A 125,698-nucleotide genomic window follows, 5' to 3' on the forward strand; every position below is an offset into this window, starting at 1 on the left:
GGTGTTGGTTGTCTCCAGCCAGCACCAGGGGTGTTGGTTGTCCCCAGCCAGCACCAGGGTGTTGATTGTCCCCAGCCAGCACCAGGGGTGTTGGTTGTCCCCAGCCAGCACCAGGGTGGTGGTTGTCCCCAGCCAGCACCAGGGTGTTGGTTGTCTCCAGCCAGCACCAGGGTGGTGGTTGTCCCCAGCCAGCACCAGGGGTGTTGGTTGTCCCCAGCCAGCACCAGGGTGGTGGTTGTCCCCAGCCAGCACCAGGGTGTTGGTTGTCTCCAGCCAGCACCAGGGGTGTTGGTTGTCCCCAGCCAGCACCAGGGTGGTGGTTGTCCCCAGCCAGCACCAGGGGTGTTGGTTGTCCCCAGTCAGCACCAGGGTGGTGGTTGTCCCCAGCCAGCACCAGGGGTGTTGGTTGTCCCCAGCCAGCACCAGGGTGGTGGTTGTCCCCAGCCAGCACCAGGGTGTTGGTTGTCCCCAGCCAGCACCAGGGTGTTGGTTGTCCCCAGCCAGCACCAGGGTGTTGGTTGTCCCCAGCCAGCACCAGGGGTGGTGGTTGTCCCCAGCCAGCACCAGGGTGTTGGTTGTCCCCAGCCAGCACCAGGGTGTTGGTTGTCCCCAGCCAGCACCAGGGTGTTGGTTGTCCCCAGCCAGCACCAGGGTGTTGGTTGTCCCCAGCCAGCACTAGTGCATGTCTAATACTTTATTTATCGCATGTGTATAATATATTGAATAATCAAGTGCTAATATTGAATAATCCTTATTGTGCATTACATATAAAAATTGTAATCAAGACGAAAATTAACAAGTGGTAACGTTAACATGTTAAATATTTAACAAAAGTTAATGCATTTTTTTGCAATTAATCAGACAGAAAATACAAAAAACAAACCTAATAGTGATAATTTAAAAACAAACATTTTCAACAAGAGACGTACCGCCGCACCTGCGTATTTATACAATATAATACTAAAGTGTTTGGCACTAAAGTAGACTTAGTGGTTGTTCAGTGAGTCAATATCATGACCTTGAAAGCCCTCCAGAGGGTGAGTGACCATATTAACAACACACCCGGGGTAGGGGGAGGGGGGTGGTAGAAATAGCCTAATCTACTCTATTTGAGTAGCTTAGGCTGCTCATCTAATACATCTCAACCCTTTGAGGTGTATTTTTATGTCTCAATAAACATACTTGATCTTGAACAACACACACGGCTATGTAGCCATTCTTGCTTACCGATTTTTTTTCATCATAATGACTTTTTTCCTTTAACCAGGTTGATACTTAACATAAGAGGGTTCAAAAATACGCAGCAATAATTAAGAATGATGTTAATCACACAAATAAATCACATTGATCTGTATGTCAATGAGTCATTTTGGGGAATGTGGTGAGATGAACAATTTCTAGTGGCCAGTTAAGTGGGTTAAGGCTATTTAAGGCTTTAAGCTATTTAATTAGAGGTCATTAATAACACAGAGGTAGAAATAATCATAGAGGTAGAAATAACAAACTATGGGCTGGGAGAATGTCACGCATTTTCTAGAGAAAACCGACATTATGCTGTGAAATATTGTTTCAAAGGGTCGGAGTAGTCGCCAGGTATCACCATATTGATAAACGACGACGTTATCTACCTCTACTATCCTAAGGTTTAGCCTTCTGTAAACAGCTTTGAGTACTCGTCTATACTTATACTTCCATAACCTTGGAAATAGATTTGCCGTCACTGGCCTGCGAACTATACTACCGAATTGTTCCCTGGACCACGAAGTTACCGAGCCTGACGGAGTGTTTGATTTAGAGAAAACTAGACAGTGGACAAACGCCACTTAAAGTCAGTCATTAAATTCATAATCAAATATAAGTTTTCAATGCTCCTTGTATTACATTAATTGGATACATGCGAAGTATATACAGTATTTATTATTGATCTGAATATACACATATTACATACAAGTATATACAGTATTTATTATTGATCTGAATATACACATATTACATACAAGTATATACAGTATTTATTATTGATCTGAATATACACATAAATCTGGCACGTTCACACTAATACTAAGATACGGGTGACGACTCCCAAAAGTCACGCATTAAACACACACACACATAAAAGGCTCGAAGAACATCTGCAGAGAAAGATGTAACCCACCACCAGCATGGGTTCAGGGATGGTAAATTGTGCCTCACAGACTTAACAGAATTCTATGACCAGACGACAAAAATTAGGCAAGAAAGAGAAGGGTGGGCAGACCTCATTTTCTTGGACTGTCAGAAAGCCTTTGACACAGTACCCCATAAAAGGCTGTTACAAAAGTTGGATAAACAGGCAGGAGTAAGAGGTAAGGTGCTCCAGTGGATAACGGAGTCTCTAAGCAACAGGAAAAAGCAAGTAACTGTGAGGGAAAAGACATCAGATTGGCGAGATATCACCAGCAGAGTCCCTTAGGGCTCTGTATTTAGACCCATCCTGTTTCTGATATATGTAAACGATCTTCAAGAGGGTATAGACTCATGCCTCTCAATGTTTGCTGATGAAGCAAAAATTATGAGAAGAATCAAGGCATATGAAGATAGACAGACTACAGGACGACCTGGACAAGCTGGAGGAATGGTCTAGAAAATGGCTGCTAAAGTTCAACCCTGAAATGTCAAAAATAATGAAATTAGGCGAAGGGAGCAGAAGGCTGACCACAAGGTACCATCTGGGAGGTGAAATACTGCAAGAGTCAAATAGAAAGAAAGATCTTGGGGTTTTTATCACACCAAACCTGTCCCCAGAAGCCCACATCAAAAGGATATCATCAGCGGCATATGCAAGATTGTCCAATATAAGAACTGCCTTTAGAAACTTGTGTAAGGAATCGTTTAGGATCTTGTATATCATTTACGTCAGACCAATCTTTGAGTATGCAGCTCCAGCATGGAGTCTATACCTAGTTAAACACAAAACAGAGAAGATTCAGAGGTATGCCACCAGACTAGTCCCAGAACTGAGTGGTATGAGCTACGAAGAAAGGCTAAGGGAGCTATAAACCTCACGTCGTTGGAAAACAGAAGATTAAGGAGATACATGATAACCACCTTCAAAATTCTCAGGGGAAATGACAGGGTGGACAAAGACAAACTATTTAGTAAGGGTAGAACACGAACAAGAGGAAACAGGTGGAAACTTTGTACTTAAATGAGCCACAGAGACATTACAAATAATTTCTTCAGTTTTAGAGTAGTTAACAAATAGAATGCATTAGGCAGTGATGTGATGGAGGCAGACTCCTTACACAGTTTCAAATGTAGATTTGATAGAGCCCAGTAGGCTCCAGAATCTGAACGCCAGTTGACAGTTGAGAGGCGGGACCAAAGAGCCAAAGCTCAACCCCAGCAAGCACAACTAGGTGAGTACACACACACACACACACACAGTTAAACAATGTTTAGTTGGTCAGGGCTACCCCAAGGCTACTTTCCATATTGTTTATCTACACATGTAAAGGTTATGAGCGACATCTTTTGATGTGGTAAATCCTGGTTAGGTTAGGTTAGGTTAGGTTAGGATATGATGTGGTAAATACTGGTTGAATTTGTGAAGCTTGTTCTTGAGTAACTCAAACCTTGGCGAGGCTGAGGAAATTTGTAATTACAGAACCTTTAGTGATGTGTTCTGAAGCGGAATAGCTACACCACAATATCATAGACGAGCTACAGAATGTTTTCATGTAATGATGCATCAAAGCATTCTAAGCGGTAAGGAATGCATACATAACTGTGTCCTTACCTCCTCCTCTCTCTCTCTTTCATGATGTATTCCCCAAGAAATCATGAAGTCGCTGAAATTTTGTCAGTGCTGTCTGCCTACATCAGTAATTTATAGATACGAAATTTGCGGTATGTATACAAACGTTTGTTTGTGTAATTAGCAACACATATGCAATTGACACACATTGCAATCCCTGGAGAACAGCTGTATACTCATTCACAAGAGTACATGCGTAATAAACATGGTCCCTTGAGAACAGGGAGCTGTTCTCCCTACAGGAGCAGCTGCACAGCTGTTGCCTGTTCACAGACAACAGCTGTACACCCACGCACACACGTGTAGTGTCTCCACAGTATAGCCAACAATGGCAGGGCCCATGAATATATCTTTCACAACTTTGTCTGTGATTTTAGTTTTAATCGCTCAGGAGTATAAGGAAACACACAATGCACTTCTGATAACATATCAATTACCCTGAGAGTGCACATGATGCACCTGACACCCACATGGAGACAATAACCCCTGCAATAGCAATCACAATAATAATCAAACATCTCCCAACATATCCACATTATAGTGCTTTGTGAACATCAACACGGTGGGTATTATACATGTAATAATCAATACCGTTCATGACAGCCTTTCCATCCACTAGGCTGACCTCTCACATCAATTATTGTCAAAATTATTAATTTAATATATGGCTGTGGTCTGGTTAGTGGGTCGTGCTGTGGTCTGGTCAGTGGGTCGTGCTGTGGTCTGGTCAGTGGGTCCTTTGCGGCCTGATCAGCGGGTCCTTTGCGGCCTGATCAGAGGGTTCTGGCTGCGGTGTGGTCAACAACACAGGAACCAGCCACAAACACCTGCACAATGTTTCGGTCATCACCATTGTAGAGAAACCTCTGTACCTTGTCCTCTGCAGTATCCTGGGAAACACAGGGAGGAGGATATTCAGGAGACTAATCATAGCATTCAGTACTTCACTTTAGCGGACACCTTAGCCCACACTTACGCCGATTCGGGAAGGAAGAAATTTCCCAACACTAAAAAAAAAAAATTGCACTTCTTAAACCAAATCTCATATTTCTCATTTATATCACACAAAATTACACGGTGTTTATTTCCATTAGAAAACAAGTTGGGAAAGTATCATTCCTCACATTACTGAAGGTATCCAGAGGTGTCCGCGGGGCGTCAACATCAACCAACAAGGCATCGAAGTCTTTACCAACTTCAAAATTTCCGATTCGGTTTTCCATATTTATCACTGTCGCAGGCGCGTGTAGAGTGTAGAACGGTTATACAAAGAGTTTTGATTATAGAGAAGAATAACAGCAGTTTAGGATTAATATGGTGAACAAATATGTAACAAGATGTTATATAATAAATAGTATGGTACGGCAGTTACAAGTGAATCATGGGTGCACGGGAGGCATCGTGGAGCGTCATTTGTTGTGTTGATCTGTGCTGGAACAAGATGAGTGCCGATGGCATCTCTGGATGCTGGGCTGGGTTGAGCGCATGTTATGTGGTATGTTGTGAGTTTACACAACAGAAGAGGGGTGACGCCACCTCATCGGTGTGGCAGGTCGGTAGACAACATTACCCCGTCATGATATCAGTTTATCGTAAAACTAATATCGAGGTTTTAGTGACCTACCTAATTGACTACTTTGTCAATCACCACAATACTATGTAGGAATACCCACATATGGGAATTATCCTATCAGCAGATTTCTAAACGGTCTTACCGTTAGGCTTATGCTACAAGTCTCTTTAGGAATTTACACAACTGGCTGAAGTAAACCAGATCCAATCTATTTATTAATAGATTAATAATTGTCACATAATTCCCCAGCACAGCAGAGGAAACTGCCTCTTCCATTCGTTATTCACCACTCTACATACCTCGTAATACGACCGGTATGGAGTTCAACCCAGTTGTGGACTGATATCTGAACACCATCACCAATATATCTTCCACCCAGCCCAAGAGCCCCAGGCGGGTGTTCGGTCTCCAGACTGGCCCGGTTCCTCGTTACATCTGAACTACCTGTTATGCCCCCTGGTTCCTATAGTTCCAAGCTTCGGTGTCAAAGGATGTGACGTTACCATCAGGGGTATAAATACCTATGACCTCGGTCCATTCATCAGTCTCTATCAGGTGCTCAGGGAATCGACATTACGACGCTTGCCTCCAGTAGCTTCGCTTCGTGTACCATAATTAAAGCATAATTAGAATCCGTGTACAGATTGTAATTATGTGTAAATACTTTCAGTGTTGCCCTTATTTTTGTGCTAACGTAAGTTTGTACATGTGTTTGTGTTATTATTACTGCTATTGTGTGTTAGCCAAGTTTTTTTAAATCAGGGCTTTCGTGTATTTTTCTTATGTTATTTCTTCATTTTAATATTAGAGTAAATAGTCATAATTTTTTTGTTTGAGTATTCCTTCATTCCTATGCAATTTTCACACTGCAAAGACCAATGCGTTTTTATTTATTTATTTAAAGAGAAGTGTGTGTGTGTGCCTTATTCCATCTGCCTGGTATAGCCGCAGTCCCGTTATCACATCACAATAATAGATTCATAGATTAATTAATCTACAAAGAAAATGTAAACTTTGTAAGCAAAACTATTCACATACAGGCTGCACGATATTCAACAAAACAAACCTAACCGAGGTGCTGCTGCTTGAAGAGTAACAATCCAAGTAACCCTTCATACTAATCCAACCTGGCCTCTCAACTAACGTACAAAACAAAGAGGAACTATAAAAAGTAGCGGCACACAAATAACCGTTTTCTATGCATAGTTAGATGCGTTTTAATATCCCGTATTTTGCATATTGATGCAAATCAAGGGAAAGGTTTAAATTAACATTGATAGTACTCACAGGAGCTGAGAGAGGGGGGTTTTAGGGCAAATATGTAAGAATGATCCTTCTCCTCCTTCTTTCAGGGCGGACGATGGCTGACTGACTAACTGACTCTTCTCCAAACCTTCGACAAGGAAAAACAACAGAACGCGCCTGCCACCTAGTAGCAACTTTCGGAACTTCGCTAATCAGTGCACCATGCAATTGCAGCAACCAATTACTATCAGCGATATAATCAACTAGTGTTTACAGCAAGGGGGAGCATTGTTATAAGTATATACAAACACTGGCATGCTGTTGTAAAACGGCAATTATAATGGCTATGATAATTATTAAACAATTTATATGAATAATATGAAAATAATATAATTCAATAACGTTACATTCAATAACGTCAATAATGATTAAATAATTACATAATAAAAATGATGATAATAAAATTATATAACTACAATAATGATAATATTAATAATATAACTTTTAATATTAACGTATATAATAATTGGGTTCAAAATAAAATTTAATTTAAAATTTTCTAGTGGTCTGCATTTCATCTTCTACTGAAACAATGTTGATAGCTACACTACACTACACACAGAAATCACAATAGCGTGATGCATCAAATGAACAAATCCACAAGGGCCGTGACGAGGATTCAAACCTACGTCCGAGAGCATCCAAGACTTTTCTTATACCATGTTGTATCTCAGTCGATTAAGGCAGCGTCTGGGATGCTCTCGGACGTAGGTTCGAATTCTCGTCACGGCACTTGTGGATTTGTTCAAATGTTGATAGCTCTTACGTGTGGATGGAGAACAGCTGCACTTACGCTCAGCGCCTCCGAGGGTGGCGAGACGGAAAGCCTCTTGTATTGAAAGAAACTGGTAGCCAGGCTTGAGTATGGCCAGGGTTTTGGATACTTGAAGCGCTTGCCGAATGGCATCCAGTATTGACGGACAGTAGCCGGCCGAACAGTCTGTGGAATTATTATAAATATTAGAAATAAAGAACAGGATTTGGTCCCTCACAAGGATCAATTTGCAGGAAGCCTAGGACCAAGATTCGTCATGCATTTACACAACTACTTACAAAATCTATACAGCTTTCAAACCCCAAAGTGGACTTTGCAATAAGAAGAACTTTTAGGTTAAGAACTTTCGAAACTCGTAAGCGGTTTAATAAATGTAAACAAAGCCTCTATGACTGATTAAAGATGTACAAGTTTTCGTAAGTGGTTGTGTAAATGAGTAATGAATCCTGGCCTAGATTTGTGAATGGCACAAGGGTCCTAGGCTTGCCGATATCTGAAAACATTAGCACCAGGTGGGATCCCATCTGGCTAGTGACACCTTAGTGTACAAGACCACATCACTACGAAACATTCACACTATGACATTTCGGAAAGATCAACCCGTCCTAAACGACGCAATGGCCTTGATCCTAAGACTACTCGATCGTTGACTGCCTGACAATAAATTAAAACCCACCTGGAAGAGGCACTATGAGGCATGCAATTTTCAACTCGTGTAAAAATGAAACTTTTAGCACAAAATTTGTCAAGTAGGATATTCCTCTTTGATTCACTACCATCTAAGACGCAAGAATTCACCTGTCCCAAGTCCAACTTTGATTCCTCGGTCCAAAAACCGCCTGACGTCACAAAGGCCGGAGCGCAGGGAGAGATTGGAGTTCGGACAGTGAGCAACGCCGGCTTGGGCCCTCGCTAGCTGCTCCAGCTCCTCCTCCTTCAGCCAGACGCAGTGAGCCATCAAAGTCTTAATAAAAGATTGCCATTATTAAATTATTACTAATAACAATTATCGTGCTCATTTTAATTAAGATGGATATTACACGTAACATTTTCAGGACTCATTATTATCTCATTATTTCTTACCTTATTCCCCAAAAGTCCAACTTTTTTGAAGTCATTGAGGATGTCCATTGTGCTATGAAATCCATGTTCCACATTGGGGGGTCTATTATTGATCTCGGCCAAGTGGGACTGGACATGAAGGTTGTACTTGCCCGCCAGCTTGCCTAGACCTTCCAGCTGCTCCCTTGGGCAGCCAGGACCAAACCTGGGAGTGAGGATGGCTTCCACGATAGGCGACTGGGTGACAAAAAACAAAATTTTAAGATTAGCGTTTGTTAAAATTGGACAAGTCCATTCCGCATGATTAGGAAAAACTAGCTGGGCCTGTTAACTACCTCATGATAAGTATATGTAATGCACAAGAGAAAAAAGTTGGAGCACATTAATAAATTTATAATTTTTTCTCTTAAAGCAGAATTACACTTATCCCAAGATACTGTAAATACTGATAACTCTATTGATTCTGATGAGGTTTAAAATGACCCATTAGCACAAGTCTATAGTGATCATATTAACCTTACTTATTTAGTGATTGCAAGATCAAGCTTGATACCCAGCAGATGTGCCAAGTTTTCCTCTTATAATATTCACGAATAAGTTAGGCAAGCACCAGCAGCTGTAACATGTACTCTAAAGGTACATTGTTACAGCTGCTGGTGTACACTAGATAACTATATAGTTGATAGTGCTACGACCTCACACGCAGGGGGTTCGAGACCCATACAGTCCAGGCCTATCCAAGCCCATACAGTCCATAAAGCCTATCTCCTTTAAAGCCGCTCATCAAGGCTGTGAAAAATATCGTTGTGTCATTGTTGTGTCAAACTTTAAAAAAATTCATATCCACGCCTGCCTCAGGGAACGCTCGATTGAATCCCGCTTGCCTGTAAAACAAAGCAGTGTGGATTGCAGCAGACATTGTGAACGCTGGGTACAACTGCATTTGTGCAGCTACCCTAGATTATATGAAGTGGAGTACAGTGTGTCAAAAAAGCCAACTAGGTGATGCTAAAAAATCCCCATCACACAGGATGGTTAGTCATACAGAGGCATGTGATAGGCAGTCTGCACTGGCAAACTCCGGATGCATTTTGAGGATATCAACACAAGAGTGAATAAGGTAGCAGTGGTAATAAAAGTCCCCATCTCGCAGGATGATTAGTCGTACAGGACTATATGTTTAGTAGCCTGCACTGGCAAATTTTGGGTATACTGTGAGGATATCTTCAAGAATACGAGAGTGAATAAAGTAATTGCAAAGCTCCAGGGACCTCATGCCAACTGGTCTGTCGGAAAATCCGACACCATTTAATATATCATACAGATAATAGCTGTATTACCAACAAGTTACCCATAGAAAACGTACTTGTAGTGGAATTACCGTCTAAAGAAAACGGGATATCATCACCACATACTATTATAATTCACCAGCTATTCTGCTGGGAATTATTCTTAAATACATTAGTCTTTGGACTTTACCATCATAAAAACATCTTATATAAATTAACTTAATTATCAATATTAAAGTAGAGTAAATGTGACCCTTCTATCACTTTCTGAAATGTGGACAATGTAAGCCAGGCGTCAGAGTGAGGAGGAGGGCAGCCATTGTTTATACGAGACCAGAGGCTCACACGGGAGCAAATTCGGCTCCTGTTAATTTTACTTGGACGTAGTGTTATGGATACCAAAGTGTACCATCTGTCAACACGCTGTCAACAAATCAAGTTAAGTGTTCTTTCCGAAACCCATTATTTATCATTAGTGGCCATTAATGTCATTATATAGGGTGACCCGGTTAGATCACATGGAAGCCTCAAACTAAAGGTAATTAAGCCAGGTCTTCATGTTCCATGTACTGTATAGTGTTTTCTCTGATATAGCTTGTCATATATAGGATTCTGGCTTCACAGCTAGCGCACTTTTGACAGGTCAAGACGAGGATGCAAGATTTGTGCACCAGTTACTGGGTGATATGGAAGCTACCTCAATGAGGATAATTTGGTGTCTACACCCTAGTTATACCTGGTGGACTAACCTGCTGTACTATAAGATAAGGAACCTCTTCAATGTATGTAGTTAATTTTGTAGTTTGATTGGCTGCATATATATATATAATAAACCCCCCCCCCTAATGTGTAGAGGATCGATTTGTGAGATTATGAGATTATTGCAGAAATACAGTCCACTTAACATTATACAAATTGCTATCGAAGTATATAAATTAACGTAAATATAAATTCATATAAATTAAATAAATATAAATCTCACAGGTCGGTTCCCACATTATTTGGACCTTCGGAACCGGAATATTCGGTCCTATGAACCCACATTTGGTCATCTTAGTACCGGATGAACCAGTTAACCAGTGGATTCATTAAATATACTAGTGCAGTGTGATTTAAACAAAGCCAGCAGTCAAGACGGCAGCGTAGCCTCGAGGGAGCTCAGGAGCCTCCCTCAGCCCAGTTCAGCTTCGTCAGCGGTTTCATGCACACCCACAGATATTTGGTGGCGTGTTATTTCGTGAAATGACAGCGCTAATATAGAATCCAGCCAAATTAGTGACTGTGTCTTCGCGAGATTGTTCACGGATTTCGTGGTGTTACATTTCGCGAGAGATTATCTACGAATTTTGTGGACTTTATTTCGCGAGGTCACTAATAATATTTAATACTTCTAGATAATATTAGAAGTTTCATAGAGGCTAATTAAGAGGCTATTATCAATAATTGTGTATATTATTTCTCCAAAATAGAGAATTATTTAATATATATTGCACTAGTGATCACAGTATAATATTTACTAATTGCCAACCCACAACAGGGTAGGATATTACCATTGACTAGTTGAACTATTATTGTTCATCCTAGTCCCATTATTACTATAGTCAGTTGTACTATATTGAACAACCTAACACCATTAATGAATGGTCCAGACCCTATTTTGGGTGTAATTTTTAACAACTCGAGTTGAGTTGTATATATAATAAATTACTTATGATCATTACACCTTTGAGTGATTAATTAGTGTCTCTACCATCCTAGGGTGATATAGAAGAGCTAACCTAAAGGTACTTCCAGTGACACTGGTTTATCACTCAAATCATTAGTGTGGATGATTGTATATATATATAATGTGTATTAATTTTAAGTGCTAACCTCTAGTAGAGGTAGGATTATTGCCTAGTGAGTGCAGAATTTACCCTAGGCTACCATCAGTGCTTGCTCACAATTTATGAGCAGCCCAAGTACAAGTCACCATGACTAATCCACAGAAAGCAAAGCGTGCTTTAATATCAAGCAAACGCCAACTAACAAGAGATCTCAACCAATATGAACAGTTGTTATATGAGCCTGTAATTAATTATCGTCGGTTGAAAATACCACTGTTACAGATTCAAACCCAATTGCATATATTGAAAGCAAATAGGAAATCTTACCAAAATCAGGTCCACGACGACGACATAGTAGTTGAAGATGTGGAACCATTCCTGTCTGACCTAGCACAATATGAAGAAGAAACTCAAGCCAGGTTGGAACATTTACACAGGATAATTGAATCAGAACAAATAGCAAGTACACCAAATAAAGTAGATAATGTTATGGATGATCTGGATCTTTTTGAGAATAAATGTAAAGCCAGATTAGATCCTTTAATCAACAAGGATAAAGCTTCACCCAGTAAAGCTTCACCCACTACAGCTTCACCCAATAATATACCACCAGAAATTAAGCAGTTTTCATACAATTTATCCACAGTCTCTGTGGTTTCTGAAAACCCAATACCTGAAGCTACTAAGTTAACATGCCTCCAAACTAGAGGTGAAGCTGAACCAGTAGTAGAAAATGTAAATGAAAATAGCGACAGCACTAATTTCCCAGTCCAGCTTCCTAGGGATAATGCTGGCAATGAGAAAACTGTCATACATCTAGTACTACAATTGCTGGATTTACCTCAACCTGATCAGACTGCTGACTCATTACAATCCTTCAGCATGGAGTTTGAGTCACTACTAAGAACATTCAGTCTTAAGGTTGATATAACTACTAGTGAATGGATGACCAAAGTAGTCCTTCAACGAAAATTGTCCAGCGATATACTAGATGAATTATATGCACATCAACATAACACCATCCTGACAGTACAGGACATCGCTGAAGGTTTACATTCCATCATAAACAAACGACGTGCAAATGAGGAAGTTAAAGCCTCTTGCAAGCCTTCAGTAATAGAAAATAGTCAATTAAAGGGTAAAACAACTACCCCAAATAAACATCAGTCAATTACTCTAACATCAAGTTGCAGAAAATCTGACAATGCAGCAGCATCCTCCAAGCCTACTGTTACTAGTTCACCCAAACCGGTAACTTCCAAACGTGCAGTAGGCTGGGGGACATGTATGTTCTGCAAAAGGAAACATTCAACATACTGTTGTGCTAATTATCCAACCAGAGACATTCGTATGGAGCGACTCCAGGAATTAGGGAGATGTGCAAGGTGTCTCAAGTCACACAACATAGACTATTGTGATACCCAATTCAACACCTGTAACAGGTGTAGAAGAGGTAGGCACCATGCAGCACTGTGCAAATATACGAAATTAACGTATTCAAGACCCAAGGTGGAAGATAGCATTCCCACCACAGTACAGTACTGCAAGGTGCAACAAACAAAGAGTGTCCAATCGGCAAAGTCTAAAGGTAATACGACTTTGCCTACTGCCCAAATTACCATCCTGAATAAGAGGGCCAAGGTCCATACCCGTGGGTTGTTAGACCAAGGATCCCAAAGAACATATATCACTAAAAAGCTGGCAGATGAACTACAATTAAGGCCTGTAGCCCAGATGTCATTCAACATCTCAGGGTTTGTAACAGATGCAGGACCTCAAGTCTACCAGGTGGTACAACCATCAGTACGCTTAGGCAGGTACGTCTGTCGAGTACAAGCCATTGTGGTGGACAAAATACCAGTAGACCTACAAGTTCAAGGTCTGAGAGCAACAGCCAAATTCCTGAGAAATAGAGGAATAAAATTGGCAGATAATATTAAGTCTGATCACCTCACCGACTTCGGTCTCCTTGTAGGGACAGACTATTGTCATCGATTCATCGGTAGCCCTACTAAATATCAGGGTATAACCATGTTAAACTCTGCAGGAGGTAAATTACTCTCAGGCCCAGTATCAAGCCTGAGGAGACCTATGCCTGCAGATAAACAATACCAGTAGAAATCTAAATTTGTCAGCTGATTATATTTCTCCAGTAGCATTATACTAAGGAGATTACAGCTGACTATACCAACAGAGGTTGATGTTAGTATCATCATTTAAAGCTGAAGATGAGTTCATGAGGCTTCAGTGGCAAATCAGTGAACAGTAGCCTAAAACAGCTACAAGTCACTGCGACCAATGTCACTGAACCCACTGCAGTCTCAGAACCATACTTTACTTTAATGATGAGCTATTCAATCTTCTGAATCAATTAACTAAATTAAACCCAATAAATCTGATGACTGATTTGATACATTTATTATTTAATCAAGATGTATTCCATGGGCCTCAGTGTTTATATATCAGTGACCAGTAACCTGAAGAAACTTCAAGTTATATCTGATGTCACTGATCTCACTGCAGTCCCTGAATCATACTTGAATGTAGTACTTGATCACATTCAGTCTTCTGGGTTAAATAATAAGTAATTAGGCTTGAATATTAGCCTTTCAAGAGTTAACAGGGAAATGAAATCGCATTAGACTTCTAACCCCTGCAACTCTAGTACGGGACATCCGTCCTGTACGAACAGACACACAAATGTGTGATTATTAACAACTAACATCAAATTAATCTAATAATTCGAAGGAGGAGTATCGGTGTTCGTCTGTTCTAAATAGGACTTCGACCCGTGAGCAGCCCCTGGGGAATTATGTCGGAAAATCCGACACCATTTAATATATCATACAGATAATAGCTGTATTACCAACAAGTTACCCATAGAAAACGTACTTGTAGTGGAATTACCGTCTAAAGAAAACGGGATATCATCACCACATACTATTATAATTCACCAGCTATTCTGCTGGGAATTATTCTTAAATACATTAGTCTTTGGACTTTACCATCATAAAAACATCTTATATAAATTAACTTAATTATCAATATTAAAGTAGAGTAAATGTGACCCTTCTATCACTTTCTGAAATGTGGACAATGTAAGCCAGGCGTCAGAGTGAGGAGGAGGGCAGCCATTGTTTATACGAGACCAGAGGCTCACACGGGAGCAAATTCGGCTCCTGTTAATTTTACTTGGACGTAGTGTTATGGATACCAAAGTGTACCATCTGTCAACACGCTGTCAACAAATCAAGTTAAGTGTTCTTTCCGAAACCCATTATTTATCATTAGTGGCCATTAATGTCATTATATAGGGTGACCCGGTTAGATCACATGGAAGCCTCAAACTAAAGGTAATTAAGCCAGGTCTTCATGTTCCATGTACTGTATAGTGTTTTCTCTGATATAGCTTGTCATATATAGGATTCTGGCTTCACAGCTAGCGCACTTTTGACAGGTCAAGACGAGGATGCAAGATTTGTGCACCAGTTACTGGGTGATATGGAAGCTACCTCAATGAGGATAATTTGGTGTCTACACCCTAGTTATACCTGGTGGACTAACCTGCTGTACTATAAGATAAGGAACCTCTTCAATGTATGTAGTTAATTTTGTAGTTTGATTGGCTGCATATATATATATAATAAACCCCCCCCCTAATGTGTAGAGGATCGATTTGTGAGATTATGAGATTATTGCAGAAATACAGTCCACTTAACATTATACAAATTGCTATCGAAGTATATAAATTAACGTAAATATAAATTCATATAAATTAAATAAATATAAATCTCACAGGTCGGTTCCCACATGGTCTGAAGGGTCTAATAACTGGGCATTCGGTGATGTAGTGTGGGAGATCGTGCCGCAGTTCCTGCTCACAGAGTTTGCACCTGGAGTGCTCAGGATTGGAAGATCCGTCACCTGTAGCCACCTGCCACAGGTAACGGTAACCCAACCTGATCCTTGCAACCACTGTGTCGCACAGTCTGGTGGACGTTTTGTGCTGCCCATAGATATAGGTTTGAGATCTGAACAAAGCATAGCTAGTACTTTCAGGTCGTTGGGAGTCAGTAATTTCTTTCCTATCAGACCTGAGTGTTTGAACCAATACAGTTTTGACAGTAGAGATGGGAATATCTAGATCTAATTCAACTTCATCTTTGTTGCGCGCTAATTTGGCTGCAATGTCCGTCTCATTATGATGGGTTATATTTATGTGTGAAGGTATCTATATAAAAGGGATTCGAGAAAACGTAAAGCTGGTTCCCCGGTTAACACACAAGATGAAAATAGTTTACTGCCATGAATAACCTGTATCCATTACAACCCGTTCAGTTTACTTACTCCTGATCCTTGTGCGCAATATAAACATTGGCACATCCACGCCTCACCTTCAGCTCCATGACGTACTGGATGAAGTCCTCAGTCTCCCTGAGAGACGCCTCGACTCCGGCCTCACAGTAATACTCGGGTAAGTTGAGTATCATGTTGTCCTTGCCCACAAGAGCCCGCTGACCCTTGGCGTGCACCTCGTCTACCAGGATCTTGGCGGCCGTCAAGTAGAGACCGGCGTGGTACACCGCCGTGGTGGTACCATTACATAACAGGCGATTCTGCACATGGAAAATACAAATATGTAACTGTAAACCGGAGAAGTGAAGTTAGTTGGACACCGGCAGCTAAATCCTCATGCATAATGGGAAACCGGCAATTAATATATATCCATTAGGTGTTATTTACACTAATAACTTGTCCGGGAGTATCTGTCTGTTAAAAGTCAGGCATCATGTGTTTCTGTCCCAGCTGGAGACAGAAGCCTAGGGATGTCAGCATTAGAATAGGGCACATTACCACATCAGGATCGTCGTGTCGTCCAGTATTACAGTATCAGCAAACCCACCTACCACAGTTTAGTTAGGGAATGCAATGACTTTTATACACTAGTTAGGAAAATTTACCACAGCTTAGGAAGAAATGTCGGCGACCTGTACCCTCTCTCTTCGCTGCTGTTCTGTAATGAAGCTATCAGTTTCCCATCTCGGACTATCCCCCTTGCCATCTTGGACTCCTTAAGGTGTCGACTGACTTCAGAAATGTTATTTAGTTAAGTGATCGTTTGAATGGAAAATCAATATGACTTAAGGGTGCAGTTTACTGTCAAACAAGACGATATAAGGGAGTGGTCGTGTCTTCAAGTGGCCTTACCCTCCTTGATAATGGTATTGAACATATAGATCAAGAACTGAATGATGTGACATATTGCTAGGCACTAATTGGGAAAATAAAAATCGTCCCTGATTACTCTACTCTGATCTCATTTCCTCGAAACCGAGACTTTCTAAAGTTTCGGTTCAAGTCCATAAAGATATAATTAGGTAATGCCTCGTCACCTAATTACATCTTACATATTATCTGATAAATAATACTAACCACGACTTTCTTGAAGACGTCTCTGGCTACCTTCTCGCAGGAGAACGTGACTTCCAAAGGAAGGGTGTACTTGTGGACCCATCCAAACAGCTCGCGATCCAATTTGAGTCCATTATTTGGGAACTGAGGAGCATGGGTGTGAGTATCCACCAGCCCAGGCATCACAAACTGACTGAAATGTTTAAATTCTAGTTCTAGAAATGACTAAATCTAGCATTATTCACACTTAAATATATTCGAGGTAAGTATTTCTTAATTTAGCGACACCTTGAAACCTCGTCTAAGGTTAGGCTTCGTGAGAATAAAAAAACTGGAAAATGACCCATTTTAACCTAGTCAAAAATAAGTTATGTTAGGCAAGGATCCCAGTCTAAGCAAGTTTGGGATACTACATACATATGGTGACCTGGGATTATAACTACTAGGTTCTCCATGTTGGCTACCTGGAGTCAATATTCACGTAATGGTCACAACATACCGGGGATTATACGGTACCACGGTATCATAGACCATAACATGAGAGGCAACACGTTTCTGACGATCACAATACACCTTGGAGGACGTACACAGGTAGGCACCACAGTTGATCTAGGTCACCACATACCAGGGGATCACCACACACCAGGACATCACCATATACCAGGGCATCATCACATACCAGGACATCACCACATACCAGGACATCACCACATACCACGACATCACCACATACTAGGGCATCACCACATACTAGGGCATCACCACATACCAGGGCATTCGGAGGATGGCAGGGCAGGGGTGTGGAGTCCTAATAAGGGAATATACGGAGTTTGGAACCGTGGACAGGAAGATTGAACTTCGACTTGGTAATTATATATCATCCACATCAGCTGAACTGCAGGTCATTCTGGCTGGTTTGGAGAAATTACGTCAAGACGACAAAGATGTTTTTGTATTTGTCGATAGCCGAGGAGCACTTGGTTCCTTAAACAATCGACATCCAATCTTCAAGTCCATAGTTGAGGATTGTAAGAAAGGGATTAATGAGATACAGCTGAAAGATCACAAAATGAAATTCATGTGGATTCCATCTCATTTTGGAATAGTGCTCAACGAGGTGGCGAATGACTTGGCCAAACGTGCCACATCGAGACCAAAGTTGACATTGAATGTGTTTTCACAATGAGACAAATAAGCAAAATCAGAAATATTCATTCACAGGCAGAAGTGGCGAGGAAGCCAAACCATGCAACACTACATGTATGTGAGTCAAAACACCCATTTCACTTATGGTAAAAGGAGAAATGCTTGGAGTGACTCTGTGTACAAGCGGCTCAGGCTTGGGTACAAATATTACTGGGAATATGGAATAGGTGTTCATGATAATGACAAGAAGCGTAAACTATGTGGTATGTTAAGGTCTCACACCCCTCACCCATTATGTTCTTGAGTGCCCGTTGATTAATGTATATAGAAACACTAAGAAAAGGACTGTTCATGAACAAATACCCTGGATGTGTCACAACGGAAAGATTGATGATATTCTGGAGAGATATAACCATTTTGCACCAAGATTGTAACCTTTTGTTGAACTGTCTGAATGTCTATTGCAAATTGTCTATATGCCTACACATAAAAGTATCTGTGTCTGGTAACATACTACATGTGTAAAGGAAGAATGTATATGTTTATCACTCAGAATGTTTGGTAATATGTTTATTGTTTGTGATGTGCCTATCTATGTATAAATATGTTGTACTGAACGGAATGAGAATAGCTTGAGCTACCTCATCCCTCTGAGTATATTTTACCTCAATAAACATATTTCAAATTCAATTTCAACATACAAATAAATCACTACATACCTCGGGGTCATGAAGGAGATACAAGAGTCCCCGAAGCCATGTTTGGCCTTCAGCTGTTCCAGATGTTTTCCTTCCTCCAGGAACACAATCTTGAACGTATATTAAAGAAAAAAAAGCTTTATTAGATAAGAAAGCAGGAGCTTCAACTTCGTACATTGTCTTAAAAACATCGTTGGTGTTGATCTATCTAATATTTTCTGAGCTGCTTCAATGGCGATTTTTTTGTCACACTTGGTAGTTTTAGAATTCGTCTCCCTACTCGTTCTAATTTTCTAAACCTTACATTAATTTATAATAGTATTATGCGTTGATTGATGCTAGTCTGAGAGACTGTTGCTCCATGTTGCCTGCTTTTATTTATTCCTGAATTGTAAAAGGTAGAGCGGTCCATTTTCTTGCTTGGAAACACGTGCATCTTTAGGAGACATATAAAGCCTTGAATTAATTTGAGATTCTGCAACAGATCTTTTAAATAACCCATCAAAGTGTGGATACCAGCTCAGTACCTCCACGCTCATTGTAAGTTTGGGTGTAGCCTCATTCAATTTTTCTATTAAGTCCGATTTCCTGTTAAGTTCCTATTTCCTATTAAGATTGCACATGAATGTGCAATCTTAATAGGAAAATAGGATATAGGTTAACACACTATATTCTAATTACATTCATGTAATTAGAATATAGTGTGTTAACTATTTTTATCTTTTCCTTCACAATTTAATCATATTATTTTACAACAAAAAATTACATTATTCGTTAATCTAATAAAGATAACAGTACCAACCAATATTGTAAACATTAATATTTTTAGATGATCAACAAGGATATATAATGGAGTTTTGCAGCATTCCTTCAGTGATGTGTAAATTTTATAATAGTATATCTCAGACAGGTCTTTGTAACACATTCATAAAGGTTAGCTGCAAAATAGATTTTTTTTTTTAAATAATTCTGACTGCATTAACATTAGTTTCTAAGACCAAGCGTACAAGATTGCATTATTCGGTAGAACTTTTAACACCACGACTTTGAAGAAATATCTCAAGGCCTAGTATTTCCAGGGTCTTTTTTACGAGTTTGATGTAAAATGCTGCGCTAACAGAACTGTCTCTTAATTTAACTTAAAAGGAAAACTTGATTCCTAGAACTTTCGGAGCCTAGTCTAAGTTTATTATAGTACATACAGTTCCCAAATTAATGTCAGTATATGTAAGCTTATATGATTAGGATCTGGGGCCAGATTCACGAAAGCACTTACGCAAGCACTTACGAACCTGTACATCTTTTCTTAATCTTTGGCGGCTTTGTTTCCAATTATTAAACAGTTAATGAGCTCCGAAGCACCAGGAGGCTGTTTGTAAGAATAACAACAGTTGATTGGGAGATTTTCATGTTTGTAAACTGTTTAATAAATGTAACCAAAGCCGTCAAAGACTGAGGAAAGATGTACATGTTCATAAGTGCTTGCCTAAGTGCTTTCGTGAATCTGGCCCCCTGGTTATTAACGGAACGTAATGTCATTTTCTCCCAAAACCCCCACCTCTATAAGTTTGCAAACTTGACGAGGACTCGAAGCACCTGTTTCAGAGTTAACTATATTGCCTAGAGCTTCTACGACCATAAGAGTTCATCCTTGGGCCTAGAACTAAAAGGACTTTGGGCTATCAGTTACTGAGAACCCTGTCTGCAAGCTTACCTTAGTGCCTAGGACTCCCATGACCCTGTCTGTGAGGACGACCATTGGAGATTCGGGCGTAGAATGGACGAAAGTTCCCCTGAGTACCTTCATGTTGAACCGTTCGTTCTGTGAGATGAGCTTTGTTTGAGGATTCATTTGGACAACATTGAGAATTTACATTACCATGCAAATTACCTGTTAATAATATGAAACATAAGGGAAATTAAATATATGACAATCGTCAAATATGAACGCTTTTACCGTACAAAAGCATTCAAACCTACAAAAGCCCAATTAACCTGACAACCAACTACGAGGATTGGTTGGAGACCGGGCCGCTGGGGACATTGATCTTCGACCATCTTAGCGCGATCCGTGCATGCAACAGGATTTGATATAAAACTGTGCTCAAATTGTACCTTGAGTGTTACCGGGGGTTGCTTGATCATGGAGCTCAGTTCGTTGGCACCAGGACCAACTAATCGTTATAGGCAATCGCTAGTGAAATGGTATTGGTACTGTGTATGCCCAGCCCGTCCTCATAAACACAGGCCCAAGCTCGTTAATCCAGCCGCCAAACCCCCTGTTTATGAATGAAAAGCAGTTTTCATTCGACTTGCAACTGATGACGTTGGAACATTTCTCTAAGTGCTTCACTGACGTCCTATGTTCGAACCACAATTCTATAAATGCGTCACTCACGTACTTCAAATACAACTAATCGCCAACAGAACCCAAACACCTAAACTAACCTAACCTACGCCTAAATATACAGAGAATTTTAATGATATAATATTCATTTATATGAGAAGAAAGCAATTTTTAATACACAGTTTTAAAATTGATGAATGCGTCTGGGGAGTTCGGGCGCTGCTTTAACCAGCCTAGTGGGAGGACGGGTTGGTATGTCAGTGGGGTGAGCATGGTAATGCAAGTTTGAATCCTGATCGGGTCATGGAGTTCTTTGTGATATATATATAATATATATATATAAACCATAACCTTATAACATGAAGACACAAGACATACGATTACAAGCCCATTGCCAGAGGAACAAACTCTAGGTCATAATTAATATATTAATTATATTAAATGATTATACTGTGCGATCTGAATGATATTAGAACTTAATTTCTTAGCTGGTACGACTTCTTAAGATGTAGAGTAACTTCTATGATCATCAGTAACCTAGAGGAGATAACGAACACTTGGTGTTCCTTATCTCCTTTAATCTAGGTTATCTCTTTTAATCTAGTTCCTTATCTCCTTATCTTGCACCGTTAATCAAGAAGTGCTTGGGGTAAACATTGTGATTAATGGTCACCTCCAGAGAACATGTCCTGGTACTAATTCCTCCTGTCGGCCTATACCTTATTAATTTGGGGAAGCATTCAATTATTATATAACAACACTCCCAATTTATTCAATGCATAATTTATGAATATTTATAACTAACTCCTTACACTGTGTTTGGGGGTTCCCCGCTCATAGCCGGCCCAACCTCTCCGGCCCAGCCTATCTATAAGCCACCACTGGGAGAACAGAAATACGTATAAGCATGGGTCGGAACAGGGCTCGTGTTGATATGGACTGCTAACTGCCCTGAACATTGTGGTATTCTCCATAATGAACTTGTAGATCAACTGGCCAAAGCAATGCACAACACACCTCACATTACCAATCATCCAATTCCTCATGCTGCACGTAAAGGAGCCTTCAAAGATACCATTACCCAAGATTTTGCAACGAAATGGAAAACGTCATGCTCACCTTTGTACTATGGGTCCATTAAAAAGAAATGGGAAACTTGGAAACATGTCCGATATAAAAAGCAGAGAAATTGATGAAACGACGACCAGATTAAGGCTGTGCCACACTAAACTAGCAGCACACAGCTCTAAGTACAGAACAGACATCAACGAACTCTGCATCCACTGTCAGGTGCCTGAAACAATCGAACACTATCTCCTTCACTGCTTCAGACATCATAGTGCTAGAGTAAATTTCAAACAAGTATTTATCGCACTTAAAATACCCTTTACCATCGGGCATACATTAGGAGGAGGTGACCACTCGTTACAGGAAAAATACCAAAGAGTCAAAGCACTGGGTAAATATCTCCAGTCGACCAACAAATTGGGCCACATCTTGTTGATTTAGATTCATCTACTCAGAACAAGAAGTTCCAGTAGCACGGGCTATGGTGAGCCCGTAAGTGGAGGCTTTTTGGAGCCATTATAATAATATTTATAATAATAATAATATTTTATTTAGGAAAAGTACATACATAGATGCAGAGTTACATTCTGATTGATTTATAGCTGTATCAATGGGACACATCTGACCCGCGCCACATTTCTACCTGGCGCCACCAACAGCTAAACACAGAACACAAATGCCTCGTGGTAGCACCATGGATCAGCTGACGCCATAAACACAACACACCGCCCTACGGTGCGGCAAGTCTCCCTCTAACACACACCTCTGTTCTAGTCGCCGCTCCTCTACCTACACCACAACGCGACAAGCACTTTTGAAGCTCTTATCATCCTCGACATCACGTGTCTCCCAACATGTGTACTGGTGCAGTTATCGGGAGGACAAACCCTTCATGCAAACTGCACCTACTATGAAGAAGAGCTTCAAAGTGCGGCGGAAATAGCCTAGAATTGATTTAGAAGAAATCCCAGCTTGTGGAGCAGCTATGGCGGAACCTCCCTCCTCTCTCACCCAGCGTTTGTGAGTCAATGTAGAAACTATTACTAAATTGGGAGGGACCGTAAAATTATTACTGATCATATGATCAAATTTATATTATTAAATTGATGAAATTTCAAAGTATTAACTCAAGATTTCTTCTACGTTGAATTAATAATGATAAGGACTGTTCCTGAACAAACAGCCTAAATATCTCACAGTGGAAAGATTGATGATATTCGGGAGAGATATAAGAATTTTCCACTAAGATTCTAATATTTCGTTGATTTGTCTGAATGTCTATTTGTAGCCTCTTTATTGGCTATGTACTTACGTATGTACTTATTTACTTACGTAAATATACATACGTAAGTACTTACTTACGTATGTATATTTATGGCTATGTGCTTACGAGTAGTCAAAATTATTTGTGTGTGTACGTTTGGTATCATACTTCATGTGTAAAGGAAGATATGCCTATGTTTATCCACCAGAATGTTCAAGGGTAGTATGTGGATGAATACACTTATTTAAATTTCAATTCAGTGGCACTAATCATAACAAAAAATTTCAATTCAGTGGCACTAATCATAACAAAAATGGTAGCTGAAACATTTAACACCTATTCTGTATACCACGTGTATCGTACAGTATCTGTCCTATAACACCTGTTGTCCACAGCACCTTTAATGTAGAGACCCTATGTATTTCCCCTATTATGCAGCTTACCTTGAGGTTACCTTGAGGTGATTCCGGGGCTCAGCGACCCCGCGGCCCGGTCGTCGACCAGGCCTCCTCGTTGCAGCACTTGTCTTGCTTAGTACGTACTCTGTACATCACCTGTTTTGCAAAACACCTCAAGAGCTGAAGTACTGTTGAGGTGTTCTCTGTACTTCTCTGAAGTACAGAGAAGTACAGTACTTCTCCTACACAACAATGTTCAGCACAGCACACTTTGAGTCAGCATGAGACTTACCAACACAATACACTCCTGCCACTGAGGAAGTATACACTGAACGCCACCCTTATGATCAATTCGTTTTATATCAAATTCTTATATAAACGAAATACTATCATACATGTCGCTCGTGTAAACAAGTGTCATAAGTGTATAAGAATGTTATTCAGTTTATGAGTAAGCACGTAGTTTGACGTGGCGGAGGTTAGACATATATAACAATGAGTTTGGGCGGCTATAAGGGGGGTGAGAAATAGCCTAAGCTGCTCTATCCCTTTGAGATGTTCTCTTTTTCCTTGTCTCAATAAACATACTTGAACTTGGGGGGCTATACCAGCCCGTTCTCCTAAATGGTATAGAACATAAGAATGAATGAAACTCCAGAAGGCCTATACGAGACCTATTTATATCTTTTATATCCACCCTACTATAAAGCCTATACGAGACCTATTTATATTTTTTTTATATCCTTCCAAGCTCATTCATATTTAAGTCTAGCCAACACTTGAAACAATCCGGTGAAACAATGTCTATTTTGTTACCCGGTAATTTGTTCCATAAATTAATCCTTTTTCCAAACCGGTATTTACCCAGGTCTTTCCTGAATCTGAACTTCTCTAAATTATATTCATTGTTTCGTGTTCTATTCTGTGTTACTAGAGTAAAAAAACACCTTATTTATATCATCTTTAATACCCTTTCATATATTTATGTTTTCTCATCATATCAGATTGGTTATATTCATATTCACTCATGACCTATAATGTATGATGCATTTTTTACACAGGTTTTAAGCCTAGCGTCGTAATTCACCTGCCTCCTAACAGATGGCAGTAATATTTTTGGTTTTACCAATCAGATTGATGGTAACAATTTACCTCTGATCGCTTGGCCAGTTTCACAGCTGTATGAATCAGTGCCGCACTCTCCATTAGGCACAGTGCCTAGGGCCTACGAAACAGTGAGTACCTACTAAAAATAAAGGGAGAACGTTTCTTCCCGTTTTTCTACGTGATATTAATTGATAATGAGGTACCGGTACTTCTTTCCATTTATCTATTAATTAATCTTCTTAGTATCTATTTATGTTACTTGTTTATTTTCTATACTATTATATTTAGGCATATTCTGGCCACAGACGAAAGCAAAATAGTAGGTACTAACCTGTTTTTTTCAGTGAATATGCTGTTAAATGTGGCCCCATATCTTTGAGTTGCCTAACGCCTACGGAAGTCATAATTCGTCCATGGTTATATCAGAGAAAGAGCAGGCCAATCATCTACGTGAAATCAGAAACATTACAAAGAATTTGTCAGTGTCAGAGTAGTTAACAAATGGACTGCATTAGGCAGTGATGTGGTGGATACAGGCTCCATACACAGTTTCAGATGTAGATTTTACAGAGCCCAACAGGTTCAAGAATCTGTACACCAGCTGATTGATTAGACCAAAGAGAAAAAACTCAACCCCCGCAAGCTCTTTAAGAAAGTACTAATCCTTAAATTATGCCATAGTGCAGGTAGGTAACTTTTGTCTTATAGTGAAACTTGGTCCCAGGTTTAACTTCGGAAATAATAATTCACAGCACAAAGTTGACTTTCTCCAGCCAGGCCTATCAACATCTGGAGGGTTATTAAGGCCTATCAACATCTGGAGGGTTATTAAGGCCTATCAACATCTGGAGGGTTATTAAGGCCTATCAACATCTGGAGGGTTATTAAGGCCTATCAACATCTGGAGGGTTATTAGGGCCTATCAACATCTGGAGGGTTATTAAGGCCTATCAACATCTGGAGGGTTATTAGGGCATATCAATATCTGGAGGGTTATTAGGGCATATCAACATCTGGAGGGTTATTAAGGCCTATCAATATCTGGAGGGTTATTAAGGCCTATCAACATCTGGAGGGTTATTAGGGCATATCAATATCTGGAGGGTTATTAAGGCCTATCAACATCTGGAGGGTTATTAGGGCATATCAATATCTGGAGGGTTATTAAGGCCTATCAACATTAAGGTGGTTATTAAAATCACTTAACCTCTAGGGGGGATTATTAACGATTATTAACCTCTGAAGGGTTATAAAGGCCTATGAACCTCCGGAGACTTATTAAGGCCATTAACCTCTGCGTGGTAATTAAGACCTATCATCCTCTGGAGGGTTATCAAACCACTCAATCTCTGGAGGGTTATAAAGACCACTCAACTTCTGGAGGGTTATTAAGACCTATGAATCTCCTGGAGGGTTTGTAAAGTACTCTCAACTTCTAGTGGGTCACTAGGGGCTATTAACATCTGTAGGGTTATTAGGACCTATGAACCTCTTGAGGGTTATTCAGTCCATCAACGTCTGCAAGGTTATTAATCCATAATAAGACAACCTCGTGTAAATATCACTTAATACTACAATTCTTAGAGGATGTGAAAATAAAAATATATAATAATAAAGCATAACTAGTTTATTGATAAATGTAAAATAAATCAATGAAAACACGACCGTATGGTATCCTCTTGCATCAGACTTTATTAATGTTCACAGATAATGACCAAAATCAGTCTTGTATCATCAGACCAATTATATATTGTTACATTACTACCGTCCACAAAATGGTCATGAGGCTCATTAATAATAATAATTTATAATACTGCAAATATTACTACTTCTATTCCTACTATTAATGATAATACTAATAAAGCCACCTTATCAGAATCAAATAAAAAGAGGGGGTAACGCGCAACAGTATAGGGTGTGTGTGCGAAGTAATAATCCAAGAAGGCACCAAGCCGGGAAGGCTATGTAGCACCAGGAGGGGAGGGGGTTGTGTGGGAAAATCATGAAAGCTTTGTGAGCTTCACCAAAGACAAGCTGGTTTTGTGTGGTATACCAGTGTCAGGGTTTATATCCCGGTAAGTCTCCAGAGCCAAAGACGATGTTCCGCAGTCTACCTCATGGCGAGGCTTCGGTAGTTGAGCCCAAGGGCTCTGGTAGCCTAGCCCAGGACAAGGGCTCTGGTAGCTTAGCCCAGGACAAGGGCTCTGGTAGCTTAGCCCAGGACAAAGGCTCTGGTAGCTTAGCCCAGGACAAGGGCTCTGGTAGTTGAGCCCAGGATAAGGACTCTGGTAGCTTAGCCCAGGACAAGGGCTCTGGTAGCTTAGCCCAGGACAAGGACTCTGGTAGCTTAGCCCAGGACAAGGGCTCTGGTAGCTTAGCCCAGGATAAGGAAGTGATAACCTAGCTTAGGACGAGGTTCTGGTAGCCTAATCCAGAAGGAAGGTCTAGTAGCTTAGCACAAAACGAGGTTCGATAGTCTAGTCCAGGGGCAAGGCCCTGATAGCCTAGCCCAGAACGAGGTTCTAGCCCAAGACGAGGCTTTGATCCCCACCTTATGTAGGACGTGTTTGGGTGCGCTGTTTTAGCTAAGTATGTTATTAGTCAGTATTAACACTGATGCAGGATAAATACATTGTAATGCAATTTAACAATACATTTCATTATACATTACATGCACAAAATATCCCAAATATGTTCGATTACAGAATTAGCTAAAAAAATCATAAATTATGTTCAATACTGTATATACAGTATAGTCATTATTTCCGTTAATACATGTTTAACGTATTTACTCATTAATACACTCAAAATTTGTATATTGTACAGAAATTTAACAAAAAACTTTACATATGTTAGATGCATTTATTAAAAATGATGAATAATTAACATGGCACCTGAAATATCTAACATGGCAAAAAATTTAATTTTAATAATAACAAATAAAACATAACCTAATGTGATTCAGTTTACCATATCAATGCAACGATAAATCACATTACGTCCTTAGCTTGACAGTCGTCATAATATTGCCTGCCTTGGGAAGTGAATTCTCCAGACAAATGAGGCAAATTTGCTGTCAAAACTGCAAGGGGAAACAATGGCGTCTCTCGACATGCAATAGCTATCTAGAAACATTTCTTCAGAAGCACCAATGCTATTAGAGAACAACGTTTCTTCAGAAGCACCAATGTTTTATTAGAGAGCAACGTTTCTTCAGAAGCACTAATGCTTTATTAGAGAGCAACGTTTCTTCAAAAGCACCAATGTTTCATTAGAGAACAACGTTTCTTCAGAAGCACCAAATGCTATTAGACAGCAACGTTTCTTCAGAAGCACCAATGTTTCATTAGAGAGCAAAACGTAAAGAGGATTCGGACTGTGGTTCCGTTAGACTCAGGGGAATGTGCAAGTGAAGTCTAGCTGAACGCACAATGAGTTTATTCCCAATGATACCATTTCATCTTGGGGAAATTGAACACAAAAGGATTAAATGTGGGTGGGCGTACAATTAAGGCACAAAAGATAACCGCCTTCTATAATATGCACAGGTATAGCTTATAATTAGAGAGAACTTGCACTTAAAATTATATTTGTTCTTGTGAAAATACAGAAAATCGGTAAATAGGCTATGAGATCATTTTATGATTGTTATTCCCTGGCAACTGAACAACAATGTGAAGTAACTCGAAATACAATAGAACGAACACTAGTTTTGTATTACCTAACTACGTATTAAGTGATGAATATCACCACAGTATATATCTTACATTAAGTAGTATTGCTGGGCTGGTTAAGTACGTCATAACGTCAGTGGTGGCACAAGGAACACCATTCTCTTAAAGAATACAAACTTAAAAGTCTTAAAAGTCTTTGCTTAGATAACTATATACAGTACTAACTTGTTTTACTTCTTTAGTTGTAATAGTCTAATAGTCAAACTTAGTGTGGCTTACCCAGACAGGTTCATCGACAATTTTCCCAAGATACGGGCGAGGCTTTCCGCAGGGTCACTCATCCTGTTACTGGCCAGCTCCAACGGTACTTAACCTGGTTGATACCTGGTTGATGGGGTTCTGGGAGTTCTTCTACTCCCCAAGCCCGGCCCGAGGCCAGGCTCGACTTGTGAGAGTTTGGTCCACCAGGCTGTTGCTTGGAGCGGCCCGCAGGCCCACATACCCACCACAGCCCGGTTGGTCCGGCACTCCTTGGAGGAATAAATCTAGTTTCCTCTTGAAAATGTCCACGGTTGTTCCAGCAATATTTCTTATGCTTGCTGGGAGGACGTTGAACAACCGCGGACCTCTGATGTTTATACAGTGTTCTCTGATTGTGCCTATGGCACCTCTGCTCTTCATTGGTTCTATTCTACATTTTCTTCCATGTCGTTCACTCCAGTACGTTGTTATTTTACTGTGTAGATTTGGTACTTGGCCCTCCAGTATCTTCCAGGTGTATATTATTTGATATCTCTCTCGTCTTCTTTCTAGTGAGTACATTTGGAGGGCTTTGAGGGCTTTCAACCTGCTGAACGCTTGAATGCGCTAGAGATAATATGACCCTGGGATACATTCTGGGTAAGTGTAACTCTTGGCTAGGTCCCATGTAAGAGATTTAAGGGTTGAGACCTTGAAACTAGAACTATAAATATACTGACCTTCAGTGGTAACTCTTGAACCAAATTTTGGATTTGTCTGAACTCTTTCGGATTTGTCTGTGCTTTCCCCTGCCACACGTGATTGTACTACATAAATCTTTCGACATGTTTTCTTCCTGACCAATGTGTTTAAGAACATATTTTATATCCTCTATAACAGGTTATTCCTACGAAAAAAATAAAAATATTTTTTTCTATTTCACAGTTCCTAAGAAATGTGGTGCCGTTCATGAGCAGCATTTCCCTCGAAAGTAACTTGTCAAGGATAATATTTTTTTGCAATGTTTCAGTAGTGGCTTTTTATTGTTGACAAGTCAGTCCCAAGGCACTACGTTCTGTTCTCTTTGTTCCAATAGTGTAAGTGGAAACTATTGTTATTTGTTCCAATCGTGTAAGTGGAAACAAATGTCCTCATGACCTGTCTATCTGAAGCTTAACATTAGTGAAGAAATGCATCTTGAAAATTATTTGAACATCACTGGAATTCAGTCTTGTAAATATATACAAATGCATTTAACAAAACCTAAAAACTGTTCAATAATGACTGACTATGAGTATCTTACCGTGAATACTGAAGCCAACCTTCCTGTATTTACAACTATATATACATTAGCACTGCTAACAAACCCAGCTTTTAGTGAATTTCTGCATGCTTACATATTCTATTTAACAACAAGTTTCAGCTATTATGCCCTCCAGTGAAGGCAATATGACTGATTTGATAATATTCACCATTTAATGTTTCAAATACGTTATAAAATCACTACTGTTGTCTACTATTTCCTATGCTACATATGACGAAACGTTGTTGTTTATCACTGAGCATATTAAGGTCACTAGCTCAAAGAGGTTTTTAGATCTGAATGAACGTAGTCCAACCATTACTTCCTGAGATCTAATGTGTAAATTCTTCAGAAAATGAAGTTTGTATTATCCCCCATTCAGTGAAGATATTTGCCGATTACTGGCAATTGGAGGCAATTTACTGTTTATAAGAATTTCCTTACCACAGAGAGATGTTAATGGGATAGTTCGCTTAAAATTGCAATGCATAACGTAAGACTAAGAAATCATTTACTAAGAATATTGTTATTCCGTTAATTTTGTCGCTCTTAAGTTATTGTTTAATAACATATTTCTCACTTATGATTAATTATTCAGTATTATAATGCTCTAATATTAATAATCTAGCATGAGACATAATGTGTATAGAAAACAATATATATTTACATATAGAGAGAGACATACACTCTCTAGTCGGCCTCCGGATCACAAACTAGGACAATAAAACCCACACGAGGAAGCAGAACGAGAATACGGGTTGTGTCAACACACCGCCAACCATCCTGCTTCTTAGAAGCTCGAAAACAACTGAAACAGGTCGAAGTGCTGCTCAGATGTCTTTCAGGGTCGTCAACCTTGTTTCTAATGGAAGAGAGCATTAGCAGAGACCTGTTTCGCCAAACTATGTGTAACTCCTTCGGATGTCAGACCCCCTTGCATTTCATAGAGTTCTTGGGTGTTGTTTCTATGACATCCACATCATCAATATCATGTTGCGATATTGATCTGGTGTCCATATGGTCATGTTTAGGGGGCGCTAAGACCTTGAGGCCATGGCTAGAGGGTGCTTGAATTTTGGGGTCATGGCTAGGGGATGCCAACACTTTGTGGTCAATACTAGGAGATGCCAGCACTTTGTGGTCAATACTAGGGGATGCCAGCACTTTGTGGTCAATACTAGGGGATGCCAGCACTTTGTGGTCAATGCTAGGGGATGCCAAGACATTGCGGCCAAGGCTAGGGGATGCCAGAACTTTGTGGTCAATGCTAGGGGATGCCAAGACATTGTGGCCATGGGTAGGGAGTGTCAAAACATTGTGATCGAGGCTAGGGAGTGCCAGAACATTACTGTTGACATGATCCTGACTCGTGTCTTCATCTGACGGGTCTCTGCAATAGAAAGTTAAGAACTATGTTAATTATAACTACATATATATTTAATTAATAACCTGAAGAGATCATTATTATTTTTAAAACTATTGTATTCTAATATAGCAATATTATATATTTGATCAAGTTAATAAATGTATGTAGAGTGCACTACTCTCAATGCATGTATGAGGGACCTTTTCAAAGATTTTGATATCTTTTGTATGTATGCCATTTCTCAGGCGTGTTCTATATCTTATGTGTGTTGTCTCAGGTGTGGAATATCTCTCAGGTGTGGAATACCTCACATGTGTAGAATATCTCTTTTGGTGTGAAATAACTCTCTGGTTTGGAATATGTCGCAGGCGTGGAACACCTTGCAGGTGTGGAATATCTCAGGTATGAAATACCTTTCAGGTGTGGAATAGCTTTCAGGTGCGGAATATTTATCATGTATGAAATATATCTCAGGTGTGGAATATCTCTCAGATGTGGGAATATCTCTCAGATGTAGAATATCTCTCAGTTTATGAATATCTCTCAGTTGAAGAATATCTCTCAGATGTGTAAAATCTCTTAGGTGTGTACAATCTCTCAGGTGTGTAAAAAAGGGTAAGTTGCCTCCTGTGGGCTGGAAGGTACTGACATCAACCACTAAATGGGTACAAATAACAGTGTTTCCTGGCAACGCTAACTGGGTTGATTGTTGATTTGCAAATTAAAAAAGACTGTAATTGATTAATCAATGTTGTAACTTGCTTAACCAAATAAATATTGGGGGTTCAGTTCCTGAGCCCATTATGTGCCTCTGTAACTCTCCACCATACGCTGCCGGGATGGACAGCGAGGGTACATAGTAGATAAAATAAAGTAATTAAAACGAGTGGATGGATAGGTATGGTACTGATTTGGAAGTATGAATGAACAAGCTGCCGTGCAGGATGGTGAGTAGGGAGTGTAAATACGCTGACATAGGCTTTCGTGTGTATTACTAATGGATCAAAAGTGGACATGTCCAGGAAGCACTTGCTGGTGAGTCAGGGTGCGTGGCCAAAGGATGAGTTAAGAGTTGTCAAGCATGTTTTTAAATGAGTGGACAAGGGTGAGTGAGGAGCGAGTGCGACAACACAGAGCGTGAACCTGAGGTGCGTAGCGGCAGACAAGCAAGGACTGGCAGGGCGTGGGGAAGAGGTCTCCCGCAAGGAGGGTGTGGGCGTGTGGGTGGCCGACCTGTGGACTCGTCGACCCAGGCTCTGCGTCTCGACGTATATGGCGCGCTTCACTTCCCTTTCTACTTGCTCCCAGTCTGCATCGCCGTCAATCTGTTAGCAAAACTGAAGATTTAGATTTCAATCAATTGATCTGACTTTTGGATTCAGAGTCAGATTCCTTTATGTATTATGCACCCCCCCCCCCATACCCATTCCATGGGCGGTGTTGACTTTGGAACCGCACAATAAATTTTTAAATACATTAGGAGTCAAGAGGGCAGTTATAATTGCTTGCTAAACTCTCGTTTTCCAGCAGACACCTGGACGATATCTGCTAAAACACGAGAGCTATTGTAGGCTGCATATTGTTCCTGGAAAAGTATGCTTTACAACCTCTTAGGGATTCACTGAGACTTGAATGGTTGAAAACATTGAATCTTGCTGAAGTTTTCACAGGGTAGATATATAATGCATATCATAAAAAAGCTATATAAAGAGGGTCATAATAACCACAGGTCACTGAGATGTTATCAAGGTCAAAGAGGGTCATGACAAGCACAGGTTAGTGAGCTGTCATAAAGGTCTAAGAGGGCCAAAGAGATAATACAGGTACTCACAATTTTCAGCCTATTCTTCTCATCAAAGGCCTTCAACATGGGAAGAGTGACCTCCCTGTAGATGGCGAGTCGTCTACGCGCTGCTGCCACGTTGTCATCAAGACGGTTCTCTCTCCTGCCTAAGTTCCTGCCCAGCTCCAACTCCGAGCAGTCGATCAGCAACAGTGTAGGGATCTGGTGAAACTGCAAAAGAAGATTCCAAACAAGTCAAGCAATAGTTGTTGTTTAGAGTAGTATTTTTGTGCTCATAATTTTGATGCCTTGTTTCATCACAAATAAATCTATTCAGATATATATGTATGGAGATGGCGTAGCTGAAATATTCAATTCAGATAAAATATTGAAGTTCTTGCGAGGCAGGATCAAGTATAACATTTGGGGTTTAAGGCTCATGCTAAGTGATGATATGAAAAATTGGTTTACTGAGAATTATATAAACTATTATATAAATTAAATAGTATATATTTAAATATTATATAAATAGTTTATATAAATTATATAAACTATTTATAATGCAGTATTTTCCTTGTAAATATATGTATATATATATATATATATATATATATATATATATATATATATATATATATATATATATATATATATATATATATATATATATTTTGTGACGATAATCTCTTTCAAGAGAGATTGAGCCTGCTCTTCCCTACATAATTACGTCAAAATACAAGATACGTTCACCAAGTATCGCCAAACGTTTTGCCCAGAGAGCAAATCGTACCCCAACACCTGGCCACCGCCGTAACCAGCTAACTGCTCATCCTCTGCCTGCCTGTTGCTGATTGGCTGGTGTCTCGTCGCACCTGCCCTCCACCTCCACCACAAGTCGACGTCTGGGCTGCAGTGCGCCAGTCTCGTCAGAATATCTCAGTGCTCCATGCAGTTGACATCTCTCGCTGGTAGACTAAGCCTTGGCTTTCGTGTACTAAGGGAGGTGGCAGCTCGAAGCCAATATTCCAGAACTCATATTTTATTTTGCTATCACTGTAACTTACTTGTCTTAGCGTAACTTTTCATTTGCCAGTGATTATTCATGTTATTTTGTTTGTTGACTTGTCCTGCATATTTTTATGAGATTACCTTTATTCATGTCTCGTTTTCTAGAGTAATCAAAATTTCATTGTTTATATACTTGTGTTTTGTGTGTCTTCCCATTACCTTACCACAGACGAAAGGACCAAATTTTCTCTTCTTTTTTTTGTCATGTGACGAGGCCCTGCCCCTAGCTTTTGAAACAGCCGAACACCAACGCTTTACCGTCACAAAATATATATATATATATATATATATATATATATATATATATATATATATATATATATATATATATATATATATATATATATTATATATATATATATATATATATATATATATATAATATATATATAATGTATATATAATGTATATGTTGTACCTAGTAGCCAGAACGCACTTCTCGGCCTACTATGCAAGACCCGATTTTCCTAATAAGCCAATTTTTCTTGAATATATATATTTTTTATTTTTTTTCTTGTGAAATGATAAAGCTATCTATTTATTGATGTATGAGTTAATTTTGTTTAATCTGTGTTATAACTAACGTAGATATATGACCAAACCTAATCAACCCTACCTAACCTAACCTATCTTAACCTAATCTAAACTAACACAACTAAGTATATAATATATGTTCTTAATATAATATAATAATAATAATTCAAATAAACTAATTGGAAACATTTTATTGAAAATAAAAAAAATCACTCGGCCTATTAGGCAAATCGGGCCTTGCATAGTAGGCAGAAAAGTGCGTTCTGGCTACTAAGTACAACATATATTTGATCCATACCACGGAGGAAGAATTGAGATAGGATTTTCCTTAAGTACTTTTGTATATATATATATATATATAGAGAGAGAAATACAACACAAAAAAAGTCTTGCAGCACTCCTACCTTTTCCTCGAAGTTCTGAGCTTGAATAATGTCTCGAGGAAACCCAACCAACACAATTCCCTCATGCGACTTGAGATCTTCCAGCTGTGTCTTCACTAAATCCAGAATTAAATCCTGTGAGAGGGAGATATTTCTAAGAGATCTCAAGGCAGGTGAACAAATTGACACCTAGGATTACTATGTAATAAAGTCAGGCAGATGAAGGACGATTTGGCACCGTTGGCTCTCGGTTCACCCAGCAGTAACTGGATACCTGGTTGTAAACCGAATAACGGATTGAGTTCTGGGAAAAACAAGCAGGGAAAAGGCTTCAGGTGAGTTGCAAATATTAATCTGTAGGAGGAAGACCTGTTAGTCAGCAAACACGAATCAGAAGACTTCTGCATTTTTACTTTATAGTATTTAAAAGCTATGCATAATGGATGAATGCTCGTACCACAGTTTTGCTAACCAAAGAAGCCATCTTTCTTGAATGGGTGAACCACTTCACCCAGAGCACCAGACAGCATTTTCAGGGTGATTTTACTCTTGTTTGCAGTCTACATGTTGTTATTCATTTAGTTGTATGAACTTTAGTGTTACAAACTGTGGAGAGAATCAGATTGAAATTGCCGCCGGCGGGACTGTTTTATCCCGCCAGGTCATAACCGGAGGTGATTGGCTGAGACAACGCCGTCTCAGGGGCAGCGCGCCTCCACCAGTAGACACCCCACACTTAATAAGATGGTAACACATCCCAGCTGAGCAGTTAGTTGTCTATTGATCACAGCCAAGACTCGGGGGCCCTAAGGCGTCCCAAGCCGCATTAGACCTCGCCCTCTTGTCTGCCTACTCCAGAGAACTCGTCACAAGTACCGGACAAGGGGCCAGATTCACGAAGCAGTTACGCCAGCACTTACTAACCGGTACATCTTTTCTCAATCTTTGGAGGCTTTGTTTACAATTATTTAATAGGTAATGAGGTCCGAAGCACCAGGAAGCTGTTTATAACAATAACAACAGTTGATTGGAAAGTTTTCATGCTTGTAAACTGTTTAATAAATGTAACCAAAGCCGTCAAAGATTGAGAAAAGATGTACGCGTTCGTAAGTACTTGCGTAACTGCTTCGTGAATCTGGCCCTTTAAGACCACGGACGTGAGACTCGAGGCGGGCCCTACTGTCTGGGACAACTGTGACCATCTTGTGGAGGCGACGCCATGATCCCCTGTATGGCATCATCACGCCGCTGATAAATGGACTTACCTTGAATTTATTAAACTTGGCTCTAAAATAATATATATATCATTACAATGTTGACAAATAATTAAAGGTACAAAAGTATCTAAAAATATATTTTCTTGAAACAATTACTTGTTAATTTAATTTTAATTATTATTCATATTAGCTGACTATAAATCTTTACTTTGTAGTGATTTTGGTGATGTTAACCTTATTCTTTTGAACATTATCATTCAGCAAACTATAATTGCTGTAGATATACTTCTATTGGCATCTTGTAGAGAAATGTTTACTGTACAACATATGCAATATTCAACAAAACAACAAAACAACAAAAATATTCCCCTGGTATTGGTTTTATTTTCATTACACAGTTTGCATTCACCCTTTTTTTCACCAGGAGAAAAAATGTACCAATAAATAACCCATCTAATTAACAGGGGAAAGTGAATACAGATAATTGTATTTGGGGTACTGTTGGAGAGGTTCAAAAGAGTTAACTGGGTTCCCATAATCGGAGAAAGGAAGCCTGTTTAAGACTTATTGAAGTTCCGTTCACTCAGCAACACAATTTTACAACGATGCGACCCAACATAACCTAAATCCCTGGTGCCTATTTACTGCTTGGTGAACAGATTCATAAGGTGTAAGGAAACGTGCCCAAACGTCTCGTCCAACCCTGGGATCGAACCTAGAACATTTCGGTTGGAAAGCAACTGAGTGGTCGTGTTGTACATCTGATTGCACCGTTTTAAAGCGCAAAGCAAAACTCAGCTCATGGTAATATATATAATCAATTTGCTACAAACAATAATCTGCAACAAAATTGTGTCACGCCACGGACCCTTGTAGTGAGCAAAGCTGAAGCACCTTCCTCACTTGCAGCAACCATCCATTCCTTGGGCCAGATTCACGAAGCAGTTACACAAGCACTTACCAACGTGTACATCTTTCCTCAATCTTTGACGGCTTTGATTACATTTATTAAACAGTTTACAAGCATGAAAACTTGCCAATCAACTGTTGTTATTGTTATAAACAGCCTCCTGGTGCTTCGGAGCTCATTAACTGTTTAATAATTGTAAACAAAGCCGCCAAAGATTGAGAAAAGATGTACAGGTTCGTAAGTGCTTGCGTAACTGCTTCGTGAATCTGGCTTCTTGTTAGTGGCGTTACTTATATGTTGCAGCATGCTGTAGCGCCTCCACATTCCTCCGTCCCGCCACCAAGCCTCCACCACATCTTCAGCACCACCTTATACTTCTTCGCCTTTGCCATCATCTCTCCTATATTACAACGATGGTGCCTCCTTCGTCTAGGTCTTCATCCTCTTTTCCTTAACTTGAAGAACAAGATGTTATGGCACGTTCCCTTACATCTGATGCTTCTGTTCATCTAGCATGAAATTGGTATCCAAGAATTATGCGACTGTTGTGGGTTGAATCGTGGGGGGACGTTCAGTAGTCGGACTAGCGCAGCGGAGGGGGGGGGGAACTTCGATAAGCCCGTACAGTTTACCTTTGGGTCAACCCGTCCTCTTAAAAATAACGTCACTTTTGGCTCGTATGCGCACTATGGCCAAATTTGGACGTAATTTGAAATGAAATCGACTCACAAAAGTGACGTTCTGTTCCGTTTTCTGTTTGAGCCGTCCGACCGACCACGGGAAACCATCTCAAGACTCCCTCACCTGTACCCTTTGCTCCTGTCTCGCCTGGGATACTAGATCACCCCTCCCTTACCTTGGGTACCGGCTCGTCCCCCCCCCCTCATCAGTATGATCATCTCCACCTGCCTCACCTGATCAACACCTCCACCTGCCTCACCTGGGGCACCAGCTCGCCTTTGCGCATAAGATTCTGTATCATGACGACCTTCTCGCTGGGCAGCGCCGTGTAGGTCTCCGGGTCCTCCCTCCAGCAAGCAACGTGGTCACGGAGCATCTGGCCGACACACACACACGCCCACCCTGGGTACAGGTACGTGATGCCGCTCATCAGCCGCCACTTGTCACTCCCAGGGCCACCTGTGATGACAAGAGCCACATGTGTCAACATTGAGTGTTACGCACTCTACTGAATGTCGCTTAGCGCAGTCGTCTCGCAACCGTCATGGGTTCGTTACCCCAGGCAGTGCCAGACGTTTGAGTACGTTTTCTCAGCCTACACACTTTTAATTATAATCAGCTTAAGTTAATAGATGCCTGGAGTTAGTCGACTGTTTTGGGTTGCATCTTAGGGGATGATCACCTACGGTAAGCTTGATAAGCCCAATAGGTTCTCAACTCCCGACAATGGGAAACTGAATCGTGTCATTATAAAAAAGTCATAAAGGTGTTTAATTTGAGTAATAGTGTAAATTACATCGTTCTTAACGTCACTGCTACAGCTCGGCCCACATGGCCTTGTTACTCTTGAAGACAAATTTGATAAGTTGAGACATTCACTCACAAAGACTCGAGAAGTTCTAGATAAAGAAATCTGGGTTCCTGCTACTCAACAAATCCACTTACGAAGAAGTATGGCCATATAATTAGTGTCCACTTGAAACATTTACTGCTGCGAACCACACAGGGTAAATTTACAATTTCCGATAAATTAACTATGAATTAACTTAAATCCTTCAATATAAGTAGAATAAGTATGAATAGTTTATGGGAAATATGAGTTCATTTATCATAAGTTATAAGTATAAATAGTTCTGGTATTGAAGTTTCGTAAAGGACTAGCGAGTACCTAACACTAACTAATAACAGTCTGAACATTTGGTTACAATGGAAGTTTAGACAATTGTTCATACAAAGATCCAGAATCTAGATAAGCAGGAAGCAGCCGAGAGACGGGATTAAAGAACTGGAGACCCAGAAGAACGGGCACGAGCTTCTAGCAAGTCACATAGGTACAGGCGAGAAAACATTGCGTTTCCCACGGAGAACAGGCAGATGGCTGACTGTCATAAAAAAAGGTGAAAATCAAAAACACTTACCCATGAAGAAGAGGCAAGGAGGAAAGATGGCATCTTCCGAGTTGACGTTAATGATTGAGGTGGAGAGCGGTTGATTCCTCACAGATGCCGTCATGTTTCGGTACTCGCGGTACGACCCTATGCAACCGAGAATGGATCGTGACATTAGAATAAGGCAGTCATGCACACAGAAGGATCCAGATCCAATGCCGGAATAAAATTATCACAGTCATCGTGACATCATACACCGTGTTCATGCCATATAATAATTATTGTCTAATTATCAATGAATTAGAAATAATTTTAATTATAAAACAAACGTTTATCTCTTATTTTGGTTACGTTAGGTTAGGATAGGATAGGTTGCTTTGGATGTATTTTCTCAGGTCTTAGACCTTAGTCAGAGGTTCCCAACTCATCCTGCTGTTTAGATAATAGTTTTTGTAACTATGTGCACCACAGTACATACATTGACGTACTAAGCAGTTAAATAGTAGAATTTTGTACTATTCACTTTATAGTCTGAAAAAATTAAACTAATAACAAACTTAAATATTCCTAGGCCTAGTATAGCTCATATATGTACTATATTAGGGCTCAGTTAGCGTGTATTAGGCCTAGGAAGGTAAGGTTAGGTTTGTTCAGTTCGCCTTTGCAACATAAGTAGAAAATCTTTTCCGGTTTGTCCAAATTTAATACTACCGATTTCTACTTTCTAACTGCGTCGTACGTCGGTATATGTACCGTGGTTCTCATCCTTCCCATAAGTACTATTAAAACAGGAGAATGGGCTGTTACATGAGACAACATGTGGGCTATGGAGGTGGGACAAAGATGCAGGGTCGTAGAGATTGCTCACTGTGCCGAGACTTAGGCTATGGTGATGTGACACTGATTATGGTGAACAGGCATAAGTGTTGGGATGTATAGTGAGCAACATTGAAAGACGCAACTCTAAGATGAATGGTGAAGCACAATTCATGGCAATGGGAAGAAAATCTTGATGGTGAGATTATAGTGAATGGTACTGGTACACAGGTCAAGAAAGATAATAAGACACAAATCAGGATAACGGAACACAAGTCAAGACAGGCAATAAGACATAAATTATGATAATTGGACACCTGTCAAGCCAGACAACAAAGCACATATATTGGGGGGCTCAATGACTCACAAATATTTCCAAGTAATATATATAGAGATGAGAAGTTACTCATTGATACAGACCCACAGAGGCCCGTGAGGGAGGAGGCAGAGGAGGAGGCTTCATAATTTTGTCATGTGCTCTCTGGACGTCTCTAAACACTTCCTCCTGACTCCTCTCCCCAGACACCTGTAACGAAGCATTGGTTTCACGGTATCAAACTATCTCATATTCATTGGGTGGACTTCTACACCTTTTCTTTAAGTTGTTCAATACACAAAAATACTATAAAACAATTAACATTTTTAAAAGCCTGTAATCAAATATGTTATTATATGAAATCTGTCGATTTATATTTAAGTTAGAAAGTACTAAGGAAGAATTTACCTAATTTACATTAGATGAGGATGTTAGGTTAGTTTTCGTAAAAAAAAAATATACAAAACGCATGTTATAAGTGCTAAGGCTGAATGTATCTATCAAATCTTTTCTCAATCTTTGGCGGTTTTGTTTCCAATTATTTAACAGTTTACAAGCATGAAAACTTCACAATCAACTATTGTTATTGTTGTAAACAGCCTCCTGGTGCTTCGGAGCTCATTAACTGTTTAATAATTGGAAACAAAGCCGCCAAAGATTGAGAAAAGATGTACAGGTTCATAAGTGCTTTCGTGAATCTGGCCCCAGGACTATGTTCAGAACTAAACTATACTTGATAGTTGGTCCGGAAGGAATTGTGGGGAGACTTGATAACCCGCCGGAGGCTCAGTGCCTAAGCCCAACACCAATATTAAAAGATATCACTCACCACATAAAGAAGACCGTGGTTGTCGAAGTGTTCGCACACAGGCAGCACCTTGCTGTGGAACTCTGAGAGATCCTTCCTGGCAGCGTCCAGCATAAGGGTACCCATCCTCGCTCCAGCCTCCAGGTTACTGAGCAGTGTGGACTCCCTCCAGTCCAGCAGGATGGCCCCATCAACGTTACCTAGCTGCAAATGTGTAACATAACGTGGGATGGCTGTTGTGTAGCTTTCTGAACATTTGTATGCTTTCAAGGAGATTGAGTTTGGTTTCCCTAATTATATACAAAAAGCTTGTAAATGCCTGAACTTTGTGGCGTTGAAGTCATGCAGAAAGTGTCTCCAATTGCTTGTGGGTCTTCCTGCGAAGGTGTTAAGGAGTTTGGTCAGTCGAGTGCTCTTACTGGCTTAAACAAAGTGTTGATAACAGTGATATCAAACAGGGTGCGGTCAAATCGTATATAGATGTTTCGTATATTGCTCGGTTTATAATTGTTAAAAAAAAATGATGAAATGTAAGGTTGGATTACCTAAGTTAGGTTATTTTGGTTAGATTATTAAGTTGGATTGGCTTAGGGTAGATTAAGTTAAACCAAGTTGGGATAAGCGAAACGTCTTATGTACGAAATTACCTATATCTTCACACACACACATATGTACAAGTTTGCAAGTCGAGTGTGTACAATGGTTGGCACCAGTGATAGGTTAAACAAGGTACTATATGTCATAATTATTGTATAATTATAAAATCATACTAAATTATAGAGGTGGTATGTGACAGCAATACACCATGTTTTATTTTTCTTAAACTATGTTTTCTTCCTATTCTCATTGCAGTATTTTATAAGAAATAAGTTTGTGTCTTTTGCTTGTATCCTCACAACATCATATATAATTAGTTTAAATATTGTTAGACTGAATATGATTACATATACATTAGATTCACATATATATATCACGTTAATTAACTTTTAATTAATTAACACGTTAATTAAGCAGCAAGTAACTTTTTCCTTGTTTTTGGGGAATAAGTGTTCCAAATTTATCATTAAACAAAGCAAAATTAAAATCATATTTTCTAAACATTATTTCCTCAGTTGGTATTAAGCTTCCTTAGTGATTCCATTCCCCTGGGGTCTAGGAGAGTCGAACCGTGGACCCTACGTGTCTGAGGCCGAAGCTCGATCGACCGAGCTATTGAGGAGTCTTAATAAGGAAAGTTTCCAGAAGCAGCGTAAAATTATCCAACTTTTAATATTAGGAACTCAAATTATTCAGCCGTATTAGTATTATGCCTAAACTGTCAATTTCTTGGTATTATGAATCAAATTACCAAAGTTATTCCTGTTACAGACACGTATACTCGAACCATTTTATGTTATGGATATTATGCAAACAAATTATGAATTAAATTTATTCAACATATTTGAAATATGCGCTTAAGCGTTCAAATCATTATCGTTTCAGTCAACCTATCAACTTAGCTATGTTATGTATAAATTACCCATCTCATTAGCATATTTACAGTAATTTCCTCCAGGGCTTGTTTCAATCTAATCTAATACCACAGAAAAAGGCTAAACAGGTACTTTTGCCTCCTGCAGGATATGTTAATAATTTTAACGAGTGGATCTTAAGCCACGGTCTTCAGGAGGCCTGGTCGACGACCGGGCCGCGGGGACGCTAAGCCCCGGATGCACCTCAAGGTTAGGTAACAGTCTGTATCTTCCCAACGCTATCAGAAGCCTCAGCAATTTCAAATTGTTGAGGCTTTCCTCTTTTTCCCTCTCTTGGTTCACTTGGTTTTCCTCAAATTTCCTCTTTTGCCAAGACGGCTTGTACAGTAGTTTCCTTATATCTAATGCACCTGTTCACCTAGCAGTAAATAGGTACCAGGAAATTAAGCTACTATTGAGGGCTGCATCCTGGGGATGGTCAGCAGTTGACCTATGGAAGATCTCGATGAACCTAACAGGCTTTCTGACCCTGGAAAAGGGGAAACTACATGACAATTACCAGTAGGATTTCTTAAAATTCATCATAAGCAATAAGGGCGACACTAGCTACCATCATTTTTCTTTACGGATACTACTGCAAGTTCGACTATAAAAGGATCAACTTCTCAAACTCATAAAATATGTCAAATACCAAATATCACAACCCAACGATCTCAAATAAAAAAAAAATAGCAAGCGTTATCATGTTTAATAAATACGTATATATATGTTTAATATATACTGTATGTATATATTAAAAGAAAAATTCTAAAACTTGATTACTTCATATAACTTAAAATTCAGAGAAAACAGCTACAGTATACCAAGAAAACTACCAACAAACAGTTACAGTGTACCAAGAGAACTACCAACAAACAGTTACAGTGTACCAAGAGAGCTACCAACAAACAATTACAGTGTACCAAGAGAATTACCAACAAACAGTTACAGTGTACCAAGAGAATTACCAACAAACAGTTACAGTGTATCAAGAAAACTACCAACTAACATCTACAGTGTACCAAGAGAACTACCAACAAACAGTTACAGTGTACCAAGAGAACTACCAACAAACAGTTACAGTGTACCAAGAGAACTACCAACAAACAGTTACAGTGTACCAAGAGAACTACCAACAAACAGTTACAGTGTACCAAGAGAACTATCAACAAACAGTTACAGTGTACCAAGAGAGCTACCAACAAAAGCTACAAAGTACCAAGTAAGAGGGCTATCAAGAAACTGAAATAATGATTATAATATATATGTGTACCACCTCTCTCTTCTCTATAGCCTTGGAGAAGATAATAATGGGTATTCGGTGAAGACCTTGCAGATTCTCCCTGAATACTTGAGTATTTTCTTCTCCAACTACCCTTTCTTTTGTGTTACTTTCTACAGTGTGATTTATTGATTTTATTTATTGTATTACATCGTGTTACAGTTCACAGAAAACACACACATGTATAGCAATTACTGTTTGAAATCCTCATTCAGCTCTGCAGAGGTGGGGTTTAAAAGGGGTTTATATATGAATCAATATATGAATCAAGCAGCGACATGAAAAAAACCTAGAGAGATTACAAGTGTAATTGTTGGCTAGAGTATAGACATTTATGATACCAAAATATGCAATAATATTTCACTGAAGGCACATCTCCCATGGACTGCTCTGGGAGAATAGCATGGAGAGTTAGGGGTTTACGAGCACTTCGACGTTATTATACAACAGAAGAACATCAGTGAAAAAATACCATAATCCCAGGATATAGTGCTTGGGGATTGAAATGGTGGTGAGTGAACAAACATTGATAGGATAATTATATTATGAAAAAATATCGATATGCTGTATATCTATAGCTATAGTTATACAGTATCTATATTTTATTGATACTAGTGTGCAGTTATGGAATAGTCGGTTGTGTATGCTGCCATCGTCCATCTGGAACTGAAGAAGCAAGGGTAATGTACCATATACATTAAAGTGAATCACAAGAGAGTGCAACAATGGTGATTAGTTCGTCCAAAGGGTAGCCTAACACACTAGGCTGGGAGGAACCTGGTGGGGGATAATTAAACCTACTGGTGTCCCATAAGTTGGGATGCATGGTAAGAGAGCTCTTGGGATAACTACTGGTGCCTCAGAAATTGGGATGCTTGGGGGAGAAATCAGGTGGGATAACTACTGGTATCCCAGAAGTTGGAATGCTTAGAGAGAGAGATATATATATATATGACTTTTCTATAACACCTCCGTAGCAGCAGCACATTCAGACAAGGACTACACACCAAAATGATAAAACTTCACACTGATTACAGGGGGATGGTATTAGACAATCATCAAAACATCATGTGATCATGTTCAAGGAGAGGAGAACATCATGTGATCATGTTCAAGGAGGGGAGAACATCATGTGATCATGTTCAAGGAGAGGAGAACATCATGTGATCATGTTCAAGGAGAGGAGGGGCGAACAGAACCCAGTGCTACTGACACATCACTGGAGGGAGAGGGTCAAATGTGACTTACCATACGACCAGCACTCCTCAGCTTGCAGCTCTGACTCAAACAATAATCTCTCATTCTCAACTTTTCAGGGGGGGGGAGGAAAAAATAGTGAATATGACTGTCAGTAAATCAATTCAATGCTTGAAATAATACAGCTTGCAAATAAATTAAACCATGAAAAAATAATTCTTTCTGCGTTAAATTATTTTGTATTTATTTGACTCTGGATTCATTAATTCCCTAAATTTTAGAATGATGGAGTTTTAACTGTATTTTTTAAATTATTGTACACATTCTTATATATTATATAACAATAATACAAGAGAGCTTTGTAATGCAGTAAAAAGTAATTGTATGACTATTTTACATGAAGGATTCAGAATACAACACAAGAAAAATACATAGGAAAAATAGTGCAAGATGGTCAAGATTAGAGTCATAGATCTTCTTGCACACATAACTTTAAAAATATGAAGGGCACCAGAATCCTACAGATAGAAAACGGTGAATGGGTATTGTTTGGAGTATCTATCACCCTATCAACCGTATGAGGGGTTTTAAGGCCATCACAATAGCTTACAGACCAGACATCATTGATTGATTCATGTATACGTTAGTCCTGGATATAATCCAAAAGTAATCATTTAGTTCGGCCAGGTTCCATGTTATGTTCCTTACATGGTCTCTAAAGAGCAGCAGCTTGAGATGCCAAAGGCATATAAGCCTCTCAGTAATGAAAAAATGTTAAGTAAACGATTAAGGAGGTGGCGGAATTAAGTCCGGATATATTAGGCAATACCCTGAATTACGGAATAACCACAAAACCCGACCACATCTCATCTATACACCTGAGGTACAGAACTGTGAATTAATGTATAACAACTAAACGTTGTATACACATATTGCATAACTCTAAGGCATATTACTATGAATTAAGATATAACCCTAACAACTGAATACACTTCTATAACTGAGGCTACTGTGAATTTCTGTGGTGCCAGAGGAAGCCCCTGTGGGAGTTCGTCATAAATTACATTATATTGTATAAGAGTTAAGAATATGTAGTCATAGTCATCTCAGCCTACAGTTCAGACCTATTGTCTTGTGTATGATCCTCGTTCCAGTGTGAGAGTCAATACCAGTATTATCCTCACTTTAATAAGACTTAATTTAATTCCTCAGATTAGCTAATTGTAATTAAATTTGTAATTGTTTGATTAAATTTTGATTAACTCAGATTGTAATTAAATTTTGTCAATAAAGATGTTAATAATAATAATAATAGGTTACAGTCATATACGAGGTGCTACAAGACAAATCGAGGCAAATTCGACAGTGGAACAAAACAATTCGTCCCAAAACCTGGTGTATGAGCCTATGAGAGTTGATCTTCATCTTTCACTACATTTCAGAAATGTGACGAAAAATTTGATAAAGTTTTATTTATTTGCTTCTCTCTTTTTTTTTTACATCATGGAATAGCATTTTGTATAACGAATTTCACTGAATTCTAAACACAGCTTTATTTAAACGTCTCAGTACACATTGTACAGTACTTATATTAAAAAAAAAAGTTATATGTAAACTTGCTTTTTTGAGGAGAATTTGTTTTCACCAAAACAGACCATTCTAATTTTTTCAAATACCGTTCAAACAGTCACTACTTGTATGCACTAAGACACCAGACTGTCCGGCAAAGATAGACAGGCTTAGCGATCATATTGTATATGATCACTAAGTTTTTATAATATACAATATAAAGATCACATTTACATCAATTTATAATGGAAAGCACTACATTTATATAATTCTCAGTAAACCAATTTTTCCTATCACCGAGCATGAGCCGTAAATCCCAAATGTTATACTTGATCCTGCCTCGCAAGAACTTCAATATTTTGCCTACTGATTAACCTTCCTGCCTGCCTATCCACTCACAAAAAAATGTAATCAGAAAGTAGCATAATTATTGTATTCTTAATTTTCTTGCGTTTTATGTTAATATGAAAAATTAAAAACCTCATTAAATGAACTCTAATGCTTGGTCCACATACAGCTTTAAGCGTGTCTTTAATCCAGTTTACAAGAACAACTTTCTGCTTACAAAAATAAAATATATGTCTATTATTCTCAATTTCAGTACACTGGGTCACACCTATTGTTGTCCTTAATGCCCAACATCAACAACCTATCATTTGTAGGGAGGGTCTCATGAATATAGCGATATAATAGTTCACATTGTTTTGGGGTAATAAATTCAACATGAAGGTTTACCCATATTACTCGCCAGTTAAAGAGTGAATATGCCTCCTCTACTCTAGAATGTGGGAGCATAACATCATACACGTGTTTACTGATTATCATTAAAAAAACTTCAACATTACAAATCTGCCTGAGAACATCGATTGCCCAAGAATAAAAGTGAGGTGAAATAATGGCATGGTCAGTATACTCTGGCATTATATTCTAGATTATATTACATCCAGTCTCCTCCACATTTCTTATGTTATTCTTTATTTATAATGATTTCTGAATCACACGCAAATATTAATTATTTTACAAATGTTATTTAATGTGAAATCTGAGCATTATTTTTGTATGGAACAAAAGCGGATTAGTCTTTTTTTTCTGAAAATAATAACGCAAAAAACATATTTTGTCATGCATCAACAATGTTTTGTATCTACTTAAAATCTTCCAAGCCGGGTGAATAATATTTTCCAAGATGGGTGAATGATATTTTCCAAGCTAGGTGAATTATATAGTCATGCAGAATAAAAGGCTGGGCAACTAGCATCACTTCCATAGCTACCAACTCGACCAGCTTGCCCTTTCTCTCTCTCTGCCATTACCCAACTAGCAGACCAGCAGACCAGAGAGGTGCAACTCGGGTATAAATAGTCTGTCAGCTATTACTCGCAAGGGACAGCATCATGCACACTGGAAATTAAGAGTCATTACCCCCGAGGAAGCGGCAGCGTCACCAAGACCAAAAAAATATATATAGCGTCTATGTCTCTGGGTGGTGTTGCATAGAGGGGCGTCTGGAGCAGCAGGTAACGCAAAGAGAATATGCCCAGATTGTTCTAGCCAAGGCTGGGTGATTGATAGAGAAAATAAAGATGAAATTAAACACCTTTCAACCAACTTTAGGCTTGTGCCCATATACTGACCAATCACTTGAATAGTTGGCGCGGAAAAGCCTACAAATGTAGAAGGCTTTCATTGCATGTATGGAACTTTGTGACAAATTAGGTTGCAAGTAATTGGTTGTATGTTTGGGTACATTCTAAATATCGGGCTGTAGTTGCGAAAATATAGATGGGATTAGCTGCAAAAAAATCAGGCAAGAGGAGGAGGAAAAGGTGGAGGGGAAAGAAGTAGTAGAGATAAGAGAGGAAGTACCTCAATATTCCTGATGAGAGTTCCACGGTCCCATTCCAGCAAGATAGCCCCAGTGGGTCGGCCAAGCTGGTGGAATGTGAGACATTTGATTACCACATCCACTTCACTCGTACTGAGTATAGTCGACTGTTCACCCACACCCATCTCTCTCAGCACAGTCGACTGATCACTACACCCATCTCTATCAGCACAATTGACTGGTCATCACATCCATCTCTCAGCATAATCGACTGAACACCACGCCCATTTCACTCAATACAGTCGACTGATCACCACACCCATTTATCTCAGCACAGTCAACTGATCACCACACCTATCTCACTCAGTACATTAGACTCATCACCCCACTCATCTCATTCAGCACAGTTAACTGATTGTTCAGCCTCCTTACCACTTAGTAATGTCGACTAATTACCCACCATAATTAAGACACAACCAGGTGCTCAAATAGCCCCTTGCCACAAGCACATTTGGTTATTTCACCTTAGTCACAACTGGTTGTTACACCCCCTTCACAACCAATAACACTTATAAATATTTATTTTACCAGTTTACATCATAATTTTCCAGAAAATTCGTCATCATATTTATTCGTTGTTGGGCTTCAGCCTCGTCAACCTCTGCAGGGGTTATTAAGGCCATCAATATAACTGACAGATTTCGTGTTGGGCTTAACGCCTATCGACCTCTGGAGGGCTATTAAGGCCACCACAATTGTTTACTGACCAAGCAGCAAGTATACTTTAGTCTTGAACATAGTCCAGGACTACGGGTAAACTCTGAGTGCATTACACTGAGAAGAGGGATACACCTCTTGGGGTACATATCCCTTGACAAGAGCTACCTAAGTTGATCTAAGTTGGGTAAGCTAAGAGATCAACCAGCAATCTTTAGTTCTTAAAATAATTCAGGATTAAAATATAGTCTACGTGCAAGGAGAACCTGAATGACCCTTTCGGTGTATAGACCTTGAATGATTATCACATTAACTTAGGCAGCAAAACTACTGTATAAGCAAATTTTATAAATATAACACATAAGAAGACATTACTAAATAAAGTATTATTAGGCATAGAGATTTTAACACGACACAGCAACGTAAAGAGTACACAATAATCTGATTCTTTTCATATAATTCCTAAAGATGGGTCCTATAGTGCAGTAGTCTACGTCCTCGACTCACAATCGCGGGTTGAAGCTCCAGGCGAAACAGAAATGGACAAGGGAATTTTTGTTGGACAAGTTTCCCGTCACTTGATGACTTTGTTCACCTAGCAGTAAATAAGTACCCGGGAGTTAAGCAACTGTTGAGGGTTACAGCTTTTGTAAGGTCAGTAGTTCGACCTATGAAGGATCTCGATATAAGTTTAGTATAGGCTTCTTGTCACCGTCAAAAAGGAATTACAGTAAATTATTACAACCCACATATAAGTAATTTTGTCAGTCTGTGTTGTAGGAGGGAACGTTTTCTGTAACTTGTTGTTAAGAAAGCATGTAACGAGTATAACCTAATATTAACAATACCTTCTCTCTAAAAATGCTTTCTTTAGACTAGAACTATTTATTTTAAATATTGTTAAATAAAATCCGCTAGTTGCATTTAATAACTCTATAATGATATAAACTACTTCAGTTTATTCTTGTAAGGAGGCTTCATGTGAATCCGGCCAGTAAAGAGATGAGGTGCCAGAGGCACAATAAGGGAACACCGTCTGAACATTACGAAGATCACGGTTGTTCAGTATCTTCCCAGTAAGTATAAGACATATAGCCGGAACAAAATCCAAAGACTTCAAGAAGAAATGTTATGGACAGTTTTCTGTTAATTAAGAAAAGCCGGACCAACCGGACTGTGGTGGGCCTGCGGGCCGTTCAAAGCAACAGCCTGTTGAACCAAGCTCTCACAAGTCAAGCCTGGCCTCGAGCCGGGTTTGAAGGAAAGAAGAACTCCCAGAAACCCATCTAGGTACAATTCGGACCAGTGACAAATCATCGCTGCATCACTTCTGATTTGTTATGTGCTTATCGACGCCACATAAACATTACACACAGAAATCACAATAGCGTGATGCATCAAATGAACAAATCCACAAGGGTCGTGACGAGGATTCGAACCTGCGTCCGAGAGCATCCCAGACGCTGCCTTAATCGACTGAGCTACATGGTCAAAAGGAGTTGAAACCCGAAGTTCTACTGAACTTACTGGATCCTGCAGCCTCTCCGAGACACAAACCAGGGTTTTACACAACTCCCCCATGCACTCGAGCTATTTCAATAGGCCGTTCTCCCTCTTCGCCCTTCCTTCATTACACACAGAAATCACATAAACATGTTCCCCTCGGGACGTTTAATAAACAACAAAAGAATTCAATGTAACCAGCAGTGATGAACATTCCTATTCGATCACGATGAAAATGGTGAAAAATCGAATGAATTTAAAAAGAAAGCAAACGACAATTAAAGTTCGGTCTGATGGTACAAGATTACAGAGACAAGCGAAGCAAAGATAAGACGTAGGCCTATCTGTTTTTTTTGTTTCATGTAGCAGAGGGGGGTGGGGGGGGGGAAGATATGTCTTATGCCTGTTTTGGCTTTGCATTAATGATAAGCCTATTTAATGTTGTTATTATTATAATTATTATTATTATTATTATTATTATTTTAGATATCGTTTCTTACCGGTACAGTTTTATAATACTGTAATTTAATTTAAAATATATACACATAACATAATAAAGTGGTGAAATCAGTAGTTATATAAATGTATATTTAATGAAGCTAATGGTGTGCCCAGCATCTCCAGCATGGTAGGAGTCACAGTAATGTCCTTGGTGTGGCAGATACCACTTCAGATTTACCTGATTTACCTGAGGGTTAACATGTCACTAGTGGCCTCGATGAGGGGCAGGAAGCCGGTGACTTGTCAAAGGTACCCTCAATTGCCCTGATGATTTTATCCAGCTGGATATACAAGTTTAGCACGAATATTAGTTTCTTAAATAGATTTGAAATATATCTCCCCGAAACGCTTTGCGTAATAGTGGCTTTAGGCGTTGTATGTACTAGCTCTATCTATATATCTATCCATGTTTGTATCTCACCTTGTATGTATATGCTTAACCTGTATAAACATTTGAATAAACATTTGATTTTATATAATTATCCTGATTTAAATCAAACAAATTTGTTGTTGATAATGCAACTAAAGTGCTAGTTTTCTATTCAAAACTAGCTTTCAAATTTGGACACATTAGCAATATTACTGAAATCACTGAGTATAATTTACCTCAACTATTTCGTTTCAACTTAAAAAAAATACTGACGAGGAAATTAGCATGCAGTTTTCTAATGCCCAATCTTTTAAAGCTTTCTGGAACATATATCCATACAAAACTGTAGATTGTGTACACTCGTACTGCTTAAACTAAAATATATATATATATATATATATATATATATATATATATATATATATATATATATATATATATATATATATATATATGTATATATATATATATATATATATATATATATATATAAATTTATACAGTATATATATATATATATATGTATGTATGTATGTATTTGGAGAAGATATGATAACTAAGGCGGATTATAATAACAAATACATAAAAGAAAAGACAGTGCTCATATGAGATTTTTAAGAAAACACCATTATCAAATTATAAGAGTATGCCTAAGAATACCAGGAGTTGATGTAGCCACTGATGATCTACTTTAGTAAAAAGAATGGGAATAATAATTGAATTAGCTGAATGTAATGATTTTCCGGAAGAGCCGATAAGGGTATGGATACCTAACTATCAATGGATAAGGAACAAGTATCATCATATCATTGCCTAAGGAACAAGTAATATCATATCATTGGCTAAGGAACAAGTAATATCATATCATTGGCTAAGGAACAAGTAATATCATTGCGTAAGTTAAGGAACAAATAATATTATTGTGTAAGTTAATGAACAAGTAATATCATTCCCTAAGTTATGGAACAAGTAATATTATTGTGTAAGTTAAGGAACAAATAATATCATTGTGTAAGTTAAGGATCAAGTAATATCATTGCCTAAGTTAACGAACAAGTAATATCATTGCGTAAGTTAAAGAACAAGTAATATCATTGTGTAAGTTAAGGAACAAGTAATATCATTGTGTAAGTTAAGGAACAAGTAATATCATTGCGTAAGTTAAGGAACAAGTAATATAATTGTGTAAGTTAAGGAACAAATAATATCATTGTGTAAGTTAAGGAACAAGTAATATCATTGTGTAAGTTAAGGAACATGTAATATAATTGCCTAAGTTAAGGAACAAGTAATATCATTGCCTAAGTTAAGGAACATGTAATATCATTGTGTAAGTTAAGGAACAAGTAATATCATTGTGTAAGTTAAGGAACAAGTAATATCATTGTGTAAGTTAAGGAACAAGTAATATCATTGTGTAAGTTAAGGAACAAATAATATCATTGTGTAAGTTAAGGAACAAGTAATATCATTGTGTAAGTTAAGGAACATGTAATATAATTGCCTAAGTTAAGGAACATGTAATATAATTGCCTAAGTTAAGGAACAAGTAATATCTTTGCCTAAGTTAAGGAACAAGTAATATAATTGGCTAAGTTAAGGAACAAGTAATATCATTGTGCAAGTTAAGGAACAAATAGTGTCACTGTATGAAAGAAATAGTGCCACTGTATATAGAACAAATAACATCACAGGATAAGGAACTGTAGTGAAAGGGTTATGATAGTGGATGATCGCCTCTCACCTTATCGTTGTAGTGGAGAACATCCTCCATATGCCGCGGGTAACCGGACACTAAGTATCCTTTGCAGCGTTGAGTGAGATGCATCTCTCGGGCCAGCAGAGCCAAGGCGATAGTCGCTGAGATGGACCGAGGCGACCCAAGGTCTGTCGAGACGAAAATTCAGGCGGCTGATTATCAATTAAGAACACTGGTGGGGGGGGGGTGTTGGTTATAAGGGATCACAGGTGAAGCTACTTCGTACACAATCATACCTTTGTATCTCTTATATTCCGCTTATGGAATTCGAATAACATATATATATATATATATAAGAACTTACCTCCTACATCTTATTCATTCACAATATTCCTGCGTTATTCTCAAAAACTTCAATGTACATTTTAATTTGTAGACATTAATGGTAAGTGTGTATCCAAAAAAAAAAACCCTGTGCATTGGGACATGAGTTATCTGGATGTGCAAGAAACAAGAAATTCTCATAAATATATATATATATATATATATATATATATATATATATATATATATATATATATATATATATATATATACACACACATAGAGAGAGAGAGAGAGAGAGAGAGAGAGAGAGAGAGAGAGAGAGAGAGAGAGAGAGAGAGAGAGAGAGAGAGAGAGAGAGAGAGAGAGAGAGAGAGAGAGAGAGAGAGAGAGAGAGAGAGAGAGAGAGAGAGAGAGAGAGAGAGAGAGAGAGAGAGAGAGAGAGAGAGAGAGAGAGAGAGAGAGAGAGAGAGAGAGAGAGAGAGAGAGAGAGAGAGAGAGAGAGAGAGAGAGAGAGAGAGAGAGAGAGAGAGAGAGAGAGAGAGAGAGAGAGAGAGAGAGAGAGAGAGAGAGAGAGAGAGAGAGAGAGAGAGAGAGAGAGAGAGAGAGAGAGAGAGAGAGAGAGAGAGAGAGAGAGAGAGAGAGAGAGAGAGAGAGAGAGAGAGAGAGAGAGAGAGAGAGAGAGAGAGAGAGAGAGAGAGAGAGAGAGAGAGAGAGAGAGAGAGAGAGAGAGAGAGAGAGAGAGAGAGAGAGAGAGAGAGAGAGAGAGAGAGAGAGAGAGAGAGAGAGAGAGAGAGAGAGAGAGAGAGAGAGAGAGAGAGAGAGAGAGAGAGAGAGAGAGAGAGAGAGAGAGAGAGAGAGAGAGAGAGAGAGAGAGAGAGAGAGAGAGAGAGAGAGAGAGAGAGAGAGAGAGAGAGAGAGAGAGAGAGAGAGAGAGAGAGAGAGAGAGAGAGAGAGAGAGAGAGAGAGAGAGAGAGAGAGAGAGAGAGAGAGAGAGAGAGAGAGAGAGAGAGAGAGAGAGAGAGAGAGAGAGAGAGAGAGAGAGAGAGAGAGAGAGAGAGAGAGAGAGAGAGAGAGAGAGAGAGAGAGAGAGAGAGAGAGAGAGAGAGAGAGAGAGAGAGAGAGAGAGAGAGAGAGAGAGAGAGAGAGAGAGAGAGAGAGAGAGAGAGAGAGAGAGAGAGAGAGAGAGAGAGAGAGAGAGAGAGAGAGAGAGAGAGAGAGAGAGAGAGAGAGAGAGAGAGAGAGAGAGAGAGAGAGAGAGAGAGAGAGAGAGAGAGAGAGAGAGAGAGAGAGAGAGAGAGAGAGAGAGAGAGAGAGAGAGAGAGAGAGAGAGAGAGAGAGAGAGAGAGAGAGAGAGAGAGAGAGAGAGAGAGAGAGAGAGAGAGAGAGAGAGAGAGAGAGAGAGAGAGAGAGAGAGAGAGAGAGAGAGAGAGAGAGAGAGAGAGAGAGAGAGAGAGAGAGAGAGAGAGAGAGAGAGAGAGAGAGAGAGAGAGAGAGAGAGAGAGAGAGAGAGAGAGAGAGAGAGAGAGAGAGAGAGAGAGAGAGAGAGAGAGAGAGAGAGAGAGAGAGAGAGAGAGAGAGAGAGAGAGAGAGAGAGAGAGAGAGAGAGAGAGAGAGAGAGAGAGAGAGAGAGAGAGAGAGAGAGAGAGAGAGAGAGAGAGAGAGAGAGAGAGAGAGAGAGAGAGAGAGAGAGAGAGAGAGAGAGAGAGAGAGAGAGAGAGGAGAGAGAGAGAGAGAGAGAGAGAGAGAGAGAGAGAGAGAGAGAGAGAGAGAGAGAGAGAGAGAGAGAGAGAGAGAGAGAGAGAGAGAGAGAGAGAGAGAGAGAGAGAGAGAGAGAGAGAGAGAGAGAGAGAGAGAGAGAGAGAGAGAGAGAGAGAGAGAGAGAGAGAGATATCTTTCTTCTTGTAAACCAATCTAAAATAAGAGATTTTGTTCAAGTAAAAACGTGAGCTGCTCATGCTGCCTGGCCTTGGAATAAGCCTCATAACTAAAGGAACGAAATATTTAACCAGCTGTCATGTCCCAATTACACAATTTCTCACACTGTGTAAAATAAACAAGGTGCGCCACTGTGATCAGATTACACTAATACTCTATTATAGCAACAAATTTATAGTCACCTACCAATATAAATAAGCAGAGAAGAAAATGCTTTCTACAAAAACAATCTTCGTCATAATAGGAGATTTATTTATTTTTTGCGGTGAATTTATGTACATGGAAACCAGACGTGCTGAGGAGCTATGCTGGATAGCCAGACGTTTCGATATCCTACGATTTTTGTTTTGTTTTTGCCTTTTAAGTAGTCAAAAAAAACTAATATTGCATACAGATAAATTGGTGATAAATATCAGAAGAGATAATCATACAGTCATTTAAACTGCAGTTTGTGAGGAAAATTAAAGAGTAAACAGGATATATATATAATAAAGGATATATATAATAAAGGCAGGTGATAATGATGTACAGAATTCTTTTTGTTCTGCATAATTTGCACTGTACAGCACAACAATCTACAATTTACACAGTATATATATACTGAATAAGAGTTATGTTACAAAGCCATTCTCTGTAATTCCACCATGAGGCGAAGGGAGAGGAAGTGTTCTCTTTATGGCTCCATCTCTGACATTTGATCAGTACACACCAGTATTTTTAAGTAATAGATAGGAAGCTAAATATCCTCTCAAAAGGGGGGTGAATCTTTTATACCTGTGTGTCGTAATAACATTACAAATGTTAATGGCATTCCTGTAACTAATACAGTACTGACCAATTAAAATGTTTCAATATAATTGTGAGAAATTAACATGAAAGATTGCATGAAATTGTGGTTGTACAATAATTACGTGCAAACACAATTTCATGTAATCTTTGAATTTCATTTCTTGATAAATTTCTGAACTAAATATTTAACTTCCTATTATTTAAAGAATAAAAGAGAATGCACACATGTGGATCACGAACATGGGTAAGAAAACCAGGGCGTGGAGCAGCTGCCGGCGTCTCAAATGCTGGATACTGCAGCTGCGATTGAGGCTCAGATCAGTCTGACTAGTCACTAATCAGGGTAGGTCATCAACTTGGCCGGGTCACCAACCGGACCATGTTACCAGCTTGGCCAAGTCTAACAGGCTGGCCAGGTTACAGCCTGACTGGGTTTACCAGTGGTACTGGGTCATCGACCAGGCTGCACAGCACTCTGGCCTGATCATCAACCTGAATAAGTCACCAGTGCAAGTTACTAACCTGGCTAGGGTATCATCCAGGTCAGATCACCAATTTGGCTTGGCCATAGCCTGGCTGGATCACAAGCCAAGTCAGGTCGCCAGCTTGTTCAGAACACCAAACTGACCAGGTCACCAGCCAGGTTAGATCACCAATCAGTTCAGATTACCGATCAAGCTGGTCCAATGGCCTGGCCGAGTCACTGAAATGGTCAGGTCACCTGGGTAGCACACCTATGTGGCCAAGTAAGACCTCAGTATGACCTGGTCACTCCGTGGCCAGTCACTAGGCCACATCAGGTCACCACATATTACGTGGATGCAACAAAAGTCAGGGCCAGGGCTCACAAAGCACTTAAAGCTCCCCATATGAGATCTGTACCTCTTACTTCAATCATAACAACTTAATCGGTATTTATTAAACAGTTTGCGACCTCCGAAGTGCTACGAGATGGGCCTCTACCCAAGGTTATTATTGTTATGGATGACCTGGTAGCGCCCTGGAGCTCGTAAACTGTTTAATAAATCTGGACTATGCCGCCATGACAGGGATGTCCAGATATCGTAAGTGGACACATTAAGTGCTCGATGAACCCTTACCCAGTTGGCGACAAAATTGAGCGAGTGAACTACCTTCTATAACCACTTCCTCAGTGGTCTCACTCTTCACCTTGCGGAAAGGGAATCTTTTCCCTCTTTTACTGACGACTTTCTTCCGAGGCTGTGTCGCTGTGGAGATAACAGGACGGTGACAGTTCTCATAATAACTTGTAACATTCACTATCTTAATTCTTTGGAAACTATTAATATTACGACTGATTTATTAGCAGATTTCGCAAGACTTTAGCTTACTGGCGAGCTGATAACTCGAACAGTTAGGGGCTCGCATGAGCTTAGAACGCACGGCTCTCTGACTCCTCTGGTGCAATGTTATCTTGTTTTCCATCTCCTGGAAACACTGGCTTAATGAATTAATAATTAAAACTCGGTAAATACATAAGGTATAATACTACATCCTATTTCCGCAGCCTCTGAAATGAAAATGGAGAGCGAATTCTCCTTACAGCATAAATGACAGAGACTGTTACTATACCTAATTCCATGGATTTAGTTACAAAATTGAACAATGTTTCAATTAATCCTGATATTAAATTAATCAGTTTTGATTAATTTAATATCATGATTATTGACTCAATTTTGTGAGTCAAACTTTTGGATTATTAATATCAGGATTATTACTCACTTTTGTAAAGTGAGCTTTACAAAAGTTCCTGTTGATGATATGCCTGGTTACTTTGCTCATGAATTTATGAACTATGAATTACCTTTGTCGGAGAATGACTCTCAAAGTATTCCAAGAAAATGTCCCTGAACCTACTCCAAGAGTCTGAACGGATGAACAGTATCCATCTCTGGCTTTGAACAGCTGAACTTAATCCAAAAGACTAGCTCTTATTCCAGGGTCATTTACGGTAACATAGTCATGTTCAAATAATGAATGATACAATAATCAATTAAGGAAACGCTACATTTACTTAAATCCCCCAGTGGTTAAATTTAAGTAAATAATATCAAATTAGTGTTTAGTTACACACAGAAATCACAACTGCGTGATGCATCAAATGAACAAATCCACAAGGGCCGTGACGAGGATTCGAACCTGCGTCCGAGAGCATCCCAGACGCTGCCTTAAATCCTCGTCACGGCCCTTGTGGATTTGTTCAGTGTTTAGTTAATAAGCTAAACAGCACTAATAGTTCAATGTGATATTATCATTGTGATGATTACCTACACCATAGGGTGTCTTTATCCTCAGATTAAGTCTTCTGATAGACCTTACATATATATATATATATATATATATATATATATATATATATATATATATATATATATATATATATATATTTATATATATGTATATATATATATATATATATATATATATATATATATATATATATATATATATATATATATATATATTTATATATATATATATATATATATATATATTATATATATATATATTTATATATATATATATATATATTATATATATATATATATATATATATATATATATATATATATATATATATATATATATATATATATATATATATTTATATATAATGCACAGACTACCCTATTCCAGTAGCTGAAGTTTATAACTTTTTAGACACTCAACCCACCAGGAGACTCGAACACTGGCCAACAAGGTGGCAGTTGCATGCTGTATCCACTACGCTATACTTCAAAGCCATAAGAGAGGTAGGAATTCTGAGGTATTTAACCAACCAGAATTCCAATCCTCTCCAATCCTCGCCTGGGAGAGGATTGGAATTCTGGTTGGTTAAATACCTCAGAATTCCTACCTCTCTTATGGCTTTGAAGTATAGCGTAGTGGATACAGATAACTGCCACCTTGTTGGCCAGTGTTCGAGTCTCCTGGTGGGTTGAGTGTCTAAAAAGTTATATTTATATATATATATATTTATATATATATATATATACACTATTAATTTAGTGCCTATGAAAGGTGTATGATAGCTGTGGTTCTTATTTTAATACCTTGCTCCAGATTAATTTTATTTTTGTTTTTTCTCGTGGTGTGGTCAAATAGCACACAGACGGTTCGCACACACCATGATTTTCATTTTTAAACTGTATATATCAGTAATATTATGATAAACGTAAATGATCATCAAATTGTATTTTTTATTTTCAAGTACATCTGTAGTGTCGTATGCTGCGGACGTACTCGCAAAACAGCTCTCTGTAACAAATGTTCAAGAAATGTGTAAAGATTTCATTCAAAATTATTTACTACCAGAAATTTTACCCAAATATCCCCAGTTTAACAGCAGTAGGTAATGAATGCAGGTGACTGTAACCTTTAACCACCGCCGTCCACTTGGAAGGGCGGAGTGCATCATAACCTAATCAAATTATGAAACTCGCTTCACCGAAATTTAGAAACTACTTGATGTCGTTCTCGAACCCATTGTTGGTACATACATTAATCAGTGTAACTAGCTTATCAAGACTAACTTGGTTAGCTAAATTTATTTTAGAATTCAGTTTCTGATCCCATTATGTGCCTTATTAAGCTTCACTATCACCCTTAGGATAAGTATGTGGTGCATACGAAGTGAACTTGTTTAACTAAATTCCGGGGAAACGACCAGTCTGGTCTCACCGGCGACCGTATAACAACACTATTTCTCGCTCTCTGCTTGGACTTGTACATACTTCACAACAACATACTTATTGTGACGAGTTGTTTAACCCTAGTTTGGTGGATGTGTGAGATATTAATGTGATAACCTCGAAGTTACTGCCACTCCCAGTCTTTCCAAAACAATTGGTAAAGAAGAACAATTGGCATCCGCGTCACCGCTACTGGCATACTTGTAGGCCAGGGGTAGCCTGGGGCATACTGAAGGCTGGTCTAGTATGTATCAACAACAATCTCCGGCTGACACAGGGCTGACACCGGTTTCAAGAGGCATGGTTTGTGCAGTCCGAGGTCCTCTTCGATGCTTATAAGGTAAGCAGTGACAGTGAGCAGTATATACACGCCTAATTGGCGGCGATGCAACTAAATATCATTCGCTAGACTGGAATAAGCTGTTAGATTACGTCAGATTGGGTTAAATTACCTTAGGTTAGGCTGGCTTAGGCTATGCTAGGTTAAATTAGGATATGTAAGATTTAACGAAACCAGAAATATTGACGAACAGTCATACGTACTAAAATTACCCTGCATGCTTTCCCTACGCCCACTGGTTTCAACCCATAACTCCGAACAAGAAGTGGGACTGACCATTCTCTTTGATGTATTCGCTAATGACGACTGAGAGGTTGATGTGTCGGTAACCCTCATGGATGTCGGCCAGGTTCTGCGCATGGGTCATCTTACCGCTCCCTGGCCCACCTGGGAAAAATTGAAATTGAAATTGAAATAAGTTTATTGAGGTAAAATAACACACAAATTGATGAGGTAGCTCAAGCTATTCTCACGCCGTTCAGTACAACGTGTTCATACATATATAGACACACATCACAAACAATAAACATATTGCCAAACATTCTGAGAACTAAACATATACATTTCCTCCTTTACACAAGTAACCTGCGAACCAGTGTACACAATTGTCATTGAAAGCATAACTACTCAACATTAGACAAAATAATTGAATTTAAATTTTGAGAAATTAATGATATCATAAGATTATGTACAGTTATTTGTGATACAGGTATATGCCTATATATATTATACGTTCCCCTACATTTACAAAATTGCACGTAATAAAGCCTGAATATTACGTGTAATATAAAATATATTATATATATTATATTTTTCTTAATCAAATTCGCATCAAAGGGGACAATGTGCAAATTACCGAGGAAGAAGATAACGGGGGCGCCTGTGATCGTCTCCGTCGGGGCGGTGTTGTTGGGTCCTCCTGGAGGCGCCGCTGTGTTCGGGGTGGTCGCCGCCGTTGTTCCGGCCTCCCCATTCCTTCCCTCCCCCACCAACGGGGATCCACTGCGATCTACGGAGGGAGAGGGCCTGTTAGTGGTATAGGAGAACTCCGTTAACCGGGTGGAGAGTGCTATGAAATCTTGGTTGGGCCGGTGGAAAGATGCGTGTCAGTTGCATATTGTGTTGGGGATATGAGAGCTTCGATAAAGAGGGCAGTGATGTTGGCTAACTGGTGCAGGTATAGGCGCCTCTTTAGGGTGGGTGGAAACAATAGACTCCTGTGTGTGAGGATTGGTCTATAGTGATTAATTTTGGATAAATACATCCGAGTAGTTTGTAGGGTGGTAGGAAGCGCATCTTCACAATTTTGCAAACGAAAAAAAAAACAGCTAAATGGCATAAATCTAAGTTAAAGTTTCAGGATGGGCGTGACTTGATTACTCATTCTGTGCTTCCACTGGGTACAGTAGTGTCTCCTGTCCTGGTTGTTCCCATGTCCATAGCAGACGAGGCTGCTAGTTCATATTTGCCACCTGCGTTTCATCTCTGACAGCATCGCTATCTTTGTAAACAGAAAACCCAGGAATCCCGCCACGCTTCGCCCAGCTAGTCGTACACTACAGTATTTGCCAATATATATATTATTCATCACAGACACAGACACCACAGTTGTGTGAATCTGTATGAGAACACAGTAACGAAAAAAGTTGTACGCATTTATACGACTCTTGGTATCAACACTAGGCTAAAGAGAGTGAATAAAAAGACAAATTATCGGCCAACATTATACGATAATTGTCAAGTAAGTAAAAAAGCGAGGTTAGCCAGCTTGCAAGGAATATACCCCTAGCAAAGTGTCTAGTTAATAATTGGCATGGTCTCGCAGGCACTAACAGGGAAAAAGGTAGTGGTGCATACAATTAGGCGGGTGGAATTCCCTTGCTTGTCATTCATCTGTTGCTCTCAAATAATTATTTCTCAAGTCAAGGATGGGCAAGAGATCTGTTAGTTTAGTATCTGCCCCAATAGTTCGGTTTGTTCTTGACTTACGGTCGGGAATCCTAGGTTCGAATCCCGGACGGGACAGAAATGGTTGTAACTATTAGGTGTGAAGGATAGATGAAATTGTTTATGTAATAGTCTAAGAAGAGGTGTGAGAAAGACCTTGAGTGCCCTCTGTTATGCTTTTGCGCTACCGCTCACAGGATGAGTATGGGGTGCATAATAAACTAGCCGCCTCCGGCGGCAACAATAAAAAAAATGGTTGGGCACATTTCCTTTCCTCGAATACACCTGTTCACCTCGCAGTAAATAGGTACCCGAGAGTTAGTCAACTGTTGTGGAGATGCATCCTGGGAAAGTCAGTAGTTCGACTTCGGGGAAGGGGAGCCGGTGGGCCGAGCGGACAGCACGCGGGACTTGTGATCCTGTGGTCGATCCTGTGGTTCGATCCCAGGCGCCGGCGAGAAACAATGGGCAGAGTTTCTTTCATCCTATGCCCCTGTTACCTAGCAGTAAAATAGGCACCTGGGTGTTAGTCAGCTGTCACGGGCTGCTTCCTAGGGGTGGAGGCCTGGTCGAGGACCGGGCCGCGGGGACACTAAAAAAAGCCCCGAAATCATCTCAAGATAACCTCAAGAAGGGTGGAACCTCGATGTAAGCCCATCGTATAATTTGTATACAAGTTACATATCCCAATAAAAACCGAATTAAAACTTCGCTAGTCACGGCAGCATACGCTGCCCCAGTCATTACAACATCCACAGCACCAGTCACAGCACCAGTCACTGCACCAGTCACTGCACCAGTCACAGCACCAGTCACTGCACCAATCACTGCACCAATTCTCTGCATGACAGACGGCGTGTCACTCATGCGTTAGAGGAAATTAACTTTATTTCTTCAGATAGCGGCAGTAATTACTTGTTTTATTTATTAGGTCACACAAGCCCGTTTCACTTCTTTGATGTCACGAGATCAGTTTATAAAATAATGTGGCTTGGTACGACATCATACAAGATGAGACACGTCTGTTTAAAATGCCGTGACTGGCAACGGTAAAGATATACTCAAACGTTATGGTTTACTGCCTGATAAACATTCTGGAACCGAAGCCGGTTTAGCGGCTGCTTAAGTGAACGAATAATTACAAAAACAAATATACCTGTTAAATAATTCCTCAGTTAAAAAAACACCATTTTTTTTTGTACATATATAATTTTTTTTGTAATGATTTCACCACAAAACATGTATGGTATAATTTGTAAATGTTGCGAGTACAAACTTTATATTTAGAGTTAAATTATGTATACATTATATATATATGTTATGCTACCTAGCACGTGTCATACTGTCATACTCTCATGATATCCAGCAGTAATTAGTATATAATTAAGACAGCTACCAGTGAACAATAGTAAATCAAAGCCACTAATAATGGAAAAGTCAGAGTTAGAGCCAGCTCCAAGGAATGTGTTAGTCTACCCTAGATAATTATATATGGCCATGGACTTGCAACATTATTTAAAGTTGTGGAAAACTTGGAACGCTTAATTTTGAGATTTGGTTGCTAACAACTTTATGATTTACTTCGCTTTGACAGTAACTTTTTATTATTATTATTATTATTTTCTACCACAGACGTGGCCACACATTTACAATGCTAACTAGCATATGTACATTTTCTTCTGTCCTCCATGGACAGGGTGAAAGATTTGTCAAACATACAGTTCAGAGATTTTTATTGAACAACCACAGAAGGTGACAGTAACTGGTCGACGAAGGCTCCCCAGGCCCTGTCAAATAGTTAATAGTACACAAGTGCACTTTCTCCTAAAGCTTTGTTTTTTCCTTTATTCAATAATGTACAATATAAAGATCATATTTACAGCAATTTACAAAGGAAAATACTACATATATATTTTATATAATTCCATGTAAACCAATTTTCCATATCATCACCTAGCATGAGCCGTAAACCCCAAATCTTATAATTGATCCTGTCTCGCAACAACGTCAATCTTTTGTCTAAGTAACTGAATATATCATTAGGTTAGGTTGGATTGGATTAGGCTAGGAAGGATCTTATATAACAACAAAATCTGGTGGCAAACTGTCGTATATATGAAGTTACCTGCATCTGCTTCAACGAAGAATGTATTGTGACTTTTATACCCCAGTGAATAACCTGTCTGGCTGTATACTCTTGCAAGTAAATGAAGATATGAAAGAAGTTCATCTTAGAGATGCAATATTCTAAATTTCCCGTAGGTTGTGGTGCGTTCGCAGCTCTGGGAACTAACTATTAAAAGCTTTACTGTATACCTTGCACGCAGCCTAATGCCGTAACCTTACCTACAAATGTTGTAGTGTCATTAAAATTAATTTATTAGAACATAAGCGTAAGTGAAACTGCAAAAGGCCTATTGGGCCAAATGAGGCAACGCCTATTTATATCCACCCAAATTCATTTATATACATGTCTAACTTACAATTGAAACAATACAGTGATCCAGTGCTTATAATATTACCCGGCAATTTTTCCCATAAATCAGTTACCGTAACTATATTTTGATTACTATTATCCGAGGGAAGTTAACCTTCGCCAGAAATATATTATTACCTGACGTAAAAAGGAGCAAATTCATCAAGGTTTGATGCTAAACGAATTCATCATATGCGATTATTTAGCGCATTGACAATGCGCTAAATTGGGCAAAGATGTTTCAGGAAAATTTAAATTAAATTAGAATTCACGAGCTGTCCCGTCTATGATTCACAGGGGTCAGCAGACCTTGTAAGAACAGTAGAAGTCTTGTCATTAGTGCCAATAAAGGTGATTCGCTAAGGTTAAGATTGTACGATCGATCGCGACGGTGACTAAACTTCCGAGAACCTGGAAACGTGTTGTGCTTTCAAATGAATTCTATTCATACAATTGTAATTGATTTCATGACATCAGGATTATATCCATGAATTGTCTCAGAAAATTTGTTAATATTTTTGGAGTTTATTATGTTGTATTGAGGTATTTCGTTATCTATCAACGTTTTCTATAAGTAATTGAAAAAAATATGGAATTATCAAATTTTTCAATAAAACCTATTCAGGTACAGATTATCAAACATCACTGCAAAATATGATACCAGATGAGAAACTTGAAAACTTACACAGATATTAAGTATTCTTTATCTTGGTACATATCGTCTTTGAAAACTAATTACATATTTTAAAGTAATATTGTTGCATCTTTGCAGTAATACTGTTGCATAATTGAAGCCATACTCCTGCAGCTCTCACCATTTGGTTACCATTTGGTCCGGGAGACATCTCCCGTCACGCAGGGTGCAGTTGCGCCTCCACAGATCTCCAGTATCATCTCTTGATACTGGTAATGGCTCAAAAGGGCCACCACTTACGGGCTATTCATGCCCGTGCCACCTCTTGGGTGGCTTAATCTTTATCAATCATCAATCCTGCAGCTCGACGGACTCACCATAGCCCTTGCTGCTTGAAACTTTTTGTTCCGAGTAGTTGAATCTAAAACAACAATAGCATCATGCAGCTTTTTTCAACTAACATTGATACGAAACGTTATTCACCGTGGGACACTACAGTTACTGGTGTCTCCTGCGCCGCTAATGTTGAACCGTCGACTTTCCAACTTGTGCCATAACCCACATCTTTTTTTACGACTGCTGCCTTGCGTCACCGCTAATACCGACTCGTAGATTATGCAGATACTGCGCCTTGGGTGCTCTTACCTCCCAGAATGGAGGACCAATTACAGGACGTGAAAGGTCTCTTGTGTGTGACAAACCACTGGGCTATATGTTTCCAGCCTGCTGCAGCTACCGGTGGTATGACATTTAGCCCGACCTGGGGCTGGAGGAGTACCCACCTGGTGTTATAAAGTTGGCACAGAGAGTGAATTGTCCGCGTGGCTCACAGTGACCTGGTTTCCATAGCTCATAATGACCCATAGAGCCAGTGACCTAACAGTCCTGGCTCACAGGAGGGTGACCTGCTTCGTGTGGCTCATAGAAGGGTGACCTTTCTCGCATGGTTTGTCTTTCTCTTAGTGGCTTAGAGGAGGGTGACCTCCTCCATGTAGCTCAGAGGGCGACCTGCCTCGCGTGCTTCACTTGCGTGCTTTCGTGGCGACGACGTCTGTCGGAGGAGGAAGCTTCTGTACCTGACAGGAAAACAACACGATGTTGGGGATATTCGGTGCGGCAATCGTGACTTGTCCGGGTGAAGAAGCTAACAAGGGTTGTGTTGATACGTTATCACGTCTTCTCATTCCTCGGGTTCGTGATTGTCCTGGTATACAAGTTAACAAGTCCCGTGACATATTGATATATGCAAGTTTGCACCCCCAAAACAGAACATACCAAGTTATAGCCTATTCCAAGGTTTTGTTTGCATGTATCCGAATGTTTCTTGGTTGTACTAATGACTTATTTATTATTCACGAGACAGCTTAAGCAGTGGCTTGGTCAGTTGTCCAAGTAACTATTGATAATAAAGACGTTAAAAAAAAATTCTGGGTTCATATTCGGGTCTTTCCTTACTATCTAAATGTCTGGAGAATATAAATTAAGATTTCTTAATCTCTCTTCATAAGAGAGTTTCTAATCCCTCAAATTAATTATGTCATTCTTCTGTGTATTTTCTAAGACAAAGTATTGTCCGTTCTATGGTATGATGCTGAGCTGCATAACCTAAAGGATCTTAACAAGGGTAATATAAATCTGGAGAATAACATTAGAAATCTAATTACTAACACTTGCTAACGGTGATTTCTTTACATACGATTCCTAGTGATCATACTAACACCCAGATCTCTTTCGTATTCAGATTTGGTAATTTCAAAATTTTCCAGCTGAAAACTGGAATGTCTTCTAGAATTCTTAAAAGACATAATTTCAAAACTCAAGAAAATAACATTTAGAATTTTCAATTCTTTTTATAGTTTATTACGTGCACAAGACAGTTGGTTTAGCTAATTATGTGCATTATTATGCACTTGCATAGGATAAATCATTACATGCTCGCCCAACCGCCAGAGCTGGACGGTAGAGCGACGCTCTCGCTTCATGCAGGTCGCCGTTCAATCCTCGACCGTCCAGGTGGTTGGGCACCATTCCTTTTTTTCCCCGTCCCATTTCAAATCCTTATCCTGATCCCTTCGAAGTGCACTATAGTTGTAATGGCTTGGCGCTTTCTCCTGATAGTTCCCTTCATTGCATGCTCAAGACGGTCGGATAATTCATAATACGGTTAAAAATGACCCAATACAGCTTATATACTGCATCCTCTCTCTCTTTCTCTAGTCAGTCTAGTGTTGACAAAGGCTCTAACAGGCCGAAACGTTCACCTCTCTTTCCCATTTCTTTGTGGTTTTTCCGCACAGCTTATATGTATTTTTGTCTAGCGTCATCATACAGAAACCCCATACTTGAGGCTGCTGTTATAGGCATTAATATTATTTGCTCGCAATGCGCGATTCATAAGCTTCATGATAATTTTTTGTTCCTTTTGGTAATTACATAATGTGATGTAAACAGTATGATACTGATTATATTAAGGAATAAATAAAACCAACCCCAACCTACAATGAGGCAGCTCGTATAGCGATAGAAAAGTTTATATACAAAAATGAACTGTTCTGATACTGTTTTATGATAGAGTTTTTCCAAATTTCCGTAATCAAATTTGGAAAAACAAGGCTTCTCGACCTGATTACTCCACATAAGCATTAAGATACTTTTTTCCCCTAGGATAGGTTAGGCTTCAATTACAGGCCACTCAGAGAGCTGAGCTTACTGGCCACAGAGAGCTTGGCTTACTGACCACTCAGAGACCTTGCCTTACTGCCCACTCAGAGACCTTGCCTTACTGGCCACTCAAAAGAGCTTGGCTTACTGGCCACTCAGAGACCTTGCCTTACTGACCACTCAGAGAGCTTGGCTTACTGGCCACTCAGAGACCTTGACTTACTGACCACTCAGAGTCCTTGCCTTACTGCCCACTCAGAGACCTTGCCTTACTGGCCACTCAGAGAGCTTGGCTTACTAGTTACTCAAAGAGTCTGACTCACCGCAGGTGGCGTGTACTCATTGTTGACTCACAGTGGAAGGACCCCAAACTTAATGGACGTTGCGGGCGGTCAATCACGAGCCTCCCCCCTTCCCCGTTCCCAGCCCTCGTCCCCTTTGAAGATCAAAGCCACCCTAAAGACAAACCCTGTGGTTTGTCTTTAGACGAGAGCATAACAGGTTTGGGTCAACAGAATCCCCCTGCTCTTCCCCCCTTTTAAAATAAAATATATCGTCTAAATGTCTAGCAAAATTAATAATAGGACCTGTATTTATTTCTGCGTCTGATTTTGTTTCTACAAATGCCTTTGTCTCTACATCTGTATTTGTTCCTTGCACGAGTATTTGTCACTGCACCTGTATTTGTCACTGCACGAGTATTTGTCACTGCACTTGTATTTGATCATGCTCTTGTATTTGTACCTATACCTGTATTTACCTATGGCTATGTTCACACATTGTAATGTGTGAATATAGCTAACTTGCTGATTTAAGTGAAGCACTGCTGGATATCTTTACTAAGTATGACTACAAGCTCAAAGGAATACATACATGTATGAATTACTCCTCTAATGTGTATATTAATACTGCTGAATAGCTGCTTGCATGTATATCCTTTTTGTTACGCACACACCAGACTGTGCTTATACGCATGACTATATATATATAACCCTCTTCGTATGAGTACATAAACACACACACATGGGTACTCTTATACACACAGGTGAGTACATTTGTACATACACTGCGCGTGTATAACTGACGTCCGACATACTTGGCTCCGTGCGTGGTTGTATAATTGTACTTCATGCTTACTAATACGTTGAGAAATTGCAGTGATGATACGGAAAAGGGGATTAAACGCTTTGTTTATATTTGGGTTTGGTAATTAGTATGATGCAGGTTAGACCAAGCAATGAGTACTGGCAACATATCAAACAACATACAGGCAACATACAGGCAAAAATGGAGGCAACATACAGGCAAAATGCAGGCAATATACAGGCAACATACAGGTAAATGCAGGCAACATACAGGCTACACAATGCATAGTTGAGTCTTTGTAACAGAGAGAGAGAGAGAGAGAGAGAGAGAGAGAGAGAGAGAGAGAGAGAGAGAGAGAGAGAGAGAGAGAGAGAGAGAGAGAGAGAGAGAGAGAGAGAGAGAGAGAGAGAGAGAGAGAGAGAGAGAGAGAGAGAGAGACAGAGAGACAGAGAGACAGAGAGACAGAGAGACAGAGAGACAGAGAGACAGAGAGACAGAGAGAGAGAGAGAGAGAGAGAGAGAGAGAGAGAGAGAGAGAGAGAGAGAGAGAGAGAGAGAGAGAGAGAGAGAGAGAGAGAGGAGAGAGAGAGAGAGAGAGAGAGAGAGAGAGAGAGAGAGAGAGAGAGAGAGAGAGAGAGAGAGAGAGAGAGAGAGAGAGAGAGAGAGAGAGAGAAATGGTTGTATTTAATATATTAAAAATATCCTTCCCTCCAACCATTGGTACATCCATCATTCTATTCTTCAACAAATGTTAGTGAAAGACTAAATATCATCCCTTTAACGAGAGTTATATATAGTTGTCAAGCTAAAATTAACATTTGTATACACCAGAAGTAGATCTGATAATTTTTCCAGTCTCCCGTTAACACTTTAAAGTTAATAACAGGTATACCTATTGTGATTCCAAATGTGAGAGACGTATACGAGATTAATACGATAATAAAATATGATAACACGATATGAGACGAGCTTTTGAAAATTAAAACACAGGTAGCACTAGAATAGGGGTCTAAACACCGAGAGGTATACATTGGGTTTAAGTATTCATACACTGAGAGTTTTCTTGAGGCTTGAACAACGTTCAGGACTATAAATGTATTTGCTGGCTGGTTAGATTATATGGGTTAAGTTATGTAGTGTTTGGTTAGGTTATGTGGGTTAAGGCACATAGTGGGGTGGTCATGTTAAGTTACGTAGTGGGTGAGTTAGGTTACATAGACAACCTATGGGTTAGGGGAGGGCTGGTGGAGGTGAGGCTATTAGAGAAGTTGGTGGGGTGGGGGAGTGGCTGTAGGGGGGGATGTGCAAACGGGGAAGGTTATCTTGAGGATATCTTGAGATGATTTCGGGGCTTAGCGTCCCCGCGGCCCTGTCCTCGACCAGGCCTCCATTTTGTTACACATCCCCAGGAAGCAGCCCGTAGCAGCTGTCTAACTCCCAAGTACCTACTTAAGGCTAGGTGAACAGGAGCATCAAGGTGAAAGTAACTCTGCCCATTTGTTTCCGCCTCCGGCGGGGATCGAACTCGGGACCTTAGGACTACGAATCTCGAGCACTGTCCACTCAGGTGTCTGGTCCCCTGACGGATGGGGAGGCGGAGCTAGGATGATGGGGGGGGGGGGAGGAAGGGGCCTGCCCTAAAAGAAGGGTCCTTTTTTTTGTAGGGATCAACACCATACCAAACAAGGTCCCCATAGCACGAAGAGTTAGGTGACGTGGTTATCGATCCAGGTGAGAGGGTCAACACAAGTGATATTATCAATACAACACAAAACCTTGTGTTTATCGCGTTAGCAGGAGCTGATGCGGATAAGGTACTGCCTCTTCCGTGACCAGAGACGGGATGCGTGATGGTGGATGACATAAAAATCACGCGAGGGTGATTTTTTTTTAGTTTATCTACCTGGTGTTGCAGCAGCGGGGGCGGGTGTGGGTGAGGGGGCCTTGGAGAGGGGATGAGGGGGTGTGGACTGGGGTTATGGGAGTGGGAGTGGGGGAAGGGGGGGGATTAGGTTGACCAGACCACACACTAGAAGGTGAAGGGACGACGACGTTTCGGTCCGTCCTGGACCATTCTCAAGTCACCAATCGATTTGAGAATGGTCCAGGACGGACCGAAACGTCGTCGTCCCTTCACCTTCTAGTGTGTGGTCTGGTCAACATACTTCAGCCACGTTATTGTGACTCATCGCCTGCACGGGGGGATTAGGGACTGTGAAGGGTGTGTGGGGGAAGATGGGAGTAGCAGGTTAAGGAGAGATGAGTTAGAAGGAGGTTAGGTGGTCCATATGAGGACGGCTGCTTCTCTAGTAGAGAATATATTATCTTTCCTTTTTTGTAAGTCTACTACGGGCTCACCATAGCCCGTGCTACTTGGAACTTGTTCTGAGTAGCTGAATCTATAACAACAACAACTCTAGTAGAGGGAGAAGAGGGGAGGGGGAGCTTGTTTGTCTCAGGGAGGGAAAGAACTATGTGATTGGGGGAGGGGGAGGGTCAGTGCCAGTGAGTCATAGGTAGCGTGTGGTGCCTCGTTTGGCACTGTGTGCGTTATGGCCGCTACGGCTGACATAGTATTATTACGGAAGAAAGCCTTCCAAGTCCTTCTGTGGCCTGTGTTCCGGAAGATGTCCCTGGAGCCGCGTGGGTGTCGTTCTCACGCGACTGAAGGCGGCGCCGACCTTCACAACAGGTACGATTCTCAACCCTAACGGTGACAGGAGGCTATTAATTGTAGACCTTTAGTTCGTATGGTCATCCATCCAGCTACTAGCCAAACCCTAAGATGTATAACGTGACTGACTAAAGATAAGGAAAAATGAGAACAAGCTAAGGGAACAAATCTAACTACACTGGAAGAAAGGAGGACAAGAAAGGATATGATCACAATATGAACGATACTGGGGAGAACAGATAATGTAAACAAGCAGTTGTTCCCCAGGTGAAAGCCAATAGGACGAGGAGGCGTAAATAGAAGTTGGAAACCAGAGAAATGTAAGGAAATGTTCATGCTGTGAGTGGTGAACAAATGGAATGAACTTTAACCACAGGCGGTGGAAGAAACCTCCATTTACAGTTTTCCAGAATAACAATAACAGTGTGTAGTGGAAAGTATAAATGCACCAGGTACAGTCACTAAGAGGCGGGTCTCCAGAGCTGAGTCTCGCTCTCCATAGACACAACTGTAGGCAAGGACAAGACTGTAAGCACGACGCTATAATATTGAGGGCTCCCGCTGCAGTATAGTCACTGAGGCTCCAGAGGTCAGTGCAAGAGGGGGGCGGGGGAGAGGTCACTACTGCACTGATGATGGCAATGGGGGGGACCGACCCCCCTCACTGTAGGGGGTTGGGACCGACCCCTCACTGTAGGAGGGGGGACCGACCCCTCACTCCCATTTCTCACGCTTAACCAAGATGTTTTCTCCTTCACTGCAGCGGTCATGAAGGGTGGGTTGCTTGGCCCTGAACACCTGTATACAAGGGTTGTTTAGCCCTAAACACCTGTTCGCAGTTGTTGTTTGGCCCTGAACACCTGTATACAAGGGTTGTCTGGTCCTAAACACCTGTATACAAGGGTTGTTTGGCCATGAACACCTGTACACAAGGGTTGTCTGGCCCTGAACAACTGTATACAAGGGTTGTCTGGCCCTGAACACCTGTATACAAGGGTTGTCTGGCCCTGAACACCTGTATACAAGGGTTGTCTGGCCCTGAACACCTGTATACAAGGGTTGTCTGGCCCTGAACACCTGTACACAAGGGTTGTCTGGCCCTGAACACCTGTACACAAGGGTTGTCTGGCCCTGAACACCTGTATACAAGGGGTGTCTGGCCCTGAACACCTGTACACAAGGGTTGTCTGGCCCTGAACACCTGTATACAAGGGGTGTCTGACCCTGAACACCTGTATACAAGGGTTGTCTGGCCTGAACACCTGTATACAAGGGGTGTCTGGCCCTGAACACCTGTATACAAGGGTTGTCTGGCCCTGAACACCTGTACACAATGAGTGTCTGGCCCTGAACACCTGTACACAAGGGTTATCTGGCCCTGAACACCTGTATACAAGCATTGTCTGGCTCTGAACACCTGTATACAAGGGTTGTCTGGCCCTGACCACCTGTACACAATCGGTAGTATCTCCTTGACCACAGATAAGAACACACTGCATTTGTGATCACGTGCCGGCACAGTGTGTTCTCTAGGCCTAGAGAGTGCCTGTGTTCTCATGCATGAACTGAGCTCCAACTCTGACCCACTTGGGCTGGACGGTAGAGCGACGGTCTCGCTTCATGCAGGTCGGCGTTCAATCCCCGACCGTACAAGTGGTTGGGCACCATTCCTTAATCTCAAATCTTTATCCTGACCTCTTCCAAGTGCTATATAGTCTTAATGGCTTGGCGCTTTTTCCCTAATAATTCCTGGTGTATGACTTTATGCTACCGGTCCTCTGATGAAATAACTCTATAGACCTTCCTTTTTTTTAGCATGGATTTAATTTATTTTATGTGTGTGTGTGTGTGTGTGTGTGTGTGTGTGTGTGTGTGTGTGTGTGTGTGTGTGTGTGTGTGTGTGTGTGTGTGTGTGCGTGTGTGTGTGTGTGTGTGTGTGTGTGTGTGTGTGTGTGTGTGTGTGTGTGTGTGTGTGTGTGTGTGTGTGTGTGTGTGTGTGTGTGTGTGTGTGTGTGTGTGTGTGCGTGTGTGCGTGTGTGTGTGTGTGCGTGTGTGCGTGTGCGTGTGTGTGTGTGTGTGTGTGTGTGTGTGTGTGTGTGTGTGTGTGTGTGTGTGTGTGTGTGTGTGTGTGTGTGTGTGTGTGTGTGTGTGTGTGTGTGTCTAACTAACAGAGATCCAGCATATAAATCTGGTAATAACTTCCTCCTCGGCTCCCCCACCCTGCGAACACTGTATTTCTTCATTATGCTTCTTGCATGAGTCTGTTTTATATATTGTTTACATTGTGGTGCCAGATGTATGTTTTTGCTTATATTGTGGTGCCAGATGTATGTTTTTGTTTACACTGTGGTGCCAGATGTATGTTTTTGCTTATATTGTGGTGCCAGATGTATGTTTTTGCTTATATTGTGGTGCCAGATGTATGTTTTTGTTTACACTGTGGTGCCAGATGTATGTTTTTGCTTATATTGTGGTGCCAGATGTATGTTTTTGCTTATATTGTGGTGCCAGATGTATGTTTTTGTTTACACTGTGGTGCCAGATGTATGTTTTTGCTTATATTGTGGTGCCAGATGTATGTTTTTGTTTACACTGTGGTGCCAGATGTATGTTTTTGCTTATATTGTGGTGCCAGATGTATGTTTTTGCTTATATTGTGGTGCCAGATGTATGTTTTTGTTTACACTGTGGTGCCAGATGTATGTTTTCGCTTATATTGTGGTGCCAGATGTATGTTTTTGTTTATACTGTGGTGCCAGATGTATGTTTTTGATTATATTGTGGTGCCAGATGTATGTTTTTGTTTACACTGTGGTGCCAGATGTATGTTTTTGCTTATATTGTGGTGCCAGATGTATGTTTTTGTTTACACTGTGGTGCCAGATGTATGTATTTACTACTTTGTATTTGCTATTTGTGCCTGCAGAATCGAGCTCTTAGCTCTTGGATCCCGCCTTTCTAACCAATCTATTTTTACTCTATTATATCTACTACTTGCATTTCTCTTACACACGCGCACACATCCCCAGGAAGCAGCCCTTAGCAGCTGTTTAACTCCCAGGTACCTATTTACTGCTAGGTGAACAGGGACATCAGGGTGAAAGAAACTGCCCATTTGTTTCCGCCTCGGCCGGGAATCGAACGCGGGCTCTTAGGACTACAACCCCCGAGCGTTGCCAGTGCTGGCAACCTTGCCTCAGTACCTCTACTGTGGCAAGGTTGCTAGTGTCCTCTACAGTGGCAAGATTGCCATGTTCCTCTACTGTGGCAAGGTTGCCAGTCCTCTACTGTGGCAAGGTTGCCAGTCCTCTACTGTGGCAAGGTTGCCAGTCCTCTACTGTGGCAAGGTTGCTAGTGTCCTCTACAGTGGCAAGATTGCCATGTTCCTCTACTGTGGCAAGGTTGCCAGTCCTCTACTGTGGCAAGGTTGCCAGTCCTCTACTGTGGCAAGGTTGCCAGTCCTCTACTGTGGCAAGGTTGCTAGTGTCCTCTACAGTGGCAAGATTGCCATGTTCCTCTACTGTGGCAAGGTTGCCAGTCCTCTACTGTGGCAAGGTTGCCATGTTCCTCTACTGTGGCAAGGTTGCCAGTGTCCTGTACTGTGGCAAGGTTGCAAGTCCTCTACTGTGGCAAGGTTGCCAGTCCTGTACTGTGGCAAGGTTGTCAGTGTCCTCTACTGTGGCAAGGTTGCCAGTGCCCTCTACTGTGGCAAGGTTGCCAGTGCTCTCTACTGTGGCAATAACAACATGCCTACACTGAGACATGTACTGTACATGAACCAGTGATGAAAGAATTAATAAGTTATAAGCAGTTCAACGCCTTGATCTTGAAAGATTTTTCTTCTCAGCTGATGGCAGCAGGCGAGGGAAGTCTCGGGGTGCCAGTGCCACCGGGAGCCGCGAAAGTATCACCAACTTTCCCTATTAGAGCAGTGCCAATTAGGGCAGTGCCACTATCACAAAGAATCTAAATGAACTGGAGACATTTTTTTTGGGTGGGGAGTGGAAAAAGGGCTGTGGCAACCCTCCCCCACCCCTAAGATCAGTACTGTTTTGATATATAAAGTTGTATGAAAATGTTTCACGGCGTGCTATATGTGTAACTAGCCGCCTCCAGGACGTGTCGACTTGCGAAACCCGTACATCTCTTTCTTCGCCCGTGACGGCTTAATTGGTGTATATTTATTAAACAATTTACGAAACTTTAAATCGCTGCGAGGTTGTTCTCCAGCCCCAGGTTGTTTTTGTTGTTAGAGACTACCCGCTAGCGTCTTCCCAACTCCTCTATGGCAATCCAGGAAGCTGTTTTGAAGGTCAGTCAGAAGTTGCCAGTCAGTCAGAAATTGCTCCTGGAGTGTATTTGTCAGTCAAATATTGCTCCTCGGGTGCGTCTGTTAGCTAGATATTACCCCTGAAGTGCCTATGTCAAGCAGATATTACTCCTATCTTGAGGTTATCTTGAGATGATTTCGGGGCTTTTCAGTGTCCCCGTGGCCCGGTCCTCGACCAGGCCTCCACCCCCAGGAAGCAGCCCGTGACAGCTGACTAACACTCAGGTACCTATTTTACTGCTAGGTAGCAGGGGTATAGGGTGAAAGAAACTCTGCCCAATGTTTCTCGCCGGCGCCTGGGATTGATCCCAGGACCACAGGATCACAAGTCCAGCGTGCTGTCCGCTCGGCCGACCGGCTCCCTAATCCTCCTACCTAGACTACCTGTATGAAATCAATATTGTCCCCTATAATGCCTTTGTTTACCCAATATTGACCCAGGAGTGCCTCTGTCAAGCAGATAATGGAACTGAATAGAGGAATATTTTCTGACTGGTAAACCAGTCAGTCTAAAGTTTGCTCTGTTCTTAATGATATTTCTCTGTAAAAATACAAAAAGAGAAACTAGATTTCTTTTTTTTATTTGATAAATGATTTGTTTTCATTTTTGTAATGACCAACTACAGGCACGGAACCAAACACATTTGGTTTGTTTGTGGGGGAATGTTATACGGAATGTCTCCCTGCCGTTAGGTTACATGCGAGGGGTCTAAGATGCTATCTTAATGCTCTAAGATGATGCATTAAGATCATCTCTAAGATCTAACATGCTCTAAGATCATCTTGATGCTCTAAGATGCTATCTTGATGCTCTAAGATGATGCTCTAAGATCATCTCTAAGATCTAAGATGCTCTAAGATCATCTTGATGCTGTGTGATGCTAGTGTTTTTTTTATATATACCAGCCTAAACTAGACTTTTATTGCGCTCTCATCCCCTTTCTGTGTCTCGGAACTTGGAAAATATTAAACGTGCAAATCCAAGAACTAAAGTCCAAGTTTATGGTTGCAAATATGCAATAGAGTTTGGAGAGCGGGGGAGGGGGGAGGGATGCACTACCCCAGCTCCACACTCAGCAGGCCACTACGCCCCCACACACGACTACGCTGCGGTGAGCAGAGGGAGCTACAGCTACCATGGCTGAGGATAGAACAGAGCAGAAGCGTACAAAACAAGATGCTGTGCTCATGGAGGGTGATGAGTAGGAGGAGGGAGATATCATCAGGGTGCGATGAGATGTTGCAAGGGCTGGAGGAGGACGGGGAGGAGGAGACCGAAGGAGGAACGAAGGAGAGAGCACAAAAGGCACTTCAAGCAGGATCAGGAGTAATGGAATATAGAGTAGCAACAAAGCAGTGGTACTTGCAGTAAACTGGAGGACAGAGGCAGAGTCGAGGAGAGAGAGAGAGAGAGAGAGAGAGAGAGAGAGAGAGAGAGAGAGAGAGAGAGAGAGAGAGAGAGAGAGAGAGAGAGAGAGAGAGAGAGAGAGAGAGAGAGAGAGAGAGAGAGAGAGAGAGAGAGAGAGAGAGAGAGAGAGAGAGAGAGAGAGAGGGAGAGGGAGAGCAGAGTGACAAAGAACTGAAAGTTGGCAAGCAGCTATAGATGCAGACAAGGAAGCAAGCTGACGGAAGAGCGAAAGCCGGAAGCAAGAGATAAGAGGAATAGTATCCTGCATCACCTTCATCTAGGTCGTGGAGGCTGAGTGTCTCGGAGCGTTGGCCTGTGGGGGATAAGAAGGTAACAGGGATTAACACCAAGATGCAGTTTCTTCTACCACAAGCTACTTATATATTGCTGAGACCCATCCACCTCCCTCACCCCCATCCCCCTTCCATCCTTCGCGTCTCTCCTTTCTCAACCTACCCTCTTCTCTTCCGTCAATCCTCCCTTTCTCTGATAATCATTACAGCGTCCAAAAACAATATTTTCGTCGCCATATCAATCGTAATTTACACAATATAGTTTGAGGATATCGTGAGGTCTCAATCCACAGTTTTCTTTAGCTTTATGTAACTTGTGTTGAAGAGAATGGAGCTCTAATCCAAGCATTCTAAGCTGAAAATGTTGGTGCGATATTTAGCTTCTGCTGCAATAGTTTTATTGTTAGCTGACACAAATATGCTTAGTTTCTACTCTGGCAGTGTAACTAGCGTTCCACTATGACCTACAGAAACCAGTAGAGTATCACGTGGTTTATATATATATATATATATATATATATATATATATATATATATATATATATATATATATATATATATATATATATATATATATATATATATATATATAGGGGGGTACCACCTCTGGTGCAATTGTGGGGACCCACAGCCTCAAAGAAGGGAACACAGAGCATTCAGATAAAAACTTGCTATTTAACTCTGAATACATATGAGTGTTCACTTCTACCACCCCCCCTTTTTTATATGTTGTACTCTTTATTATACAAGGTTATACAGTTACATATATGATTGTTTACAAAAAATGAACATTAAGAGGACATAAGAGGAAGTATATATATATATATATATATATATATATATATATATATATATATATATATATACATATATATATATATATATATATATATATATATATATATATATATATATATATATATATATATATATATATATATATATATATGTTCCTCCAGCTCTGAGGAGCTGGAGGAACTCGACAACCTATGACAACCATCTTTGTAACCCATATGTAACTCCTTTTTTGTAACAAAGTTCAAATAAAGTAAATATATATGTGTACATACAAAAGAATGGGGGTGGTAGGAGAAGATAATATTAGTCTTCAGTGAGAAACCACAAGGTCTCCTCTGAATACTTTTTATTTTCTTCTCCGAGGCTATGGGTCCCCACATTGGCACCAGAGGTGGTACCCTCACAAACTTTAAAAAAAAAAATATATATATATATATATATATATATATATATATATATATATATATATATATATATATATATATATATATATATCACTTGCAGAGCTTAGTCTGAGGTTGGACTTAAGTCCTATCAAGCAACGGAAGGTTATAAGCCAACCACAACAACCTACTGACTCATAGTAGAATTTCGTACCATTCACTTTATGCTCCGAAAAAAATTAAGTTAAAAAAGCAAATTAATTATTCTTAGGCCTAGTATAGGCCTAGGAATAATCAGTACAAAAAAAAAAACTAGTACAAAAACCTTTCAGGTTCGTGCAAATTCAATAGTACCGATTTCTACTTTCTAATTATCTTTTACGACAATATATATACAATGGGTGTCCATCATTGGTTGACCAGTCCAGCAAACAGGAGGCCTGGTCGACGACCGGGCCGCGAGGTCACTAAGCCCCGGAATAACATCAAGGTAAGGTATCATTACTCTAAGTACTCCCTAAACGGCTGTGTCATTATGCTCCAGTAATGTATTTGTTATTATTAAATAAATAGTTTATTATTTTTAAACAATAATAGAAAAATAAATTAAATAATAATAAAAATAATGTTTTATTATGACTCTTTAGACAAATCTTGCTTTGCGACACAGCAACTAATTGTTATTGCATTATTGTTGCTTCTATCAATATTATGGGGGATATTACTGGGCGCTGGAACAAGGCTGGTTGAGGGCTGGAGCCTTAGACCACCATCAACACCTCTCAGGAGTTTGGGTTATTGCATATTATGTGTTCATTATGTTACAAGATGTATACACACACACACACATGTTCTTGTTATCACAACTACTTTCTCTCACACAAATACAGTCTCTCTCTCTCTCTCTCTCTCTCTCTCTCTCTCTCTCTCTCTCTCTCTCTCTCTCTCTCTCTCTCTCTCTCTCTCTCTCTCTCTCTCTCTCTTTCTCTCTCTCTCTCTCCATTACAACTACTTTCTCTCTTTTCCTCACACACCTACATGATGTCTCTTATCACCACTATTATATTTGTTATCCTATCAATAACTTTCACTCATCACCAGTATTTTATTTTGTCACCGCTATTTCCCTTTGTGTGTGTGTGTGTGTGTGTGTGTGTGTGTGTGTGTGTGTGTGTGTGTGTGTGTGTGTGTGTGTGATTGCTTGGAGTCTTATATAATTAAATACTTCCCTCACCATCGATCTGTAAGCGATGGTGCTGGAAGCTATTTCGGAATTCCACGTCAAGGTTAATTAGCGAAACGTGAGTTGAGAGAGGCAATGAAAGTGAGAGAGAGAGAGAGAGAGAGAGAGAGAGAGAGAGAGAGAGAGAGAGAGAGAGAGAGAGAGAGAGAGAGAGAGAGAGAGAGAGAGAGAGAGAGGGGGGGTTATCGATGCTGGGCGGCTGCCTTTTCGAGAAGCAAGGCTTGGAGGGGTCATAAAAGTTAAGGTATCCCTCTGCTGGCAACACGAACGTTCATAGACATAGCTTGTCGTCTAATAGTAGAAGTGAGCTGTCTCCAGATGGGACTCGGAAACAAGAACACACACACACAAGAAACGCCCACAGAAACTACTGAAACACACAAGGAAACCCCTCGTGTGTTCAGTAGAACTCCAGGTTGCAATCCTTTTTAACATGTCGTGGTCTAGTCGCTAGAGCGTGTGCGTGAACCCATCACATAGGTTCGAACCCTCTTCATGGCTCCTACGAATTTCCTCAATAATAATAATAATAATAATAATAATAATAATAATAATAATAATAATAATAATAATAATAATAATTCAATGATAAAAGTTACAGAGGATCTGATAACAGTGATTTTTATAGACGGTTATTGTATATATTTTTATTTAATAAATCCAGTAATTACAGGTGGGGCCAGCTAAAGGCTTAATTAAGGCCCGCGCCTCAACATGCAAATAAAAACAATTACAAAAATCATCTTTTTACAAATTTTGCCACAATTTACGGAGGTCTTAAACCTAATGATGCTCTGGCTATTTTTGTTTTGTTTACATTACAGTCATATCCGGAGCGACTTTAGTACCAATTACGCCAACTGGACCGTCTTTCTCCTATTTATAATTGGACCAAATTATGACACTTTCTCCGTTGCTATATAGTTCCAATTATGTCACCTGCTGGATGTTTCTAAACTTATAATTAATTGTAATTTCCTGGATGTAATTCTTTTCCGCAGAGAGGTCAAAACCAACATATTTTGTCCGTTGGGGGGATTTTGACGTCAAAATGCGGTTTATTATTAATTGAGAGAACCGGTTTTGTGTGCAGCGTAGCCTCCTAAGATGATAATACTTATTGCAACTATTTGGCTGAACGTACAAAAATTAACTATCGGACCGTAAAAAGTTATAATTTAGTATGCCACTTGCATTAGTTCAATAATACAAAGAAAATGTGTGTCTAAAGAGCCTAATCTAACCTGTCCAAGCCTAATCTTAGGCCTAGTAGAGCACATACATGCGGTCTAGCAAATGTTTAAGTATGAATTTGGGTTAATTTTTTTTTTTATCGTGCGCTCTGCAAAGTCAACACTGCAAACGTAAACATTTTTGGCTGCAAGAATTGATGTTGCATCATTGACTAATTAGTTGGTATATGTATCATCATTGTAGAATAGGATGGTGGGGCTGTTACACCCACTCCTCCTCCTCCTCCTCCTCCTCCTCCTCCTCCTCCCTACCCTCCCCCCCCCCCCTTTGCTCCCTCCACCTACCCCCCATAATAAGGGGAGATCGATACAAAGTATTTAAAGCCCTTCAACCCTCAGTGCCTTCATCTCCAGCGCTTACAGAGCACAAGGGGTCAACTGCCCGGGGCTTTAATTTGAGAGATAGAGCACCCAGCTCCCTTCTTTGGCGGGCTCTCTTTTTGAAGCTTAGATTCAAATTTTGGTGGTGTTGGTGAAGATAGTAGTGGTGGTGGTGGTGGTGGTTGTTGTTGTTGGTGGTGGTGGGTGTGTAGTGGTATTGTGGTAGTAATGGCCGTGTATTGAGATTTAGCTCACTGTTCCCCGCCTAACCACTACTTTTTTTTTGTACGTGGTGATCATTTATAGTCAAGACGTATGGGCTCACCATAGCCCGTGCTACTTGGAACTTGTTCAGAGTAGTTGAATCTATAATAAGAACAACAACATCGTTAGTCTTGTGTCGTATCTGCGCCTTGAGGTTCTGGATGGAGTTGGCTCCCACAACTTCTTCTTTCAGCAAAAACAACTTGTTGTCCATCCGTAAACACACACAGAAAACGGTGTTAGAAGTTGAATTGAATTACTATTTTTCTCTCCGTTCTGTCTCTGTATATTTCGTCTGCCTATTCATATGATTTTTTTTGTTTAATTTATTTGTAATCCAATATATTCCGTGTCCACTATCAGGATGTCTTTCCTGGTCTCACACATTTTCCACTTCCCCATCACTCTAATCTCTCCTCTCCTCTCCTGCTTCTCTCTTCCCTCCTTTGTTGTCGGTGTTTCTTCCTGTGTGTCCTGTCCTTGTTCCTCCTCCTCTTCTCCACACCTCAATGGTATTTTGCGATGCATGTGGATAGGACAGAGAGAGAGAGAGAGAGAGAGAGAGAGAGAGAGAGAGAGAGAGAGAGAGAGAGAGAGAGAGAGAGACAGATGCATGGAGAAAGAAAGGCATAGATGGAATGCTTGTTGGCAAGGTAGAGACAGACTCTGGCATAGCGGCACACTATGACCCGTTGTCGTGAACCACGAATGTATTGATTCCACAAAAGTATAGTAAGTGGTCCTGAAACGCTCATGTGTCAGTCCTGGGATGGGGCGGCGTGTGCTGAACCGGTTAGTGGTGTGTTGAACCGGTTAGTTACAGCCCCCCCGCTCCTGTGCCAGGTAAGTCCACTACGGGCTCACCATAGCCCGTGCTACTTGTTGTTCCGAGTGGCTGACTCTAAAACAACAAACAACATGCCATTTTAGCTGGTGTGAGCTGAGGCGGGTCACTACCTGATGCAGTTAGTACGCCTACTGTTAGTAGTAGTAAGCCTATCTGTTAGATTAAGGACCTGCCCGAAACGCTGCGCGTACTAGTGGCTTTACAAGATTGTAAATTACCATGCTGTGTGTTCTCACAATCCCAGTGTACCTTCTTGTATATAAATAAATACTGCACCTGACGCGGTGTATAATATGTTGGCTATGTACTTCCATTATGTGGGTTATGCACCTGCAGTATGTGGGGTTGTACTCCTCCAATATGTGTGTGGTGCTACATACGTGGCTACATATTATGTGAGTCTGCCACATGCAGTACTGACGCGACGAAAACCGGTTAGTAGTATTCCTGGCAAGAATGCTAAGGTATTCGGAACCGGTTGACATTATCAATACTTGGTATGTACTTCCCCCCCCCCCCTTCCACGACTGGTTCCAGATATTTTCTCTATTTCTAGTTCCCCAAAGCTCCTTCCCTCCCTCTCCCGCTCATTTCAAACTCGCCAGATTGTTTTCACCATAAAAACGTTTTTAGTTACAGTGTAAGTTCAAAGCCAGTATAACACATGAGTCCCTCTCTCTCTCTCTCTCTCTCTCTCTCTCTCTCTCTCTCTCTCTCTCTCTCTCTCTCTCTCTCTCTCTCTCTCTCTCTCTCTCTCTCTCTCTTTCTCTTTCTCTCTCTCTCTCTCTCTCTCTCTCTCTCTCTCTCTCTCTCTCTCTCTCTCTCTCTCTCTCTCTCTCTCTCTCTCTCTCTCTCTCTCTCTCTCTCTAGTGGCCTCGACGGGGACAGGAACCCGGCGGCTTGTTGAAGGTCCTTCCCACTGTTCCTGAGGATTTTTACCCACTAGACTTTGAACTGAAGTAAGGTCTTGGAATTGTTGTCTTCGGCGGGTAGGACGTTCCATGCGTTTATAACTGTGGATGAAAAGACATTTTCATCCACAATGAAAAATGTTTTGTGTCCTACATTGTCGCTTCTTTTTAGTTTGAAGCTCTTTCTCCCTTGTATGTGTTACTTGTAACATGTTAAACAAGAGGTCTGGATTAATATCCACCAATTTATTCAGTATTTTAAAGATCTGAATGGGATCACCCCTATCATGTCTAGTTTGCATTTGGCGTGTAAATTACTTCGTAAAAATGGGGTTTAAATTTTCACAATTAACTGTTCTTGTAGAACATGAAGCCAAAGACGAACAACGCATGATATTTGTTCTATCGAGTCGGATTAAAACGATAATTTCAACAATAAGTTTTGCATAATAGGTTCCAGGTATTTAACTGTGGCATAGGGTAAAAATAACAAGTACTTATACAACATCTATACACCGGGATGTATGTTTTCAACAGGTTCAGAAAATATCCGAGGGAGAATGTTTCCGTTCCTCAGTGGCGGGTATCAGAGCAACCCCTCCTCCTAAAAAGGGGATATCAGAGCAACCCGTCCTCCTAAAAAGGAGGGTATCAGAGCAACCCCTCCTCCTAAAAAGGGGGTATCAGAGCAACCCCTCCTCCTAAAAAGGGGGTATCAGAGCAACCCCTCCTCCTAAAAAGGAGGTATCAGAGCAACCCCTCCTCCTAAAAAGGAGGTATCAGAGCAACCCCTCCTCCTAAAAAAGGGGGTATCAGAGCAACCCCTCCTCCTAAAATGGGGGTATCAGAGCAACCCCTCCTCCTAAAAAGGGGGTATCAGAGCAACCCGTTCTCCTAAAAAGGGGGTATCAGAGCAACCCCTCCTCCTAAAAAGGGGATATCAGAGCAACCCCTCCTCCTAAAAAGGGGGTATCAGAGCAACCCCTCCTCCTAAAATGGGGGTATCAGAGCAACCCCTCCTCCTAAAAAGGGGGTATCAGAGCAACCCGTTCTCCTAAAAAGGGGGTATCAGAGCAACCCCTCCTCCTAAAAAGGGGATATCAGAGCAACCCCTCCTCCTAAAAAGGGGGTATCAGAGCAACCCCTCCTCCTAAAAAGGGGATATCAGAGCAACCCGTCCTCCTAAAAAGGGGGTATCAGAGCAACCCCTCCTCCTAAAAAGGGGGTATCAGAGCAACCCCTCCTCCTAAAAAGGGGGGTATCAGAGCAACCCCTCCTCCTAAAAAGGGGGTATCAGAGCAACCCCTCCTCCTAAAAAGGGGGTATCAGAGCAACCCCTCCTCCTAAAAAGGGGGGTATCAGAGCAACCCGTCCCCCTAAAAAAGGGGGGGAAGGAAGGAGGGCAAAGAGTGTGTGTGTGTGAGAGGTGAGGAGAGAAATATCAGCAGTCTGTAAGGCTCAGGGAATTACGGGGCTCACCATATCCCGTGCTACATGGACACTTCGTTCTGAGTAGCTAAATCTGAAACAACAACCACAGCTCAGCGAAGAACCAGAACATAACCAGCGAAAATATTAATAATTTAACTGTAACAAGAATGCATAAATTATAATTGTATAATTTTGAATGTATATAGAATGTATAATTATAATTAGTAAATCAAGAATGAGGTGGAATAATGAATCTTAAGGAGACCCGCAGCCAATAAATAAAAATATAAATAAAACCAAACATGTATTAAATAATAAAACTAATAATTAAATAAAATAATAATTAAATAAAAAATAATTAATAAAACTTAAATAAAACCAAACATGTATTCGTTATAATAAATAACGAATACATAAATTACATAACAAATAAGAAGTACAGAGAAATATGGCCAATTAAACTTACGATAATAAATTCTTTACGTATTAAGAAACGGTAATTAAAATTCTTAATGAATTAAGAACACGGAGAATAAAGAAAAATAACATGTAAATAATAAGCAAAGTGAGGAATAACCAAGAGTGAATAAACACTAATATAAACGAGTAAATAATATAATAATATAGAATAGAGCGAATAAATATTGTGGAGGAATACTTTAAGAAAACGGAGGGGGGGGGGGGAATAAAGGAAATAAATTATATATAAATTAACATATAACTAATGAGGAAATAAATAAAGTGAAATAAATAAAGTGATATAAATAATAATGTCAACTCCAGCCAACGAGGAAACAAAGACTAATCAACAAGGAAAACCTGAGGACTAAGTAAGGACCACTGACACTGTGAATAATAAAGATAGCTAATTAATGAGTAAATAATGAATAAAGTAAACAACGGTAAATAAAGGAAGAGTACCAGCCTTCTAGATATCCAGTCTCCCCCTCCCCCCCAATGTCCTCACCCAATAAGGTAATATTAAGTTATGTTATCTAACATATCATAACTTAATTATTAGTCTCTAGCCAGCTGCGTAACTGTATTACAACACTGTAACAACTGGGCCTCGTCTTAGTCTGCCCACTACACGGTACTAATATGTTTATTTGTGATGTGTGTTTATGTATGTATTAACACGATGTACTGAACGGGGTGAGAATAGCTTGAGCTACCTCATCCCTTTGTGTGTATTTTACCTCAATAAACTTATTTCAATTTCAATTTCAATTTCAACTACACGGTACTGGGTCTTGAAGCACCAGGTGCACCATGTAAGTGAATCCCTAAACCACTTATCTTATCACTTTAGATATAAATACATCGTTGGAGAAGAAGACGAAAGAGACGAGGTATGAACAGAGAGATGAAGGAGGAGGAGGAAGAGAAATTTATATATATGAGGCATGAGGGGGAAGAGGGAATGCAAAGACGGAAATGAGAAGGAATATAGCAGACATGAAAATAAGTATATATATATATACATTAGAAGTAGAAGAGAAAGAAGAGAGGAGGGAGGAGCCGAGGAGGAGGAGGAGGAGGTGGTGATGACATGGGCGGCAGCGGTCACCTGGGCGGTTGAGGAGTCTAGACCATTAGAAAGGTTGAAATGCCATATAGGTTATTCTTGGACGTTAAAGGTGATGTGTTAGCCACACTTACTGAGACACGATCATAGGCGTGTGTGTGTGTGTGTGTATGTGTGTGTGTGTGTGTGTGTGTGTGTGTGTGTGTGTGTGTGTGTGTGTGTGTGTGTGTGTGTGTGTGTGTGTGTGTGTGTGTGTGTGTGTGTGTGTGTATGTGTGTGTATGTGTGTGTGTGTGTGTGTATGTGTGTGTATGTGTGTATGTGTGTATGTGTGTGTGTGTGTGTGTGTGTGTGTGTGTGTGTGTGTGTGTGTGTGTGTGTGTGTGTGTGTGTGTGTGTGTGTGTGTGTGTGTGTGTGCGTGTGTGTGTGGACCTGCGTATTTATTAATTGTATTTATTATTTGCGCTTGCAGGATCGATCTCTTAGCTCTCGGACCGCACCTCTCTAATTGCCGGCTGTCTAATTTATTGATCGCCGACCTATTATTTTCTATCATATTTACAACATATATTTCTATCACACACACACACACACACCGACGAAGCAGCCCGCCACGGCTGTCTAACCCCCCAGATACCTATTTACTGCCAGGTGAACTAAGGCATCGGGGTGAAAGAAACTCTGCCCATTTGTTTCTGTCTCGGTCGTGAATCAAAACCCGGGTCCGTGGATTGCGAATCCCGAATGGTGCCCGCTCGGCCGCGAGACCCCCACACGCGGGCGGGAGGGTGGAATGTGTCGGTAAATAAATGTGTTCATCTTACATGTCACATTTACTTTTTAAACTGCTAATTGAGTTTTCAAAGAGAGGAACAGGATACAGAAGAGAGCTAGAGAGAACGGAGAGAATTGTGAGGGGGGAAAACAGAGAGGAAGCATTCGCCACACTGCAAGAAGCCACATCTAATAGCCTGGTTGACCAGACTTTTTAACCAGCAGGCTTGGTATGAGACTGGGCCGCGGGGACATTGATCCTCGGGTGCACATGAGGGGATGAAGGAAGAAAATGGAGAGGGAAATAAAAAGGAGTGGAAATTACAAAGAGAAAGGGAAATAAAAAGAAGGGAAAATAAAAGGTTGGGTGTAGAGCTTGTGGTGGGGGTGAAGGTTGGGGCGCGGCTAGATTGTAGAGGGGGGGGGGTGTAGGTGGGATTTAGATTGTGTTGGGGGGGGCTAGATTGTGGTAAGATTGTTTGATTCCGCAAAACAACGACGATAATATCAGGTAGAAGACAGGTTGTCACCAAAAAAAAAAACACTCTTTTATACACACTTACAGCTACACTCCTATGCACACTCTCACACACACTCAAATTGCACTCACAATCACAGTCCCAAATACACTCACACGCTCTCAAACACACTCTATGTTTATCTCACACCTTTTAGACAACCACATACAAACAATCACAAACACACCTGGATATACCATCACAATATCAACACAAATGTCATACCTCGAGTCTGATTTCACGTGGAAATAACATGATAAAATTCCAACTGGGCGTACCGGATAGGCAGGCTGGTGGTCGTAACACATGCAGGAAGTTCCTATCCCTCGAGAGGGAAGTATAATATCTTGGCTCATCCCTTGGCTCATCACGAACTCCAGTCCAGTCCAGTTGGCTCCACTCCAGGAACTCAGGACCAAAATGCCTTACACCAGTCAGAAACTTATGAGACCAGACGGCGCTATCAATATTCTCAAAGTAAGAAAAGGAAGCTCTAGCCTACTGCAGATAGCAAGGTGAGACCTTCTCTAGCCTACTGCAGATAGCAAGGTGAGACCTTCTCTAGCCTACTGCAGATAGCAAGGTGAGACCTTCTCTAGCCTACTGCAGATAGCAAGGTGAGACCTTCTCTAGCCTACTGCAGATAGCAAGGTGAGACCTTCTCTAGCCTACTGCAGATAGCAAGGTGAGACCTTCTCTAGCCTATTGCAGATAGCAAGGTGAGACCTTCTCTAGCCTACTGCAGATAGCAAGGTGAGACCTTCTCTAGCCTACTGCAGATAGCAAGGTGAGACCTTCTCTAGCCTACTGCAGATAGCAAGGTGAGACCTTCTCTAGCCTACTGCAGATAGCAAGGTGAGACCTTCTCTAGCCTATTGCAGATAGCAAGAAGAGCCGTTTTGGCTTGCTCTAGATTCTACAGAGTTGGAAAGTATGGAAGAAGCAATCTTGTTTCTGCACAGAAACAAACTGGCTTACTCAGAGTGATGCAGATGTAAGGAGGCACTAACGGGCTTGTTTCAGGCTATGGTATAGCCATCCCGGGGCCAACCCGTGATACACATAATCCTGGGATAATATAGAGGACTGCTGGATGTGTGACTGGCAGGCTTATAGGGGTCCCCCCTATTATGGTTAATAGGGGACCCACCATTACCTTAATGGCTCTCGAGGGAATGGAAGAACACATAAAACGACCGTACACAATATACATACACTTATTTATACACGCATAAGATAATGAACACATAAACGTGTTCACGCACGCACGCACCCACATCATGGAGTATGCGGCCCCAGCATGGAGCCCGTACCTTGTCAAGCACAAGACGAAGCTGGTAAAAGTTCAGAGGTATGCCACAAGGCTAGTTCCAGAACTAAGAGGCATGAGTTACGAGGAATGGCTGCGTGAACTGCACTTCACGTCCCTGGAAGACAGAAGAGCTTGGGAAGACATGATCACCACGTACACAATTCTCAGGGAAATTGACAGGGTAGACATGGATGGATTATTTAACACGGGTGGTTCACGCACAAGGGGACACAAGTGGAAGCTGAGTACCCAAATTAGCCACGGGGACATTAGAAAGAACTTTTTCAGTGTCAGAGTAGTTAGTAAATGGCCACCACATCACTAGGAAGTGATGTGGTGGAGGCCGACTCCAAACACAGTTTTTCAAATGTAGATATGATAGAGCTCGAGAAGCTCAGGAATCTGTACACCAGTAGATTGACTTTTGAGAGGCAGGACCAAAGAGCCGAAGCTCAACCCCCGCAAGCACAACTGGTGAGTACACACACACACACACACACACACACACACACACACACACACACACACACACACACACACACACACACACACACACAGTGAAGCTAATTCGATTCAAAATTGTTAATGTTAATATGATAAAAGCGTGAGAAATGAGTCATTGCATTAATCTAAGACCGTTGGGAATGCGGGACCAGGAGCCTAGCTCAACCCTGCAAGAACATCTAAGTTCGGGAGTTAAGGGAAACATCGAGAGGGAAATAAAGATGGAAAAAGACTCACTATCTTTTCAAGACGATCTAAATGGGGTTTTGAAATGGTCAAAAGATTGTCAGAGGCAGCTTAATGCTTACAAATGTAAGGTTTTGAGGCTAGGTAATGATGATAGAGTTACAAGATACGAGCTAGATGGTGTGCAGATTGCGACGTCGGATTGCGAAAGGGATCTAGGAGTTATGATCAGCAAGAATTTAATACCAAAAAATCAATGCATAAATGTTCGTAATAGGGCTCGTAATATAAGTGGTCTGGAAATTTGTAAATATTAGAGCACTTATTTAACACCTGACTACTTATTAAATACCAGACCAATTATTAAAAACAGACTAAGGCACACACACAAATTGGTAACCCAAGGAACAATACCTACATTCCTAACCGCTTGTCGTACAACAAAGGATACAGCCAAAGAAACAGTTAAACAGACACAAGACAATAATTATTTTACTGTACTGATCACTAGGAATGACGTGTTTTAACCACCTAATGGGCAAGACAGGAACTACCGAACTGAAAATGAACTACCGCAGCTAAGCAGCAACTGGGACCGCAAGGAATTTGTTAAAAATTTACGGCGTTGGTTCGAGGGGTAACTGCGCGTTGCCGGAATTATTGATGGGATCTGAAGGTAAGTTTATCAGGAGTATTTGGCCAAGGTGCCTCGTGCCTCTCCTGCACGGGCCCACACCGGCCCCCACATGCCTGTGTGGGGGCCACCTTGACCAAATACTCCTGATAAATGGAATTTTCTTGGATTTTTTTTTCATGCCTTTCTTCTGTTTATGTATTGGTTCAAAGATCTGTTGCAGCTATACCGGTTTTCTTCTATCCTCTATATGTTTACGTCTAAGTGTGTGTGTGTGTGTGTGTGTGTGTGTGTGTGTGTGTGTGTGTGTGTGTGTGTGTGTGTGTGTGTGTGTGTGTGTGTGTGTGTGTGTGTGTGTGCGTAATATAAATAGTAGATATGCCAGAGAAAATAGGTCGATATCAGTACATCATATGGGTATAAAGGCGTGAACCAAGAGCTAACTGCTCGATCCTGCAGGCACACACACACACACACACACACACACACACACACACACACACACACACACACACACACACACACACACACACACACACACAAAACACTATATTTTACCTGCAGAGAATGACGCTACCCACTCTACTTCCCCCCCCCCCACCCCACCTCCCCCATTCCCCCTTCCAGACCCCCCCATTCCTTCCTCTCCCTCCGGCCGTCATTCCCTCCTTTAGCCCCCATCCCCCCCCCCCCCTCCTCCCCTCACACCACACAAGAAATAGCTTGTGCATAAATTCGCGGAATGGCAGAACTTACACACAGCGGTCATGTCTCTCCCTCTCCTGGGCCCTCCCTCTCCTGGGCCCTCCCTCTCCTGGGCCCTCCCTCCCCTGGAGTAGTACCACCAAGTGCTCTTTTCCAGCTGACGGTGGGACAGGTAATGGGTTGGGAAGGCGTGGGAGGGGGGGGGGGGGAACTTGAGGAAGGGGTGGAGGGGGGGGGGGAAGATGAGGAGGGAGGGATTAGTGATTGTTGTGTTGACGCGGTGGTGGTGGTGTTAGTGGTGCCACGGTTAGTGTCCCGGTGATCAATAACCACACGCATCGCTCCACTAATACACACACACACACACACACACACGACCACACCCCCCACCCCCTCACACACCTGCATGTACGCCCACGTTGTACACATACGCCCACGGTAGTCTGACACTCCCTAGTCCGACACTTGGCTCAATTTGTTCAGTTAAGTCCTCTTAGAAGCGAATTATACCATCAGCCATTTTGTCACTATATCCTGTCAAGTGACAGGTCTTTATACACCCCCCCCCCCCGCCTACCCCCCCACCCTCTCTCTCTCTCTCTCTCTCTCTCTCTCTCTCTCTCTCTCTCTCTCTCTCTCTCTCTCTCTCTCTCTCTCTCTCTCTCTCTCTCTCTCTCTCTCTCTCTCAAAATAGTGTCCACGCCGACGGTCACAATTCAGCAATGATAGATTCTCGTTGCCACCTACAAGGCACTAATTCTTCGTGCATCAGACCAGTCTAATTACCAGGCAAGGTGGTCGTGGGTATATGCGACGCGCAGCACCTGACAATCTGGCTGACCACGAGGTTAACGCAGTCCGGGGGGTGCGAACTGCGTGATAAACAAGGGGGGGGGGGTGATTACAGGTTCAAACACCACACTGAGCCAATTACGGCGATTCACACAGTCACGAGTATATGTTAAAACAGGTTTCGCTTCTGGTATTACGTACAAAGTCTGACGTTTGGGACGGTAGTCTAAGTCCTGGCGCGTCGACCCAACAAGAAAACGTTTTTAGTTGCGCTCACGAACGACAGGGCCTCGTGTGTTTAAACGCTCACGAACAAGGCCTCGTGTTCTTAAACGCTCACGAACAAGGCCTCGTGTTCTTAAACGCTCACGAACAAGGCCTCGTGTTCTTAAACGCTCACGAACGACAGGGCCTCGTGTGTTTAAACGCTCACGAACAAGGCCTCGTGTTCTTAAACGCTCACGAACAAGGCCTTGTGTTCTTAAACGCTCACGAACGACAGAACCTCGAGTTCTCAAACGCTCACGAACGCAACCCGTTCTCGCAAATTTAATAAGTCAATATTGACTTATTAAATATGTACATAGGTGATATACTAAACATAATAGATACCCTTAAAAAGATTCATAGAAAACACCGACCTTACCTAACCTACTTAGTATGTTAAGATAAGCATCTTATTGCTTCGTAATTACAATTATTACCTAACCTATAATAGGTATAGGTTAAGTAATAATTGTAATTACGAAGCAATAAGATGCTTATCTTAAGATACTAACAAGGTTAGGTAAGGTCGGTGTTTTCTATGAATCTTTTTAAGGGTATCTATTATGTTTAGTATATCACCTATGTACGTAGTTAATAAGTCAATATTGACTTTACGAATTTGCGAGAACGGGTTGCACGAACGATAAGATCTCACCGAGGTACTAAACGCCGACGGTCGATAGTACCCCCATGCTGCTGAACACTAACACACTCACACTATAGGAACTGGCGTTCTTAAACCCACGCCCCCACGACCAGGCCAGCCGCTCGTCACCAGCCACACGTGCTCTCTCCCGCCTCTTGTATGCCCAGTTATTAACCCTTTCGGGAATTTTGTTAGCAGAGTGGGGTCGGGTTTTGGTCACCGGGCAATGCATGTCGTTCTTGCATGTTGGTGGGGCCCCGGGCAGGAAGGACCTGGACGCATGAGTCGCTCCTCGTATGCAGTTGGGCTGGCTGGCTGGCTGGCTGGCTGGCTAGCTGGCTGGCTGGCTGGCTGGCTGGCTGGCTGGCTGGCTGGCTGGCTGGATGGCTGGCTGGCTGGCTGGCTGGCTGGCTGGCTGGCTAGCTGGCTGGCTGGCTGGCTGGCTGGCTGGCTGGCTGGCTGGCTGGCTGGCTGGCTGGCTGGCTGGCTGGCTGGCTGGCTGGCTGGCTGGATGGCCGGCTGGCTGCTCCAAGAATCGCGTGCTGGAGAGCCGTGGGGCAGCAAGGTGGGGGTTAGGTGATATTTCGCGCGGGTGGAAGCCGTCGTGGATGTGTGCTACTCTATGAATCCTTGGTCTCGATTTTCTTCAGCTGTCGCTTGTCTGATGCAATGACTCCCGATTGGTTTTTGTTATATCTTTATTACATTTTGAAGCTGTGGATGGAGCTAATCATTCACCCACGTGCTTATTCACCGTATGATGATTTTTATTTCCATGTGCCTCTGTGGCTCATCTGAATATCTAACTGTTATCTATCGCAATTTCATTCTATTTTAACCTGTGCAACCTGTGTCTTTGTCTACTTAACTTCGTCCCTAAGTATCGTCTATATCTCAATCATGTTTCTTCTGGCACGCCTCTCTTTAGGCGATGTGGGCTTCGGTTCTATTAGTCCTATATATCTTATTTCTTCAACTAGGCTTGCGGCAGTCCTCTGTTTTGCCTTCTAAAGTTTCCTTCTGTGCTTTATGTGAGGGATTGACACAAAGTCAGGGAATGAACCGCTTCATCAACATTACACTAAAATAATTAATAATGTCTCTTTTGCTTATATCTTGCTTTCGTTATCCCCGTGGCGCAGTGGTAAAACCCCTCGCCCGGCGCTTTGCGAGCGCTTTGGCCTGGGGGGGTCGTATCCTGGCCGGGGAGGATTGACTGGGCGCCAATCCTTAACTGTAGTCCCTGTTCATCCAGCAGTAAAATGGGTACCTGGTTGTTAAAGGATTTGGCGGGTCGTATTCCAGGGAATATTAGGATTAAGGACCTGCCCGAAACACTGTGCGTGCTGGTGGCTGTACAAGAACGTAAGAACTCTTCTAAATATAAATAAATAAAAAATATATTTATATATATTTATGGGGATTTTACCTCCACTTGTGTCATCTTAATCTGTGTCCAACAATTTGTATTTGCACACCGTATAGACACCCGTGAGTATCTTGTATGACGTGATCATGTCACTTTAGATTTTTCGCTCGTTTAATATTGTGAGATTCAGTTCCTTCAATCATTTTCTGCAGTTTATGTTCCACAGCTCTGAGACCAGTTGATGGAAAACCTGTACTTCATAATCTTATTTACGTGCTACATAAACAAACAAACACACACAAGGGGACACAGGCTACCTTGAGGTGCTTCCGGGGCTTAGTGTCCCCGCGGCCCGGTCGTCGACCAGGCCTCCTCACGAACAAGGCCTCGTGTTTTTAAACGCTCACGAACAAGGCCTCGTGTTCTTAAACGCTCACGAACGACAGGGCCTAGTGTTTTTAAAAATATATTTATATATATTTACCTCCACAGGTGGAAACTGAGTACCCACATGAGCCACACGGACGTTAGAAAGAACTTTTTCAGTGTCAGAGTAGTTAACAGGTGGAATGCATTAAGCAGTGATGTGGTGGATGCTGACTCCATACACAGTTTCAAGTGTAGATATGATAGAGCCCAGTAGGCTCAGGATTCTGTATACCAGTTGATTGACAGTTGAGAGGCGGGAACAAAGAGCCAAAGCTCAACTCCCGCAAGCACAAATAGGTGAGTACACACACACACACACACACACACACACACACACACACACACACACACACACACATCACTCTGGTCCTTTGGCGGGACCTAAGAGACAGAGCTCAACCCCCGCAAACACAACTAGGTGAGTACACACACACACATATATATACACACACATAAAACGCTTAGATCGTTGCAAACCTACATGAGAACAGTTTTAGAGTATCCCGCCCCATCGTGAAGCCCCATCTAAAACAACATAAGGAAACTGGAAAAGGTTCAAAAGCTTGCAACGAGTTCGGGGTACGAAGAGAGACTGAAGGAACTAAACTTGACGAATAAAAGAGAAAGGAGACATGACAGATATGTATAAAATTCTTAGATTGAGTATATTGATTGAGAGTAGCAAAAGATGACTTGACGACAATGAACAGCAATAGACGAGAGGGCACGAATGGAATCTTGAGACTTAGATGACTCATAGAGATGTTTCAAAGTTTTCTTTTAGTATAAGATTAGTTGAAAAATGGGATGAACTAAAGCTTGTAGAAGCAAACAACATTAAAAAAGTTAAAAGTTGATTTGATAGGGAAATAGGCGAGGAGTCGTGGTTTTAGGCAATGGGGATCTAGAAAAATGGGTTCCAAGAACTGATGATCGATCTTGCAGGCACAAATAGGTGCCCTCAAATAGGTAAGTACACTTTCTCCCTCCCTCCCCTCTTCGTCTGTCTGTTTATGTCTCTGTCTGTCTTTGTCTCCCCTCCCTCTCCCTACCTGTCTCTCTCTACCTCTCTCCCTACCTCTCTCTCCCTACCTCTCTCTCCCTACCTCTCTCCCTCCCTCTCTCTCTACCCCTCTCCCTCCCTCCCTCTCCCCTCAGCTTGCACTTCAGCCAGGCCGTCAGGGTCAAAAGTTAGGTTGGCGCTAACCCAATACTGGTGGCAAGTGTCGCTGCTAACTTGACCTAACACCGGGAGCCGGGTGCGTTATAACATTACCTGCCGCCACTCTTCCTCTCCCCCGGCGCTGTGCCCCACTACCAAAGGTCCTCTCCACACTGCAGCTCCTGTCCAGACGACATATCCTGTCTACGCTGCAGGTCCTGTTTACACTGAAGGTCCTATGCCAACAGCAGGTCCTGTTTACACTGTAGGTCCTATGCCAACAGCAGGTCCTGTTTACACTGTAGGTCCTATGCCAACAGCAGGTCCTCTCAACATTCCCCTCCTTCCTTTAAAAACTGCTGCTCTCTCATACACACTGAAGGAAGTTTCCTCGACTTGGCCACTTGCCATCTCTCTCTTACAAAGGTTCCCGTTACGCTACATGGTTCCTATCCCATCTACCCTTCCCCTCCTCCCCCCTCCTCCAAGAGGGCTGTCCCTCCAAACAATAGAAGACGAGGGAGAGGGAGTGCCGCAGTCACAAAAGCCGGTCTCTGATTGGCCGGCGTGGCTATCTAGTCACTGCCTGGAAGGGATGTAAACACGAAACTTGTGCAGCATCGATAACCACTAAAATATAGGCTCGTGGGCAGGGGAAGGGAAGTATCAGGGAGAAAGCGCCAAGCCACTGCGACTATATAGCACTGGGAAGGGGTCAGGATAAGGATTTGGGATGGGACGGGGGAAAGGAATGGTTCCCAACCACTTCGACAGTCGTGGATTGAACACCGACCTGCATGAAGCGAGACCGACGCTCTACCGTCCAGCCCAAGTCTCCCCCCCCCCTTGTTGCTGTATTGGCTCGTGGGCCAATACAGCAGCGGGGGTGGCAATTCTACATGCTTATCTGTATATGTTAGAGAGACTGTCTCGTTGTCTGTTTATCTGTCTGTCTGTCCAAGGTTGGAGACCAGATGCTTAGGGCTAGTCTCACCCAACTTTGCAGGTGGAATGGTCTGGCGTACAGGACGGACATAGGACGGTCGGGGTCGGTCTTATTGGTCCTTTTAAGAGGAGGAAGTCCAAAAGTGACTTTCACTACCCTCTACCCCACTGAATCGGTGAGGGTGGCTGGCCGCGTCGCTAGGTTTATTGACTAGACATGATGAACGTGAATTCAGCATTACAATTTCTGAGACAGAGAGATAGAGGTGAGAAAGGGGTTAGAGTAGAGGAGAGGGGAGGATTGTTGGGGTTGAGGGGAGGAGAGGGGAGAGGTGGGAGAGAGGAATAGAGAATGGAAGGAGAATAGAACCGGCCGCAGCCGGATGCACCCCTATTGTGTGTGTGTGTGTGTGTGTGTGTGTGTGTGTGTGTGTGTGTGTGTGTGTGTGTGTGTGTGTGAGTGTGAGTGTGAGTGTGAGTGTGAGTGTGTGTGTGTGTGTGTGTGTGTGTGTGTGTGTGTGTGTGTGTGTGTGTGAGTGTGAGTGTGAGTGTGAGTGTGAGTGTGTGTGTGTGTGTGTGTGTGTGTGTGTGTGTGTGTGTGTGTGTGTGTGTGTGTGTGTGTGTGTGTGTGTGTGTGTGTGTACTCACCTATTTGTGCCTGCAGGATCAAGTATTTCCTCTTGGATCCCGCCTTTCTAGCCGCCGGTTGTTTAAAGCAATGACTTCTGTCCTATTTTCGTAATATATCTACTTTTAAAATTCTGAATAGAGTTTGCTTCCACAACCTTCAGTTCGTTCCATTTCCCGCTACTCTTATGCTAAATGAAAACTTTCTAACATCTCTATGACTCATCTGAGTTTTCAGCTTCCACCCATGCCCTATTGTCCTATTGGTATTCAGTATGAACATTTCATCTATTTCCACTCTGTCAATCCCGTAAGTATTTTGTATATCTCTATCATTTCTCCCCTCTCTCTTTTTTTCTAGCGTCGTCAGGTTCACGTTCAGGAGACGCTGATTGCGGCCTAGCCGAGCTGTACTGACTGGGACCTAGATAATACCGGGAGGGGAAATGGCTGAGGAGGAGGCAAGCGTAGACGGAGGGGAAACGGAGGCAGTTTTGCTTGGAGACTGGACAAGAAGGGAACGGCGTTGATGGTGTTGATTGATGCTGCGTATTGACGCACAGGAGAACGGAAGAAATGGGTAGGGGGGAAGCTTGACTTCTGCGTGACGCAAAGCCCCGTACGCGTCCCCCACCACCAACTTACGCCAGTGAAACAGGGACCCAATATATTTCACAGCCCCCGTGCTCTACTCCGAGAGGGGAAGAGGGCTGTGTTGACGTTACTTGGAGCGCTTCTCCAAGCTTCAGTCATCATTCCTATTCATGTGTAATCTTCATAACGTCGCATGCCGTCTGGCGACACATCTTCCTCGGTAATTTTTAAATGGGATCGCGTGCCTTTAATCGGAACCGTGCGCGATAATGGGAAACGTGCTTATAATGAGGAACACTTTATAAACACACGTGGGACCCATTATAAGTGTATAATGGACCCCACGTCCCAACACTGGAGTCCCCGTGTCCGTACTGGGGACGACATGGTTATTAATGTGAATTATAGGTGCCCGACAAAGTGGTTCCCGCGGGATCTCCCGACCATATCGGGAAACATAATGGAGACCACGTGACCATAACGAGGGATCACGTGTCTATAATGAGGACCGTGTAGCCATTATACACACACGAGGCTCTTCAATAGCAGCGGCAGAATGGTGGTGAGGAAGTCACAGCACTGCGGGGCTGTGTGTGTGTGTGTTCTGCAAGCACCCCGTCCTCCTAAGGATCCCCCAATATTTAGAAAACGGTCAATTTAAAGTATTCTCTCCTAAGCAGCCGATGAATCACAATAACGTGACTGATGTATGTTGACCAGACCACACACTAGAAGGTGAAGGGCCGAAATGTCGTCGTCCCTTCACCTTCTAGTGTGTGGTCTGGTCAACAATATTCTCTCCTAACCTTCCAGAGGACCCAAAACAGAAAACGGGACAGTACGTCACTTTCGCCAGCCGATTCCATTTTCTAGTACGACAATTTTTGGCCTTAGGTAACGCATACGATCGAAACGCGACGTTCTTTGTAAGAGGACAGGTTGCTACAAGAGAACAGAGTATAAATATTCAAGAGAGATAAAGAGAGCGAGAAGGGCAACTCGTTTTTCTAAGCTTACATTGCCGGAATCGAGCCTATCAGGACATCCAACACCACTCGTACAGATCAGGGGCCAGATTCACGAAACAGTTACGCAGGTACTTACGAACGTGTAAATCTTTCCTCAATCTTCGACGGCTTCGGTTACATTTATTAAACAGTTTACAAGCATGAAAACTTCCCAATCAACTGTTGCTATTGTTATAAACAGCCTCCTGGTGCTTCGGAGCTCATTACCTGTTTAATAATTGTAAACAAAGCCGCCAAAGTTTGAGAAAGATGTGCAGGTTCGTAAGTGCTTGCATAACTGCTTCGTGAATCTGGCCCCTGAGTCCCCTAAACGAAGACAGGTGGTCCAGAGGACACCCACCAAGGCAGGGACTGAGGTGGTGGGTGCGCAAAGCACTTCGTGTCGACGTAGATGTCAGCGGCTCTAAGGAATCGTATGCAGTGTCACCAGACAGGGGCCCGGGAGCTACGTTCCCATCACCGTAGTGAAGAGAAGGAAGAAATCAGTAAGAACACTACAACATAAAGTGACGCTTGTGTTGCGCGCAGAGTACAGCGTGTATGTATTCATCTCCCATAGTACACCGAATTTTGACGTCAGACTCCCGGATGTACTAACAAATAATGAGGTACTGTAAATCACAGTGGCTCGCAAACATTCACGTTTTCTATGCGTTAGGTTACGATAGGATAGGATAGATTAGGTTAAATTAGGTTTAGATTACATTAGGGTTCCAGAGATTAGGCTAGATTAGGATAGGCTAGAAAAAGTTCGATCGCTTTTGTACACAAAATTCTGTTCTATCGCAACTGTAGAGAGACGAACTGCTCAATTTACCTGTGCAGGACAATGTTCCTGTGGCTCTCCAGCTACCATGAATGGTGTAGCACACGGGCGTGTAACTCAATAATGACTCAAGTTAACCACATCACCCAGAACATAGAGGACACGCCGGTCTCGTCAGAGTAACGTGGGCGACAAAATGTCCGATACAAGGGAGCTGTGTCAATTAAGATCTTCTCTAAATGCCATTTAACAACCGAGTCATTGCGTGCCAACTGGACATTGGTATCGTGACGTGACTCGACCTTGATGACTAAATATTTCGTTGAAAGCAAAATCTGGTTAGAAACTAGCCCGCTACAAGGTAAGATAACTAATCTTAAGAATTGGCAGGAAACAGCCATCTTTGTTGTTAATTTTGGATATTAAGAAAATGGAGTATTTACAAAAGTAAAATTCACACACATATATATGTATATATGTGTGTGTATATTCACCTAGTTGTGCTTGCGGGGGTTGAGCTCTGCTCTTTCGGCCCGCCTCTCAACTGTCAATCAATCAACTGTTACTAACTACTAACTATTCCACCAACACCCCCCCCACCCCCACACATACTCACCAGGAAGCAGCCCGCAACCTGTCTAACTCCCAGGTATTTATTTACTGCTAGGTAACAGAGGCATCAGGATGAAAGAAACTTCGCCCATTTGTTTCTGCCTGGTCCGGGAATCGAACCCGGGCCACAGAATTACGAGTCCTGCGAGCTGTACACTCAGCTACCAGACCAGACCACACACACACACATTGATAAAAGTGAGGTACATGAGTGCTAGTGTATACACCTAGTGTAGCACACTGACTAGGGACGAGCTCGTAGTATAAGAATGTGGTACATTAATGTGGTACGAGTGTAGTACAATGAGGTGGTACACTAGTGTGCTACACTGACGAGGGACGAGCGTGAAGTACACAGGTGAAGTACATTAATGAACAAAATATACACCAGAGCACGTATTTTTCACCTTGAGCGGGCACGGAGGGCGAATCCAACAGGTAGTGAACCCTTCCTGTAAATGAAAATCCTGTGAGTAAGTAAGCAGGAGTCCTATATAAACCTAACACACACACGTGACTGGCGATTACGGGCTATTCATGCCCGTGCCCGTGCTTGGGTGGCTTAATCTTCATCAATGACTGGCGAAGCAGTGTCTGGCTTAAGGTACAAGCTGGAATACAGGACACACACACACACACACTTCACGCTTAAGGGGTAGTTGAAGCACGTTTCACCTACCACTTAAACAGGCGAAGTTTGAGAGAGCATGAACCACCAGTTGGGGCATTACACGCTGGTAGCCTAGGCTCGCCTAGACCAAAATTGCCCCAATTCTCGGGTTTGCCAAAACTTTCACGTGATGTGCCGGGCACTGTAATTGTCGTAATTACTCAACTAAATATATATATATATATATATATATATATATATATATATATATATATATATATATATATATATATATATATATATATATATATATACACACGTGTAAACTGCTCAAGTCACACAGTCTTTCAAAATTTCACTCAGGCTACAATATAGACACAGACTACAATATACACACAGACTACAATATACACAGCTTGCGGTATATACACACAGGCTACAATATACACACAGCTTGCTTTATATACACAGCTTGCTATACACACACAGGCTACAACAGACGTCATTCAGGCTATGGGGCTGAACACGGGAATCTTGTACACAAAGAACAATGAGAACTCATCAAGATCCTGACTAAGCTGACACAGCTAAACTCACACAGCTAAGTTAAGCTAAGCTCACACAGCTTTACAACAAGTGATGATGACGGGCTCCAAGAGCCTTTGAAAATAAACCAAAGTAAACACTGTTCTCACGGTCTGGTAAATAGATGACCTAGAGTCACGATTCATCAAGCATCTTACGAAACCTCTATATCTTTCTTAGTCACGGCGGCTTTGTTGATATTATTAAACAGTTTACGAGCTTGGTAAAAACTTCACAACCCAAGGTTGTTATTATTATTGTTATAAACAACCTTCGTAGTGCTTCGGAGCTCATAAGCTGGTTCATAAAATGTAAACAAAGCCGTTATTATTGAGGCGGGATGTACAGGTTTCGCAAGTGGTTAGGTAAATATTCGATGAATCTTTGCCATGGATATAACCTGGGGCCAGATTCACGAAGCATTTACGCCAGCACTTACGAACCTGTACATCTTTTCTCAATCTTTGGCGGCTTTGTTTACAATTATTAAACAGTTAATGAGCTCCAAAGCACCAGAAGGCTGTTATAACAATAACAACAGTTGATTGCGAAGTTTTCATGCTTGTAAACTGCTTAATAAATGTAAACAAAGCCGTCAAAGATTGAGGAAAGATGTACACGTTCGTAAGTGCTTGCGTAACTGCTTCCTGAATCAGGCTTCGTCTCGTGAGTCAAAATCCCTCACAAATACACACAAAAAAAGATATGTATAAATAATTGTCCAATAAGCCACACAAAATCAATGTCTCTTTCATAACAAACTAGTTTAAAGGTCACTATTAAATGTCCTAAAGTTTGATAATTATGTCAAGTTGGTTTTGACACCTCATGTGTCATGAGCTATGTTGTCACATACTGTATTTTGAACAATTTTGCGCACAACCTGATATATCGGGTTTTATCCCACAATGAACCCGATATCACGGCTCTATGCCGCATGGAACCTGATATAATGGCTGTATCTCACACGGAACTTGATATAATGGCTGTATCCCACATGGAACTTGATATAATGTCTGTATCCGACACGGAACTTGATATGATGACTGTATCTCACACGGAACCTGATATAATGGCTGTATCCCACATGGAACTTGATATAATGGCTGTATCCCACCCGGAACTTGATATAATGGCTGTATCTCACACGGAACCTGATATAATGGCTCAATTCCACACGGAACCTGATATAACGGCTGTATCCCACATGGAACCTGATATAACAGCTGTATTCCATACGGAACCTGATATAACAGCTGTATTCCACATGGAACCTGATATAACGGCTGTATTCCACACGGAACCTGATATAACAGCTGTATACCACACGGAACCTGATATAACGGCTGTATCCCACACGGAACCTGATATAACGGCTGTATCCCACACGGAACCTGATATAACGGCTGTATCCCACACGGAACCTGATATAACGGCTGTATCCCACACGGAACCTGATATAACGGCTGTATTCCACACCGCTGAAATAGCTAATTACGCAGAAAAATTAGATTCGTGCAAGAGTCAAATTGACGCTGACTATGTATGAAGCCTAGCGTAACGAGATCATTTGCTCGAAGATCACTAGTGAACTTCACTAAATTGCATGATTCAATCAATTTAAAAATTTGTCGAAGAATGGTCGTGAATTCTGATTGAATTTGTACTAGGAATGAGAAAGTGACTTAGGCGATTTAAAGGAGTACAAGAATGATGAATTAATGTTTTTCTGTGGTGACTGACTGGGATTATCTTGCAGTTGGGGTGAAGTTAGAAACTGGCATTGTCTTACAGTACGGGGGAGTGAGAGACTGGGAATGTCATATTAGGGGGGGAAAGAGGCAAAGAAGTAATATTGTACTTCCGGTGTACGGATTTCCTGAGCCTATTGGACTCTTTATCAAACCTACATTTGAAACTGTGTATGGAGTCTGTCTGTCTCCACCACGTCACGTCCTAATACATGTCATTCGTTAACTTCTCTTGACACTGAAGATAGTGTCTGTGTGTATGTGTGTGCGTACGCGCATTCACACGCATGCATTTACATCATTACCCGACAGAGCCAGTATGAGGCTTGAACTTCATCACAATAAACTATTAAAAAGCAGTTACAAACTCCTCTCTCAAGCGGGTTAGTTATGCCATGTATCCAAACGCCTGCAAACCCTCCCCTCTCCCCCAAAAGTGGTGTGAATCTTCTGTACCAGAATCTGGTACCTTTTGTACCAGATACTTGAGTACGTGCTTAAAGAGTAACTGACTCCTTGCAGGCTTTGACCTTACTCCTGCCTGCTCTACAGGTGGGATGTTTGTGAATTATGGAGCACTGAGTGTCTGGTCCTGACTCTCTCTCTCTCTCTCCCTCTTTCCTCTTTAACACTCTAGATTAGATTAAGTATAAGGAAACGAAGAGAGAGAGAATAGAAGTATGTAGATACAGACAACCAGATAGAGAGTAAGAAAAAAGCGAGAGAGAGAGAGAGAGAGAGAGAGAGAGAGAGAGAGAGAGAGAGAGAGAGAGAGAGAGAGAGAGAGAGAGAGAGAGAGAGAGAGAGAGAGAGAGAGAGAGAGAGAGTAAATACCAACACAATGTAACTCAAACATCCAGTATTTTGTGGCTGAAATATTTTTCATTTAACTTTAAGTGGCAGAGGTACAATGTCACATTTGTATTGTTGTGAATTGTTAATATAGTAACAATGGTACAATTGTAATACAGTGGGACAGTTGTAGTACAGTGCCTAATATGTTACAGTGAAACAGTGCTTTACGTGGGTCAGTACAGTAATACTAAATTACAGCGAAGTTTTGTAATAGAATAACGTCTGTGAAGTAATACCCTCGATACAAAAGGCATTTCTCCTTTGAAAAGCATCAGTGTGGCGCTGGAACAAGAAACTAGCTGGTTTTAAATCTCTAAGTTTGCTAAATTTACGTAACTTAGAAAAATGTATTAAAGACTAATATAATTAACTAAATATACCAACCAATAACGAAAATTGCAACAGACTTAATGGCAAACTAGCAGTATTCATCACAAAACTAGAATATTATGGGAAGTTATGACGAAGATCTATAACAATATTATCTAGCAGGCGATGAGTCACAATAACGTGACTGAAGTATGTTGATCAGACCACACACACTAGAAGGTGAAGGACCGAAACGTCGTCGTCCCTTCACCTTCTAGTGTGTGTGTGGTCTGATCAACAATATTATCCAGCATCTTACAACCTCTCATATAAAACTTATCCAAAGTTTAATAACAATTCATCCAAAGGCAACAACCAAACTTTAATTCTTATGGGCCTAAATTGGTACACATTAGGCGTAGGATTTCCTATTTAGACCTAGGACAGGTCAGGAACAGGTTGACTGTTCTTAAAAGATTTCCCCATTTTGCACCCGCAAGATAACGTAAGCTTTTAAGGGTTGATAAATGTTAATCTTCTTGTTTGAGGAGCTGTTCACTTGAGACAGTTAAGCAAGTCCCAGCTATGTCTGGGTACAAGTGACAGGATGAACAACCCAGCGGGTTTTCTTCCTATTGGGGAGTGTTGTACATTCTGCTATGGCGGTATGTTCACTCACAAGATGAGTGGCGCTGCCCAATAAACTCGCCCCTCGGGGCAAAATTTAATTTAACCTAGGACACGTTAGGCTGTGTGTATCTTTTGGCCCCACCGCCTTTTAGATTGTTGCAGTAGTACGAAACGTGAACCTTTTGAGGTTCAACAGTCTATTTTTGTACATTCGACTGATAATACGTAATATCATTTTTGGAGAATGGTTCACATTAACAAAAACAATAACAAAAACAGCATCAACAACAACAACATCATCATCAACAACAACCACAAAACCAACAGCAACAACAACAACAACAACACGAATATCCTATTATAATATGTTACAAAGAAAATAATTGACTGTCATTTGGCTATATTATTATGTCCTCCCACCACAAGGGGCAACAATATAGAAGAGGCAACAGAAAAGAAAAGATGATGATGAGGGAGAAGGCGGAATAGTGATGAGGAAAAATAAGAGAAGATGCGGAAAAATAAGTAGAGATGAAAAGCGAGGAGACAGAATTACAAGGATGATGGGGAGGAAGATTATGAGGAAGAAAGACATGGAGGAAGGTGACACAAAAGATGATGAGAAAGAACAGAAAGATGAGGAAGGTAGAAAGCAGTGGGGAAAGATAATGAGGAATAAGGATGAAGAGAAAATGGCGAAGAAGGTGGAACAAATAAATATCACTCACTCAGTCATTAGCCTGCACGAGGTAGACCCATTCGCCTGCATCAAGTAGCCCCATTAGGTAGCATACGGCACCATTAGTTTGCATCAAGTAGCCCCATTAGCATGTATGAGGCAGCACCATTAGCATGTATAAGACAGCCCAATTAATGTGCATGTGTTAGCCCCATTAGCTAGCATTAGGTTGCCTCATCAGCTAGCCTGAGGCAACATCATTAATTGACATGAGCTAGCCCTATTAGCTAGCATGAGCTAGCCCCATTAACCAGCATGGGGGGGGGTAGCCCCATTAGCCGTTAATGTGGTGCTCTTAGTAAGAGCCATACAACCAAGCAATGGAGCCTCTGCCTTTGGCTTAAATTAATTAGCTCTTATAATAAATTACTCACCATGTTAATTATACCCTTGGTCTTAATTCACTAAGGACGAGAGGGAGTAGGGGCGACCTTGGCTGTGAAGGTCGAGCCAGGTCAGAAACCCTCCCCCCCTCCCAAGGTCAACCTAGTAACGCAGCTCCACCAAGTCAGTACCCCCTCCCAGGGCAGTCCCCTAGCTTTTCCGACACCCCCCCTACCCCTCTTTTTCCTCCTGTTCTCTCACAATGTGGTATCTAACACTCTCTCTCTCTCTCTCTCTCTCTCTCTCTCTCTCTCTCTCTCTCTCTCTCTCTCTCTCTCTCTCCCTCTCCCTCTCTCTCTCTCTCTCTCTCTCTCTCTCTCTCTCCCTCTCCCTCTCCCTCTCTCTCTCTCTCTCTCTCTCTCTCTCTCTCTCTCTCTCTCTCTCTCTCTCTCTCTCTCTCTCTCTCGCCACCGTCTCTCTCAGAGCTTTTTTTTATTACAGAGGTGAAAAACTGCCAAAACTCAACGGAAACCACATCTTCGACTTAAGACTTCATGACTCGCAGAGGGTCGGTATAAATATCAGTATTTATTAAAGGTTGTCAATGGAGCCGACCCTGACTGGTCTATGTCATTCCCATACCCCCATTTGTCATCTTGGAAAGTTGGGCGAGGCTATCCCCAAGCCGCTGGTCTTCTGCCTTGGATAAGAAAACATAAAGACACTAATTCTCTTATTTATATACTTATAGATATAAGATGATCACCATCCTCGCTGTATTAAACATGGCAGAATTACTCTGGCCAAAACTGTATTGAAATTTGGTCAGTAAAACTATGATGAAATGTTCCGTCAATACCACTCACTATTCCCACACGACTCGAATCTAAAGCAGTAACATAAAATATAAGAGGCAGTAGTATTCGATTCAATTTCTTTCTCTATTATGCACCCTATACCCATCCCGTGAAGGAGTGGTGAAATGGGTTAGAAAAGCGCATAATCGGTTTAGGAACTGAACTACATATTTCGTTTAGCTAAGCAAGTGACAATCTTGTGAAACTAGTTACACAATTGTTAATGTTACTTACACATGTACATATATATATATATATATATTAGTATATTTTGGTAGCAGTCTTTCCTGTAGACATATATTATTAAATATGACCGAAAAAGTAAGATTAATAATTCTAACACGAATTTTCTCAATCTTTCGTACATTTCTTTTCACTGTTGGAGGTAAATCAAAAATCAATTCTCCAAAATTCATTTTTTATTTCTAGTCTGACGCGACACGAGCGCGTTTCGTAAAACTTATTACATTTTCAAAGACTTTAGTTTACAAATACACAACTGAATAGAACTTACGCATCTCCGATATTATATCTACATTTGAGTGAGGTGGATGGGGTGAGGTGGCATTAATAGGGTATTAATTTCATCAACACAAGACAGAACAAGAGGTGGCATTAATAGGGTATTAATTTCATCAACACAAGACAGAACACGAAACAATGGGTATTGAATAGAAGTGTTTGTAGAAAGCCTATTGGTCCATATTTCTTGATGCTTCTATATTGGAGCGGAGTCTTGAGGTGGGTAGAATATAGTTGTGCATTAATTGGCTGTTGATTGCTGGTGTTGACTTCTTGATGTGTAGTGCCTCGCAAACGTCAAGCCGCCTGCTATCGCTGTATCTATCGATGATTTCGTGTTCTGTCTTGTGTTGATGAAATTAATACCCTATTAATGCCACCTCTTGTTCTGTCTTGTGTTGATGAAATTAATACCCTATTAATGCCACCTCACCCCATCCACCTCACTCAAATGTAGATATAAAATCGGAGATGCGTAAGTTCTATTCAGTTGTGTATTTGTAAACTAAAGTCTTTGAAAATGTAATAAGTTTTACGAAACGCGCTCGTGTCGCGTCAGACTAGAAATAAAAAATGAATTTTGGAGAATTGATTTTTGATTTACCTCCAACAGTGAAAAGAAATGTACGAAAGATTGAGAAAATTCGTGTTAGAATTATTAATCTTACTTTTTCGGTCATATTTAATAATATATATATATATATATATATATATATATATATATATATATATATATATATATATATATATATATATATATATATATACATCCATGTACAGAAATACATTTACATATCATTAATCTTTTCATATCACAAGTGATTCAACAAGAGGCTCACAACAGTCACTATACAAGGCACTTTACGTCTATGGTGAGTCACACAGTTACTAGTCTGCCTGAAACGCTTTGCGTGCCAGTGGCTTTACAAGAATGTAAAACTTCAAGCCTCTGTACTCTCATAAACCCAATGTACCGTCTTGTATATAAATAAATAAATAATAACTAATCTTGATCCACACCCACCCAACTGGGCGGCAGCTTTACAATCATGCATTACCTACAGTAAGCGAATTTTGAACACTTTGCTAAGATTCCTGGCAGCACATCATTATGAATGAAGTACTTACACATTTTTCTGATTCCGTAGATGATGTTATCTCTGAATTCCGCGATTTTTTCACATTATATAATGATGCAAAATATGCGAATAGTTCTGCTGACAGAGTTTACATTAAGTCAAATCTGGTGGTAGTTGTGGTTGTAGAAGTGGTGTTAGTAGTGGGTAGTAATGGTAGAAGTGGTGTTAGTTGTGAAAGTACGGGATGTATTGATAGTAGTTATAGTGATGATGATGATGATGATGATGATGATGATGATGATGATGATGATGATGATGATACAAATGATAATAACAACTTTAGAGCATGTGTACAGATGGGATGTAGAGGGTAACGCCGCTCACAGTGAACACTCTTGTGTACTAAGTGTAGCAACAGCAACAACACATGATGCGGCGACAGATGTTTAAAAGGATTGATAGTAGTAAACGGTAAATGTCGGGCTATGACGAGGGCCTTGCTACAGTCTATCAGCTTTAATGCTCACAGAGGTGATCAGTTGAACCACTGAGGTGCAAGTATGCGATGATATCTATGAGTTACCAGAAGACAAAAATCACCATAAGACCATTATAAAAATGGTAAAAAGTCTATGTTACTGATTACTTTTTTCTGGCAATTGATGGTCTTTGTCATGATTCCAAGGAATCAGCAACTGAGCTCTGGAACAAATCCATATTAACTGGAGTCTCCGTGCACTCGCAGAGGATCGACAAATGCAGTGGGAATATTTCGATCGTTTCTCGGGAAGGAGAAAATCAGAAAAATAAAGATTGATGAGAAAGGGATTATTAGAAATATACAGGCTGCAGGCACGGGTCCAGGTGGGGAGACTGGTCCCGGGCATCATGATGATGATGCCTCCCCTGTACCACATCAAGGGGCTTCATTAATGTCAAACACATTAACCAGTTATAGAATAATTGGGGCACGACCTCACCTCACGCCAGTTTGGATACCAGTAACTCATCGCTGGATCCACTCTGACGTCTCTCTCTCTCTTTCTCTTCATCCTACCTCCCTCATTCTCTCTTTCTTCCTCGCCCCCCACTCATTCTCTCTCTCTTTTAAACTAATACTAGGGATCATTAGGGCTGTCAATTGACGTGTACCTAGTGAAACTGCAAGCAAGAGCTCTTATTCTACCTCAGCTCATCTGAAGCCTCTGCCTGGAAACTCAATTATTTCGTGGGATTAATATTTGATTCTAAGTGATTATCATATAACAAACAGGTACCTAATGAAGCTACAAGCAACAGCTGTTATCCTACCTCAGCTCATCAGAGGTTTGAGATGAGACTCATCTGACCCTGGAGACTCATTTATTTCATGAGATTATTTTTATTTATCATTACGAATAAATTTTATTTAAATCTAAGTATCAATCATATAGGGAACGGGATGAGCCAGTACCCAACTGTATCCCAGAGCCTTCATGAAATCAGTTGACCTGATCTTCCATGTATCAACCTGTTGAGCATGTAAAGGTAGGAAAGAATGATCGCTGATGGAGTGATGTTCATGAGTAAGGCAATTCCTCTCTCTCTCTCTCTCTCTCTCTCTAAATGTTTAAACAAAACAATCTAACAACAATAATTGCAAAAATAAAATAACGTCAAGACCCCTGAAGTAATTCTTTTCGAGATAATATCAGTAATAGCACTGACGTTATTTATTATTTATCTAGTTAGTTATCATTTAGGGTAATTCATATATATATACAGAGTCTCCCTGCATCTGCCAGAGACACAAATTAGCGCGGAGGAGAGTGAATAAATTGGCAAATATTTTTAGGCTTTGCTATTTAGTCTTTCTCATTCTAAATGGACCGCTAAGCTTTCTCATTTCTAAATAAAATATATATATCTAAGGAAAATACTGGGTTGTCTAATTTCTATATAAAATATTAGGTTGTCTTATTTGTAATTAAAATCCTAGGCTAGCTATCTCATAGTAAATGAAACATGGACTGTCTTCAATCTGCACCCATTTGGCGGAATGAACTTTCACGCCCTGACGAGGTAGAAGTCAGGGCTTGAACTTCATAATGTTCAAGTAGGGCTTTGAGATACATTTTGAACAATGGGTAAATATTTTTTAAACACTTTTTTTATTTTTGTCAATTATTACAGAACTGGTAACCTTGCTCTTACTGGGGTGCATCCTTTAAATAAAAACTTTTCACTTTTTGCGCCATATTGAGTCTAATCTTCACTATCTTCTTCCTTATGAGTTGTTTTTTTATGAAACACTGGGCGAGAGTGGCTTTAATGGCCATTTTCGTTATTTTAGTGTACTTCTTGCTTCAAATAGCCTACCGAAACTTGCTGTTAGTTCAGATCCCGGAAACTATTCATGGATCAGAATAGGAAACTGTTCCTGGTTCAGATCAGCCAAAACTCACAAAATACATCGAAACCTCCGTGCAAAAACAAATATTTTTTTTTTTTAAGATTATAATCTATTCAGTATTTTTAATATTTTATTAATATTAATTTAATATTTTAATTAATTCTCCTCCCTCCCTGATCACACATGCCCCTCTACTCATCTCCTGCCCTTCTCCCCCATCTCCTGCCCTTCTCCCCCATCTCCTCCCTCCCTGAATACACTGCCCTTCTACGTTCACCTTCCCAGTCCCAAACACGCCCTTCCTCAGTCTCCTCCCTCCAAGCCTTCGCACACCTTCGTTATCTCCTCTCTCCCTCCCTGTCCACATTCGTCCTTTCCCCCACCTCTCCTAGCCCCCTTTCCCTGTCATTTTAACCAAAACGTTGCGTGCACAATACAAATCTATCATCCACACATGTGTTTTGAAAATCAATATTTTAATTTACCATAATTTAAATTAATGCTGAATTCTATGAACTTTAAGGGCACTGGAGCCATACCCTCCCTTTAGGGGGCACTGGGATAATCCCTACCCTCTATAACACTCGATAAAATAACGATTAATCCTCTAAAAGTTTAATGAGATTCCAAGAGTCTCGCCTCAAACCTCACACATTCTCTCTTATAGATATGGATGGGCGAAAAAAAAAACATCTTCTGTTTTCTATCCTACACTGAGGCTTGTTGAGCTTGAAACTGTTACGTCTTGTATGTGTTTCATTTGACCTTTTAAAGAAGTGGTCTGGATTAATATTCTCCGACTTGTTCGGTATTTTAAAGGTCTCAATAACATCAGTTCCTTCATATTTAGATTGTAGTGTTGTTAGTCCTGTGTCCTTGAAACTTTCCTGGTAGTAGAGGAGAGATTTTGTTCCGAGATGATTTTTGTCGCTGTGTTGAAATGTCTCCAAACAAGATATGTCGTTTTGAAGGTGAGCTCTAGATGGGGTCCACCAGAGATGTGTGGTAGTATATGGTCAGATCAACTCTCACAGCCGACAACCTGAGAGACCGATTGTTAATTCGGTGGGAACTGTTACACAAAATTATTAGAATGGCAAAAAAATTGGCAAAATTATGTGTTAAAGAAAATATTTTTGTGTTAATGGTAAATTAAATGCCCAGATGCTTGGTATGATAATGGGATACCCCTTATTCCTAGTACTTATTTCCTTATTCCTTATTTCTAGCAACTAATATATATATTTATAATTCCTTTTTTCTACCAACTTATATATTTAAACTAAGAGTTTGTTCAGCTAATACCAAATGTTACAGATATGGGGGATGATGTATTATGCTTTTGGCTGCCTTCCCAAGACCTCAGTGATTTGGTTCCTTACATTAAATTTTCAGTTGAAAGACAAAACAATGGAACCCAGTCGGTTTTGAATACTTTGATTCATAGACAAAATAAAAATTTTACGTACAGTGCTTATAAGAAACCGTATTTATGTAACGTTTGCTCATATATAAATTTGTATTCAAACCATCACATTAAGTTGAAATAGTCATTAATTTTGTTCAATGTTTCTAAGGGCTTTGCGTGTCTGTAGTTCTGAATTTATAGAAGAAATGTAAAAAACTTTGAGATTGTCTCTTTGTTAAATCTGTTGTAGATATAGTTTTTAAGCAGGATAAGAAATAATTTGGATAATTCTACTCAGAGAGTGAATCACTTTAAAATATATGTTTGTGCTCCCGGATGTGGAAAACGTGGCACAAATTTCCCGCACCTTTAAGGATTTTAATATAAATCTAGTTTTCAAAATGTGAGCACAACAAGAAATATGCTTATAAAAAATTCGAAGGACTTAACTACAGGAATTGCGCATCAGATACCTTGTGAAGTCTGATAAAGTATACTTTGGCCAATGTATACTTTATACAGTATATTGTATACTGACCGCACAGCAATACAGTTTGAGGTTAAGGCAGTGGTCAAGCATTGTGATTTTAATCATCGTGTTGACTTGTCTAATGCAAAGATTCTAGCTTTCAACAGATTGTTTATGTATAGAAATATAACTGAATCAAGCTTAATGATATATATATATATATATATATATATATATATATATATATATATATATATATATATATATATATATATGCTTGGTTGCTTGCGTTCGTACGTCTCTGGTGAGGTTATAAGCACTTTGTATTTTGTACGTTGTGGCAAATACACCCACGACTCCGCCACTCTCTCATTCCCTGCTCTAATTAACCTCTCCCTCCACCTCTCTGCCCACGCTTTCAGTCCTAACATATGAGCCATAATCAATACCTATATATTTATCGCTAAAATTAAAAGTAGAATTGGTCACAAGAAAACTTCCATCAACAACCGGTTCCACCTGTATGAAGCCTCGCCGGTACCGCCCACGTCAAGCCTCGCCGGTACCGCCCACGTCAAGCCTCGCCGGTACCGCCCACGTCAAGCCTCGCCGGTACCTCCCACGTCAAGCCTCGCCAGTACCTCCCACGTCAAGCCTCGCCGGTACCACCCACGTCAAGCCCCGCCGGTACCGCCCACGTCAAGCCTCGCCGATACCGCCCACGTCAAGTCTCGCCGGTACCGCCCACGTCAAGCCTCATTGGTTGCTCCCACATCAAGCCTGAGCTCGTCACAATATGGTCGTTAAGAACTATTGTCGAGAGCCGTCTCTTAAACCCATCCCACCCTCAATAAAGACACTGCCAGCAGCTACACACAAACTGCATTATACACAATATGAGCTGTTGGAGAAAAAAAAAAGAAAGACAGCCTATACTATCAAAAATATAATATCTGAACCTACTGAGGAAGATATATACAAAAGATAAAGGATTGTATCGCAAAAAAATCGAGTTTTGTACAATTTGTTTTGTAGAAGGTTTGTGAAAGAAGGCTAAAGCCTCGTTCAACTTTTCATAAATTTATTATACTAAATATATGTACTAAATTAGGCCTAAGATTGCTCATGTTAGGCATATGAGTGCTTATTTAGACTTAAATTGGGTTTCTTTGGTTTATGGTTAATCTCAGGTTTTTTGTTAAGCCCATTGACAAATAAAGGCTTAAAAAATCCGGCGAGGTTTCAGTAGTCCAAAATGTACACTTTTTTCGGAGGGGGGGGGGGTGGATAATTTTTTGTAATATTTTGTATATTTAAAATATATATATTTTAGGGGTGGGGGGGTCAGTACAACAGTCCATATTACATATTGAGTACATTCCATCCACAGACGCTGTGGGGAGAACGTTCGTATTCTGCACAACAAACCAAGCCTCCCCCCCCCCCACCTTACCTCAGCTAGGGAGCAGCACTTCTCATTAACTGAATCAATACACAGCAAGAGTATCGAACTCGGGTCAGACCTCGGCTAAAATATCCGGCGTGAGTCATACAACTAGACCCCCTTTACTTGAGTAATACAACTAGACCATCTTACTTGAGTAATACAACTAGACCATCTTACTTGAGTTATACAACTAGATCCCTATACTTGAGTCATACAACTAGACCACCTTACTCGAGTCATACAACTACACCACCTTACTTGAGTCATACAACTAGACCCCCCTAACTTGAGCCATATAACTAGACTATCTCACTTGAGCCAAACCACGCCTAAAAAGCCTCAAGTGAGCAAGATAACGACTACACCACCTACCTGTATCGAGACAGATGCCCATCTTGAAGAGGCTGGAGATGTCACTGAGAACTTGCATTAAAGCCTGATGTGTTGGCAGCTCTACGACCGCATCTTCCCATAGTACGCGGGGTCGCTGGGGGAGCTGTCCCGGCCCGCACAACGTGTAACCTCCAAGGTACTTCTCTTCCAAGCGTGTACCGCGTCCACATGTGCGTGGTACTCCCCCTCACAAGGTAGTGATATCCCTTACACGGGCGTGGTACCCCTTTTTATTAAGCTACCAGTAGCCTTTATACGAGCGTAGAACACCCCCACTCACACGGGTGTGTTGTACCCTTTCAAACAGCCATGGTACCTCCACTCTCTCATACCGGAAGAACAAGTCGCATTGTACTCCAAACAAATGTTCATATCAATGCTTACTTTTAACCCTAAGTGTTTCATTCAGGTAGTAGACAAACAACATTTTGCCCCGCCGCTGATAACCCCGTTTCGTATAAATCCACGGTCATCTCCCTTTCAATACCGTACAGGGAACCATTTCTTGCCATCACCTCTCGTTTGCCAAATACCATCGTCGTGAATCGGTATTATGGCAATATTACTCTCTTTTTTTTACCATACGAATAATTGTGCGTTGATCATTGTGGTTTTAATTGGCAGATTTGAGATCTGTCGTAATTGACACCACTAAATTAATTTTGTTTCGTTACTCGTTTATGAGAATTATTTTATCAGTTATATGTGAAAGTTCAAAAAAAAAGCTCTTCAATGCATTATGGATCTTTCAATTCATCAATGGAACATTGTTTTCATCAGTGGAACATGTTATCCATCAGTAGAACATATTCAACATTGGAGTATGTTATTCATCAGTGGAACATGTGATTCATCAGCGGAACATGTTATTCATCAATGGATCATGTTAGTCATCAATGAAACGCAATTTTCATTAGTGGATTATTCAATTCACTATTGAAATCTGTTATTCATTAGAAGAACAGGTGAAACATCAGTGAAATGTTATTCGTCGTGGAACATATTTTTAATCAGTGAAACCTGTTATTCATAAGTGCTCGTAGCCTCTGGCACACCTACACAACCTTTGTACTGAGCTGATGGCCCAGTACAAAGTGCCACTCTGTACGCTGGTGGCACTCAGGTGCCAGCAGCGGCCGGTGGGGGGGGGGGGTGGCACTAAAGAGCAACGGTTGCCAACGCCGTTGTTGTTGACCGGATAGCACAGGATATACCGGCCACCAGCTCTATAACTCTATAAACATAGCGGCAGCACGCACATACACCGGCCTTCCACACACACACACTGGTCCAGGAACGATCGCTTAAATGGGGCCGTGTAGTGTATAATGTAGCACATTCAGCAAACGGATACAAAGCTATTTCACTCTGGCACTAATAGTCGCTGCTTGCTGATACATATACGGAAAAATTAGCGCACAGATTGTCAAGAAATTATAATATATTAGCCTTTCTGTTACTTAAAAAAAAAGGTAACCACAAGTTTGAGAGTTTTTAACATTTAAGAAAGCACACGTAGTGGGGGACAAGCAGAGCCCGAGCGACGTCCGCACCCGACGGTGACTGAGCGCTGAATGACTCCCGCTGCTCCAGGAGTCGCTATTTGTATTAATTTATGAGCTTGGACGTTGCCTATTCTTTCGTGAAGCCAACACACCTGTCCTGGAGAGAGAAGCCCTTGAGTGGTTTACCTCACGAATATCGTAAATATCTTGTATTGGCAAGTTAGCAACGAAATGATGTTTATGCGAGTTTTGGATTAGAGAGAGGAGGTGAAGTAGAGGTAGTGTGTTGGCGGAGGACGATTGGTAGAGAGAGAGAGAGAGGGAGGGGGAGACTTATCATACTCTGCGGCGTCGATAACCTACTTCCTTCTGCATTGCTCAGATTCCTTGTATTTCGTCCATTGGTTTCCATAACGCAGACGCAATTGATACCGGCAATTGTACTTCGGTGCCCGGGTGTGATGATCTACTGCGAGGGAAGCCTCTCTGTCTCTCGGGGTAACGCAGGACGATGACGAGAACAAATCACAAGTAAATGCCGAGGCCGTCAACGGGACAGTGGGAGAGAGAGAGAGAGTTCCAAGTTGCGGTGCACTGCGGAAATATTTCATGGCCGCATGCGGGAGTCTCAAGTACCTGCGGGCCTCATCTCGCTCCGCATCTTAACCCCCCTCGTTATTATTTTTATGTTATCTTATGGCTTGCTTAGATGTGATTCAGTTGTATGAGTACTCACTTTTATGCTGCTGTTTCGTTGGTAAGATAATAAGACCTGAAAATACACACGTTTTATTATTATTGACCCAAATTTAAAGCCAGAGAAACACATTAGCAGAATAGTGTCGATAACGTTTACCGAAGTGGCCAACGTCGTGATAATTTTCAACAACAACAATGTTCTAAGCACTGTGAATAACGTATGTGAGACCACTCTTGAGTATGCAACCCCAGCATAGAGCCCACACCTGAAACAAAATAAAACTAGAAAAAAAAGTCCAAAAATACATTCAAGGCTCGTCCGTGAACTGATTGGACAAATCTACGAGGAAAAGGACAAAGATAATTGGATTTACACTGGAGGACAGAAGGTACAGGGAGGACTTGATAACTGCCACTAACTAGGCTGGATTACATAATAGAGTGGAATATTTTTGTGGTATAAAGTTGTGTAAGATTTATCCTGTTAAACTGTGGTTGTCAGCTGAAGTTTACGACGATACACCGCCCTTCCATGACCATTCTGGATAATAGCGTATAAATTGTCAATCATCTTACGTCTTGCTAAGTACCAAAACATCCCCTCAGTAGTACATGTAAAGTGCACATTAGCACGGAAGCCTGTTTTGACAGCTTTGGCAAGCAATTTATGTTTACTTAGCAAAATCCGTTATAAATGTGGAGAGTAGCTGCTTCTCGGTGTTGCCGTAATTCCAACGATTATCTCCTTTACGTGTTTGCCATACCTGTAATTTTATTTACTCATGTATAATTCTTTCATAGCAGTATGTACTTATATATTATACATAGCCTATAACAAAATAACTTGTCGATGGAAGAGAATTACACAGTTGTTTATTTCAGTAAGGCTGGTATAAAAAACCAGGGCCTGTTGCCACTCACTCTTCATACAGTTTATCCTGGAAGAATAATGTCCTACACGATTGTACATTGGACTGGAGTTACATTTAATGGCGTTGAATCCATCACAGTAACTCAGAAGCTGGTATGTACATAGAGCGTTTTGGAAGGGTCAGTCTGCTAGCGTGCAGCAGAAATCTAGTAGAATTTGCGAGTCAAAGGGAACGAGACGTCTACTGCGTTAGCTCCAGCTGATTTTATTTTTCGTATTTTCATTAGTTCTCTTACATTTCTATAATTACCTCATACAGTGTAGTATATTTGTATTCATTTTTAGTAGACTTTAGATCACATAAGAAAACGTCAGACCCTCCCTGGTATATGCTATGTTCTTTTATGCTATTTCTAAAACTAGCCTAGCCATTCTTCAACGCAATGATTGTTGCCCCCACAGGCGGCTAGTTTATTGTGCACTCCATACTCATCCTGTGAGCGGTAGCGCAAAAATCATTACAGAGGGCACAAAAGGTCTTTATCAGACCTCAACGGCGATAATTACATGTATCCTTCACACCTTATAATTACGATGTCAGCTAGTTACAGAGAATGTTCTATTTCAAGAGCAATATATTTACAGTAAGTCATTATACATTAATGGTAAATCTTATCGCTAATACATAATTGTTTGAGCAATGGAGTTATTACAGTCATAGATGAGCTGCTGTTTGTTAATATCAATCTTCACAATACACTACTTGTTTCTTAATCTCTTATGTCGTTTATCTACTGAGAGCGAAATATGGATACAGTGCAAGGATTTTAGGTATTTTATCCTTAGTAATAAGATAGGTTGCCATATCATACAACGTGAGTTTAAATTTATCTCTAAATGGCTCAATTTTACTACAGTTCAAGATATAGTGTTCGAGTGTGTGTCCCTGTTTTTGTCCACACACTTCATCTAGATCCCTATACAAGCCGAACTGCCAGAGATACCTGTAGCCAAGTTTTATACTAGCTGTGACAATGTCTGTTAGTCTGTTGACTTTGTTACTTGCCCCATACACATGTTTTACTTGACACATTTCATTGTGATAAACAATGGACCTGCTAGTTCTAGTTTGTACTGTTCTGCTTTCTTCAAATCCATCCAAGAGTTCTCGCCTAATGACACTTTTAAGGGATCTATTTGATAACTCACGATTCCGTTCAACACTCTCTTTATTTACTGCAACCTTAGCAAGAGCGTCAACTTTTTCATGATCCTGCAGCCCAATGTGGAAGGAATCCACAACATTTTGATATTCACCCACTTGTTAAGTATGCTTATATATCTATGTCTGGCTTCGGAAACAAGCACATTATTATTTGATTGCGAACTATGTATTGCTAGTAGTGAGGAAAGGGAGTCGGAAATAATTAAGCTGTCTACTTCAGTGTTGTCAATAATTTCGAGTGCTACCAGTATTGCTACCAATTTAGCTTGCATTGTGCATGTCCAGCTGCTAATTCTTAAAATTCTTTGAATTGTGCTGCCATCGGATTGATGAGCAATAATAGCACTTCCTGCTCTCTATGTAGCAGTATTGAGTAATCCGTCAGTATATATGGTCTGTGCTATGTTGTTTTTGATTTGTATATTGTGAATGTTTCTGTGGTGCTTAATTTAGCAGCAAGTTGAACATGAGGGTTGTTTGTGATTAGTTTCTTGATGGGGTATGCAGGGGTCAGGACGTCAAAAGGTACTATCTGCCAGGGTAGAAGGAAGTGCTGTACTCTTTCATCTGTATATACATCGTGCAGTCCCATCATTTTAATATGAGTGGCTGTTCTTTGAATCCATTTAGACTCGCTGGTTCCATTACGTATGTGTTCTAACAGTTCAACTGACAATGTTGCTTTTGTTATCACGCAGAAGCTTTAGTCCCATCATAAGATTGATTTTAAATATTCTATCTTGAATGCTAGGTATATTTAATTCTTTCCGCATATGGAGATCTTTGGTAGTTATAGGACAGCCAAGTATAATTATGAGTGCATCATTTTGCATTTGTCTACACTATCAATACTTTTGTCATTTTGCAGGACTAAAGCTGGTGCATTATAGTCTATCAGAGACCATATATATGCTAAGTACATAAGTTTTGCTATTCTAATATTAACACGGAACTAAGGGCTGTATCCCACTACAGTTCTGAGAGCCTTGAGTCTCAGAGCCTGTAGCGAGGTACAACCCTAAATATGGTGTTAATATTAGCAAAATTAGCAGAATAGCAAAAATGATGTATTTAGCATATATAAGGTCTCTGATAGCCTATCATGCACCAACTTTAGTCCTGCAAAATGGAAAAAATATTGATTTGCAGCCCATAAGACCTCTGCAGCTCATCAGGACCATAGGACTTCTCTCTGAAGGATAGAACAGTCTTAGTCTGACCCTTATCGCTGGGCTAGAAGAGGGATTCATCTATCCTGAGGGTCGTGGAAGCAACAGAATCCCGATCACCAGGGAAGGGTGATTGTTCAAGGTGGAGGAAGTAAAGCTTTTTGGTGTATGTGTAAGCTCTGATATTGTGGTTAGAGATGGATGGGATTGTGATAATAAATGGGATGATTATGATTACAATTATAATTGCGATAATGGTGATCCCGTGACAATGAAGATGGTAATGGTCGGGACGGAAGTGAAAGTCCAACATTCTGTATGATATTCCGATGCAATTTTCCTTGTAATATTCGCTCTCCGGCATATACAACAAATACAATACCACAAGAAGGAAATATGCTAATTGGGTTCAGAGCGAAGGAGGGTTGTGGGAAAGGGAGGTTAATGGGTCGAGGCGAGGAGAGTAGGAAATGGATGCTAATGAGATAGATAGGAGCAAATAGGGTAGACAATAGTAAGGAGTCAGTTAGAAAGTGGCGGAGGAGGATAAGAAAAGGGCTAATTGAGGATGAAAAGGTCGGAAAGGAAGGGAATGGGAAGGAGTTAGAAAGGGGAGGAGGGTAGGAATGGGAGCTAATGGAGATGAGATGGCCTAAGGGAAAATGGATGAAGAGGCTATAGGTTTAGAAAATGGCAGAGAGGGTGAGAAACGGGGGGGGGGGGGGGGGGGGTTGACTGAGGCATGTGGTTACTGATGATGATAGTGGTACAGGAGGGTAGGGGTAGTTATAGTGACGATGGTGGATGTGGTGATGGGGGGGTTACAAGTTGTTAGTGATGATGGTAATGTAGGTTAGAGGTAGTGATGATGAAGGTTAGAGGTAGATTGTTGTGATGGCGGTTAGGGCTATAGTGATGTTTAAGGTTAGATGTAGTTTGTGATGAAGGTGATAGGTAGTTTGATGGTTAATGGTAGTTGGCGGTGATGGAGGTTAGGGGTGGTTTATTGTGATGGTAGATAGTGGTTATGGATGTTTGAGATAGTTGGTGGCGATGTAGATTAGTGGTAATGGAGGATGGTAATAGTGGTGGAGGGTAGATGTGATAGTGATGGAGGGTAGTTGCGATAGTGATGAATGGTAGATGTGATAGTAATGGAGGGTAGATGTGATTGTGATGAGGGTAGATGTGATTGTGATGGAGGGTGGATGTGATAGTGGTGGAGGGTAGATGTGATAGTGATGGAGGGTAGTTGCGATAGTGATGAATGGTAGATGTGATAGTAATGGAGGGTAGATGTGATTGTGATGGAGGGTGGATGTGATAGTGGTGGAGGGCAGATGTGATAGTGGTGGAGGGTAGATGTGATAGTGATGGAGGGTAGATGTGATAGTGGTGGAGGGTAGATGTGATAGTGATGGAGGAGTAGATGTGATAGTTATGGAGGGGTAGATGTGATAGTGGTGGAGGGTAGATGTGATAGTGATGGAGGGTAGATGTGATAGTGGTGGAGGGTAGATGTGATAGTGATGGAGGGCAGATGTGATAGTGGTGGAGGGTAGATGTGATAGTGATGGAGGGTTGATGTGATAGTGATGGAGGGTAGATGTGATAGTGATGGAGGGTAGATGTGATAGTGATGGAGGGTAGATGTGATAGTGACGGAGGGTAATTCCCAACGTCACTAAACTGTTATACTAAAGTGCCCGAACCAAACCAACCCGAGGACCCACGGACAGAAAACGGGACATCACGTCAACTTCGCGAGCCGCTGCCAATTTTTTGCTCATCAGTTTTTGACCTTTGGTAAAATATACGTCGTAAATGCGATGTGCTACTAGGAGATCTTAATAGTGATGAATAGTAGCTGTGATAGTGATGAGTGGGTGCAGGGGGGGTGTAATTGTGATGCGTGTGAGTGAGATGCCAACACACACACACACAGGGCACCAGCAATAAAAATTGTACTAGTGCAGTAATGTGCAGGTGTACCACCAGGTGTGCCGAAAGAGTGCCACCACACACCTGTTCAAGTAATTACTATGCGCGGCACGATTCCCAAGCCCGCCTGAATCATATCACATCCCCACATTGTATTATAAATGATTTACGTGAACTGTTCACCTGATGTCTCACGTATGTTACTAAACTGTAATGAACAATTAACAGTATAATTAATAATATAATTTGTCTGTGCCTCACCAATGTTCATTAAGTAAGCGTGGCTTAAGATATGGGTGTATATATATTACTTAGGTTATTATTATATAAATTAATACTGGAGCTGGCTTAGGTTTCCCTCTTCAATAGAGGCTGACCAGACAGCCTACGTCATTAGTAAACACTGCCGACGCCACCAACTGAATATTTCTGAATTTCTTAACACTCTTTCTTCCACTCATTTAGAGTATTTATTTATTTCTAAACACTACAAACCACAAGATGGGATATTAATGTTGATGGAGATGATGAAGGGGGTGAAATATATAGCCAGGAAAAATAAGGATTGTGTGGTGAGCGAGCGTGTGGCAACCAGCCCCCACCACCACACCTTATCTCAGGGCCCCAACATAAACAGTTCACAAAATTACTCGGTGGAGGTGAGACGGCGTCGCTCCCGTGCCTGTCTGTCTACCAGCCTGTCTGTCTGTCTGTTTGTCTGTCTCGCTCTCCTCACCTGCAGCGCCTCCTGCAGGCACTGCTGCTGGGGGGAGGATAATATACCCACCCACCCACTTGACACAGTGAACCCAACAGTGTTGTGAGATGTAATTCCATCAGTTGTTTAGAAACTTATAAAAGACAAATATGAAGGAGAATAAATGGTGGGGGGTAGAGAGAGACAGAGAAAAGGCAAGGAGGCTGTTGTTGTATGCAGTGGGCACACTCTCCCACCCCTTTTCCACTGCCTGTAAACACAGTATATAAACTGCAGGAGATAACCTCCACGTGGAGACATACACCGCAAGCTTTACTGTGTAGACATTTGTGTCTTAAGCCGTGTACGGTATGCCTGTTGAACCTGGGCATTCATACGTTATATACTCTGGCCTGTGTGCCGTTAGAGCGAGGCAGTAGCCGCTTAACATTTACTTTTGAAACCATCCGTTGGCGGTTACTGGGACGGGGGAGGGGGGAGGGGGGAGGGGATGTTAAGGGCAGGTTATAAGGAAGGGGAGGTTATAGGGAAGGGGGTTTTAAGGGGCAGGTTATAGGGAAGGGGAGGTTTAAGGGCAGGTATAGGGAAAGGAGGTTTAAGGGCAGGTTATAGGGAAAGGGGATTTAAGGGCAGGTTAAAGGAAAGGCGGGTTTTAAAGGCAGTTTACAATGAAGGAGAAAAGTGCAGGTTATAAGGGGGGGGGCGTTAAGAGCAGGTTATTAGGAAGTGGGGTTTAAGGGCAGGTTAAGGGAAGGGGAATTTAAGGGCACGTTAAGGGAAGGGGGATTTAAGGGCCGGGTTAACGAGAAGGGGGATTTAATGGCACGTTAAGAGAAGGGGGATTTAAGGGCACGTTAAGGGAAGGGGGATTTAAGGGCAGGCTAACGAGAAGGGGGATTTAAGGGCAGGTTAAAGGGAAGAGGGACAGGTGTTGTCTTTCTAAACGAGAAGAAAGGCTAAGGCGGAGAACTTGAGGCTATGGTGACTGAGGAGAGGAACAAGACCCAAATATATGGTGTCGTTAAGAAAAAAAGAGAAAAAGAAACGGGAAAGGAGAGGTTATCATTCTGTAGTGACGGAAGAGTGGGCGTTATCCGCCGCCGTAGGGTGCCATCCGCCGCCGCAGGGTGCCATCCGCCTTAAGAGGTGCCATCCGCATCATAGGGTGTCATAAGTGTGCCGTCCAGAAGGATACCATACGTCCAATAGATGTGCCATCCGCAGAGAGATTCCATCCGACACATGCGGGTGTCATCCATTGCTGGGGTGAGGGCTGGGTGTCATCCATTGCTGGGGTGAGGGCAGGGTGTCATCCATTGCTGGGGTAAGGGTAGGGTGTCATCCATTGCTGGGGTGAGGGCAGGGTGGCATCCATTGCTGGAGTGAGGGCAGGGTGGCATCCATTGCTGGGGTGAGGGCAGTGTGTCACCCATTGCTGGGGTGAGGGCAGGGTGTCATCCATTGCTGGGGTGAGGGCAGGGTGTCATCCATTGCTGGGGTGAGGGCAGGGTGTCATCCATTGCTGGGGTGAGGGCAGGGTGTCATCCTATGCTGGGGTGAGGGCAGGGTGTCATCCATTGCTGGGGTGAGGGCAGGGTGTCACCCATTGCTGGAGTGAGGGCAGGGTGTCATCCATTGCTGGAGTGAGGGCAGGGGTGTCATCCATTGCTGGGGTGAGGGTAGAGTGTCATCCATTGCTGGGGTGAGGGTAGGGTGTCATCCATTGCTGGAGTGAGGGCAGGGTGTCATCCATTCCTGGGGTGAGGGCTGGGTGTCATCCATTGCTGGGGTGAGGGGCTGGGTGTCATCCATTGCTGGGGTGAGGGCAGGGTGGCACTCGTTGCTGGGGTGAGGGCTACACTCTCAGGCTACACTCTCGCTACAAAATACACAAAATTGACGTGTTCAATTTATTTTATGTTATTGAAACCATCTGCCACGGGGAAAATATTTGGCCTGTTGCAGTCTATAGGCTATGAAACACTTAACTAGGCTACTGCTGCTGCTGTTG

At 41.2% G+C, this 125,698-nt stretch overlaps 2 protein-coding genes across 8 annotated transcripts; both read right to left on the minus strand.

The window, feature by feature from the left end:
• Nucleotides 1-4,209: 4,209 nt before the first annotated feature.
• Nucleotides 4,210-20,722, minus strand: LOC123763892 (guanine deaminase). Its single transcript, XM_045751197.2, has 9 exons — nt 20,597-20,722; nt 18,904-18,992; nt 17,060-17,231; nt 16,021-16,242; nt 8,533-8,748; nt 8,248-8,413; nt 7,468-7,614; nt 4,921-5,027; nt 4,210-4,686 (listed from the first exon to the last, which is right to left on the minus strand). Exons 1-9 carry the CDS (start codon nt 20,687-20,689, stop codon nt 4,570-4,572), a joined length of 1,329 nt encoding a protein of 442 aa, XP_045607153.2. The 5' UTR covers nt 20,690-20,722; the 3' UTR covers nt 4,210-4,569.
• A 5,955-nt stretch (nt 20,723-26,677) lies between these two features.
• LOC123763978 (adenylate kinase isoenzyme 5) lies at nt 26,678-117,142 on the minus strand. Of its 7 annotated transcripts, XM_069330035.1 has the most exons (17): nt 117,059-117,128; nt 115,539-116,192; nt 78,319-78,360; nt 61,688-61,840; nt 61,108-61,218; nt 53,773-53,915; nt 48,979-49,044; nt 45,595-45,654; nt 41,575-41,757; nt 40,850-40,955; nt 39,644-39,760; nt 38,485-38,684; nt 35,439-35,552; nt 33,481-33,663; nt 32,793-32,974; nt 29,588-31,673; nt 26,678-29,113 (listed from the first exon to the last, which is right to left on the minus strand). In XM_069330035.1, the coding sequence occupies exons 2-16, from the start codon at nt 115,594-115,596 to the stop codon at nt 31,208-31,210; spliced, it is 2,184 nt and encodes a 727-aa protein (XP_069186136.1). In that variant the 5' UTR covers nt 115,597-116,192; nt 117,059-117,128; the 3' UTR covers nt 26,678-29,113; nt 29,588-31,207. The 7 variants fall into 7 exon arrangements, with proteins under 7 accessions (XP_069186136.1, XP_069186139.1, XP_069186135.1 ...); XM_069330038.1 differs by having other exon boundaries at nt 32,883-32,974; nt 115,539-117,120; XM_069330034.1 differs by having other exon boundaries at nt 115,539-117,120.
• Nucleotides 117,143-125,698: the final 8,556 nt, after the last annotated feature.

The sequence above is a fragment of the Procambarus clarkii genome, chromosome 23, assembly GCF_040958095.1.
Source record: "Procambarus clarkii isolate CNS0578487 chromosome 23, FALCON_Pclarkii_2.0, whole genome shotgun sequence".
Lineage (NCBI taxonomy): Eukaryota > Metazoa > Arthropoda > Malacostraca > Decapoda > Cambaridae > Procambarus > Procambarus clarkii.

Coding starts and splice junctions, on each gene's coding strand:
- LOC123763978 (XM_069330035.1), bottom strand. CDS start 115,596: ATGCAAGTTCTCAGTGACATCTCCAGCCTCTTCAAGATGGGCATCTGT. Junction 49,045..53,772: donor TTCTCCACTACAACGATAAG/GTGAGAGGCGAT, acceptor ACATTCCACCAG/CTTGGCCGACCCACTGGGGC. Junction 45,655..48,978: donor CTCTCATCAGGAATATTGAG/GTACTTCCTCTC, acceptor CCCCCTGAAAAG/TTGAGAATGAGAGATTATTG.
- LOC123763892 (XM_045751197.2), bottom strand. CDS start 20,689: ATGAAGGTACTCAGGGGAACTTTCGTCCATTCTACGCCCGAATCTCCA. Junction 16,243..17,059: donor ACGTCTTCAAGAAAGTCGTG/GTTAGTATTATT, acceptor TTCCATGTGCAG/AATCGCCTGTTATGTAATGG. Junction 7,615..8,247: donor CAAAGTTGGACTTGGGACAG/GTGAATTCTTGC, acceptor ATAATTCCACAG/ACTGTTCGGCCGGCTACTGT.